Consider the following 121,896-nt stretch of genomic DNA (forward strand, 5'->3'; position numbering starts at 1 on the left):
CACATCTAAGTAGCAATTCGATAGACGTTCTCAGTTTTTTGAAATCACATTTTATTAATCAAAAAACAATTAGAATGTTTGAAATTAATTAATTAAAATGTCTCGGAACAGACAATATCCGAGTTTATCTTAATTGTTTTTAAAACTAAAATTGATATTAACAAGTATGTATCAACATGTATCTAATATTTTTTTACTTTTATTTTATAATTTAGTGAATTTTTTTATTTAGAAATGTATTATTTTTATTTATTTGGAAACTTTTCATTCACTATCATAACAATATTTTCATTCTTATATGTGAAAATGATGCATGAATAACGAATAATTATTTTTCAAAGTTATTTAATCAAGATAAACTATTATTATTTAGTTCTACTAATGGAAATTAAAATAATTTTGTTTACTATCTTTAAAATTGAACAATAAATAAATACAGTCATATTCTGCTCTAAATTACACTGAATTTGCAGATAAATTACAGAATATCCAAGCAAAAATTTATTTTCTATATAAAATTCGAAAACCGGTTTTCTAGTAAAATTAAAATTCGAAAACCGGTTTTCTGAAATGTCGGTTTTTGTATAAACCCTAGTACGGTTGTAACAAGTGTTTTTCTCTATTTTGAATGTAGATTAAATCTTAATTAAGACAGGAAAAAGCAGTAGCAAAAAAAACTTTATGTTTGGATTGTGGTAGCTCATATTCTGAAAGTAGGGTTGGCGTAAATTGGATCAAGTGCCAAGGCCTTTCCTTGTATAATTTTTAGCAATCCCTCAAAGCCCTTTACTTGTATAATTTCTAGCAATCGAAAAAATGGTTGCACATTATCAACGATTGATCAATTTTAAACGTAATAAAATATATAAAATATAAAATTAATCGATAATAATTACGCAAACCGAATTATTATTATAGTTCAGTTTTAAATTATCTATCAAAAATTACACACCTGCACAATTCTGTTTACTACAACGTCCTGTGGGACAGTTGCTATGACAATATTATCCAGGACGATTTACATGTCCAATCGAAATATAAAAATATGTTAATATCGTTGAAATTCCTATTGACAGTAGCCTGATACTACTTGCCCCTGTTACAAAACAAATAGTCATTTGCTTTCCTAATTAAAGTTTTGCTGCTATGAAGATCTTACTTAAACAAACAATGTTGATTATTTTTATGTATTGATAATATTAAATAAGTTAAATTATAACTTTTGTGTGTAATGTCTTGTCTGTTCATTTTCAGATGAAAAAGTTTGTGATTACAAAGGATGGAACTGCCTGAGATCGATACAGGGTGAGTGAGAAAATAAGTTCGACAAAGTAAAACAAGAGGAATAAGTTGAAAAATACAGATTTTCTAGATATTATATACAAAATATATACAGTCAACCCTCCTCTAACACGGTACTCCTATAACACGGTTTTTGTTCAACAGCTCATAAGTTCCTTCTGCGCAACCTATAAATGACACTAGTAACTGAATATTGTTGAAAAAAAGTTTAATATAAATTTTATCTTCGACTATTGTATATTTATATAATAAACATTCCAGTTTATAGAATAGCTGTTTACGGGATCGGATTTAGTAGCGTCAAAGACCTTTCACAGAGCATTTATAATTTGTCTTTATACTTATACATGTTCAATTTTAAAATAAAAAAATCTCAACTCTTCTGAGTCGAATATATATAGTGTATATACTATATATATTCGACTCAAAAGAGTTGAGATTTTACTATATCTGTTACTGGCCATAAGACAAATTACCACTTACACCTAGTTATTTCATTATTTCAAAAACGTTGTGTGATATTGTCTTTTAAAACAAAATGTTTAAACAATCGTTTTTTTAATTAAGTGTAGATACAAAAATAAGGCAAATTAAGTTTTAAAATCTGTGTAAAAATTATGCGGTACCTTTCAGACAGTACCATATATTACCATCGTGCATACTTTTATATGTTCTCAATAAAAATCTAATCATTAAATATGCATTTTTCAAATATTCATTGTTGCACCTCAAATCGTCATTTTTAACGTTCTAAGTATAATTATGATGTCGTTACAAAAATCGTCATTTTTAACGTTCTAAGTATAATTATGATGTCGTTACAAAAAATGTTTGGATTGACTTTTAATTGAGTGATGTAAAATCTCAAAACACAAACATAACAATATTCATGTACGAAATTGAATATTTCATATCGACCTATTTAATAAAACGAATGAATATTTCTTAATAAAATATACACATTAATGTTCACTGGCACCGTCCCTTCAAGAATATTGTTGTTAATATCATTGCTTTTATCTCAAAACTTTGGAAAGACTTGTTTGGAAACTATATTGTTGATCAATTAGTGAAATATAAATTCTATATTACAATATTCTGACATAAATGAAACAAAAATATATTATTGCTACCATAGTAGCCTTGATAGGTAGATTTGATCCAAGTGACCGACAAGGCAAACAAGAGACTACTAAAATTTCTAAACCCATCTCAAAATTTCTGTCCATTACCATAAATTATAATTTTTCAAAATTTCTTCATAGCATCATGATTTAATAGTTTTTTTTAATTTCATTAAACATTATATATATCTTTAACATGAACAAGCGTTACAAACAACCTATGATGGAGGCTCTTTTTTCCGCTATCAATTTACTGGGCGATCCAAAAGGTAAAATCAGTTAGCATTAAAATATGTAACGATTAAAATTATTTCCTAATATTGAGTGAACTTGCAGGAGCCCGATGGAAAGACGTCCTACGAGTTATGTCATCCGCCAACAAGAGCGAAGCAGTCTTAGGACAACTCAAGAAAACAGTATACAAGGGCGTGGAATTGGGATACCTCGAACTTTCTAGTAAGTAATAAATCTTTGAATCTTTGAATATGAATTATTCTGCCTAACGTCCGCCATCAGAACTGAACTCAAATGATTCTTGAATACTAATAGTCTTATTGTTAGTGTTACACATGTGGGAAGACTGGGTACAGTAGTGACAGTCGTCAAAACAGATAAAAAAAATCTGACGTAACTAACTAAAGATAAAATAAGAAAGAGAAAGGGAAAAATCAATATAGGTAATGAAACATTTCACAAAAAATTCTTGTTAAATTTGTTTAAAAAATTAAGTTTTGTTATATATTATTTTATTTTATTTATAAGTATGTTTGAATGTTTATGTTGTGCTGTGTTACATATTATTATATATTATAGTTATTAACGACAATAAAAGTTGTTATAAACCATTTTGTTTATAACTATTGTTTTCAACCTATTTTGATACATGCCACTGCTGACCCCAGTCGCTGTTACAACCGTCCCTCGGATGTGGACGGTTGTGCCACCAGCTCATTTTTTGTATGTTTGGATTTTATGACTATTACGTCGTATTTAATGAAAGTATTTCAGTATTTCCCATATTTCAGAAGAAAATCGAATTCGTCTCACTGACAAGGTCCTAACACGTGGGTACCTTTTGGAACCGGAGATGGTGCTGGCGGGCAGAGCGAGGCGCGCCCAAAAAAACATTAAAAGGCGAAAGTCACGGAGGAGTCCAAAACGAAGGCCAAAGCGCGGGTCAAAGGCACCAAAACGCAGGCCAAAGCGCCGGGCAAAATCATCACAACGTAAAGGGAGAGGGCGTAGACGTGGACGCTTATCGCGACGTGCCGGCTCAATACCGGCCAAAAAGTATTACGACTTAGTTGGTGACACGTCGAACAAATCACGGTCGACATCCCCGACTTCCTCTACCCCATCATCAAGCGTACTGTCAGAAACTCCATCGAGAACACCATCTGAAACAAGTTCAAGCACTCTATCCCAGACACCTTCACGGTGTCCATTTTGCGATTACAAATTTGATTAAATCCATATATAATGCTGAACGACTCAAATTGTGAAAATAAAAGAAAAAAAATTATCAAGACACCCCCGTAAAAACGTTTATATAAAGTTTTTATATAAACAATAATGTTTCATTATTTAATTGTGATTTTGGGCTCTACAGGGCCAGGGAAAACTAAACTGTCCAATAAAATTGCCACAAAGTTTAAGGGAGAAGTCATTGGGGCTTATTCTATGCAAGTTCACAAAGGTTTAGATATTGTAACAGCAAAGGCTACAAAAGAAGAACAATCCCAGCCGTACATCATTTATTGGATGTGGCTGAACCCGGAGAGACTTTTACTGTTGTTTATTATAAGAATAAGGCTTTGAAAATTATATCAAACCTCCTATCAAAAAACATCATACCAATAATAGTAGGCGGTACAAACTACTATATAGAATCCATTTTATGGAAAGTTCTAATCGATCCACCTACGAACAAAAACCTAGATGCTCCAAGACTCATCTTTAACAGATGAAATTATATCCCCCGAAGACAGTTCTTCAGATTCTGATGACAACATTTCATCGAGTGCAATAAAATTTAAACAATCAAGTCATTGTGATGTTAAATTTAGTTTAGACGATGACAAGAAATGGGAGTTTATGTCTGGTGCTGAGTTGCATGATATTTTGAAGAAGGTTGGCAGTGTTTCGGCGCAACATTTGCATCCTAATAATAAGAGGAAAATTGTGAGATCTTTGCAAATTTATCTACACACCGGTAAAACCCACACGGAAATTTTGTTAGAACAAAGAAATCCTAAACAAGGCGGTTGTGCCATTGGTGGCCCTTTACATTTTGATAATGTTATTTTATTCTGGCTCAGATGTGAACAGGAAGTGTTAGACAAACGTTTAGATTCCAGAGTGGACAGTGTGATGCAAGAAGGTCTTATTGATGAATTAAAAGAATTTAGAGACTTATATGTCCGGACACAAGATGCTCCTGATTTCACTTTAGGCATTTTGCAGACGATTGGTTTGAAAGAACTAACACCATTTTTAGAATGTGTTGAAAAAACTGAAAACGTTGATGAACAACACAAAAATAAATTGCTTAAAGAGTGTTTGGATAATCTAAAACTTGTAACCAGAAGATATGTTCGAAAACAAAACCGTTGGGTGAGGAATAGATTTCTTGGATACAAATACCGACAAGTGCCTCCTTTGTACGGATTGGATACCAGCAATCCTTTCAAATGGAACGAGATGACCAGAGATCCTGCTTTCCACAGTATAGAAAGTTATCTTTCTAATCAACAACCAAATGTTGAACCTTTGGAACAAATTGTCAACCCGAATGCAGCTGATGACCTGAATCCAGAAGTTACTCATTTTTGTGAGGTTTACCAAAGGATTTTTCTAGGCGATTACCAATGGCAATTGCATACAAAGTCCAAAAAACATCAACGTGTTGCCAAATCGAAGGCGAAACTCCAAAAAGTTGATGGAATAAAAACAGAATAATTTTTTTTGTAAATATTTTTATAAGTTTGTACTTTTTGTTATATGAATGTAAAATACAGTACTAATTATATAATATAGTTTTATTCCATCGGAATTATACTGATACTTATGTTTTCTGCAATAAATATTCTCATAATAGTCATAATAAATCATTTGTGATTTAAGAAAAATTACTTATTATGATCAAATGTTGAGTAAACAAAATTGAATCATCAAATTTCTTTTAACGTTCAAGCAATTGTGTTATCTTATCTAAATACTAATTGTAAAAAAAGCTTTGCGAGATATTGTTGCAACAAACGATTTAGAACTTCTGATACATACTTCTGAATTGCCTTTTGCTTTTCAATGCTAAGAAAAATTCGTAAACCATATAAACATATTTTTTTACAAATACGTAGCTTGTATCCAAATATAATGTTTACTATTTTAAATATTCCAAAGAATTTCAAACCATTTTTAATTTACATTTCAAACAAATAGAAATTCAAATCCATGTTTAATAAATGATTTATTAACGTGATGTTCAACGTGTAATTTTGATTATATATGACTTGAATTCTATATGATATTGTTCTTTCCAGATGAATTGTTATATCTGCGATTTCCAAATAAGACGAGAATATGTAAAACTTGTGCACCAAATTGCGATGATTCGTTTTTCTACACACGAGGAAAGGTAACAAAATATATTTATTAACTGATAATAACAATTATTAAATTCTGTATTTCATAATTCTTATTTTTGTAATACAAATTTGAAAAATACATGCATACAATCCTCACCTTCCTACCACACTTCCCAATTTCATTAATCATTTTTAACCTAATCAATAACTGGTTAATTGTCGACCTTTTGTTAACGTTTTTCACTGAATTTCTATTCTTTTTAAAGTTTAATGAGAAGGCTGAATTGGATATTTCATTCGGTGATGCACATAATATAGCTTAATAATTAATAAAGAAAGATACGTGCGCAATGTTCCATCTTACTAACTTGATGTAAGAGAATCGCATTTTTGTTTCAATTTTTATTCCTATGTATAACATAAATTTCCAATTTACTAATGCCTAGCTCTCTCTAATACAGACATTTAATATTTCTCAATAAAATACCAAACTTGCACGAAATATATTTGAATAAAACTTTTAAATAAAACCATTTTATCATTTCTTATTTATTGATGGTGAAGAACTCAAAATTTAGCATGACATATCTGTATTATATTGTCATGTCTATAAAAATTATAATTCAGTATGCATTTATCAAAATCAGATCTCTGAGACAGTTTAGAAGTTCAGATTAATTTTTTCACATACAACCATTCGTTTCTGAAACTAAAATGAAGAAGAGAAACATCTAAACTTCGTTTTGATTATTTCGTGATTTTAACAACTAACTCATTTTGCTTTCACTCGAAACATATGCATGCACTAACTCCATTTTTAAAAATTATTATTATATTATAGATACGTAACACGAAAAATTTTGCAAAAAATATTAATGATAAACAAATCTTTATAAAAAATGATAATTTAATATGCGTATGTCAAATGCTCATCTTCTCATTGTGTCATTTTTTCGAAGTAAAACTTCTTTAGGCGCGACTAGGGTGTAAATCCGTACAAATGCAACGGAAATAGCGTTACGCCCGAATTGAACGTCATTCGCTCTCGATGAGATCATTTCTATACGAGTAGATTGTGATTAGTCGTCGTGCATGTGAATAGAAATCTGTCGTTGCTATGCGTACCGATAGCAACAAGGAAATCGGCATAGATAAATAAACATTTTAAAGTTACATCGAAGTACAAATCTTGATTTAATGAAAAATGCCTGAATCAGAAGAATATTTTACCCTGTCCCTTGAAAATAATAAAACAAATTAAACATTTGTGCCGTGTACTAAACGTAAGTTTATTGATTAGAAATTATTTCTATATTATTTGTAGTTTCTATAAAACTTTGAAGTTATTAAAATGAAAAATAATTTTTAGGCAAGACAGTTATTACAGCTGTTCAAAGAATGAGATTATATCGGCAGCAAAAAAGTAAAGAAAAAGTGTGAAGCTTCCGCGCACGTTTTTTAACACTTTTACCATCTTTTCTTAGTTTTCTAATCATTTTGTTAGTTATTTCTATAACTAACTTATTTTACAAAAAGTTAATAATTAAATCTTATATTTCCATTACTAAAATATATTATAACTAATTATTTCCGTTCTAAGTTCTAAGAAATAAATAATTCATTAATTTTACATTCAGCCGTCGAAGTCAAAATTCATATCCAATACCTTCCATAAATTTTGTTTGGCAACACCAGCAGTTTCTTACAAAACCTTTATTTATTCATGATAATAGTGAAATATATGTGGATATGTTTATCAAATAAAAATCATGTTTTATTTATTATGTTTGATATATTACAGCAGATTGTACCAAACTGGGCTTTAGGAACGATCTTCGAATACGGAATCGCCGATTTTCCAAAACAACTACTAACGCGAAAAGTCGTGTTCAGTTTTAGCGATCTTTTAGGTATGTATTTATATATTTTTAATAATTTATTGCTGATAGTGAAATATATAATAAATATAGAAGCATCAGTAGCATTTTATGCGTTTTACGTAGTTATGGAATTTATTATATCTCCTTCGATAACTCAGGTTGTTGGGTTATAATTTAACCCTTGTAGCTGTGGACTGTATTAAACACTGATTTGTTTTGTATGGTTTATGTATTTGTTGCAGTTCTTATTACAATCACTGATTTGTCACTAATAATAAGTTATAATGAAAGAATATATATAGCAACCATCCCGTGTAAAAGCTCAATGCCATGAAGATTGTCACCTTCATGGCCAATATAATAAAATGAAAATACGTCCGAACAAGTATCTAAAAGATTTCATAAAAATTGGCGATTACCGCCACTATTTCCAATAAATCATAATAATATTACGTTTATACTAATATTTTGTCGGAATTTATTTATATTAATAAAACTTCTCATTTTATTCATATAAATCATATTTTTTTTCTACTTTAACGTTATTGTTTAGATAGTAATACAACTCAATGACTATCCTTTATAGTTGTGCTAGATTGATTTTTGTGTATTTTTACACTCTCCAATTTAATATATTTGAGTTTAATTTTTAATCTAAATGAATATATCACACATACCAAATTTGAACTTGGTACCTTGTAGTTGCAAGAGCAAGATTATACTCTTCGGCTAAAATACTGTTTACATTAACGTACATAAAAAATATCAGAATCGTATCCAAATATTTTAATAAAAATAAATTCCTTATTCTGCATTATGCGATGGACTTGATTTAAATTATTTTTAAAAATTTAACTCATGGTTTGATTACCCTTAAATATCTCAATCATATATGTGATTTTCCATAAGCAAATTTTGTTATGATAATAGTTCCTTATTAAGTTGACTTATGAAAAACTATTTATTTGCTAAAGGCAATTTTTATACATTAAATAAACTAGCTCTCAATTTATAATTTTTTATTTTATTTCAGTGTGCTTTGGCGGCATGTTTGGACTATTTTTAGGAGCAAGTATATTGAGCTTTGTCGAGCTTTTATATCTATTTACATTGAGACCTTTTTATCACTTCATGTTCGCTAAAAAAATAAGAGTCTAAAAATATGCACAATTTAATGTGTCATTTAAAATCATGTAATAAAATAAACTGTCAAATTTATCAGTGCTTAACGAAATTATTTTTTTAATTTTTAGTGATTTAATTCTTAATTATATTTTTTAAGCTACGCTCGTACAAGATTCTTCACATTGTAGTTTCATAAAATTTTATATTCTTTGTCGTTTTATCTTTCCTAAAGCTAATAATAATTTGTATTGAATAAACGGACTAGATTAGAACTAACAGAACTTTCACAGAAATATCTTAGAATTTAAGTGCAGACCTAAATTCTAAATAAATTTGTCAAAAAGTGAATGTTAGCATTGGAAAAAATCATAGTTATTATCACCATAAAATTATTAAAAATATGTTATTTTATGAGTATGTATAAATGTAATGTTATGTATAAAATAAAATATATACATTGATACAGAAACCTAGTTTAGAAAAAAGACTAATGCAACATTTTTAAGTTTTTGACTAAAATTAGTTTACAAAGTTCATTTAAAATGGATATTGAATATTCTTTAAGAAAAAAGTCAAAATTTAGTAATAAAAATAATTCATATTGCTAATTTGATGTGCAAGTGTACACATGTACACAATGAAATACATACAATAAAATACACAATTTTAACCACACTTTTAGCCTTTACGTTTGGATCAAACTTAACCAAAAACTACTTGAAAATAATATGTACATTCAAAATTACTAGAAAGTTGTATAATTCAATATAAAAGAAGATTTATTCTCATTCTTTCTAAATTTCAATTTTTTTGAGAAGTTACCAATAACATTTTCTAGCCGGCATTACAAGAGACCGTTTACACATTGATTAAAAGTTAAACTGGAGATCTCTGATCGACAACCAAAAATAAGCAAATAAAAATAAAGATTCAAGATTTATATTGAGTGATCAGAAAAAACCATGCTCTTGCTCGATAATGAAGTTATCGAAGAACTCTCTTACAATCTTAGAACTCCAATAGAAAAATCTCATAATGCATAGAAATTTTATACATACTCTACCGAAACCTCAGATGTTTGCCTTCATCTTTAACTTATGATTCAAAACTTCAAATCAATGTCCAATTACATCATACAACGAAAAATTGTCCTTACACAAAAATGCACTATCCGAAAGTTCATGAAAAAAAAACTCGAAAAAAAAAAATCATTATATAATTAAATACAAAAATAAATAGTCAGATAATAAAATAATGGGCGCGGGCTTAGATATCGTGTTATTATAGATCAACAATGCTTTATAATAATAGAAACTCAATATAGAAAAATACCCTTTTAACGCAGAATTTGTGCAGCGCTATTTTGGGTTAATTATTAATTCGCCCCGAAAATGTTTCAAAATATGGATAAAATCATAGAATTAGGCGACACAAATAAGTTTGCATAAGAATGAACAAATTAATGGACCGATTCTGCCGCATAACAGACAAATGTTATGGCAAGGCTATGTTATGCAGAACTTTCCATGTTGACAAAAGCCATGTGATTGCTGTGCAGTCAGGCGTTTTTCCCAGGTTGTCAGATAAAAAACTTAACCTATAAACCGTACGAATATCTAAAGAGCAATCTTTTTACAGGGCCTTTCTGTCCCAGCACTATAACACACAAGTGACGTTGCAGTTTATGTATAAAACTGCCTGAATTCATAGCAAATACATGACATTTGGACAAGATTTAGTATGATTCAAGAAGTTGGAGCGTAACATGCCCTTGCCATAACATTGGTCTCTTGTGCGGCAAAATCGGGCCATTGAATTTACACATTAATATTCACTAGCACCGTTCCTTTTTGATCATTGCTTTTATCTCGAACTAGCGAAATACTTATTTGAAAACAATATTGTTGATCAATCAGTTAAATATAAAATCTATATGACAATATTCTGACATGAATGAAACAAAAATATATTATTGCTACCATAGTAGCCTTGATAGGTAGATTTGATCCAAGTAACCGACTATGCAAACAAGAGACAACTAATAATTCTAAACCCATATCAAAATTTCTCAGTCCGTTGCCATCAATTATAATTTTTCAAAATTTCTCCGTAACATGATTTTTAATTAGTTCTTTTTTAAATTCATTAAATTTTATACACCACTTCAACATGAACATGTACTGGGCGCACCCAATGATGCAAAAGATATTTTTTACCATCAAAATGCTAGAAGAGCCAAAAGGTAAAATCAGTTAACATTAAAATATGTAACGATTAACATTATTTCATAATATTGAGTGAAATTGTAGGAGCCCTATGCAAAGATTTAGCAAAGATAATCGTATCTGAAAACAAAGCAAAGAACAATGGTGCAGTCTTGGGTCGTCTAAAAAAGACGATACGCAAAGGTGTCGAATTGGGATACCTCAAACGTACGCGTAAGTAATAAATTTTTGAATAATGTGATTCTTAATTAACTTCCCGAAGGAGAAGTTTATGTTTTCATCGTCAATTTTTCGTGTACGTTTTAGCCCGCAATTCTGAATCGATTTTGAAAATTCAAAAACCGTTCGAAAGATATTGGTTGGGAATCATGCTAATTGGTTTTTGGTAGATATCGGCCGGGCCGTTTTCTTGTAATAAGGTGTTAAAAAAATTTTTATTATTATTTTTTTGACGGTAGATACCATAGTCTTCTAGATCATACTAAAATATTACGGCCCTACGACAACTCGTTTAGCTTTAAAAATTCGTCAAAGTTTGCAAAAATTAGTATAGTCTTTTTGGCATTTGTCAAAATTAGAACTTTCATCGACGTTTGCTCAAAAACGCCTGAACCGATTTCAGAAATTTAAAAACTATTTGATGTATCTCGATGAGGATTATCGTTTCTCAGTTTTGTGCAACGACCGGCCGACCCGTTTCTTTGTAATTTGGAAAAAAATGTTAACTTTTCGTCTACATTTAAGCTCATACTACCGAATCGATTTTAAAAAGTCAAAAACTGTTCGAAAGATATTAGTTGGGAATGATACTGATTAGTTTTAGGTGAAAATCTACCGAGCCATTTTCTTGTAATCAGTGGTGTTGTCGAGCCGGAACGCGCCGGAACATAGTTCCGGCAAAAAAAAAATTTAAAAAATCGCTACATACAGAAAATATTTAATAAGTGAATTTTGTAAATTTTAATTCAATTAATTTTTATTAAATGTTCCTATTATTGTAATAAACATACATATATGTGCACAAAATAGGTTTTGTAATGATATTTGTTTCTTTCCTTTTCGAACGGAACCGGAACAAACATGAAAATCGGTTTTTGAACCGGTTTGTGAACCGTTTTTTTTAATTTTAGCGTTCCGGCAAAAAAAATATTAGCAACACCACTGCTTGTAATTAACTGTTGAAAAAAAAAATTAAACCGATTTTTATGGAATTTTTTTGGCGATATATATCATGGTCTTATAGAACTTACTGAAATATTACGGCCTTACGACAAGTAGTTTAATTTTAAAAATTCATCAAAGTTTGAGAAAATGAGTAGTTTTTTTGACATTTGTTAAAACTAAAATTAGACGATTTACTTGGTATAACGATGGAGTACTTGGTCTTAATGAACATACTAAACAATTAAAGTCCTACAAAAAACTGGATCAATTATAAAAATTATTGATTATTGAAAATTTGCTTTTAGAAAATACTCCGAGTCAAAGTGTTCGTTCGTTTTCAATTGTGTGTAATAAATCCACTCGGAATACTTTTAATGACTCATACATTTATTTATTTTTTATTGATTAAGTCGATTATTTAAATATATCGTGAAGTTCATGTAACTAGCCTCAAGGCAAAATACCAAACCAACTAGTTTTAATATTATTTTGGTAATCATACATTTGTAGAGTGTACGTTATTTGTTTTACCTTTTGTGTACCTCCAATTTGATTTTTTATAAATATTCTGCCATGAAAACTGAAATATTTTAGTAAATTTAGTAAAATTTTTACGTCCAATATTGCACATATTTCAGAAGGCAATCGAATTTCATTATGTGACGAGTTCCAAAAATACTACTTTTTGGAACCAGAGATGGTGCTGGCGGGCAGAGCGAGGCGCGCCCAAAAAAACATTAAAAGGCGAAAGTCACGGAGGAGTCCAAAACGAAGGCCAAAGCGCGGATCGAAGGCACCAAAACGCAGGCCAAAGCGCCGGTCAAAATCATCACAACGTAAAGGGAGAGGGCGCAGGCGTGGACGTTTATCCCGACGGGCCGGATCAATCCCATCTAAAAAATACCACCACTTAACTGCCGACATATCGACAAAGTCTCGGTCTACATCATCAACAACCTCTACAACATCATCAAGAACACACTCGAAAACACCTTTGAGAACACCATCGGGTACTTGTGCATACACCCCATCCTGGACACCATTGCTACGCCCAAGCCAAAATGCATTTATTAAACTTTTTGAAAGGCAGAAATACAACGTAGACGCTGAAAAAAGTTCTTCGCCTAGCCTCAAATCTTTTTTCTAATTTTCCTAAAAAATATCTGCAGTAAAATAAAGTTTTTTGTATTTAGTTTTTTAAATTACGTACGCATGTGTTGAATTCGTATAATTTTTAAATTGCCATTAGATTGACTCGAGAACACTAAATTTATAAGCTGTCGTGTATAAAACTGTTGACAAGCACTAATATGATTTTCAAACAACACATGATGTGAGAATAAGAAATTGTTAATAAAACTCTGGTCACTTAAGTGATAAAATTAACCATGACTTTTTTTCAAATTAGTAGTAAATGATGAGTAAATTTCACCTATGACATGAATATTTCGTATACATCGAGAATGTTTGAAATCGATAATATGTGTCTATGTACTGCAAACCACTTTTGAAGAATTTTGGAATCTTGAATTCTATTAATTCATAAAAAATTTCGATATTATCAAACTACATAACAGAGCACTTTACAAAATCAATCCAATGTAGTTAATTTAATAGTTTAATAAAGTTTGAAAACACGTAATGAAACTAATTAAATGGAAATGGCATAATTGTGGAAGTTAGTATAAACTTTCTTCATTATTGTGTAAAATATCAAATCGGTACTATCTGGTACTTAAAATCGATGCTGATGTTATTTAGAATCGTTTAAGGTAAATGCTCAAAGCAAAACCTAAAAACATATAAGTATCAGTTAGATTTTTTCATATTATTGCCTAAAACATTTTTAAAAAGATAAAAAATTGGAGGAAGAATGGCGCCTAGTACTCTTAATCTCAGATCAACTTTCTTTTAAGTATGAGTTACTAAAAATATGATTTTTTGAATAACACCTAAAATAAAATAGTGATCTCTTAAAGTATCTAAGAAGCTTGATCAAATTATTATTAAAATATACAGAATATACTTATTATATTATAAAAAAATTATTAACTGTGAGTGCTAAGAAAGGAGATGTACGAGTACCTGTCCATTAAGCTACAGGCGTTATTGGTAACACCCACTTGACGTTTTCTATTTTGAGCAAAAGTTGGAATATTGTGTTTAGTCGTCATTTGTATTTCTCAAAATCGTAATAATTAAAAAAAATCTGAATTATACCGTCAGGGATATGAAATTTTAAACAAGTACGATTACGCTGCATGATCTTCGAAGTTTGAATATAAAACTTCTGACCTAAATAAATTCTACCAATTAATATGCTTAAAAGATTGTCAAATAAATAAAATAATTAATCATTAGCAACCAAAAAAATTCAGAATTATGTTCTTGCTATAATGGAATTACAATAACTACAATTGAGTCTGATATAATAATGAAAACTTTAGCAAATTTAAATATTTCTGTACGCAACTATAAATAGTTCTATTTAGCAGTACCAGATGTTGTGATTTATAATCATCAGACAAAATATAGCCGGAGTACGACTTAGGCAGCAACTTTAGCAACTTTATCTTGAACGAGATGCAAAAATTATTATGAGACCTACTGAATAAAACGAATGCCGAACGAATATTTATGATTTTGATTTATGAACGAATGATTATGAGACCTACTGAATAAAACGAATATTCCAACACAATAATATCTACCGGCACCGTTCATTCGTGATTATTGTTATTAATATTATTGTTTCTATATCAAACTAGAAAAGGGCTAATTGAACTGTTGATCAATCAATTAAATATAAATTCCATATTATAATATTTTGACATCCATAAAACAAAAACATAAAAATGCTACCATAGTGCCCTTGATAGGTAGATTTGATCCAAGTAACCGACTATGCAAACAAGAGACTATTAAAAATTTTTAACCATTTAAAACAAATTTCTTTTTTCCAAAATTCCTTTTTTACATAATATGGTTTTGTAAGTTTATTTTTTAATTTCATCACTTTTTATAAAAAATAATAAAATGGAAGAGCATTGGAAACATCCCCTGATGAAAAAAGTGCTTCCTGCTATAATGACATTAAGCGAACCTGACGGTAAATTCGTTATAATTAAAATATGTAACAATTACAATAATTTTATAATACTGAGTAAACTTGTAGGAGCGAAATACACGGATATGGTACGGATAATCGAAGCAGCTGGAGATAATAATAATGTAATTGTCATGAAAGATTTCTTAAAAAAAACTGTCCACAAGGGATTAAAACAAGGCTACCTTGAACGTACGCGTAAGTAATAATTTTTTTAATATTATCATTATTTATGATATTATCTAAATAATCATACGCCTGTAGAGTGCATGCAATTCACTTACTTCACTATATCGTATATTGTCTCATTAGTTTTATTTTTTGTGCACTTTGATTTTTGTCTCGTCCAATTATTTTCCTGCTGAACGTTTACTATGAAAACTGAACCCACATGTTACCTAAATAGTAAATAGTAGTATTGTTTGATAATACAAGAGACTGGGTGTGGTTGTGTCACCTTTCTTTTGATCAGCCATAATTTTGTTAGTTTATTAGTTAGGTGAGAGGAATGTAAATTAGATGTAAAAACTGTCCTTAAATACGCTGTATTAATCATGAAAACTGCAATTTTTTGCATATTTAGTTCTGTATCTCCCAAACGGCTGAACCTGTCTTTGCCAAAAACTAATCACCACTTCTCTCCATCATTATGAATAGGATGTTTTCTGGATCATTTAAATAGGATTTTCTATTTTCTCAAAAACTTAATTTTCATTTTCTGCACTCAATGCTTCTTATCTCAGAAACTAATAAGCACGTATCCTTATCAATAGGAATCGAATGCTTTTTAAAAATTTCAAATCAGTTGATCCGCGCTACCGAAAACGAGAACGAAAAATTGGATCCACACACACACATATCAATTTTTTCTTTGTCTATGCCAAAATATTGAGAAACCTCTCAAACGTGAAGATACGCAATCATTTTCATTCTAGATTTTTGGAATATTACTATAACTTACCCTATGCGAAGTTGATAAAGCATATGTTTTGCTAAATTCAACGCTATGTATAATCAAATATAACAATATATAACTAAATATAATTTTTTAAGCCAACTTAACAAGAATTCTTTGTAAAACCTTGTTTTTCGAGTATTGAATTTTCCTTTCTCATTTTCTTTAGTATTTTGTTCTAGTTAAGTTAGATTTACAAGATTTTTAAATTATGCAGATGACTGTCATCACCGTACCCAGTCTCCCCTTCTACTGTAGTACATGTCCGAATTGTAGTGAAAATTATTTTTACACCCTTTTTAGGTGAGAACCGGCTAATATTAAGCGACAAATTTCTGAAACGAGGATACCTTTTGGAACCAAGGACGGTGCTGGCGGCCAGGAAAATGCGGGCTAAAAGGTACCTTCTTAAGATAGAAAAACAAAAATTTCTGAAAAGCTTGAAGTGGAGGCCGAAACGTTTGTCACATGTACAAAAGCAAAAAGGACCACGCAGGGGTAGACGTTTATCCCTACGTGAACGTTCACCAAGAAGCCTATCTCGGACTACGCCTCCCCGACGGACCCCTTCGCCATGGAGGACCCCTTCAAGGACCCCACCAAGGAGATTATCGCCAAACCTGTCCCGAAGCGCACAAGAAATAATGGATTGTTTGAGGAGAAACAACTACAACCTACTGCGACGATGAGCCTAAACAAGTTCTTTGTCTCGTTCCAAACCGTTCAAGTTCTCTAAAAAAAATTCTGCAACTATAAATACTTTTTTAAAAATAGAACTGGAACGATATACGATTTCTAAATTGCATTTCATATACTTCAGTTCATGTAATTTAAAAGCTGTCGTGAAGCCTTTGATGTTCATACAATGCTCGTACTCAGAATCAATATTATATGATCGTTACAAGTTTTATCCAAAACTCTTTTATTAAACTAGTGGTAGATACTAATGGATTTCGTAAGTTCCTGACCTGCCAGAACTTAGAAAAGAGACTCAGGCAACATGAATTACAATGTGAAAAAATAGATAACAAAAAATTTAAAAGTACACTTGTGGATCATGCTAATATCAACAACCATAAGTTTGATTTTGACAATCCCCAAATTTTATTCCATGAGAAAGACTTATTTAAACGGAGCATGGCAGAATCAATGTTAATAGTTCGGACTAACAATAGCATAAATCTAAGAACCGACACAAATATTTTACATGACACTTATATAAACATCATTAATAATTTATAAATTTTTTCATTTATCTTATTCTTTTCAATAAATTAATTTGTTTTTTCATTTTTATCGATTTTGTATGCGATAGCACTCCTTTTGTTTACATTATAATGATACCCTCTCTGTCTCCATCTATATAAGTACTTCAAATTTGTTTAGAATATTTCTGTAAGTGTTATACAAGTATGTTTCTTTAGTACTGTGTCAAGCATTGCAAGGAATAGTTGGTGTTTTTTTGTATACCAAAAATTAAATGAAATTTAAATAAATTATTAAAGAATGTGTAGTATATAAGTAACTGTTTTTGAAATTACACTGAAGATGAGACACACCATGGTCTCGAAACGTCTGTAATCATAAAATAAAGTTGTGTTAAACAAATCTGAGTGCTGTTTTGTTCATATTAAACAATTAATATTCGTTCCACTCATATCATAAAATTCTATATATATATATATATATATATATATATATATATTTATTATATATAAATTTTATATATAATTTATTATATCTATTATATTTATTCTTATATAATCTCTATAAAAGCTTACATGTGGGTGGGGTAAATAGGACCAACTAATCTTTTACCTTAGCAAAGGTGTAAACAATATAAAATAGTAAACAAAAAAATAGGTAAAGTTAAAATAAAATAAAATTTACCAAAGGTAATATAAATAAACTGTTATTCCAACATTGCTTATAAATATTTTTGACAAAATACCAGATCATGATTATATACAGTGTTATCTTTGTAAAACATGTACCCATTAATTATATATTTTGCATTAATTAATTAATGTACCTAATATTTCGTAAAATCCCTTCAAAAGTACGACCTGTTTGTCACTTGGCCATCCCGTTTGCCCCGCCCTAGGGGTGGAAAGAACCGGGTTACTAATTTTTGAAAAACAGCAAGAAAACACATTTATTTAATGATGAGTTAGTTGGAATTTTCAATGAACATTTAATAAATTTGCATCTTTACTATTTGTCATTGTTTACGCTTTTGCCAGGGTAAAGGTTGGTCTTTTTCACTTCACCCATATGTTAGCTATTATAGTGGTTATATAAAAATATGTGTGAATAAATCTTAATTAAATAACGTATAATGAAAAATTATATTCAGGTCTAAAACTAAACAACAGTGCTCACGTCCAAGAAAACTATAATGAAAAAAACTACTATTGCTATTTAATCTCCTGATAGTGACGTTGCTTGATTTGAGGCAATTGTTGATTACACATCTTTTACCCTCTACTTTCAAATATTGTTAAAAAATTCTAACTTTACTAGTTTTTACCCGTGGACTTTTAGGTCCCGCTCTAAAATACTGACAGCTCCGTGTAAAAATTTATGTTCAATGCAGAAACACTGAGCCAAAAAGAAAAATAATTCCTTGGCTTAACCAAATTCTACATCGTCCTCGTCTATCTTTCCCATTCCCTTAAACCGACGAATCGAAGAACACAATACCCGTTTGTGTGATTTGATTTATAACGTAAATAAGTTACGTTACGAACGATATCGATTCTGAGGTCATAGTCCAACTGCCGTGTCGTCTCGTATGAGGAAAGCAAACAGTTTCTGAAGGCGACGTTAAGCCTCATTTTCTAAGAGAATATATACCATTTGTAATTTCAGAGAAAGACAAATATTATTCTCATTTCGCCATCATAACAAGATCGTAGCTTTCGGGAGCAATCGTAGCAAAACGTAGCTTTGGACGTAGACAATGAGTGTATAAATTTTATCTCCGAACGTGCTGCGACTACATATAAGCTGCTAAAACCAGAGACTTACGGCGAGATGATGGATTCTATAAGGCGGAGGAATTTTTAAGCTCCATAAAAAACGTATGATATACATACTGGTATAATATATTCAGGCATACATACACACATGTATATATTATATTATACACAGTAAAACCCTGTTAAGACGATTTTTCGGAGACCGCGGCGAAACGCGTCTTATGAATTGTCTTCTGAGACGACGATCTTTTCAACTGAATGAGAGTAAAATGTAGAGGAGACTGGGTACGATTGTGACAGGGTACGTTAGAGACAGTCGTCACAACGGCTAAAATATACTGATTTTGAGATATGGTCCAAAGGGAGAGAGATGAAGAATGATTGTTCGAACAAGTTCCCATTATTTTTTGTAGTCAGTACCTTATACTAACATGATCTGTAGACCACATTGCTCTTGAAAGGTCAAAAGTAAATTTTCATGATCAAATTCTTTTAATCATAACTCTTAAGGGGTTATACCACTGTAGCAATAAAATAAACGTATGTTTTTGCCATTTTTTTTTTTGGAGGGAAGGAAAAGTATTAAAATCATGGTATTAAAGATGGTTATTCATTGTACTTTAAAGTAACAAAATAAAATATAATTGTAAAAAAAAATTAAAAATGGCGGTACCACTCGCCATTTTGACGAGCCGCGTCAAAATAACTACAAAAATTTGAATGTTCGAAGACGATTTTGGGAACTGAACTAGCTGTAAGTGGAATTCTGTCTTAAGGCAATTAGGGCATCGTGCCTTAAGGCAAATTGCTGGAACTTCCCGTATCAAATATTTTTTTTTAAAACGAATAACCTTTTTGAAAAAAAATCACTTCGAAAAGATTAGATTTTTGAAGAGCTATAAATTGGACAAAAAATTACTTTTTTTTGAAAAAAAAAAATTTTTTTTAAATATTTTTTTAAAAAAAATTTTTTTTTAAAAAAAAATGTTTTCTTTATTTTGACATATTTTGGAAGATCTGAACTTTTTTTCAAAGCAATCGTACTGCTTTAACTGCATAGAGACAAAATATAAAGCGCGTAAGCGCCGCGTCGCTGTCTAACGGATAAACATTGGTACGGAACCCATAGGAATGTAAACAAAATTTATACTTATTGTTAAAATCTCTATAAAATATCTGATAATTTGATGTGCATATGTCTAATGATCATTTTTGACCGCCAAATGGCTTGTTTTTACTTTTTTTGTTAGATCTCCGAAACCGCTAGACCTGCCCTCATGAAAATTTGATCAATTCTTCATCTTGTCAATACAAGTAAAATATTTTTTGAATTATTAAAATCGGACGCTCCGTTCTCTTGGAAACGGAGTTACCGTTTTCGGTACTTTTTACCCCGTATCTTCGGAATGGCTAGACCTGCCTCTGCCAAAAACTAATCAGCATATCTCCTTATCAATACGAATCGAATGTTTTTTTAATTATTCAAATTGCTTCATCCGTGTTCCCGAAATCGTCGACGAAAATTTGTATCCGCACTCACATACATACACGCACACACATACACACATACATTCATTTTTTCTAAAGTATGCCAAAATGTTCAGAAGGTTTTGAAACGTAAAGATATATAAAAATTTTCATTTTAGATTTTTTGCGATTACTATAACTTACCCTACGAGAAGTTAAAAACGTCCAAGAAAAAGGTGCCAATTCAATAAATGTGGTATCAATTTGTGCTTAAATAAAAATAATGATTGTTTTTTAAATTATTATAAAGAGTAAAGAAGATTAAGTATACAATATATTTTATATAGTTCTGGGCTAGATATGTGGCAATGCATGATGATGTAAATTTCCAATCATATTGTTTTTTACTGTTTTTTTATTGTTCATATTTTTTCTTTAATCTAAAGCAGGTATCGGCAACCTACGGCACGCGTGCCAGGCTTGAATGGCACTCTATAAAGTAATCAGGAAAATCGCAAATATCGAGTGATTTTTAAATAAGAGAAAATGTTTATTTATAATCATTTTTCTAACGTAGCTTGCTAATGTAATTCAACCTACGTTGAAGTATTTAAAGATGAATTTTCCAGAAGATGCAAAGACTTTGAAGCTTATATGTGCCTATATTTTTCTTCCTCATAAAACCAGATTTAATAGATCCATCAATAATACCGTTTGATTTGTTGATTTTCGAATGGATTAATGTTAATAATTTTGAAATGGAAATTATCGAACTAATATCCTCAGAATTATGGAAAACAAAATTGAAGGTGTCTACAAGATGACTCTATGGACAAATCGACAGCCATATTAAATTGTTGAATGACATTGCCGGAAAAGAATTAATTGTTTAAAGAAAATTGTATGCGCTCTCCTTTCAGCTTTTGGTTCCACATATCTCTGTAAACAAATTTTTTCTCATATGAAACATATTTTGAGTTCACAAAGAAATCGTTTAACAACTAAACATTCAGAATCTTGTGTGAAATTAAAAGTTACAAATTATACCCCGGACATTGAAATGTTAAGGAAAAATGTGCAGGTACAAGGTTCGCATTAAAGTTGTTTAGTTTATATTAGAAATTTATGTTATTTGTTAATAAATATGTTTAAAAGATTAATTTGGTTATAATTCTTCTCCCGTAGAACCAAACTATATATTTCAAAATTAAGGCGGCACTCTAAATCATATTGGTAGAGTGGCTTGGCACACTACAGTTAAAAGCTTGCCGACCCCTTATCTAGAGCATTAATTACATCACCCTGATTTATTTTATTAAATTAGAAAAAATCATGCAATTTGCCTTAAAACACAATGGCATACACCACTGAAGAACATTAACTATTTCGTCTAAGGTTTTACAATAGATATTTGTAAAACCAACCCCCGCCCCCTCCCCTTCTCTTTCGCCCCGTTCGGTGCACCCGGAGGACTTAAAATTTTAATTTAAAGGATCTCGTATTCTAAGTGCCATCAAACTCGCGACGAACTTTGCCGAAAAGCTCCGAGCTACGAGATGAAAATCGTAGCTACGCAAAATTAGGTCAGTAGGTCTCGTAGCCCGCTGCTGCGAGCATCGGTCCGCGTTGGGAGATTCATCCCATGAAACACATATATGGGAAACACACGCGCACACTTACACCATATCGATTTGTCTACAGAATATATTATAGAGAAAAACGACGGCCTAACTTTAATAATATTACCACCGAAGAAATCGACCAGATAAAACGATTTAAATTTATCAAGTTACTTCTTAACCCTTCAATTGTGCACCACCTTGTATTTAATACTAAAAAGTCCTATATTACATTTCTTTGTGTGCTCCAAGTGCCAAATTGTAACTTTGAAAAAAAACTTTGTAATTTCGTAGTGTGATTAAAAATTTAATTAAAAGTGTATGTGTATGTGATTAATGAGTTTATTAAAATTTAAGATGCTGAGCGAGATTCGAGGTTATGTAAATTTTTTATGAAGGTGTGGTTGTATCGTGATCATATTATGAAAATATTTGGTAAATCATTAGATGTATATAACGGGTTAAATAATAACACTAATGATATTAAAAATTGCAAGTATATTTTGCGAACATATTTTCAAAACGACTTTGATATACTTTTTTTTCAAAAATGGGTCAAAGAGTTAAAGTTTGAGTTAACAGTTATTTTCTTACATTATTAAAATATATAAAATTACAATATTTTATTAAGCCCTGAACTTCAAAATAATATTTTAATTTTTTTTTATTAATTTCCCGTAGGGTAAGTTTTAGTAATCGCAAAAAAATTGAACATAAGAAATTTTATGTATCCTCATGTTTCAGAGGTTTCTGAACATTTTGAAATACTTTAGGAAAAAATCATGTATGTGTGTGCTAAAATAATATTTACCCAAGAATTGAAAAAAAATATTATTAAAACTAAGTTTTTTTTTATTAATTTCCCGCAGGGTAAGTTATAGTAATCGAAAAAAATCGAACATAACATTTTTCATATATCTTCATGTTTCAGAGGTTTCTGAACATTTTGGCATACTTTAGAATAAATTGATGTATGTGTGTGTGTGCGGATACAAATTTTCGTCAACGATTTCGGGTCGACGGTTCAACCGATTTGAATAATTCAAAAAACATGCAATTACTATTCATAAGAAGACGTGTTGATTAGTTTTTAGCTAAGGCAAGTCCATCCGTTTAGAAGATACGGGGCAAAAAGTGCCAAAATGGTAAATCACTTTTTAAGACAACGGAGGGTCTGATTTCAATAATTCAAAACATATTTTACTTGTTATTAACAAGATGAAAAACTGATCAAATTTTCCTGAAGAAAGGTCTAGCGGTTTCGGAGATCTAGTAAAAAAAGTAAAAAAAAGGCGGTCAAAAATGATCATTAGACATATGCACATCAAATTATCTGATATTTTATAGAGATTTTAACAATAAGTATAAAGGGTATGGGCGTGTTTCCATACAGAATTGGCCCCACCCTGGTATTTAAATAATTTTGATGCCATTTTATAGGTATTTTCGAAAAAATCCGATATACCAAATTTCAAATCCGTAGCTCATCATTTGGCCGAGATATCATTGAAAATGTGTGAAAGTGGCCCCCTTTTTCAAAGTCGTTTTTTGTCGCAACTATGAAAGATATCGACAAACAAATAACGGGACTCTATTTACATTGGTGTGTACTATATTATTGATAACAAATATTGTTTAATAATTATTTTTTAGTGCATGAAAGAGTGATAATAATTTTTTGTTTTGAATTTTCCGGTAGTGCGGTTGTTTGGACTAATTTTTAATTAGCATCATTCGAAAGGCTATTGAATTTTCTTTTAGTGTGCAAAATTTTGTTTTATTTCATGTGGTAGAACACATTCAAAAATAGGAAAAACCAGAGCAAGTATACGCTCGCGCTCATATAGAACCCGTGTAAGTCGTCTCTCATTCGCAATGACTAGCAACAGCATTGCTCGCCGAGCATCGTGAAAAATAAAAACATTTCTAATAAAACACAAGATAATGTATATGTATAATAATAACTATATTTTTATTTAATTAAATATATATTATTTATGTATTGCACAAGTATGTTATATTATTTAATCATCTTTAATAATTAATTAATTAATTATTACCTATTAATTAATTATTAATTATTAATTTATTATTAATTATTAATTAATATTAATTATTAATTATCACTAAATGAATAAAAAATAGATTGATAAAAAATATACATAATAATAGTATATCGGTATATGATTTCTATTCATGCTACAGCAATGTATAGAAATGCAAGTATACTAAGTTAGTCATAAAATATATCAAATAATAACTTGAAGTTTTTTTGTAATTAAATTATATATGAAAATATATTGAATGGAATATCTCTACCTATAAATACTCATAATAACTCTGATTGTCTGATAACAGTAGATTGTTGAACTACTGTACTATTGTGCATAATCCTTAATTAAAACGAAATTTGAAATTTCGCGGCAAAAACCACACATAAGATAACAAAATGCAGACAGCATAAAATTAATATAATTCTGGCATTTAACTAATCACGAAGTTTTCGATAATTATTAAATAAATAATGATTTTTTTTTAATTTTTGTGTGGTGTTTGGGAACTCTACACTTTTATACCAGATTTTGATTTTGCATTTTTCTTATATTTTAGTGGCAATTTAATTTGATTAGTGTATAATTTAGTTATTACCATAATACAATTGATAATGCCGCGAAATCGTTTTAATTAAGGATGATACACAATAGTACAGTAGTTCAACAATTATTATGAGTATTTATAGGTAGAGATATTCTATTCAATATATTTTCATATATAATTTAATTACAAAAAAAACTTCAAGTTATTATTTAATATATTTTATGACTAACTTAGTATACTTGCATTTCTATACATTGCTGTAGCATGAATAGAAATCATATACCGATATACTATTATTATGTATATTTTTTATCAATCTATTTTTTATTCATTTAGTGATAATTAATAATTAATATTAATTAATAATTAATAATAAATTAATAATTAATAATTAATTAATAGGTAATAATTAATTAATTAATTATTAAAGATGATTAAATAATATAACATACTTGTGCAATACATAAATAATATATATTTAATTAAATAAAAATATAGTTATTATTATACATATACATTATCTTGTGTTTTATTAGAAATGTTTTTATTTTTCACGATGCTCGGCGAGCAATGCTGTTGCTAGTCATTGCGAATGAGAGACGACTTACACGGGTTCTATATGAGCGCGAGCGTATACTTGCTCTGGTTTTTCCTATTTTTGAATGTGTTCTACCACATGAAATAAAACAAAATTTTGCACACTAAAAGAAAATTCAATAGCCTTTCGAATGATGCTAATTAAAAATTAGTCCAAAACAACCGCACTACCGGAAAATTCAAAACAAAAAATTATTATCACTCTTTCATGCACTAAAAAATAATTATTAAACAATATTTGTTATCAATAATATAGTACACACCAATGTAAATAGAGTCCCGTTATTTGTTTGTCGATATCTTTCATAGTTGCGACAAAAAACGACTTTGAAAAAGGGGGCCACTTTCACACATTTTCAATGATATCTCGGCCAAATGATGAGCTACGGATTTGAAATTTGGTATATCGGATTTTTTCGAAAATACCTATAAAATGGCATCAAAATTATTTAAATACCAGGGTGGGGCCAATTCTGTATGGAAACACGCCCATACCCTTTTGTTTACATTCCTATGGGTTCCGTACCAATGTTTATCCGTTAGACGGTGAATTTCCTAAATATTTCAAAATAAATTTTTCTTCAGAAAGCCGTTTTTTTCAAAAAAAAGTAAATTTTTGTCAAAAATTTATAGTTTGTCAAAAATCTAATTATTTCAGAGTAATTTTTTTTCAAAAATGTTAATCTTTAAAAAAAAAATTGGTACGGGAATTGCCAGCAATTTGCCTTAAGGCACGATGCACCAATAGTTTTTTTTTTGTATTTTTACAACTGCATCAGCCTCTCATATTGGAGGCTTCTAGGCATGTATGCATAATTCTTTAGGTTATGTAAATTTTTTATGAAGGTGTGGTTGTAGTATATGGTCTCGACCGACAACTTATAAGAGCAAGAAAATAATTTAAAATTCAATTTTCAAACTGTTTCTCATATGAAATCATGTTGACATATTTTCTTATACATATATCACTCTTTTAATTCTCTTAACAGCAATAAAGATACAGTATACTTTATAAGCTATAATAATAAGAAAATGTAAGTTAATAAAGAGAAAGAGTTTATATTTCACTCTATAGAAAAAAGTCTTTTGTTTTATTTGAGATTTCTTGATATAATAAGTTTTTTTTAGTTTTAACAGTTTCTAACTATGTTTTCAGTTTTTGTTACCACTGTATTAAGTTGGTTGATTAAATAATATATCAAATTGATGAATTATAGCAATGATCCCTTTGTGAATTTTTTCTTGTATTGTTACGCTAATATTAATATTGAGACTTCACGAAAATACTTTTATTATTATACTATTTACTATTCGGCGTGCAATCAGGCGTATTTTACATATAAACAAGCAAGGAAGAATCTTATGATAACTGCACCATCTAGAATTCTGTTACCATAACATTCTTCCTTGCTTGTTTATATGTAAAATACGCCTGATCGCACGGCAAATAGTTAGACACTTTTCATAATTTTCAATACCAAGAACAATCATAAAAGAGCGTTGCCATGTCAACACTATTTTATGAGCTCTGTTACGGCAGAATTGCCTCATTGGAATATATAAATACCATTTCAAAGTTTATATCCAGAAAATATTTTATGCAGTAAATTGATTACTCGAAAGTCTCGAAAACAATCTTTCGACACTTTTCAAAAAATATATGTTCTCAAAATATACTTGCAAAATGCAGCATACTTTTACATGACATTCAATAATTTAACTATAAATTTGAAATTACTATTTTTAATAATGCAATTCATTACTAGTTTAGGATAAACTCTAGTGCAAAAATAAAACTGTTTATAAACCATAAAATGAAGACCTCTTTGAGAATTCCATTACAAACTATAAAAACTAAATATCATGATACAAGATGTTCATGATCAAACATTATCATGTGTGGTACAGAACTGAATAAAAAATAGTTAAACTAAGTGTTTTAAATATTAATTAGAAATAATAATTAAAAAAATGTTCGAGTTAAAAGAACGTGAGCAGTATCACAGTACGTGATGTCTTGGGATAGCGTATCCTCCAGAGAATTTCTTGGGTAATAAAAAGTTTTATTAAAATTTAGAACGTAAGATAAATTATCATTAATAAGTATGTGAAACTATTATTGAATAAGATATTGTATTATACTATTTGTACAAAGAACTAATAATTAACACGTTAAATGCCACGGTAAATATCAGAAAAAAATCATATTGGCCATGGTAACTTTATTAGATAATTTAGTTAATAATGTATGTATCAATGATTAAAAATTTTGACAAAATTCATAAAAAAACACTATTTTTATGTGACTAACATGGCTCTATATTAAAACTATTAATTGTTTTAGTTTCAGTTAGACAGTGTATATGTCTGACCATGGTTCATGTAAAACTTTTTAGCGTCAGACATATATGACAGACATAGCGATTAACGTGTTAAAAATAAGATGACCATATTTTTTCAAATCAAAACCGAGACGGTTTTTTTTCGTTGAGACAAGGGGCGGAAGTGAATACTAAAAATTTAATGTGATTTTAAATTAACAAAACATTATTTAAAAATCCAATAAAAATTCGACAGCTTTGAAACTTATTATAAAATTTTGTTCAATTTTTTTCCTAATTATTTGAAAAAAGGTAGCATTCAGGTATTCCAGGGAGCCAAGAAGTTCATTTTTATAATTTTTGTTAATTTTCGTAAAATTTAAAATTTAAGTTCAAAATTATGTATGTGAAGGGCTATTTTAACTCGCCTTTTTCATAAAAGCATACTAGTTGTAAATAAAATTTTCAGATATTTGATGGGTAATAGTAATTTTATTATCAAGTAATTGCAAAAATTCATTATAAACCTACACTTTTCAAAAACCCGGGACAAAAGATCTAAATCCGGGACAAATATTGCTTTTAAAAAAATCCGGTACTATACCGGCCAAACCGGGACGTATGGTCATCTTAGTTAAAAATCACTCCAGGATATTGGGATTGGTAATAATCATTAGAATAAATTACAGGAAAATATCAGGATTACACAAGAATCGAGTTGAAAATTTAAATTTAGCTCTATTCAGTGATCGTCTATCAAAATGTACAGGTATTGATGTTTTCCACATACGCCCTTGTTATATCCCTCCACCGGCACGATTATTGTGTAATTAACGGAATATACACATGTATAAATATTTGCACTTTGGTATATGCAAATTGAATTGTTTATGTACATTTAATTTGCATATACCAAAGCAACTTTATTTAAGTATATTTAGAAAACAAGTATTTGTATGGTGTATAAAAATTGTGTATTTATAAATATATGGTTGCCAAAAAAAACCCCAATTTCATCTTCCGAGCAGAAATTTTAATTGTATTTCGTGTAGTCCAATCCATGCAACCATAAGGATTTATGCATTATGTATCATTTTTTTATTCGAGTCCTTTGAGAACAATATGAAGCATTTTTGTAACAATTTACTTCTTTAGAGAGATGCAAGAAAAAAATGTGTCGATTTATTTATATGTTGAGTCTACAAAAATGTTAGAAGTGTCGAAAATGCACCAAGATCTGCAATATCTATTGATGATACCCCCAAATAAAAATAAGTAAAATAGCTGTGTGATTAAATTTGTCTAATTTTAGGATTATAAATAGAAACGTTTTTTATATCCCTGCGTGGTTAAAATTTCGAAAAAAAACAAGATTTTTCCCTGAACAATCATAGATACTAATTCAAAAGAAACTATCTAATAGAATTTGTCAGAAAAACTATTATTAAATGCATTAATAATTTGAAAACTAGTGTTTTCCAAATTATTAATGTGTTTAGTAATAGTTCTTTTGGAAAATATTCTATTAGATAGTTTCTTCAAAATCATGAAAATTAAATGGTTTAAATTAAATTTATTTATTTATTTATTTATTTTAAATTAAATTTGTTTAAATTTGTTTAAATTTGTGAAAAAAATCCAGTAAATGAAAACCTTAAAGTAACAAAGATTGTTGTCTGCAAAACACTTTTTTACATAAATATTAAATATAGAAAAGTAATATGATGTATGAGGGATATATGTAGCAAAGTTTAAATACACACACACACACACACACACACACACACACATATATATATATATATATATATATATATATATATATATATATAAGGATGGTCCTTAATATGGGCATCTTAGAATTTCCTTGCTCCTAAGGGCTCAAATGGTTCCAAAATGATAAAAAACAATTCTCTGAAAGTTTTAGCTCTTAATATTGTCTTTTAGATAGAGCGCAATTCAACCAAAAATTTGTATGAAAATAGCATGAAATAATTTTCAAAAGTTTTGCAGAGCGTCGAATTTTCAATAAAAAAAACACGAATTTTCACTTTTAATTCATTTGTCGCTAAGTTATACCTAAAAAAAATTTTCAAAATTTTTCTCATGCTATTTCCATACAAAATTTGATTTAATTGCGCACTATCTCAAAGTTAATATTAAGAACTAAAACTTTCAGAGAATTGTTTTTTATCAATTTGGAACCATTTGAGCCCTTAGGAGAAAGGAAATTCGAAAATATCCATATTAAGGACCACCCTATATATATATATATATATATATATATATATATATATATATATGTGTGTGTGTGTGTGTGTGTTTGTATCATAGTAATGAAATTAGAGAGAACTGATATTTAACAAAATTTTCTTTAGGAAAAATTTTGCTCACATTTCACTCTTTACAACGAATAATTTGTTATAAAGGCATGAATTTTTTCAGTAATTTAAATTTTTACAGAATCACTTTTTCATCTTTGAACTAACCGTGAACAGTAATATTATTACTTATATTATTATTCTCATTTTAATAAAATTATTGTCTTATTTTAGTAAAACAACAGCAAATCTAACGATTATTTTGTTAAATTAAATATACTCCAGATATAAATATACCTGAAATATGAATATATCTCATATTTATTACGCACCTCACTCATGTAATCTTATAAAATAGGATTGTATATAATAATAGCAAATCGATATAACGTGAGTAGAATTCCTAACAAAAAACTCGAATCAAAAATCAGTTTAATAAAGAGTGTAATAAATAAAACCAATACATGAATCATTTAAATCATAAAAAATCACAACGCGGATAAAATCATTTATGCAAAAACTAACACATATTTCCAACTGAAAATCAATTACATTTGAAAATAAATTTGAATATTTGAAAGTAAAATTATGGCAATCAAACAAACGTGTCCCACCGTTTTCGACCGAACTTTTTTAAAATTCACTTTGAAAATTTAATTAAAATCGTGTATGAATTAGTATAAAATATTTTGTAATTCATTTAACTACAAATTACCATTACACATTTTTTAATACTGAAAGTAAAAATACATAGGTAAAATATTTGTTATTTGCGCTTCAATTAAATATAATTTTAATTTTAATTATTTTCCATATGAAACAATAATTATTCTCACATACACAAATTGATGAAAATTTTAACATTACCGATGTAATTGACATTTAATTAAAAATTGATTGGACTTTATAAACCAAAACTAAATAGGGGAAGAGCGGACAAAATGGTATGGTTTAACTTGTTAACCGGTCAGGGCGCATAAAGTATATTTTTGATCGACTTTTAAACTTGTATTTATTTTGTTCTTTTTATTTGTGCTTCAAAAATATTGATAATGAATATATATTTATGAATATATGAAGTCTCTGCTTCTTAGGGGCGTCCATAAATCACGTAAGGTTTTTAGGGGAAAGGGGGGGGGAGGTTTGACAAAAACACACAAAATATCACGTGGGGGAGGGAGGAGTATAGTAAGATATCACATGTATTTATTTTTTAACTAATTTTATTTTAAAAAATCAAAAATTTTCAAAAAAAATTACTTTATTCAAAAATTTTACAGTTTTGTCACATAACAAAAAATACACGTGATGTTTGTTGAGGGAGGGGGGGGTATTTTTGAATATCACCATGTATCATCAAGGGAGAGGGGGGGTCCAAAAATCCTTAAAAACTCGCTCACGTGATTAATGGACGCCCCCTAATCGGTGTGTCCTTTAGTTTGTTTTTAGAAGCAGTTAGAGTAAAAGTTAAAAACAATTCAACTTTCACACGTCTCAATTTTTTCGAATTAACTACCCTGTAGTTCATGCAAAATAGTACTACGTCATTTTGTCCATTGTATAAGTATGTAATTTTGTCCGAAAGTGAACAAAAATGAATAAATAATCAAAATTCTATCAAACGCCTAATAATTTACAATAAAATTGATCGAAATCTGAAGTACTGACATAAGTTAATTGATTTTAATAGAAATAAGTACAAATAACAATACATATTGCACTAAAAAACATGACAAATACACCCTCAGAATAAACTATTGAAGGCGAGAGAACTGATTTTCTGCGACAATACTGTGACAATGACGCTCAACATCTGACTTGATCGAGATTATAGCTTCATTTATGTTATACAGTCGCAAAAACATCACTAAAACTAGCCAATTTTTAAATAATGCCACTGTATAATTTTGTCCATATATACCACTTTGTCCGCATTTACCCTAATATTTAAATAATTTAGTATGTACGAGGTGTGTTCAAAAAGTACCCGGAATTACTAATAATTAAATTTCGCGGGTCTGGAGTGTCTGATTGTCAAAATTTTTTTTTTATTGTGTTGGTATACATGCCCCTAAAGTATGATGAAATTTTCAGCTATATTCACTGTTTACTTTGTCTGTGGTAGTCGCTAAGGTTCGACGTGTTTTTCTGAGCTCGGCGATTTTTACAATGGAAGAATTGAAAAGTCAAAGAATTTGAAGAGTCAAAGAAATTTTGCGTAAAAAATGAAATAAAGTGTTGCAAAGTGCAAAAATTCACCAGATATGGCTCCGTGTGACTTTTTCCTATTCCCAAAGTTGAAGAGACCCATGAAAGGACGGCGGTTTTCCTCGATTGAAGAAAATCGCTGAGAGTGCTCAAGGACATATCAAAAAGTGAATATCAAGGGTGCTTCGAAAATTGGAAAAAACGCTGGCATAAGTGTATTATATCTGGGGGGGACTACTTTGAAGGGGACCACATTAATGTAGACGAATAAATAAATATTTTTTTGAAAAAACGAAAATTCCGGGTACTTTTTGAACAGACCTCGTATATTAGGGTGGTCCTTAATATAGACATTTTTGAATTTCCTTACTCCCAATGGCTCAAATGGTTCCAAATTGATAAAAAATAATTCTCTGAAAGTTTTAGCTCTTTATTGTTTTTTAGATAGAGCGCAATTCAATCAAAGTTTTGTATGTAAATAGCATGAAAAAAATTTCAAAAATTTTGTAGAGCGTCGAATTTTCAATAAAAAATGACACAAATTTTCTCTTTAAATTCATTTGTCGCTAAGTTATACTTAATTTTTTTTTTAATTTTTAAATTTTTTCCATGCTATATCCATACGAAGTTTGATTGAATTGCTCACTATCTAATAGTTAATATTAAGAGCTAAAACTTTCAGAGAATTGTTTTTCATCAATTTGGAACCATTTGAGCCCTTGGGAGCAAAGAAATTCAAAAATGTCCATACTAAGGACCGCCCTATATATGTACTTCCAGTTTTTATTATCAAAATCTAACGATTTTAGTATGAAATAATCGTATTGAAGTAACTTATTATAAACAAGCTTGACAAGAGGTTTGCATATGAATAAATAAAGTAGTAGGGGAGACTGGGTACGGTTGTGCCAGTTTTTTTTATCAGCAATAATTATATTAATTTACCAGTTAGCTGGGAGAAAAGAACATTTGTCTACGTGGAAATACTAAAAAACTAGCCTTAAATAAGAAGGATTAGTTATGAAATCAAATCATACAAGAAAAAAACGAATGTCACAACTGTCCACGTCCCAGTACGGTTGTGACAGGCATAAAAATAGGTTAAAAATAATAGCTTTTACCATCAAAATTATTTATAATGACTTATTGTCAGAAATATGTAGCACAACACAACATAATCATTTAGGCAAAGCTTATGAATATAATATAACAATATATAACAAAACATACATTTTTAAATGAAAAATCTTTGTGAATTATTTTGTTTTTTTTGTCTTGAATTTTCATTACCCTTTCTCTTTCGTATTTTGTCTTAGATAAAGTTAGATTTTTCCCTATTTGTTTAAATTTAACCCAAAAATGATAAGAAATGCATGTCACATAAAACAAAACTAATTGCTGGTACTTAATTACTAATATTCAACTTAAAGCAATATTACAAACAAAATGATCTATCTGTATACAAGTAACACTTATTATTGAAAGAAATCGAACAAAAAAACTTACTTTTGACTCTTTAAAAGATATTAAATGTAGGACGTTGACTCAATGCATTAATGGAAACTTGTTCGAACAAACATACTTCATCTTTCTCCCTTTGGACTCTATTTCAAAATCCATATAGTTTAGCTGTTGTAACGACTGTCACTACCGTACCCTGGCACAACCGTACCCAGTCTCCCCTAGTACTTGTCTTTTAATATAGAGTTCCACAGAAATCGCGGTCCATTTAAACACCATCAAAATATACCTCTCTATATGTTTACATTTACAGATAGATATATTATAAACGTACATATGTAAAAATTGATCGTTGCCCTCGTTGCCCCCGTTGTTTCCGTGCACGAATATATGAAAACCACCTCCGTTGTATATATAAGCACCTGTTCAAAGCGTTCACTAATTTGATTACCGATCGTTTTGAACGAGTGATTAGCACGTTAATTGGACAAATGAATGATCGTTTAAATCTTCCATGTTTAATTCAAGGGGTCCTCCAAGTCACCAACTGTCTGCCACACATCTACTGGCGTCCCCGGATGGCTCGAGACACCCACTGGATACGCCCAATATAGGTAGGTAATTCATAATTGATAATTGATAATTGGTAATTGATAATTTTAATTGATTTTTATTTTATTTTTATATGTAATAGATGCAAACATAAAAAAATTCATACTCATTAGTTCTTGGCAAAGACTTGATTTTTTTTTATTAATACATTTTTTTAAGACAATATGCTGGGTGTAAATGCATTTAAGAGATTATCTCCTATGAAATATCTCTTTTTTTAATTATTTGACACTTTTTTCAGATCGTATGGCCATTTTTTTCAATCTTCGAGTAGGAGATTCCTCGCTTAATTCTTTTAAATATTTGTTTGGGTGACCTGGTAATTTTTTGTGATATTTTTGTTCCTTTCTTTTATCATTTCACTTATAGTTTTAATTTTTAAGTCTTAGACTTGAATTACATAGCAAAAAGTACTAAAAATTACAAGTTGTGAAAAAACTGAGCACCCGATTTGATTTTTTTTTTTAATTTTTGAAAAAACTGTTGGTTTAAATATCGAAGATGATTCGGATTTTAGTTTTAATTCTATCTAAAATTCTGAAGTTTGCTTATATACTTGAAATACATAATTTTAACTTTTCAATTCAGTTTATATAATTCTTAGAAATATGAGTAAGGTCTTTTGTTCTAACCCCTTCTTCAGTTTTCTTCAGTTCAGATTTTGTTATTCACTCATCATTAAGATAGATTTATTTTTCCTAATTTATTAAAAAAAAGGTTTTGCCCAGAAAATCTGTTTTGCTGATTTTATATTTGTTTTTTTTTTTTATTTGAATTTTCATATAAATTTCATACATTTCAGACAGGCAGAAGATCGTACAAAATATCTATACAAAGAATAGATCCTTATATTCATTCTTACATTCATACTTTGGGCTGATTTACCTAGATTTTTTTATAATATTCTTTTGTTCTATGTTTTAAGTCACCCTGTTTTTTTTCAACATTTAACACTAAATTTGAATAAAAATTGTATGTAAAATTTGCCTTCCATCAACATTTTCTATAAAACTTTTACATAGACCTTAAGCTATTTGATAATTTCATAATAGTCTTCATTTACTTACAAACTCATTATGAACTTAAAAATTTAAAGGAATAAGTAACTATAATAAAATTGAAGCAAAAACTTTATCCAGTGAAGATTTATTAGATAATGATGAATGAATAATTAGATAATAATGAAGGAAAAATAAATTTATTTCTAATCCAAGATTTTGAGTGAATACAAATATCTACATACAAGTCCAAAACAACTTCGCAATTTTCAAAGCATTTTAATACTATTCCTTATATCAATAGAAATAATATATTTGATTTGGTAAATAATCTCATCTAATTGAGTTTTTAGGGTAAGTTATAGTAATCCAATAATCGTAATTTTTTTTTTGCATATCTTTACGTTTCAAAGATTTTTGAACATTTTAGCTTACCTTAGAAAAAATGGATAGATGTATGTGTGTGTATGGATACAATTTTACGTCCATGACTTCGGGCGAACGGATCAATCGATTTCAATAATTCAAAACATTCCTATTGATAAAGATACTTCTGAAATTCATTCGATTCCTATTGTTAAAGAGAAGTGCTGATTTTGGCAAAGACAGATCCAGTCGTTTTGGAGATACGGAGCAAAAAGTTCAAAAATGGAAATTTGGTTTTTGCGAGAACATGGCATCCGATTAGATTGATTCAAAATATATTCGATTCGTGTTGAGGCGAGACGTGCAAGGTAGTTTTTGGCAAAGTCACTCCCACCCCATATAGGTAGCAAAAAGTGTTAAAAATTATAGTTTTTGAGAAAACGGAGCACCCGATTCGAATGATTCAAAAAACATTTTACTTGTGTTCACAGTGTGAAGAATCAAATTTTTCAGTTATTTTTTTAATTTCTTTTTTTTTCAATGCCCACTTCCAACCTATAGATTGTATTTGAAATCTGATTGTTAAAATAAACTGTGAATAAAAAAAATAAACGTTTTTTGTTTTAATTCTATCTAAAATTCTAAAGTTTGCTTATATACTTAAAAATAGTAATTCAGTTTATATAATTTTTAGAAATATGAGATAAGGTTTTTCGTTCCAATCTCGCAGATTAAGTTTTGTTTATTTACACTTATGTAAACATATATAAATGTTGTCGTTATAATGTATTATAAACCTTTATATTTTGTCTATAAAATACGAATAATAACTAGTGGTGTATGGCATCGTGCTTAAGGGAAATTGCTGAAACTTCCCGTACCGTAATGAAATACATACTGTAACATTGTATAATATTTATAAGAATCATATAAACTGAATCACATAGTCAAAAATATTTAATTAAAGGATATAAGTGTGCTTTAAAACTTCAGCCTGAATTAAAATTGAAATCTGAATTATTTTCGATATATAAAGTCAAAACAAAAATTAAAAATTTTAAGCAATTTTTTGCCAAAAGCAATTGTTTTGTTGACATAAGCAGAAAGTTTTTTGAATCATTCAATTCAGATGCTTATTTCTCTCAAAAACTGACATTTGTATATTTAGCTCTGTATCTTCGAAATGGCTGGGCCTGTCTCTGTCAATTCTCTGAATCATTACTAATTGAATGTTTTTTGGATCATTTAAATCGGATGCTCCAATCTCTCAAAAACTCGATTTCTATTTTTGCACTCTTTGCTCGGTATCTCCGAAGCGGCTGGACCTGCCTTTGCCAAAAACTAATCAGCACATCTCCCTATCAATAGAAATCGAATGTATTTTGAACCATTTAAATCGGTTTATCCGTGCGCCCGAAAACGTGGACAAAAAATTGTATCCATACATACATACACACACTCACACATCCATTTTTTTTTATGTATGCCAAATGTTCAGAAACCTTCAAAACGTCGAGAAGTGTAAAAATTTTCAATTTCGATTTTTGGACGATTACAATAAATTACCAGGAACGGTAATTACGGGAAGTTAATAAACAGTGTTCAACATTTTCAAAAACTGAAACATCATTCAAATTTAATAGTCACTCAGCTTCTTGACATCAATTTCAAGAATACTGAAAAAGAAGCTGTCCAAAAATAATATTGAAGACCTTTAGCACTACCACATCTTTGTAGATATGAACAGAATTGGTGAATTCTCATTGTGTGGTTCTTCAACTATCGATATAGTAAAATTTACCACGATAATTTATATGTGTATTTGAAAATGTGTGTATGAGGTCATAGGATTGTACTGTATTCTGATTGCTTTTGAAAAAATATATTTGAAAATGTTTGAAATAATGAAATTTACAGTATTTGTTATAATCTATTTGAGACCGATTAAAACATCTCGAATATTTCATTACGGTACGGAAAGTTCTAACAATTTGCCTTGAAGCACGATTCTATGCACATGCACCACTAGTTGATATTGAGATAACACATTTCTTAAATATTCAATTTATTTATTGGGTTAATTATATTTCCTCTGTTTTTTTAACTTCTCGTAGGGTAAGTTATAGTAATCGCAAAAAATCGAAAATGAAAATTTTTATATATCTTTACGTTTAAAAACCTTCTGAACATTTTTGGCATACCTTAGAAAAAATGGATGTATGTGTGTGTGTGTATGTGCGTGTGTGTATGTATGTGCGGATACAAATTTTCGTCGACGATTTCGGGAACACGAATCAACCGATTTGAATAATTCAAGAAACATTCGATTCGTATTGATAAGGAGACGTGCTGATTAGTTTTTGGCAAAGGCAGGTCTAGACATTCGAAAGATACGGGGCAAAAAGTTCCAAAAATGGTAACTCAGTTTTTAAGAGAACGGAGGGAATTTGAAAAAATGTTCAGAATTTCCAAAATTTGTCAAAATGAAAACATTTTTCTTTTCAAAAAAATTTTGTTTTTCAAAAAAAATTTTTTTTTTTAAAAAAAGTAATTTTTTGTCAAATTTATAGTTTCTCAAAAATCTAATTTTTTCGAAGTAAATTTTTTTCAAAAATGTTAATCGTTTTTAAAAAAAACTAATAATTTTTGGTACGGAAAGTTCCAGCAATTTGCCTTAAGGCACGATGCCCTAATTGCCTTAAGACAGAATTCCACTTACAGCTAGTTTTTAAATAACTCATTTCTCTATTAAGGTTTCGTGGGAGGCGACTCTCACGGCTTCGTCCACGAATGGGCGTGCGCCGCCAGTTCGCGCGACGAGTACTCGAGGCTCGCGGGTCGCGGCTCGAGCCCCGAATTGTTCGGTTCGATATCCGCGGGTCTCCATTACGCCAGCGGGGGCTCCCTTGGGAGAGGGTCAACTTTAGCCGGGAGCGGGCCAGACAGGCAGAGGAACAGGAGCTGTTTCGGGAATAGTGGAGGGTCGTCTATCTGGTCATGCTTTGTCGCCTGTCATAGGGGGACTGAGGCAGAGTCTGGCTAGGAGGAAGGTAATAAGAAATTTATGTGTAAACTTACAACTTTGAAAACAAAAAATATTTAGGAATAAAATGTGTTTATGTAGCGAATTTATTGTAAGCAAATTTATTTTAAAAGAAGTCGGTGCTGGTATATATCTATTGCCAGTGGCGTCGGAACCGTGTGGGCTGTGTGGGCTCAAAATATCAAAATATTATATGCCCTGGTATCATGTGTATCAATTATAAAACGAAGCCACTGGCTGTGTATCAAAAAACCCATCAAAAATTTGCTTCCGACGCCACTGTCTATTGCTGTCAAATGTTTGACTTTTGAAGTAAAACTTCTTTAGGCGCGACTAGGGTGTAAATCCGTACAAATGCAAAGGAAGTGTGTTACGGCAGATGAGAGTCGAGTACTAATGATTTGTCATTTAATCTCGATGATATCTTTTCTTTACGGGTCGATTGTGATTAGTCGTCGCGTATGTGAATAGAGATCTGTCGTTGTATGCGTACAGGCGTCAAAGTTGTATGCGTAACGATATAAACAAGGAAATCGGTATAGATAAATATTTTAAAGTTACATCGTAGTACAAATCTTGATTTAATGAAAAACTCCTGAATCAGAAGAATATTTTACCCTGTCCCCCGTAAATAATTATAATAAAAATAATAAAACAAACAATTTGCACCGTGTAAGGAACATAAGTTCATTGAAATAATTTCTATATTATTTGCAGTTTATATAACTCTTTCATGTTATTGAAATGGAAAATATTTTTTAGGCAAAACAGATATACAGCTGTTCAAGAATGATATTATATGGCCAGCAAAAACGTAAAAAATATACTATCAGTCAATGAATGTATGTTAATTTTAATTATATGAAGTCCTTCAAACACAATTATAACATGATGAGTAAGTTGCGAAAACAATATTTGTTTAGGCGTTGTTTAACATAATCCACAGTGTGAACAAATATTAAAGAATTTATTAATCAGCAGTTACTTCATTTCTCTAATAAAAGTTCATTTCTAAATGCTAATTACAATGATAAATCGATCATGTCATTTTTGAAGTATGACTTTAATTACATTATTGTTTTTAAATATTATACATATTTTTAATGCTATTATAAATATATAATTTATAACTTATCATTATATAAATGTGTATAATGGTTGACACTAATAAATGTGTGTATCACGAGTGTTACCATATTACTAATAAACATTATTCAAAATTGTTATATAATGTATTTATTTTTACTTAAATGTCATCTTATATAGTAGCAAATAAGTTTTACTTCAATCACGTGTGAACCTTACGCGCACTCTTTTTTATTTTGTTGGTACATGTTGATCAGTTATATCAGAAATATTCAACGTTCTATTCAAAATCCAAATGTTTCCAACCAAGCAAAATATATATGCAAGTATCATAAACGTTCTTTGGGTTTTCAAATCGTATTTACTAAATATGAATTAAAAATAAGAAATATTTAAGCGCAAATTGTAAATATTTCTATAGTGAATTTATAGTAAGCAAACGCAATAACGTCATTTTTTTTAGTGAAATTCGGAAAAGCTGGTACAAGCTGGTTATATTAGATCTGTTATATTAGAAATCTTGGAAATTCTATTCAGAATACAAAAGTTTTCAAACAAGCAAAATATTAGGTTGGCAACTAAGTAAGAGCAGTGTTCAGCTTACATAGTTTCAATTTAATTTTTAGGTTTACTGACGTAGTCCAAAAGTAAAATACCTTTTGTTAAGAGATAGTAGGCTATTTAGATAGCCATCAGTAAACAAAGAGTTTTTTGATCGATTGTGTAGTTTTTGCTCTGGACATCCAGTTGATATTGATTACAAAGGGATTGTCTGAATTGTGATGTCTACATTGAACAACTAAAAAAGTTAAACAATGCATTCGAAGAAAAGCGACCTAAATTGACAAATCAAAACAGTGATTTATACGATCAAAATTATCAGAATTTGATTAGGATGTTTTGCCTCATTCATCATACAGTCTTGTCATTATACCTTCTGACTACTTTTTGTTTCGATATTTACAAAACTCCCTAATTTGTAAACAATTAATTGAAAATAATGATGTCAATTTGTACCTCATTCGATTTTTTTTTAATGAATTAATTGTTTGTACACATATCGAGTATCTTACTATTAATAAGATATGCTTAATCTACCAGTTTCAATGATGAGTAAAACGTAGGAATAATTTGTTTTAAAACATGTATGGCTTAATTCAATATTTAAGACAGAAAACCAGTATTGATAAACAAGAAACCAATTTTAGTGGCATGTTAATATAAAATAATTAAAAAATGGTCGGATAAAAAAATTATATGATAATGAAATCATATAGTTTTATCTCTATCTATAATTAATCATTTCTAGTGAATATTATCATTTATCTAGATTTCGCAAGGATTAAAATTGTACAGTGAGCACCGAGAGGCGGCTGCCGTGCGAGTATGGAGATCAGCTCTCAAAAATATCAGGAGACGTGACGACAGATTTATGCTACTAGGTTATTTATATAGGGCACATGCCGATTGGGGAAAATACAGGTAGATATTTATTTAAAACACAACTGTTATATAAAAATGATATATGATCATATTTCATCAGAGAATCGCTGGAATATGCTCATAGACAACTAAGTATATCAGAAGAATTAGATTCGCCTTGGATGCGCGCGGAAGCTTACATCAATTTGGCGACTGCACACGAGAGGATGGGGGCCCTAGAAAGGTAATAATGGACACATTTTTCTAAAACATATATTATTTAATGAAGGTAATGTATACACAAATAGGAATGTAATAACTAGTATTAAAATGCATTTGATGATTTAAAAACAAGTTAAAAAAAATATAAAAAAGGGAAAAAAACAAAATTCTCAAACAAAATCTATTTTTTTTTTCAAAATTTTCGAAAATTTTTAAAGTTTTTAAAAAAAATTAATTAAGGAAAGATGCAGCAATTTGTCTCAAGGCACGATGCCATACACCACTAGTCTACATATATATAAAAATAAGTCGAGTTTTCCTTCCTGACGATATAACTCCAGAACGCACGAACCGATTTCGACAATTTTGCATTCGCTGGAAAGGTCTCGGGCTCTGCAAGGTTTATAGCTAAGAGCTTAATTAGTGGTGCATGGCATCGTGCTTTAATGCAAATTGCTGGAACTTCACGCACCGTAATCAAAAATTCGAGCAATGACATTAGTGAGAATTATCAGAATTATGCTTAGCTAAGTCAACGAGCAATTCTTGCCGCAAAGAATAATGATGTACACGCACTGAATTTCATCATTCAATCAAAAGTTGCTGGCGATTTAGTGACATACCAATGATTCCGACTGGTCTTCCGTTTGACTTTAAACGATTGCAATTTCCAGTTCGCCTTGCGTTCGCAATAACAAGTCGCAAGGCCTATCGCTTAGTGTTTGCGGGAAATTTCAAATAGATTATTTAAAAAATCATTGTTTTTCACATGGGCTGTTACACGTTGCCTGCTCACGAGTTGGAAAACCATCCGCTTTGTTTGTGTTAACGTCAGACCAAAAAACAAAAAATGTGGTTTACCAAAAAGCACTTCAATGAAACAGATAATTTGCGGATTCACTTTCATTTACTTAGGGAAGTTTAACTAAAAAACACTTCATTTTTGTAATCGAAATAAATTCATTACTGTTGTGTAATAAAATCAAATTTTTCCTTTTCAAATATAAAACAAACAAAACATTTCTTCATCATTCTCATGAAACCATCTGGTAGCAAAACGGAGTTCGTCGGGTTTGCTAGTTTTTTTATAAAATTGGATTGATTAATTAAACATGCCATAAAAATATATCAATTGGGATATTTCATCAATGTTTTCACCCAGGGCCCTGAGTTACGCTCGCCACGCTCTATATAACGATTCGGAACGTGTCGAAGGTGCAGTCCAGCTGACGGTGGCGCGGGTATATTTAGAAATGGGTGGATATTCCAGGTCGCTAGAAGGACTGCATGGAGCTCTTAAATTAGCCCAAGCCACCAGAGATCACGCATTGGAATTACAGGTACACTTATATCTAATTATAATCGGCAAATATTTCCAATCTCTGATAATGTTAACATCCAGCGCAAATGTTATCCATCAAGTAGGTGTTTAGATAGACGGAGATTTCCGCAAAGGAAATCTTGGAAACTACGCTTGGATTCTCGGAAGTTTTGTGTAACGGTTTTATATAAATATTTATTAGGAAATTCACTCTAGACGCTGATTGAAAACGCGCGGAAACATAATGTGTATTTGTAAACTTTTTGTTTCAATTGTAAAAATATAAATTTAGTTCAAATAATCATCTGAGCATGATATAAATCATATATAAGGCACTTAATCTTCTATTTTACATAATTTATAAGAAACCGATTGCAACTCATCGAACTTTCTACAAAATATTACCACCATCAATATCTCAAAAATAATAAAGAAAGTAATCTTTTAACAACAATATTTAAAAGTAGAGGGCAAAAAATGTGTCATTTAAGCCATCGTCTTAAACCAAGCACTGTTGCTATCAAGAGATAAGCGTCCAAGTTTGAAAATCTATAACAAAAGTATTTTCTTTTATTGTTAAGTTTTTTGCTTTGCAAGTACTGTTCGAAACGTATAAATATTTGCGCTAAATGGTAATTGCGCACTTTAGTAAGCAAATTTGTTAGGCACCCTCTACATTAGGGTGGTCCTTAATATGGACATTTTCGAAAAGCATTTTTTTAATTTTTGAAATGTTTTCCTTGTTAAGTTAATAATAAGAGCTAAAACTTTTAGAGAACGTTTTTTTTATCAATTTGGAAGCATTTGAGCCCCTGGGAGCAAGGAAATTCGAAAATGTCCATACTAAGGACCACCCTACTCCACATATTGTACATACTAATGTCCAATTTATAGTGTTTTTAAATTTCCTATGCTTTAGTACTAACATTTTCACGTTTCTACCTTTACAGGTATACGTAGGATTTTCTGAATTATTCGGAAGGTTACAGGACGTTGACAAAAGTGCCACTTATGCAGCAAAAGCTTACGATCTGTCCAGATCTTTGCAGGTACAATATAATAAGGAACACATTACATACATATCACAAAAATTACAAATATATGTATTACCATATTAATGTTTTAGTTGGGAGATTTAAATTCACGCGACCATAGAGCTGCGCTTATCCAAATGGCATCAGCCTTGAGAAAACAAGGTGACTTGGGAGACGCCCAGGATTATTGCTCGGTAAACCAATTACTTTGTTTTTATTAAATTAGAACGTAAAAATAAAATTTTATTTATTTTTGTTTATAGGAAGCAATACGATTATCTATTGTATCAGGAGACCAAGCGACTTATACGCGAGCGTTAGGTGTCATGGGTGATATATACCGAAAGAAACAAGATATCGGTGTAAGTAAATTTAAAGAAATTACATATGTTAATAGTAGTTATAAATATAATTAGTTATAAATAAATAAGTAAAAAAATAAATGAGAAAAAAAGAATCCTGATTCAAAATTAATGGGCCACTTCTGCTGAAAAATTGAAAAATGTTATGTCAAGGCTATGCTCCGCTGGGTTTTTCATATAAAATAGTACTAAAAATTGTCAAAATGCTATAAGGGTGGTGTGCAGTCAGGCGAAAATCTTATCTAGAAAACGCACAAATGTTGAAAAGAACTTTATCATAAGTGCATATTTCTGATGTGTTGACCTGTGAGAAATTTATGTGAAAAACGCCTGACTGCAGAGCAACCATTTGGCATTTTGGCTGTTTTTAGTACCATTTTATATGAAAAACGCATTGTAACATAGCCTTGCCATAACATTGGTCTATTTTACGCCAGAATCAATTTTGGCGATTAATTCGTTCAGGAGACGAATATGTTTTAGAGATCTGTGAAAATTCTTCCTACTTTTAATTAATTATAAGAGACAATAGGCTTATAATTTAAAATATCAAAATAATGTAGATAAATCTTGAAATGAAAATTCGAATGACATTCAGAGGCAACTACATCGAATGTTGTTCCAAGCCTAGTAGTAGGCTCGGTGATTATTTATCAGATTTTATCAGGAGTTAATTTTGTATGCAAAATTTAATTTAATTTTGACATTTAATTTCAAATCCTTAATTAATTAAATTAAATAATAATTAATTCTTTAAAGTCGTATAACTCGTACACTTGTAGATCTAGATGCATAAATTTTTTATGACAGATTTCTAACTTCAGAATGATAATAAACTCTATAAGTTGCAGCTAATCTGAGCTAACAATTTTTTTACCCAAATATACCCCAAAAAATAGTACTTTTGATCAGACTTATTTTCGGGGTTTCGGCGATTTTTGACTATAAAACTAGGAGTATTGAAATATAACTTTTTGGACGATATATCTTTTGCAATTTGATAAGTACATGTGGATATTAAGGTTTTTATCCCAATGTCCTATATCCCCTAGATGCCTGGCAAGCGTCAGGCATTCATCGTGTTCAAGAATTAAAAAATGTTCTTTGTTCCATTGATTCCTTTTAACAGATTGGACTATTGGGTAAAATCAGATCAATAAAATATTTTGCGTGTAAGATCCCTATTTATATAACAGATTTTTGAAATTAACCCTTTCCACTCGGCAAAATTCATATAAATCTCAGAATTTGCGAGTGGAAAGGGTTAATTTATGTCCTTTTTGTAAAAATAAAAAAACTATTACTGTTCCAGCGAGCATTTCGTCAATACGAACAAGCGATGGGTGCTTCGGCAGCCGTAGGGGACAGACTTGCGCAAATGCAAGCCATGGACGGAGCGGCCAGATGTCTAGAAGCCCTTAGGTAATTTATATAAAATAATAAAAATAGTTTAACAATAATAATAATAATATTTTATGCAATATTGTGATTTAATTGCTATGGTTTTTGCTAGATTGCAAAATAAAATATGTAACTGCCGTCCGCTAGAATTCAACACGAGGTTACTGGAAGTTGCAAGTTCGGTTGGAGCAAAGGTATGGTAAAAATTCATATAAAAAATAATTATGTAAAAATAAGTTAAAATCTTAATTACTGAATTGTAAGAGATATTGTGTATTATCGTTATGTTTATTAACAAGCAATGGTTCTGGATTCAAAAAAATATTTAACTTCAATTTGTGAAAAATCACTGAAGTCAAATAGTTGTTAAATCCTTCAAATTCATCATGATTTTTTTCTAGTTGTTGGTGCGTACGGTAAGGACGAGACTGTCGCAGATCTACACGAGCCTCGGAGATTCAGACAAAGCTTTAGAACATGAAAGAGCAGCCAGCGAATTGAGAATAGATTGTCCAGGATGTGGAGAAGATATGGGCTTGGAACCAGAACCATTGGAAGCTCTGCCTTGTGCTCACATACTGCACGCAAGGTAAATCGAAAATTGATACTTTATCCAAGTAATACAATACTCATATTACAATTACGCTTCATAAAATAACTAGTTGTAAGTGGCATTTTGTAAGACGAGTTGCAATCTTCCCAATATGTGCAGGAAGACTTAGCAACTGATGATATTTTGAAATTATGCCCCATCAATCCAAACTTAGATGTTTTTTTTTGTATCTATAACAATTTTCATAGGTCTACAAATTCATAAGAATGATGATCCAGATCATTACTCCTGTCATCATACAAAGTTTCGTCAAAATTATCAAAAAAAAATTAACAGTCCATTACAAAGAATTGTCTTGACTAATCTTTAGCAAAAACTGATCAGCACTATTGCCAACTGATACCTCTCGCCTAGGGATTTTTGGCAAAAACGTGAACAAAAAAGGTTGAAAAATTGATGATCAAGATCATTACCTCTATCATCATACAAAGTTTCGACAAAATTATCAAAAAAAAATTAACAGCCAATTACGAAGAATTGTCTTGACTAACCTTTAGCAAAACCTGATCAGCACGATTTCCAACTAATATCTTTTGCTCAGGATTTTTGGCAAAAACGTGGACAAAATAATGATGATCAAGATCATTCTTCATCATATAAAAGAAAATGATCAAAAAACACAAGTCCATTAAAGACTCGACTAACCTTTAGCAAACCTGATCAGCAGATTTCCAACGATTCTTGGCTCAGATTTTTGCAAAAATGTGAACTTTTGTTGATGATCAAGACATTACCTTTTCATCATCAGAAAATTTTTTCGAAATTATCAAAAAAAATAACGTTACAAAGATGTCTCGACTAACGTTAGCAAACCTATCAGCATTTGTAACTAATATCTTTTGGCTCAGGATTTTTGGCACAAACGTAGGCACTTTATAATAATAACGGCTTGAACCTATCATCGCAAAACTGATCAAACGAGTCCTTGTAGCAATTTAAAAATTTTCCTCCTGACTACATACAGGAAGATTTTGCTCGTCGTTCCAGTTGATAGAACCCTTTCGGTAACTGATGATATTCTTATGTGATATATGATGATATTATAACCTTTAGCACGACCCATAAGTATGGTTACATCATGAATATAAGACAAACTACTAGTTTCCAATACACATATTTGAATTAATAGAGAGTAAGAAACACTGTGAAAAGTGTCTGGCATTGTTTCGGATAACCTGATATCAAGTATCATATCCATTTTCAATATTTTCAAGAATCAAATATATTTATTCCATTGTTGAAAAAAATCTGATAAAAATATATCAAATATAAATAGACCACTGCCTACTAAAAAGCCACGTGTTAAAATAAAACAACAAAACAGAACTCAAGTAGGGCTTAAGCTCTGATTTTGTTAAAAACATTTGAATTTTGATTCTCCTTATTATCAGCCATCAATTTAATCCTTTCAGGTGTGCTCATGACATTCTAAGGAGGCGTGACAAAAGAAGAACTCGCGCTTGTCCTGCTTGCAACAAAAATCTAGGATCTCGACTTCAACTCTGTCAAGACGAAATCTTCTCAATCGGAGCATCTCCTCCTGTGGTAATGAGTCCACCACTTATAACTTCTGCAAACAGGTCCAGACTTTCCCTCAATGCAGATACTTTGAGTTTAAGAGCCTCTAGTTTAACAATGAACAGCGACTGCCAAGCTACTTCCTCAGTTTAAAACAGTATTTGACCGAGATGGTGAATAATCATTTTTGGAATAATGGTAACTTAGGAAGGAAACGTAGATGAATACTATGAGTCGTTAATATTGATGTATGTAGCGTTGTATATGAATTTTATCTGATAGATCTCACTGCACATTTTATACGTTACGATAAACTGTCACACTAACTGGTCGCAAATCCTGTTTACCACAAAACCTGGTCAGTAGTCGGGTACCAAGATTGAAGACAAAATCTTAATAGTATCATATGAAACCGCCTTTTAAAGTAGGCGATATCATTTGAAAGGACCTTAAACTTCTTAAACATTTTAGTATTAAAACTCCCTATTAGCGCTTTAAGTCTAATTAAAACAAACCAAATAACAATTTTAGGGAATATTTGAGGGCAACGTCTCAATAATGATTTTTAACTAAAAGTGTGCTTAGAATGACAGAACGTTGGATTAACTTCACTCACATCAGAATTTTGAACAATCATAAAATGATACTTTGTTTAGAACAAGAATCAATAATTTTTAAATAAATTTACCGCAGAAAAGTATCAGAGCTTATATAAGACTTGTCTCAAAACCTCAAAGAAAACCAATCTGAGTCGTTTTATCGTAAAACACCAATAATAAAATAAGTAAAACTCAATCGAAAATTATACAAGCATTGATATAAAAATTAATGGTACATTGTAACATGCGTACAGGAATAATTTAATATTACATATATTAGTTTTAAAGATAAGCGAAACCGGAACAAAATGATGGTGTAAATAGGCAATTAAATTTAAATCAAATTCACATTAGTATTTAGGCACAACTCTAGAAATTAATCGTAATTTAGGAAGTGTTCAATATGAATTTTATCGATTTTAACATAAAATTGTACGTTATTTTCTCCCACCAAAGCTGGGTTCACATAGAAAACAAATATATTAATATTTTAAGAACAAATATATATAATATAGAATAAGTGTATAAAAAAAAATATTCGAAGATTTAGAAATGAATTGTGGACTGATTTGATGACTGCTAACAAGTTTAGCAGGATCAACCTTGGCAAATCTAACAACCGTCTGTTAAAAAAATCAAATCTGCTATAGAAGCACAAAATAGGAAATGTGTATCATTCTTATTTTAACACAATCGGTAAGAGAGTCGCCTATAGATGACATTCGCTTGACGACCTGAGAAATGGCCTTGTGTACGAGTGTCGCCTATAGACGACATTCAGTGTTTATAACTCTGAGTTATTTGAGAACTAATTTACTTTTGTGATTTTTAGTTTTCAGAAGTATAGTTTAGATTTTTATTAATATAATGATTAGAAAATAAAAAAATACAGTCCCGTAGAGGAGTGTCTCTCCAATTGGTTAACGGAAAACATTTTCGTAGCAAAAATGTTAATACAATGATGTTATCAGCATCAATATAAATTTGTTTTGCAATATTATTATGAAGAATTTTTTACTGTGTAAATATACAAAAATCGCATATATTTCAATCACTTATTTCAAACGAAAAACCGGTGATGTGAAAAATTTAGGAAAACTGCAATAGTTTAAATTGTAGGACTAACAATCAAATGAATTAATATATTACAGAATCATCCACAATCGTTTTAATATTAAATAAATATTTAGTGCACATTTCCTATTGCTGGGTGATTTGACAGCAAAATTGTGATTTTGAATGTAAAACCATAAATTTATTCTTCACTTTAGATAAGAGTGTCTTTATCAAAATAAATCAAAATTATATAGATGTACTACTCCAAAGACTTTCTCAGTAAGCACGTACACTTAAATATATTTAGCTAAATATTATCTTTAAATTATTCTTGCACTTCACATATAATATATATGCATATATAGCTATTTTAAAGTATAAATGTAAAATATTCGAATAGAAGTTTTCGGAATAAAATATCAAGTTACAAGAGAAAAATTTGTGAATGTTATGTTACTGCATTAAATGCCATATTGATCAAGTATAACGATTTAGTTTCATTTAGACTTGGATAACAAAAAATATTCAATCTTTTAAACTCAATCAATGAAAGATATAAATTTAGACAAACTTCCAGTTCATATTCTTCAGTTATCATCTGTTGATGATAATGATAATATTCATAGGTTTTAGAAAACAGATTAAAATAAATTTATTTAAATATACAGGGTATCCAAGAATCTCAACGACAAGCCGAAACGGGGTAATTGGATTGACCTTAACTGTCCTGAAACAAATTAGAACAAAACTCTCATGTTGTTTGGATGTTATGAGCTTTTAAGTGCAACCCTGAGGCTTTGGTAAAATTATGACCATTTTTTAGTTATTGTAATTAATTTTTATTAATTTGGTTCATTTCAATTCAAAGTTCAAATGAGCACAATTAATAAAAAATAACTATCAATAACCGAAAAAAGTTCACAGTTTTACCAAAGCTCTGGGTTGCGCTTAAATAGTCAAAATTTTCAAACCACACGAAAAAAAAATTCTAATTTTTTCTCATGACAGTTACAATCAAAACTATCACCACGTTTCGGCTTGACGTTGAGTTCTGGGACACCATGTATATATTCAAAAAATAAACCGTTATATTTTTCGAATTCACATAGATTTTTAATTGGAATAAGCTTTGGTATATTTACTAAATTTTAACTAAAAAATGATTTTAAATACAATATAGTGCACTTTTATACAAGTTCGACTCCAGAATTTATCAAGCTATAGTCAATCAAATTTTAGTAAGTAATATAAAATTCAATTTTGATTTGCAGCAAATACAACTTCATCAACATTTGAAGCAGAAATATTAAGACAGTAAATTGGCAGTCTTATTAATAGTTTAAAATCAAATTAATTTTTAAATGTGACTGCAAATGGAATATTCCTTATTTAAAAAATTAACTAATTATTATACATATCTCTCTTCAAATTAATAGAATATTTAACAATTTCATAATATGAAACAGCCGGTGCACATTTTGTATTTGTGTCATAAATAAAAAACTCAATATTACTTGCTATGTTTAAAAATATTATCATTGATGTATTAAAATAAAATAGAAAATTTAGAAAATTGAAGTAAAATTACATAAATTGGACAAATGATAAACACTTTTACCATTGATTATGAGATAATTTAAATTAATGAAAACATGATTGCAAACTACGAGAGCTGATCTCTTCTAATATAAAAGAAATACTCATATATACAACCATTTTTTTAAAGAAGTCAATATGTACTTAATTAAATAAGTACAAGAAATAATTAGTGTAAACGCGTTTGTTAACATTTAGAAATATACCGAAAACTGAATACCATATGATAATCCAATTTTACAAAGTTTATTAAATATAAATTACAATTTAAAATATGTATGAAAATAATTTCGATGTAACAAAAAAGGTCAATTTTATATACCTACAAAATTAAGATTGCCAAAATGACATGTTCGAAGAATTCTATATCTATTTACGAATGAGTTGAATACTAATAATAAGTCGAATATTTTAGTATAAAATAGTTATTTTATATGTTGTTGATTTTTATATCCAGAGCTGTGGATAAAAATGTCTTAGGATCGACATTTTGGGAAATAAATGTAGGAAACAAAAAATTTATGGTACTTGCAGTTCTGGTTGAATCGTATTTGATTAAATCAAAGTAATGTGATATTTGTTAAAAGTGATCGATGTACATTATAAATGTGCAATATTTAGTTGTCTAATAACATAATTACATTGAGACGATGACAACCTTTATATGATTTATACAATATATATATATATATATATATATATATATATATATATATATATATATATAAGAAACAAAAATCATGCAATTTTAATTACTTACAGCTAAGTTTTGACCAAAGGTTGTCGAGACTATTGAAATTGATTTGTAGCCATTTGTTATTCTGCCTTTGTCCGGTACCTATAAGTTTTGGTTGCGCCTTATGCTCAATAAACTCTGCCAAAGAATGAAAGAAAATTTAAAACGATTCTGAGATATGTAGTTGCGATTTGACAAACTGATATATTATAGATGTTAATATAAAAAGTTTAAAAAATATATACACATAGATATATTGTAAAAATTTAAAAAGAAATATATATTAAATAATTATTACAAACAAATCACTGTGTTTATCTATGAAGTTTTGTCCTTCCACCACAAACAATGCACAAACACAAGATAAATCATTAAAAGACACAAATATAGGAAAGATGAAAAGAAGATAAATATTTAGTCCCATTAAAAAATCTCTTGTTAGATTTAATAGTATTTAACTATTAGTTTTATTATTATTCATCTTAAAATGCAATATGTTAACCAGTTAACTTCGGCGCGCTCATCGAACAGTGTACCCAGTTTTGTATCATCCGAATCGAGCTCATGACAAGTATAATCATTAATTATAAAGTATGTTTCACCAGTAAGATATTGGATGAAAAAATTGATTTTGTCACAATTTTCTTTTTTCTTTAAATTATACCTTTTGGTTAATAATACATATTAAACTGAAAACGAAATAAATTCAATTAAATATTATACACATAAATGTAAAAAATCAAATTCTTGCTGTGGTTTGATACAGCCTAAAATACTAGACCTAGGAAAAGTAATTCAATTACAAAAATTCATTAAAGGTTGGAATTAGCACATGTACTATATAGAGATAACATTCTATAATTTTACTGGTCACTATTGACGTGTACTGTTAAATAAAATACATTTTTGGAATACAAATTAGAACAAAATGTGTGAAATGAATTAAATTAATCAGTTACATGTACTATAAGTTTGTTTAAAAGGTATCAATTGGAAATCGCATTTTGTTTCTAGTAAAAAAATATTTTCTAAATAAGCTATTAAAAATTAAATAGCTAAATCACGATTCTTAATGATTAAGACGACTATTGGCTATCGACACATATAGAAAGTTCATGCACCTTGCCTTAAAGGACACTTACAACCGTGCTTATAATTATGCTTATTTATCTATGCTTACAACTACTTATTTTTCACAGTCCAATCATTTAAGCTTAAATTAGGTAAGAATCTCGAGATACTCAGCTGTAAGTCTGTAAATGCTTGTATATTGACACTAAAAAGTTGTCTCAAAACTACATATGGTAGGGTGTACATATGTAAGTTTTGAGACAACTTTTTAGTGTCAATATACAAGTATTTACAGACTTACAGCTGAGTATCTGTAATTCCAAGATGAACTTACTATAATGACTGGACTATTAACCTTTGACCAACTTAGCCTCAAAATATTATTATCTTGAAATTTGAAATTGTTTTGTTTTTCTCAAAAATCTTTAAATAGTCAATAATCACTGACTCATATTCATGACGAGTATACTTGCTAGTACACGTAATTCTACTATTTCTCCATGACGACTATACTTAATCACAGTTAACTGGTTGAATATAACCGAAAAAAATATAAATCACGCTTGAAATTATTGTCATACTAATAATCATGAATAAGTCATCATAAAAATATTTTTTTCTTTATTCTTTCTTTTATAAGTATGTCCATAGAAAACAATTTTACATATATACAATGGTTTAATAAAATGCTAAAATTAAGTTAATCTATATAATACACAGGTGAAGATAAAATTAAATCATTAAAACCTTATTTATAATTTAAAACTTAAAAATACTCAACTAACTTATTCAAATACTCAACAAGGTTCAAGAAAAGTTTTAAAAAAAATCATGAAAATTAAATGTGTAAAATACAATTTTGTTACAACCCATTTGTAAGAAAAATAATAGTTTCAGAAAGGTTAGACCAAAAAAGTTACAAGAAGAATGAAAAGAAAATAAATAAAACATTTATCTATTTTCTATCCATCAGTTATTATAAATATTTATTCATAAATAAAATATTGATCATAATCTATTTATAATTATACATTATTAAATATTTAACAATTAAGTTTATAAATGCCTTTGTCTCGACATGCATACATCATATATATATACATCATATATATTATGTGTGTGTATCAAATATATAAAAACGTAATAACAAACCTTATAAAAATACATAATTAAATAACTCATCTAAAAATATCGTAACATCCAAAGGCTAATTACAAATATACATATGTTTATATGTATATGGTATAATTAATAATGTAAATATATGTGTATGCCTATGTATAGTGTTATTAAAATTATATAGTTCACAGTCAATCAAAGTGCTTTAGGACGATCACTAAAGTTAAGTTTTACCCATTAAGTATATCTCATCAAGCCGCTAGCAGTTCACTAAAATGATAATTGATATCATTAATTCATCATATGAGGTTATAAAAATATATTTTGATTGGAAAATTTACCTAAAAATTTAATATTTTCAGATTTGTTGATACATTGGACATATGATTTAGATATGTAATATATTACTGTTTATTACTGAACTTTTATAATTATAATTGTCATATAATTTTTAAATTCTTTATATTAGATCAACCGGAAAGTTCTGTCCGAATTTATGACATTTTCGCCACGTTTACTGAATTAAATGTTTATTTAATGAATCTTCGACTCTGTATTTTTATCACTGAATATACATGTTGATATAGAAAATAAACTTCACATCAGTCTTAACTGTGAAATAATAGTATAAAGTTCATTACTATATTTTATAAGTTTTAAAACAAAAGAAATGCTATGGAAGCACGTAGAAATTTATTGAAAGTGTTTAGTGAAAGTACAGTTTCTGATAATAAAATTTGAAATGGATTATTTTGACCTTTCTGTTCCGAGTGAGCATCTTTGTTCAATGACTATGTTGTTAAGGTATTTATGGAGTAAGATCCTTCTCTGATAATGTTAGGGATCACAGAAAGACCTAATATATCTCACCAAATAATTTCTGACCATATTCATAATATAGGTTTAGGCTCAGAACAAAATATAGCTCATTTTAAACCAGATGGTAACTGGCGATGTACAGTGGATTACATAAAAGCTCTGATTATCACATGTTTTTCATCTTACAAAATTTTTTAACAGGCAAGAAATTAAAAAATGAACATTTCAAGCAAGTATTGGTTCAACTTTTTGCATAAAATAGTTTTGAAAAATGGGATATACAAATAGCCCTCACTCTGACAACAGATCATTAAAAATAATAGAAATTGTATTATCCAATAAAGTTAATTGGCAAAAGAAAAAAAAATAGTATATTCTTTTTTTCCACAAATGGTTAGAACTTTCCAGTATCCTAATATATGCCCTTAAGAATATAGAAAAATAAAATGCCCAAGTCAATTCAAACAAAATTGTGAAAGAGAAGATAAAAGTATCAGACTAAGTAAATAGATTCAGACATCACAATAGAAAATAAGAATTATAAAGATTGAATAATATAACCAAACAAGCCATCATAAAATATAACTTACCTTGATAATTCTCTTCCTGACAAACCGCTAACTGCTAAGCCTGTTCGACTTCTACTCCGATTTAGTTGTGCACGTCTTTCGGCTAAAATTATTTAATATTTATCATCAATCATTTATATAAAATAGACAAAAAAGATAAATACAGTAAAAAAATTTAACCGTTTGACCGCTATGCAATAATTTAATCATATACTACGTTAAACATTTTTAATGGTCTTCAACACATGTTTGCATTAAATTATTTATCTACAAAATGTTTTAAAAAAAATGTAAATCAATGTGTTATTGAAGTTATTGGTTTTAAAGTTTTTAAACACCCAAATTTTTTGTAGCAGTTTTAGGCATTTTGATAGATAATGGTCAACCGGTTAAACTGAAAATAACAAACATGTAAAATTGAAAGTGAACAACATTTAGTTGCCAATTCTAAAATAAAATCTAAATTTTATGGCAACGCTATGTTATGGGTCAATCATTGTATTAACTGGAAGTGACAAACTGTTAAAAAGCTATGTATTTGCTGTGCAATCAGGCTTTTTACTTTATATAAATTTACTTATTATAAAATTGTTATTTTATGTTAGTACGTTTTGCAAGTTAGGTTTTATGTATAAAATGTCTGATCGCACAGCAAATACAAATCTTTTCTAACTCATACAAAGATAGACCATGGATAGACCCATAACATGACATTACCATAACATTTCTATTTTATCCAAGAAGCTTAGAATAGTATGATAAATTTTTCATCAGGCATTATTGAAACAAGCAAAGATGTTAAATAATATAATGCACATTCAAATATTAAAAATTTCTTTACCTGAACATGAATCATCCATTTCTAACAAATCTTCTATGCATGCAAAAAGTTTCAAAAATTTAATGATTTCAAAAGATCAATATTTTATTTATTTTACAAATTAAAAAAGATTGTTTACAAATTTATTGGTCAAAATCAGTAAAATTGGTGAAAGAAACCAAGAGTATGATGCAAAATAAGATGAGATGAAAACAAAGAATAATAATTGTATTTACCTCCAGCAGCTCTAGGGCCCTTTTTCCTTCTTACTTCACGACTAAAGGCAGAACCAGTTTGTAAGGCTTCTAATAAACTGTAATTAATTAAATGTTTATTAGTTGAAAAATAATATCTCAGACATATTAAATAATACTACAAATCATTAAAATCTCTGAGTAACAAACAAAAAACAGAGTAGACTCTGTTTCAAAATAAAATGGTTAAAAAGTATTTGCAGTATATATTAAAATTTTTATCATTGATTTGCAGGTTGAGAACTTACCTGTCCATAACACCTTCTTGTGCATTAATAGCATTCATATCAACAAGCTGCCTCTTGCGTTGAGCCCGCTCACTCTTTTCTTTCTCAGCTTTGTCTTTACTTTCTTTAGCCTTTCTAGCCTTTTCTTCCGCTTCCCTAGTACGTAAATTATCTTGGTGCGCTTGCTAAAAAAAGAAAAATTGAAAAATATACCTTTTATAATGTAAGCAAAAATATCATTGATTTTTCATTGCAAATGCTCACATTAAAATCATCCTTGAATGTTTTGATGTCCGTGAAGAATTCATCCAGTGAATACTTAACAGGATCAAAAGCATAGAATTCGGCAACATCCTTGTAAAGGGCTTCCATTTTCTTGTGCATGCTGATCAAGATATCAACTTGTTGTCTCGATTCGGATGAAAAAGACTACAAAAACAATATATAGTATGATAAATAAAACATAAGCCAACCACTAAATTTATTATAGATTTTTTAAACAAACAGGTCAAAATATAACAAATAATTTATAGTTTGTTGGCTACTAGCAAAGAAGTGTCTTGAATATTGTAATAAATATGTCAAAGCAATTTATATATGTTACATCTTATTCTTATTATATAATCTAGCATCTACAATTTGCAGCAAATATTTGAAATAATTTGTCAAAAATATCATATCCTAATATACCAAATTTGATATTGAAAATAAACAAATACAAATAATGCATATGTATTAAGATAAGACTCTTACCCCCATAATTTCTGTGAATCGATCATCTTCACCTTGCGGAACTTTATTATTATTTAGATCACTTTGTAAATTTTTCAGTGCATTATCCATCTGTCGTAATGTTTTTTGAACAGTATCCACACTTACTCGTGATGCCCTGAATATATCATTATCAAATGTTATTATAACACCAAAATTATTTTAGTTTTCTTTAGAAGTAAGTTTTGATATAACATAATATAAAAAATACATCATGCTTAAATCCATTTTTTTTTTCACAAATACGCTACATTACAAAAATATAACAATATAAAAAATATTCCAATCAAACATATTCAAAGATAACTCCAATTACCTATCTACGTGATCTAGTTCCTCGCCGAATGTCAATACTTCAGGAACTTCTTTTCAATTGTTTCAACTAGGTAGTGTAGAAGTGTATGTTTATTTTCTAAATCTTTTGTTGCTGACAACTAAAAATAAAATTTATTTGTATTATTCATCAAATATAAAGTTTTAAGTATGTACAACATTTTATTATTAGTACCTTAGTTAAGAAACTAATTTCAAATCCAAAAGCTTGAGCATTTCTTGTGCCACTATTCATGTAGTTTCCAAGTAATAAAACTAATTCTAAAATTTTCGAAAACTTTTTACTTGACCTTATTTCTTCACAAGCTGCAGTACCAGCCACGATATGCTAAAAATAGAAAAAAATTATCAGAATGAGAGTTTGTACTAAAACCATTGATGTAATTTACAAGAATGATCTCATATCATGTAAATGAAGTTATATAATAATCTTACATTGCCAAGAATTTTCATGAATATTTAAAATTAATTCACATAAAATATTAATGTCTACATGCAAGTAAAAATTCTTACCGGTTTACAGTCTTGAACTAGTTCATCAAATTTCAACATAAATACTAAGGAATTAAGCCTTGGCAAAAGCCTCTTGACACCAGCTAAAATTGCACAAAACCTTTCCGGTGTGCTCAGTTGTTCTTTTCGTAAATATATTTCCTCTAATTTCTTCAACTGTTCTACTGGTGGTAAATACTATAAATATTTTAAAATTGCACAAATTAAAAAAATGATAATAACTGAATAAAATATGGCAATTTAATGAAATGAAGAACTATCATTTTACCTGTATTAATTGTTGTAAGACATTCTGTGTCAAAACTTGGGTATCACATCTCAGCAGACATTTCTTCACTTCTTCATGTTTTAGATGTTTGAGTGAGCCTCCTAACAAAATCGAAATATTTTGTGCAGATTTTCCATCCAATACCCGTAAATCAACAACTGATTTCTTTGTAGCAGCAGGCCTGTTAAGAGACCAAAATGTGAAAACATAGAACCATCAAATTAATAAAATCAAGTAATATAGCAACTTAAATATGGATTTTATGGTACTCACTTGTCGCAAACGTCGTTATTTTTCGTGGGTTTTGTACTGAACCGACTTGCAAGTCCAGTTAGAATATCAGGGGAAGCGAGTTTGTCCTCTTGAACCTTTACCCAGAATGATTTAGCAGTCATCTTTTGTGGAACAATCTGAATTTGTTGGAAAAAACTTAGTAAATTGTTATAAATTAAAATTTACATTAGAATTAAGTATAATAGAATGACTAACAGTTTTCCAGTTTGCACGTTTGATTGGTCCTTGTACCTCCCACTTCTTTTTAGGTTTCAAACCATGTGGCAGAACATCTGGCTGCGGCATCTAAAAGTAGAAATTGAATACCATAGTACAAAATTAAATAACCAAGAGAAAAAAACTATAGTATAGTATATAGTAATAATAGTAATATTTAAACAAAATTAAAAATTAAAATCTTATTAATGATTTCCTCAGTTGAGAGTTAATATAATTGCTAAATGGAAAGTAATTGGTAATTGTGATAAAAAAATAGTTTACCATTGGAGCCATCATTCCAGGTGGTGGTGGAGGACCACGGCCCATACCTGGTGGCGGTGGAGGTGGAGGACCTCCCATGCCAGGCATAGGCGGAGGTGGTGGCCCACCACCTCCAGCTCCTGGCATAGGCGGTGGAGGTGGTCCACACATTCCTGAAAAAAAATTTACAAATAAACCAATATGAAACAAATTGAAGTACAATTTATTTATAATCTAAAATAATGTAAGAGAAAAAAAAACTGTTGTTACAACAGTATTTGAATGCAATAGCTTAGTTGGCGTAGATATCATTTTATTTTTTTTGTATTGTTAATAGTAAGAAAGTATAAACTAAAGATAATTAAAGGTGTAGTTACTAAAGTATAGTTTGTGAAAGTGAATGTCTTTGATTGAAGATCATCCTGAATATTGAAAGTGGAGGTTTACAGAAAAGTTTTATATTAAATATTTGCATATGTAATATTACCTGGCATAGGTGGTGGTGGTGGTCCGCCTCCGCCAGGTAATGGTGGTGGCGGTGGGGGGCCACCACCTCCAGAACCTGCACTTCCTGGCATGGGTGGCGGCGGAGGACCGAGTGATCCCATGATGGAATTCTTCGTCGAGGCACCCTAGAATAGTTTTAAATAAAAATTAACTTTGTTTTCTAGCTTCCGTATAAAAAAATACTAGCATTAAAATGTCTAAGATTATCTAAATATGTTTAGCTTTAGTTTGACAAAGCCCTTTGATCAGTTAACTGTGTGCAAGGTTTCGTGTCTTTAAAATCAAGGTAAAGTGTTGTAAGGTAAATTGTCACTGACAAGTATGTATTACACCGTGATAGCCTCAAATTATTCTAAATACCTTGAAGATGATATTTTTTTTTTTTGTTTGTTTCAAAACTAGCCTATGGTCGAAGATTTATACAAATGACTGAAGTATACTCATCAAACACAGTTGACTGCTTAATGCACAACTGTTTTCCTGCAAAATACTAAAATTTTTACGTAGTATAAAATATAATACCGAGTTTTGTAGTTTCCGCAATTGCTCCTCAAGATGTAAAACTTTAGCATCAGCTTCTTGTTTCGACTGGATAAGTTCCTCCAATTTTTGATTCAATTCCTCAGCTCGTTTTGTGTCTTCCGCTTGGGATCTTTCTATAATAGAAAAAAAAAATTAATTAATAGGAAAAACAAAGACTGAATACGAAAATTCAATGTGTATTTTAATAAATCATTACCAATTAGAGTATCTATAACTGGAGCTACATCAATATTAAATCGCTTGGTAGCCCTAAAATCAGGATCATGACCTGCTTTATGTAATACTATTTGAGTAACACATTCTTCTATCAATTTGTAATACTGTGGTCTGCAATAAAAAATAATTTAGTATACATTTATAAGCTAATGTAATAAAATATTTTGGGTAACAAATTATTACTTGGCGTAAGGATCGTCTCGTATATAAAGTAAATGTTGCAAAATTGATAAGAAAAATGGTTCAGCAGGCGAATCAATTGTTAAATTCTTTATCATTTCGAAGCACTCATTTATATCATCCAATTCCACCCTGAAAAATAGAAAATTCATATTATTAACACTCAAAAATAAATGCAAAAGTAAATTGTAAATAAAATTTAATTAATGACCAATTACCTGCATTTTGAAAGATTAAAAACCATATTGACATGTAATTTAATATTTTCATAAAAATATTCAAAGTAAACACGTAATAACGCGATAAAAAACAAAAGTATGGCATTTCAAAACTAGCATTAATCAATATTGAAAAAAATTAAAATAACACAATATACAAATCAATAAGTAACTATAAAATGCTTTGCAATAATTGTATGAGGCTTTGTCAGAGCTGAGGTATGTATACAAAAACAGCACAACATTTGTGACATAAAAACAAAAGTGATTAGAAATTATTTGTTTTCAGAATAACAATCAAAATAGCAAACAAAATTGTGCTTAGATGTAAAAATGCAATAGACCTTATATGTATAAGGTCAATGAGAAATGCACATAAATGCGTTGTTTATTATATACTACAAAAGAATTATCGGAGTGAGAAAATTTTGTAAATTCGATAATTATATACAACTTAATATTTAATTTTCAATAAAAATATTATTTAAAAAATATTTTTTCATTTCATTTTCATTTTCAAAACAATTTAAGTTCGAGTATGGATTTGAAAGAGACTACTTAAAACAAAAGGTTACAATTTTTAAACATGTTTTAGAATATATAATCAACTTATATAAAATATAAATATATTTTAAAACTTTTACAAAACTAACCTGACATTATCGAATCTAGTCACAAATTCCTCATAGTCTTCCTCCCGGTGTTGATCAAATACATTTATTTGCACAATCAGCAAATCAGAAGCATCAGCTTTTAATGTATCTAAAAAGCCATTTATTAGTATTCATGTGCTTATATTTCACTATAGTTAGTACTCATGTGGTGATATTTATAATATTATTAAAACAATTTGAACTAACCTAATATGTCTATGAGGCCCATTCTTAAAATTTCATTTCGCAAATGCAACCGAAAATCAAGATCATCCGGACTCGTAACTATGGCATTTATTAATTGTAGACACGCTACCTGTAAAAGAAAACAAAATTTAATATTGTGCATAATAAATATTAAACTGCACAATAATTCGAATATCAGTTAGGGTATGATCTCTAGTTGAAAACCAGTTAGTACTTACTACTAGCCCGAATTAGTTTATGGCGGGCCAGAAGTTCGTTCTCCTGCTGCTCTATATTCTAATTTTACGAAAAACTGTTTGTATACTCGCAAACTACGTTATTTAGAATGAGTTAGTAATTAATCAGTAAAATAGTCGCTATATTCGTCCAATAACAATCCACTTTTGGTCGTTCTAAATTATTCGTTTTGGCTTATTCTGATTATGCATATAGTCCAGCATGAAAATATAAATTCGCCAACATATAAATATATAATAATAAAAACGAACTTCAGACCAACCGATTCATAGTACCGATTACCGATTAACGTTTACGTTTTGGTAGTTATTTTGATTCATTGAAAACAACTACAACATGACTACAACTACTAACTAACTTAATATTATAATATATAAATATAGCTACTTTTGAACTCAGATTATTTAAATATATTAATGCATTAGTTCAAATGAGCCCATAATAAAAATAGTTTTATCAGTTCAAATGTAGACATCTTTGGTTTTCAATTAAGGCAACACTTTATTTATAAACAACGATATACAAAAAAAAAATTATAATGTAATTATTGAGTTAAAAAAAATTATATTTTGATCCAAAATATATTAAATTTACTATCAAAATATTTTTGGCATCGGAATTAAATTGGAAAACATTACATTTTACATTAATACGTTTCAATAATTATTGAGAGTAAAGTAAGGACGTTAAAAATCAAAAACATCCGTCTTATCTATTATAACATTCAATTAAGAAAATTCAATTCAAAAATAAAACTAGTTGTAAGAAGCATTTTGCCTTAGGGCAAGTTGCATTTCGGATTCTCAATCGATTCAGAATGACTTAAACTCTGAGAAAACATAAAATTAGTAAATCCGATTTTTTTTAGAATAAACTTCTTCGGGAAGTTAAAGATAATAAAATGTTACGCTCTATAGACATACTCCAAAAAAATATTTATTTTATTCATGGGAAAATTCTGCCGTAGCTCATAAAATAGCGTTGTCTATGCAACGCACTCTTGTGCTCGTTCTCAATAGTGAAAAATTATGAAAATGTCTATTTGGAAGAATCTTATGATAACAGATTCTTCATTATCATAACATTCTGTCTTGCTTTATTTATATGTAAAATACGCGTGATCGCACAGCAAATAGATGAACATTTTCATAATTTTCACTACCAAGAACAAGCGTGAAATAGCGTTGCCATGACAACGCTACTTTATGAGCTCTGTTAAAGCAGAATTGCCCCATCAATTTTATTATGACAACATTATTTTATCAGAATTATTATATAAATTACAGTGGGTACCTCGCCTTACGAGCGACTCGTCATACTGGACTTTCAAAGTACGAGCCGCCAAAGAAGCAGCTCGTTTATTTCGTCATACCAGCAAAATTCGAGGTACGAGCCTCCAAAGAAACGATTTGATTTGAAAAATTCGATTGTAACAATGATTTTGTATGTGAAGACGCACTGAACTATCATACAAATATTTGAAGTAAATTATTTTAAAGTTAAAAACTTCAATTCATTAATATTAATGTTGTGCATTCTTTCGTGCAATTTAGGTTCACTCCCCGACAAAGGACAAAAATCACCCGGAAAAAGATGCAACTGGTCGAGCATGAGAATTGTTTGATGGAGACTTCTAACTCATTTTCGCAATACTATAAGTCAAAGAAAAAAATAATTTTCATATTAAAGAACCGATTCTACCGCATAACAGAAAAATGTTATGGCAAGACCATGTTACGCTCCAACTTTCATACATTATGTACGGAATTATACTAAAGACTGCCAAAATGTCATGTATTTGGTGTGCATTCAGGCGTTTTACACATAAACTGCAACGTCACTCGTATGTTATGAAGCTAGGTCAGAAAGGCCCTGTTATCTAAGATCGTTTTTTTGACATTTGCGCGGTTTCTAAGTTGGGTTTTCTATTGACAACCTGAGAAATATGCTTGACTGCACACAACCATATAGCTTTTGTCAATATTTAGTATGAAAATTCTTCATAACATAGCCTTGCCATATGCGTTATGCGGCAGAATTGGTCCCTTAGTCATTTTTTATTTAGTAATTTGCTATGTTTTTGCAGAATACGTATTTGATATTAGGAATAAATTTTAATTTATTTTCATTATAAGAAAAACACTGTACTGCATTTATATGAAAACTGCTTCGAGATACGAGCAATTCGACATGCGTGTGTGGTTTCAGAATGGCTTACAAGATAGTATTATATAAATCAAAATCCGTTATGTTATTAAACTCCGTTATTACATTCATTTTAAGTCATCAACTAATGATCATCTTACCCTTAATGACTCGTGTTTCCTCATGGACAACGCTTTAACAACCGGCAAGAATCTGCAGGCTCCCGTGGCTTCCGCGTGCATCGTGATGGCCTCCAACACTTTTTCGTGACCGTCCGGCGGTATGAGACATGTGGCGGCTAACACCTTCACTGCTTCGCACATGACCTGCGAAAATAGAAAATAATATCAAAATTAATAATGAGGATCATAATACTGCAGAGATAAAAAAAATCGCATGAACTTTTGATTAAAATTAACTAGAAACTAATTATAAAGGCCATCATAGCAATAGTTCATAGCTACGATAATCATAAGCTGCATGAACTTTCCGATACGTATATCTAAAATATAGAATTGTGATTCAGCTATTTGGGTAATGAAATTGTTTATTTTGAAAGTAACATTTTCGCTTTACTAAACAATTATCGATACGATTTCCTATTGATGTCTCAAACATTCTCATAATATCAGTAACAGTAATTAGTAGCTACCTATGAAACACCAGCGAATGTATGTGATTCAGCAAATCAGTTTTTAGTTTCACATAATTCTAGAGAAGTAAAAATTACAAGTGAAAGAAGAGGAAAAAAATTAATGATCGTTTTTCTTTGATAACAATTTCAAGAAAAAAAAAACAAAACAAAGTAGTAAAAGTAATGTAATAAGTCATGTTTTACTTCTGCATGGATTTACTTATGGGGCAATTCTGCCCTAACAGAGCTCATAAAATAGCATTGTCATGGCAACGCTCTCTTTATGATTGTTCTTTGTAGTATAGTTATGAAAATATTTATCTATTTTCCGTGCGATCAGGAGTATTTTACATATAAACAAGCAAGAATTCTGTTATCATAACATTATTCCTTGCTTGTTTATATGTAAAATACACCTGATCACACGGCATACAGATTGACATTTTCATAATTTTCAATACAAAGAACAAGCATAAGAGAGCGTTATCATGACAACGCTATGTCATGAGCTCTGTTACGGCAGAATTGCCCCATTAGTATTTATCACAAATTATTAGTAATATAAAAATTATAACATTTACCTGAGGTTTACGCGTATCTAAACTTCTAGCGACGATGGGCAGCGTATCAGCTTGTGCAAAAACCTCTTTTATTCCTACTGTATTGTTCATAATAGCCGAAATACATCTTATACATTCATATTGTACTCTATCATAAGAACTATCACTGAAAAAAAAATAAGAACTACTTATAGAGACAAGCATAAATGAATAACACACTAACAATGACGATTCCGAACAAAATTTGTTTAGAGAGATTTCAGATAATATAGTAAAAAAAATTAATTCGCTACGAGCGTCGTCTATAGACGACATTCCCATGATGACCAGTGTTAATATAACATAATAGTTTAATTAAAAAAATGATGCATTAGAAAATAATATTTAATTAGAAAGATATTAAGTGAAATTGGCTTTCATATTTTCCAAATAAGTACTGATCATCCCACATTATAGAAAAATATCAGTAAATAGAGTTCAACAAATTTATAGAAGCAATTAAAAATATGTATAATCTCATAACTGTGTTTTCAAAATATTTATAGTTTGATCTATCAACATTAAGACGCTAATTATTATTAGTAGTACGGAACTATTTCAATATACAAACACACTTTTTCCTGTAGCATTCGTTCAGCGTTTCAAGCAGCTGTTGCAAACCTTTTGTTCCGAAGTCTTGTACCCAGCTTAAGGGATTGTTCGTCAGAGCGATTCTTAAACTTTCAACGCACGCATGCGTTTTATTCAGACTTAATTCTGGTTGTGCTAAATAATTTATATAATCGTGAGCTTTGTCGAATTTGGAATGTGGACGGTATTCCTGTAATAATTAAAATAGTTAAAAATTATATGAAATTATTAAAAAAAAATCAGTAAATATATATGTATTTCATACTTACATCTGAAGCACCTTTCAAGTGCATTACCAACATTTTGCGTTTGTAATCGTCGGGCATATTTAACAGCGGAGTCTTTTTGGCCTCTGATAAATTCATATCATTCTGAAAAAAAAAGGAATAATTAATATGTAACATTTTTAAGAATTTTAAAATTAGATCACATAAATTAAAACATAAATAAATTACGAAAAACTAATAATCCATTTTTGATCCTTGATAAATCATGACATTCTAAAAAAAATAATATGTGACTTTAGTAATAGACGTAGATCTCGTAAGGGGGCATCTATTAATCACGTGAGCCTTGCAAAGGGTGGAGAAGTTTAACAAAAAAAAAAACAAAGTATCACGTGAGGGGAGGGGGGATCTAGTAAAATATCGCGTGCAATTGTTTTTTACCCGAATTTAAAAAATAATCGTAATTTAAAAAAAAAAAAAATAAAAAACTTTTTTCTATGTACTTAAAATACATGCGATGATGGGGGAGGAAAGTAATTTTAAAATCACGACACATCATCAAGGGAGATGAACGAACCAAAAACTTTTTAAAAGTCGGTCACGTGATTACCTCCTCCAAATTTAAATAAATTGATAAAGAGCAATTACGTGTATATTAAAAATGAAATATTTTTCGTTTCATTCATTATTCATATCATTAAATCAGAAATCTTCAATAATAAAACTTTTCAAAAATCATTGAAGGAAAAAATACAAAAAAGATAAATAATTGATTCTAGTTCAATGAAGTTTATAAAAATATTTGAATATTTTATTTATTATTAACTTCCTATTGATGGGAAGACGTGCTGATCAGTTTTTGGCAAAGGCAGATCTGGCCGTTTCGAAGATACGGGGATAAAATGACAATCCAATTTTTGGAGAGTACGGAGCGTCCGACGTGAATTTCAAGAAACATTTCACTTGTATGATGTATACAATGAAGAACTGATTAAATTCTTGAAAATGACCGACTGGAAGGCAGGTCCAGCTGTTTCGGAGATCCCCGGAGTTCCAGAAAAAAGTTGAAAAAATGCCATTTGGTTGCCAAAAATAATAATTAGATATATGCTCACCAAATAATCAGATATTTTATAGAAATTTTAGTAATAAGAACAATATTTATTTCCTGGTCTATAGGTTCCGTACCAATATTTACAATAATTGAAGTTAACTTATATAGTTCAAACAAATGACTTCGACATTTTCGACAGTTAATATCAACCAACTTTTCAAAAATTTCAACAACGTTCGAAAAAATTATTTTTTTCAAAATTTTCCACAAAACTTGAAGCTTTGAAAAATTTTTAGTTATGGTATGGAAAGTTACAGCAATGGGCTGGCAATATGCCATACACCACTAATTTATATAAAAGTTGATTGAACTTGGCAGCAGACTGATTGGAACTCATATATCCACATTATCCCAAATCAAATAACCTGAACCACCCGAGGCTCCTATAATTAAATCCAACTGTAATACAATCAAACTCACCAGAAGTGCCTCGAAGCGAACCTCCAGTTCTTTCTGACTGAGGGCTGCTATCTCGGCGGATCTATTACTGTGTCCACCCTCGTTGTGATTGCTCGTGGCGCCTCCGTAGCCGCCGGCCTTATCGCCTCCTGCATTTGCGACTCCCCCTGGACCTGCTCCACCGTGGAAACCATTGCCACCGCCGGGCAGCCCCAAATCCGAGTGAGGCCGAGGGGAGTTGTTTGCTCCTTTACGAGGACGTCCGAACAGAGTGTCCAGCTGAGGGATAAAAGAAACAGGTTAATTGGTAAGAAATAAAATGAACTATTTTTATTAATTTAAGGTAAATAATTTCCAGTGTATTTATTTATTCATAACTAGCAAACCCGACGAACTCCGTTTCGCCACCAGATGGTTTCATGAGAAAGATGAAGAATATTTTTGTTTGTTTTATATTTGAAAAGGAAAAAATTGATTTTATTGCACAGCAGTAATGAATTTATTTCGATTACAAAAATGGAGTGTTTTTTAGTTGAACTTCTCTAAGTAAATGAAAGTGAATCCGCAAATTATCCGTTTCACTGAAGTGCTCTTTGGTAAACCACATTTTTTGTTTTTTGGTCTGACGTTAACACAAACAAAGCGGATGGTTTTCCAACTCGTGAGCAGGCAACGTGTAACTGCCCATGTGAAAAACAATGATTTTCTTAATGGCACGATGCCATGCACCTAATTTTCTTAGCTATAAACCATGCGGAGCCCGAGACCTTTCCAACGAATGCAAAATTGTCGAAATCGGTTTGTGCCTTCTAGAGTTAAATTGTCAGGAAGGAAAACCCGACTTATTTATATATATATGTAGATAATGAATTTATCAATAATAATATTTCAGGCTCTTGTCAAGCTTTATGCGTGGCTACCCAATGGTTGTCCTATCTACTGATTATGATTATTAGAAATTCTAATACTGATGACCTTTTATTAAGTAATGCCATAGAAGAGCTATTTTCAATTGGAAACGTTTAAATAAATTTGAAGTTGGATGTGATTCAATAAAGAAATAGAGATATTTGGAGAAATATTTTTATCGTTTACGACCATGATAATATAAATAGCAATCTTTGTAAATCTGTCGGAATACAATATAATATTCGTATCATGTACATATTATGCATAGTATTTTTTTTGTTATTATATTAACAGAAATCAGAATCTAACGAATCCTAATAAAGAGGCTTTGTAGATGGCAACCCATCGATTGTCATATCTACATTTGATATATTTATCATTAGAAACTCTAATACTGATGACTTTATAGGGTGCAGCAATGTTGGGAAGAAGCTATTTTCATTTGGAAATATAATGCTATTAATAAGTAAAATATAAGTTTTCAAGTTTTCAAAATTCAGAAATTCAAGTATGTTATCAAAGTATAAATACTAACTTCTAAAACATCAGAGCAAATGCAATTACTGAATATTTTTCTTCTTAATGATTTGGCTTCATAGATAGCAACTCAGTGGTTGTTCTATCTCTATATGATATATTTATTATTAGAAACTCTAATACTGATGACTTTTTATTGGATGCAGCATTGCAGAGGAAAAGCTATTTTCACTTTTCACTTCACATATTGCTATTTGTATGTGAAATTGAAGGAAGACTTTGAAAATTCAGAAAATAGAGTGTATATATAAGTACAAAAACCATGAAACAAATTCAATTATTGAAGATTTTTGTATTTAATATACGATTTTGAGGTAATTTTCTCTTTAGTAATATTAGTTATTCACCTTATCTTATAGTAGATATTTTCAAGATCTCTATCCTTAGAAATTTTTTTTAAGAGCAGATATTTTTTACATAAATATAAAAAATAGCATAAGAAATGATAAAATATTAAAAATATTACATATATTAGGTTGTCAAATATCTCCCTTCCACTTTTTGCTCTTGGTTTATAATACAAAAAGGCGGAAGGGAGATATTTGACAACCTAATATGTACATATCATTGAAGATATTGCATATTACAAAATTATTAAAAATACTTATAGATTATCAAAAATATGAAACTTATAACTAATTTTTAATGAAAGAAAAAACAGCTAAGAAACTTGAAAAGAAAAAATCGCCATGACTTACAATCATTGATTTATATAATAATATTTGATTTAGACATATATAGCACCTACGTACCGATTCAAACAAATAGTTTGTTTAATAATTCAGTAATCAAATAAATACAACGCAAAAATAAAAGGTAGATGATATCACCTTCTGAGAATGTAGTACGTAATGATCGAAACCAATAGAAATTAACAATATTCATATATATTTCTGTATTACAACAAAACTAGGTATATATCGTTATATAGACATTTTATGATTTTAACCTCTATATCGCAGTCGATAATTATTTTTTTTAGTCTTTTAAAATATTGAATGGCTCAGGAATAAATTTATCAACAAAACAAAAGCACATTCAAATGAGAAGCAGTCCAAAGTCGAAAATATGAATTTATAATATTTTAAATGAATCAAAATGTATTGATTGAATTTGTATATAAATATAATTAAAGCTCGAAGTTTCAATTCTTGGTCTACTATAACAATTATTTATAATTAGCATGGATCAAAGATTTATTCTTCTGACAGGATAGTGTAAATATTAAGAAATTAATGAAGTGGCGAAAGCATATTTATATCCCAATCATTATATAATAGATGTTGAATAAACAAACAAATCAGAAATAACAGTTCCAATATATAATATGTATTCGTTTCCACGAATATTATTATTAAATGCATCATTGTCTATTTTAATAAGTGCATTGTAATAAATGGACGGGGTCGCTGATATCTGGCAACCTGATTTCATGTAGCAGCAATGTCCATTTTCACTTGAAAATATAGATCAAAAATATGTTTCCAACTTCGGGCACTGTGGTGTAAAATGGCAATCGTAAACCTTTCACACTATTCTTCTCTGAATCGAGATGGAATTTAGCTCAGAACCTGTCTTTGGGAAGTACTATCTATTGTTTATTTATTGTGATAAATAATATAAAAAATAATATGCTGCTTATATTCATATTTTTAGAAAGCTTATATTCCCTCATTATCGATTTTATTTCTCAATTATGAATTAATTAAACATTTCCAACTCACAACAAATAGAGTCCAAGGAAAAGCGACTCTATTGCAAAATTTACATGCCTCAGGATCAACCTTCGATACGCTTTTCCATGTTTTGTAATAGCAGTACAAATTACTGAAAAATCTTCGTGTTTTACGAATGCTGATTTTCCTTAAAATGTGTGTCATAGAAAACTTTTATAAAAACACAAATGCGTAATAAAATTATCAGAAAATTATGTTATAATCAAACACAGAACAATAAGAATGCAAAACAATAAAAGTACGAAAGCGTTTAGTACAAATGATTAATAGAGAAAAACAAATGACGATTCTTGCAAAGGAATTGTATTGGATTGAGTCACGGTTTTGGTAAGAAATTGCTATTGCCTATTTGATTTTGTATAATGCAAAATTTATAATTGCAAATGCCTAATGTTTGGTTTCGCCAAGCTGTAATAATAATCAGCTAATAAATTACATTTGAAGAACGATTATATATAATCTTATTTTTGTTGCCTTGAAAAATTTAATTTAATTAATATAAACTTCAATATTTTATTAATAATGGACAAGATTAATGGTATTCAGAGTTTCATACTAAATGAATTATTTGTGCACTAAAGGTTTCTCAGACATACCAATTACCATAAAATTTTACATTGTTATTAATATGGATCTATATAATATTATCATTTATATCATACTGATACTTTTTCTATTTTTTAAACCTGCCTGTTCCTGCTAATTTCCGAAACGCATGGACCAATAATAACGGACTTTTATAAAGTCAAATCTCTTTGAAAAAATAAGGAAGACCAGAAGCGTTCTTATATTAGTCCAACAAAAACGTATACCAAACACGCATATAGAAATTTGAAATAGAAATTTTTTAATAAAAATTTTTGGGAATCAATCTAAGTACAAAATTAGACTTGAATATAATCCGAGTCAACTTGTAAAAGGCCTGCTTTCATCAAATATATCCAGAAGACTCAAAAGAATTAAACCTTTACATTTAGCAAATTCAAATGTAATGTAGAATAATTATTTTAAAGTCTCATATCTATACATTTGTCACCAATATTACTGAATGCCTACCAGGCAGATTGTAATTATATGGAAATAAAAAATGAATATTATTTTGCAAGGTTTGTATTCAACCAAAAATATTGTTTAATGAATTTTGATATTTTTAAGTAATTGAAACTCAACTATAGACCTATACGGAACACATGTATTCTAAGGTCTATGACTACAAATCCTATTACACTTTTTGCAAGCTCTATTCTCTCCTGTTCTCCCCTAAAATTATAGCTCTATTTTGTTTTGTCTATATACCCTGATTTATAGATGAAATATATCAACAAAGTATTTCGAACATTTATAGAAAATGCACCCGTCTTTCACTTACATTACTTTTGGCAAAATATAGATGTCTAAAATTAGTAAACTACAATAATCTTTAATTTTAGAATCTCAATTTAAAACTCCTTGCGTCAATATCGTCAACATTGATGACACTTGTTGAGAGAAATTTAGCTCGTGATATTCCAAACAAAAATAAAACATATGCAAAAAATTCAAATATCGACGAAAGATATTTTTTACGAAATATTTTACTAAAGACAAATATATAACTATGTCATTGAAACAAATTGAAATAAATATCATTTGAGGTGTCATTAACGCACCTACACGATTTTATTATGTAAATTATCAACAAAAATATACGACAAAAAATTATCGGATTAGTCATCATTGATACTGAATAAAAATGTACAATTTTTTATGGAGTTCTGATTCATAAATATTCGTACACAGAAAACTATTTCGTATATAAAATATATTATACATTCTGTTTAAGTCAATTATGTCCCAAAGAAGTAAAATATTTAAAATATTTAAATTATTTAAAACATATGGCTTGGCCAAATTGAATAATCGAATTGTTCTTAAATACAATTTCAAAGTTGAATTTTTTGTATTAAAATATGTGTGTTGAGCAAAGGAATTATAATTTATTTTGTATAGGAAATAGACTATAAATATATAAATAGATACACATATTAATATGTAGTACTAAAAATAAGTTTTCAACAATTGCATATAGCAATACACTAAATTCAATTAAAAAGAACAATCGTAAGAGCATTTGTAATTTTTCACGTATTAATTATCCTTGTGGATTCTTTATTGATGCTCTTACAAAAAGATAAAAGTAATTATTTTTTGAATCATAAACATTTTAAATCGATATCTTAAATAGTTTTTGAGTCACAGCCATTTAAAGAGTATATATATAGCATATAGTATAGAACGATCATTTAATCTTCGAACGCGTTTTTCTCGAAACAGTATTTTCCGAATTTGCTGCAGCGATTACTCAAAAACAAATGATCCGATGATCACTATCAAATTTTTTTTACATGCTATATATATATATAGTTCTCCATAAAATGAACTATCGATTTTTTGATCGGATCAAAAATCGAATTTTGGCACTCCAAAAACGACCAAAATTTTGGGTAAAATTCGACTTTTTTTAAAAAAACGCCGTCAGTTTGTCAATTTTTCATTTTTTTTATCGTAGATCATTTTACAGACAAAATTATCTAGTTTAACGAGATTTTTTTTGCAGCAGTGAAGGGCCTTTTTTTTGTCGCACCGTTGGAGATCGACGATAACTTAAAAAATATTTATTTTTTTTCTTCAAAAATTTTACTATGTATTCTTAAAACATGTACAAATATATTCCTAAAATTTTGAAATGATTGATAAAGTAGTTATTTTAATATAAATTCCCAAAAATGGGAAATTTTAGGCGTTTACACTAGTTGTGCACCTTAATAACGAAAAACAAAATTTAATTTCTTTTTTCATAGAAGTGAGATTCATATATAAAAAGCACAAACAAAACAATATGGAAAGACTACAAGATCAAATATGGTTATTTTGAATGTTTTACTTTTTTACCATTTTGCAAGATTTACTTATTTTGCAGATAACAACAGATTTTTTTCATTGTTTTGAAACAGCAATCAGAACTAGAAGTTCTATCTGTTGTGATGACTCTACCTAAACTATGTAACTTTTTAGAAGTCAACTTAATAGTTATCTTATCTATTTATTTATACCGGGACTTGTTTCAGAGGTCCCGGGTTCGATCAAAAATCATCAAATATGGATGGATTAACCATTGGGTTACCATCTAAAAATACGAAGTAAGGACAAGTTTCAGCCCAACAGCTCATAGGACGTAAGGTTCTGATTGCTGTTAAAAAATATATATAAAAAAAATCTATTTATATTAAAAGTGTGATTTGAATAACTAAAAAAACATACGATTCCTACTGATACGAAGACGTGCTGATTAGTTTTTGGCAAAGGCAGGTCTGGCCGTTTCGTAGATACGAGGCAAAAAGTGCCAACAATGGTATTTCAGTTTTTGAGATAAAGAAGCGTCCGTTTTAAATAATTCAAAAAATATTGTACTTAGTATTTAATTTTTCCAAAGTTAAAAAAAAAATTGGTACAATGCTATACACCACTAGTTAAAAGCTATACGACTTAGTCATATTTAATATGATTGAGTAATTCTTCTGTTTTCGTTTTCCTTTGAAAACCACCTCAGTATTGATTGGTAATAATTCGATTCGTGAAAATGTCATAAATCGCAAATGAAACACCATCGGTATTTATTTAGCACGTGTGTATCTTTACAATACGTGGACATGTGTGCGATCTGTGTGCATAAATGATGAAGTCATATTTATTTTTATGGAAATCTCTACATAACCTCTCACAGTCCTTAGCATTCAAATCGAAGTCCGTCAATAATCCATATTGAACTAGTCATGATATTTGTGCTAAAAAAACATATGTTGATGGACGAACGAAGGCCTTTTGCACGTACCATAAGGTTGATGTAGTTTATATTATTATTAATAGTACACAACGGAAAATAATAACTGATAACACGTATCGAAACCTATTGCGAGATAAGAAATGGCGTAGAGATCAGAGATTTTCAAACTGAGACGAAAAATGCATTACGCATTATATGGTGATAATTTTTCAACTCATTTCTCTGGTTGACAAAGCCCAATATTGCACAAATTGCAGAAATACTCATTAGAAATTTCATTTTTATTCCAATACTTTTTTTTACAAATTAGAATCGCAATCACTCTATATGTTCTATAGGATGTTGTGATGTCATTCTTAACCTAAAGTTTCTAAAAGACAACCTAGTGGTTAACCATTCTATTTATGATGAGATTATGGGGCCAATTCTCCGAAAAACAAGAGTGCGCGTAAGGTTCAAACGCGTTTGAAGTAAAACTTTTGCTATTGTACGAGATGGCATTTAAGTAAAATAAATACAGAATATAATAATTTTGAATAATGTTTATTAGTAATGTGGTAACACTCAAGATGCACACATTTTTAATGCAAAGCATTATACATATTTATATAATAGTAAATTATAAATTATATTTATAATAGTATTAAAAATATTTATAATATTTGATAACAATAATGTAATGAAAGTCATACTTCAAATACGACATGATCGGTTTGTCATTGCAATTAGCATTTAGGACTTAGAGAAATTGCGTTAGAGAAATGAAGTAATTGCTGATTAATAAATTTTATAATATCCGTTCACACAGTGGACAGCTGCAATATAACAATCTTGAGTAATTTCATGAACACTATTAATAAATAAATTGCATAGATGTCCATTATAGAGTATATATGTATATATACTATACTATAATTCAGTACAAATCATTGGCACTCGACTTAAGCGTAACGCTCTTCCGTTGCATTTTCACAGATTTACTCCCTAGTCGGGCCTAAAGAAGTTTTACTTGAAAAGATGTCAGAAAGTTATGTATGCAATCAGACGTTTCACACATAAAACCTAACTTCACCTATGTGTTATGAATGAGACTTCAGAAAGACACACTTATGATCAAATGGTTATTTGACCTCTGTGAGTTTTGTAGGTTAGGTTTTATGTGTAAATATTCTTGTATAATATTCTATTCAATTTTATTTCAAAATATTTTATTAATATTGTACGTTTGTGTTCATAATTTTTGCTAATTCATCTGTTAATTTTTCGAAAAAACCGGGGCGATCCGGGCAAAAGATCTAAATCCGGTACAAATCATGCTTTTAAAACAACCCGGGACACAAGGTGAAATCCGGGACTGTCCCGGCCAATCCGGGACGTATGGTCACCTTATAATCACATAAAATATTAAATTTGAAGGTAAAGTTATTATTGAAAGATAGATATGTGAGAATACTTCCACTTTCATGTATATAAATAATTATTCATCTACAGTATATATTTACTCCGCAAATTACAGATGCAAATGCATTTAAGCATGCTGCTAACGCAATTAGCCTTAATGAGTTAATCTCTTAGTAATGAGATGTGCTATAATTTACATAATACTCAAAAGACGTGGGATATTGAGATATAGAATGTTCTTATACATTTTTCGGTATTCGAAATATAAATTAACTTCTACACACGTACTTTAATTTTAAAAAATAATCAAAATAGTGCAGTTTACTGACAACAAAGAAAATCAAGAACTCAAAAGTCTAGCCATAAATAAAGCTCACTCGTAGGTAAGTGGCTAGAGCGACTAGACCTGAATTCATCAGGCTTCGAGGAGCCTGATATCAAGCAGTAGTGACATAGGTTTTCACTAAGACATATGATAGCAATATGTTTCGAAGTAGAAGTAGCCCTCGATTGGCATTGCTGCATAAATATTAGCCCTATTACAGAAATTGTAATAATAATTTCTTACACAGAGATGGGACAACTGTTTGGATTGCCATTTGTAAAACCGACGAGTATTAAATAAAATCACCACAACAGCTTATAAGACTTAAGTTTTGATTGTTTTTTAAAAATGATAAAAGAATGGGCTCAAAAGTAGCCCAGTCTTCAAAAGTCACTTTTGGTAATGTGACCATATGTCCTGGTTTGACCGGGACAGCCCTGGATTTGCACCTTGGATCCAGGGATTTTCTAAAAAACAATATTTGTCCCGGATTTAGATCTTTTGTCCCGGATTGTACCGGCTTTCCGAAAATGCACAGGTAAATTAGCAAAAATTATGAAAACAAACGAATAAGTTATATATTTTTTTCATCTAATTATGAATAAAGTGAAATAGAATTTTATACAAAGCTCAACAGTGAAAAGTATTAGATCGATAAATATAAGATATAATTTAATATAGTAGATAAAAAAATATTACAAATAATCGAAAAATAAAGTTCATACTACAAAGTCCGCAATAATGATTTTGAAAAATAATTCAAATAAAAAAACTATATTTTATTGCATCTTTAAATGGTATTTGTTATTTCAAGGGACCTGCTTTAGAGGCTTCAAAAAATCGCTTTTTTGAAGAGTTTTTAAGGAAGAAAATAAATATTTAATTGAAACGAAACTTTCAGGTTTTATTGTTACATATTTCAACATTCTTCTCGAATTTTTTCATTAAAATATATGTCATAATGTGCCGGGTACAAGCACATTTTGCCAATGCGCCACGAACGTGCAGGTGTAGATACAGATCACAATTTCCACCCGAAACAGAAAAACCAAAACAAATTTATATTTTCACTAGTATAGATTCTAGTTAAACCTAAAAAATCCAGAAAAAAATGAGAAATACGCCAATTTTTCGCAACTTGAAAAAAAAATCATGTTTTTTTATACAAAATTTCACTTTAGATTGTTTAAAAAATGGGTCAATTATAACTTTTTTTTTAGTCTTTTTTAGGTTCAACTAGAATAGAATTTAATCCTGAATACAATCAATTTTGTCTCGTTTCGATAGGACGTTCAGTTTTTTTCCTTTCTGTCCCACCAATTAGGAAGAATCGAAAAAATTAAAAACCGAAAAATCGCGCGTCGAAGTTTTCGTTCCGCTTGTATTCACTATTTCTTCTATAATTCCAAAAATAATATGAATTTACTTGCGAAATTTTCGGAATATATTCTTGGGTAGTTTTGAAAGATATTTTTGCAATAAAAAAACGCCTCTAAAGCAGGCTCGCCCCTTCAAAACCTCCCCCTGGGAAGTCCAGGATTTTCATAACTTCAAAAAATTTGGTCACCTTACTTACTTTTAGTAAATTGTCATGTAATCATCTATGTTTTTTATAAATATTTTAACAGCAATAATTCTAACAGTATTTTAAGATGTTATGCCGACTATACGCAGCTTTTTTATAGATGAGCCCGTATTATTAAAATTTTAGTTCTGGGTTTATTTTGATTAGATATTCCGTTCAGATTTTAGGTCATGTCTCAATCACAATTAAATAATTGTCCATTACAATCGTCAACCAATTGCAACGCGTTTGTGAGGTAATGTTCACACATTAACACGCAATTATATGATGTTATAACTTGACCATTTAAAAATGGTGTGAATTTTTTTCAACAATGAACTAACAACAAATATCATAATGGTACTCCAAAGCTTAACTCTTGTATGACGTGATTCCATCAGCATGCGCGATTTGTCATGATTAAATAAATTCTAGTTCTAGAAAATTGCAATGTAACAGTATAATCTGCACTGAATTGGCAAACCGCTATGCCAGGAAACTATTATCAAAGTTGAATTAATTCGCAGAAGGGAATTACAGCATAGTTTGATAACTTATCTTTGAATAAGAGTAAAAACTTTTTTACATAAACGCAATGGCAGCGCATTAAATGTTATGTAATTGCACATTAGAAACAAAGGGAAAGAAAATGTCAATTGATTAACATCCATTTGATTGCTGTTGAGAATATCAGATTCAAACTTTATTTCTTATGTACATTGATATAAACGAGTATTTTTTATTTATTTTTGTAACAGCAATCAGACCTTAACGAGTCCTATCCACTGTGTTCTTATTTCTTTTAATAAAGTAGCTTTATAGATGGCAACCCAAACGGTTGTGCTATCTCTATGATGAATTTATTATTACTATTTCCTTAATACTGATGGATTTTATTTTGATGCAGCAATACCGGATAAAGGCTATTTATATTGGAAATATATTGCTATCTATATTTTCTATCAATAGAAATATCAATATCAATTATTTTTATGTCAACACTGCTTGACACCAGGCTGTCCAAGGCAGATATCGAGTTTGAAACCTGTGATTTGAAGTTCATAGCCCTAATCCCTAAGCTCTGCTGTATTTATTATTTATATAAGTAAGTAAATAAAGAGATTATTAATTTTGATTTAACCAATTCATTATTATGTTGTAACCATTATATATATTGAAATATATCTTTTTAAATGGAATTGAATTGAGAATTTTGATTTTGAAATATGAATAAGACTTCATTAAAAAAATAAGTATCTTAATTGTAAGAAACGTTTCGACATAAAATCTTATGACATCATCAGAAGATCTGTAACAATGATATTTAATTGAATAAAATGTTGCAATCAAATAAAAAATGTTATTAATAAAAATGAAAAAATAAGAATTTTTATTTTATGAGACGTTTCGATATACAATCTTATGTAATCATCAGTAAATCTGTAAAATTGATGTTTAATTGGCAAAAAAATGTTAAATTTTACAATAGTGATGTGATTACAAACATTTTAGTGCTGTATAAAAATATATGAAATTTAAGTTGATTATATTTTGCTTTTGTGATAATATTTCCAGTCTTATGTTTGTTTTAGAGAAAACCAAGAATTAACTTAATTTTTTATTCTGAAAATTTATAAAGTTGATTGTAAAAATTGTCACATTTAACATTTTATTAGCAAAAAAAAACTTTTTTTAAAAAAAATCTATTTCTGACTATTTCTGAAATCTATTCTGATATGTTGTATGCCCCTGATGTGAAAACTATTTAAAATTTTAAAGGCTCTACTTATTAACAAATGAAATATTAAAAAAAACTCATTTGTAATCTTCAAAATAATAATTTCAAAATAATTCCTTTAATAGAAAAACAGTTTTATATAAAGTGTGAGTTTTGTCTTCAGAAATTCTATTGAATATTTTCAAAATCACTAAAATTGTACCTCTAAATTTGTACTCTAAAGGTACTATATACCTTATTTTCTTCATTTTAATGTTAATTTTTTGTTTATTTTATAGCTAGGTGAATATATTAATTGATGCTTCTCATTTTTAGTGTTTTGTTTGAATTATTTGTAAGCACTGAAGATGGGTCAAATCAAGACATAAAACGTATGTTATAGAAACAAAATTAAAAAAGTTATCTATCCGCATAAGAGTGTGAACAAATTTATGTTTATACATTTTTTCAAGAGACTTCCGATGTTTTAAGCCAAGATATAAGAAAATATAAGGAATAAGACAAAAAGTAACAGAAATAAATATTACAGTTTATGTTACAGAAAATTCTGTTACATAATCCAGAAAAATATTTTTTTAAAGGCATAAAAATATCACAAAAGGCATAAATAAAAAATATTCAATATACTTTTTATCATGTTAAAAAATTATAATTATCCAATTTTCATATCATCTTTGTTTAATATTAATTCATTTCATCTACAGTCCTGAATAAAATGATAAGTACGACGATTTAAATAATTACAAAGGACGTGCATGTTTATAATATAAACAATAAACATTACACTATTCAAACAACTAACACTTATCAATGTCTGTATGATAAAAAATTTCTACACCATGTTCATTTAATTAGTTTTGCAGACATTTAAATTACTGGTAATATAAAGATATCACATCTGGTTTTGTTTCACACACGCATGTTTGTAAACAAAAATAAATCAGACAACGTGCTCGATAAGAATCGCATAAATAAATCATTTTCTATACGGAAGAGATTTTCCGCGGGAAAAAAAATATTTTGAAACGGAATCTTAAATTTCAAATATAAATACTTAAGATTCCAAAACTTTAAAGATTTTAACTTTAGTATATTTGTAGGATACTTTGATTTTTTTATATATATTGAATCAGTTTGCATTTACCATTAGATGAATAACCAAAATTTAATATATAATTTTTTTTATTATTATTCATTTAATATTCACTTTAACACGTTAATTGCCATGTCAGTCATATGTGTATGACATACTCAATTTGGTAGAAGTCTTGTCGAAAAAGAAGTTTTGAAAGAAGACCATGTCAGTCATATATAAGCGTTACATAAAAATAGTGTTTCTCCAGAAATTTTGGCAAAAAAATATTTTTTTGAGTTATATTTAAAAATATATTAAATTATACAATTTAATAAGTATTTATTTTTAATAAGCTGGAATTCAATATTTAAATTTCAAGTAAGTTTGGACCAATAATATTTTAATTGATGCATCATTTATAAATAACATACAAATTATTAAAAGACTTTTTATTATTATAAAAACTATTATTATTATTAAAAAAAGTATTTATAAAATAAATGGAAGCGCCTCCTCAAGGAGAAGCTAGGCTAGTCCAAGGGGGGGTACAGCTGTTTCCAAAATATTATTTTTCAAAATAAATCAACCAATAAATGAATGAATAATTATTTTTTATCCTTCATTTTACATAATATATTGTATAATAATTTGTTGCCCGATTTAAGTTATAATATTGGTTTAGTATATATGAATTTAGATTGTTAGACAAAATTAACGGGGGAGGCGCAACCATTCATTTTATAAAGACAGGGGATGTGCGGACGAAAAGATTGGAAACCACTGATTAATTATTATGATATTATATTCAATGAATGAATAAAAAATAGCATATTGACTTAAGCCTTGTTATAAAATGGTACTTTGTACTGATAACTTGCAAAAAATAAATATGTTTAACGTTTCATGTTTTAATTCTAATATTTATCAAAAATCAAAGATATAAATTATTATTATTATTATATATCATTCTCTTATTTCATAGAAATGACTATGTTTGGAAAATTATTTTATTGTTTTTATAAATGTGTGCAATATTGATATAAATAGTGTTAATATTGATAATATTGATCGTTTTGAGTAATGATGTATTAACAAATTAAAACATCAGTATTTAATCAAAATATTTAGGTGTTTTTATTCTTAGTTTAGTATTTATGAATTATGTTGCGTTATTCATGTTAATGAAAATATTGTTTCAATTTTTTGTTTTGGTTTTCCTGGTTTGATTTACTGAAAGATGACATCAATCAAATGTCGAAACGTATAAATACAGAAGTAAAAATATTATTGCATTTATAAATTAACGAATTGGCTGCTAATTATGGATATAAAATATGTTTGAACGTCGAAAAACATCAAAATGTATATATTATATACAACGTTAGGGACAATATGGGCTCTAACCTTAGACCTTGGGTTTGCGAAGGTCATGATTCAAGTAGTCGAACCTAATAGTAAGATTATAATATAGAAAGAATAAATAGAATATTAATTATGTATGTAAATAGTACCTATGTAATATTTTTTAAAACACTTGATGACAAAAAATTATAATATTTTAATTTTATCTTATAAAAATATTTCTATTACTATTTGATTGAAAAATCCGTTACAACAATCTCATCGTTTTGTATGTACACAAACCGTTAAGTAGGAAATTAACCTAAAAAACTAATTACCAAGCTAAACAAACAGAGCCACGCTATCGCTTAACAATTCGCATAACAATATAAAAACAAACAAAAATATTTTATTTCCAAAACCACATTTTTACATAAAATTCTGGTTTGTTGTTTGTAACTCACAAATTGTGCCATTGTGTTCTGATATCTACTATCGTTTATATCCGACTGTTGTCTTGTTGACAAAGAATGAACTTATCACAGCACATCTAAATAGAACTAAAACAATCACAAGTAAGAAAAATGCACAGCACTCGAAAAATCCACGTGATTTAATGTTTATTTTTAAATATTTTTGTGCTAAAAACTAAAAGTTTTAACACAGGCCAAAACCCGTTGTGTTCACTACCGATATGACAGTTGGTTGTGTGTGGCGGGACACGTATGTATGACAAGCAGACGTTTGTCGGCTAAAGGTGCATTCACACTTGGGATATGGAAATTGTGCAAATTTATTTATTAGTGTGACTCAGAGAGGCGTGTTTAAGTCAGTTTGCTTTTTGTCTAAATCATGTTGATAAATAAAGATATATATTTCTATTCTGTGGTGAATAAGAAAACAAAGGAATTCGATTGCAAATATCCTAATTACACGATTATTACACATATGAATAAATTATTTAGTAAATAGCACGCCTTAGGGGGCGCCAAAACGAGATTCGAAGTATGAAATTTATAATATAGTTTTTCCAATATCATTCAAAAAATATGTAATTTCTTTGCATCTTTTACTTTACTAATCTTGGACAATATTTTTAAATTTAACTTTAAAACAATAATTTAATGTATAAATGCATACATACACTTCGGCCCTTACGATATCAGTTAGAAGTTACGATGCAATTTTAGATATTTAAATAATGAAAAATTAAATTAAAATAATCCAACATAAAAGTACCAGTGTATATTTAATAATGAGACAGGCTAGAATTTTTTTGCTCTATGATTTGCTCAATAGAATAAATCGCATAAAATCCCCAAATTTTACATATGCGTTAGAAATAAATAGAAATTTAAAAAATTTCTTGCAAGCAATAATGAACATATTTAAATTTGATTCTGAGCACCCGCAAATCGCCTTGAACAATAATCTTCTAAATAAATATAAAATCAATGTATTTTATGCGCATTTAAATTATATAATTTTTTTTGTGTGTACTAAATCGAGATTTATTAAAAATTATTTAGAAAAATTAACGTACATTCTGATATAATTTTAATAATAAACTGTTCAAAAAGTTAAATAATAGGGGGGGAGGCGTTAGAAAAAAAAAAAATTGGCATGCGGGCGCTAAATGCCCCAGGACTGGCCCTGTGTATAGTTATGATTTTTAATCAAGTCATAAGACCTTTAAAGATCGATTGATTGAAACTATTAATTTTGCATGTATTTAATTAAAAATTTATTTTTTGACTAATATATAATTATTATTATTAATTTATGTCATATGAGATCCTTAAAGATGAATTGATTTTGCAATGTATTTAATTAATCGTTTGCTGGTGGAAAGTAACGCACATAATAAGAATATTTCTTAAAAGTACATATGAAGATTATAATATGATGATATTACTTTGAAGTAAGATATATATTCAATTAAGGCAATAATTACAATGGCACTTGATGTCTAAAAAATTATTATAAAAGAAAAAAATGTTTCCTAAGAACAGTTGCGATTACATATTGAAGACCAATGAGACCATAACAACTTACTTGACCAGCTTAATATTATATTAAAAAAGCATAAAATTATATAAACTAGTCTATTCTTTTAAATTTTGAAAAAAAAAATCATTAAAAATTTGAAAATATTGATTTATTCCATTTTAGTCAATCCAATTTATTTATATGACATGTTCATTTACTTGAGCAATGTAATGTTTAACTGATAAGATATAAAATTATGTAAACTATAAATTAAATAAATATTATAGTAAATTATGTAAATCGTGTAAAAAAATCGTCAAATTTAGTGAGTCCTAATTTTTTATGCAATTGTCGTTAGTCTTCATAATAAAATAAACTACTATAAAAATTTGAATTTAATGTTATAAAAACTGGCAAAATAAAATTAGAAAATAATTTTATATGATATAAATAGCATAGTGTGAATGCAGTTTTATAAAGTCTTCACTTTTTTTACCAATTGATTTTGGGATAGTTGTAAAAAATTATTTAAAAAAATGATTAAATTAAAATAACATAATATATTTACGGCAAATTTTAATGTATTTTTGATTAAAATTGAAATAGTGGACAATAAGTGAAATATATTACCAAAGTTTGCACGAAAAGGTTCATTTAGGGACTCCTAAATAGCAACATATTTTTTTATATTTTATTTTAATAACAATATAGCCAATTGATACAATTCTGCAAAGATCACTCCATAACTGTTACAAAATAATTAATCAAAATATTGTAACATTGCACATTCCCATATATTGTAGTTAAATTAGGATAAAATAGAAATGTTATGTTACGAGCCTATATTCGTATGAGTTAGTAGTAAATTGTCAAAAAGCTAGATTTTTGCTGTGCAATCAGGCGCTTCGCACATAAAACCTATTCTACAAAATGCACAAACGTCTTATAACGACGTTATCATAAGTGCATCTTCCTGATGTCTCATTGATAATACATACATGAAGTTAGGTTTAATGTGTGAAATGCCTGGTCGCACATCAAATACATAGCTTTTATACAGTTTACTACCAAATCATACGAAGATAGACCCATAAAATAGCGTTACCATATTTTTATTTTATAGTAAAATTGGTCCTTAAATGATTTATCTATAAAATTACAGGCGTGCATTTCTTTAAACATGGTAATTATGAATTTGTATGATGTTATTTACCTCGGTTCCACTAATTGTCAACTAGTAATGAATTATTATTAAATTTAGAAGGTGCAGATGAAGTAAACGTTTACAAGGACAAAAAACTAACATATGAAATGTTACAACTTACAATTTTTTTCACACGCATAAGATGTAGATTTCATATCTCAATAAGAGATTACAAGATATAACGCGAGTGCATGCAATTTATATAAACATAGTTATTTTAATGCTTTAGATAAAAGTCGGACGCATAAATATAACCGGGATCCCAGTTTGAAATTAATGCATTTTGTGGTTATTGTGTCCTTGATGCCGAACCCATTCCAAATCTATTTCGAAGATCTGTTCAGGCATCGCAAAATTTTCACTCTTGTCTGCCATAAAACTAAAATAAAAGATTATAATTTGTCTCGATTTTTTCTACCTGCGCTTAAGCAAGGCCATCTTCTGTTCGGATAGTTAATTTTAATTACCTCCACATATATCATAAAAAGCAGTTCGACCAGATAGAGGAATTTCTAGTGCTCTCTGCACATAATATAATAGGCAATATACATTATGATATGCACAACGACCGGAGGCAGATATTCCAATAGAAAAGTAAATACCAAACAATACATTATAGATAATGCGCTGGTCAATAATTATTAATCGTTTTTAGAATTTGGCGTCTCTAAGTCCGTCTTGGACCCTTTATCACCTCTGGACCGTTCTAAATTGCATTTAAAGCAGCATAGCTATTATTATTTCCATCATTTTAAATAGTAAAACCACACGCATTAACTTCAATAGCTAAGTATATTCTTAATTAGATTTAAAAAAGTTAATAATGTAATATAATCCAAATCTTTAATCGCCCTTCTCGGTTACACATCCATCGGAAATATATCACGGTCTTATAGATCTTACTGAAATATTACGGCCTTGCGACAAGTAGTTTTATTTAAAAAAATCATCAAAGTTTGAAAAAATGAGTAGTTTTTTTGGCGTATGTTAAAATTAAAATTACACGATTTACTTGGTGTAACGATAGAGTACTTGGTCTTGATGAACATACTGAATCAATGAAGTCTTGTGGAAATTGGATCAATTATAAAAATTATTGATTTTTAAAATTTGCTTTTAGAAAATACACGAAGTTAACGTGTTCGTTCGTTTTCAATCATGTGTAATAAATCCACTTGGAATACTTTCAATCACTCATAAATTAATATATTTTTTAATTGAGTCGATTATTTACACATATCGGGAAGTTCGTGTAACTTGCCTCAAGGCAAAATACCAATACCAGTTAATAATGTAATATAATCCAAATCTTTAATGGGCCTTCTCGGTTACACATTCATAGGCAATATATCATGGTCTTATAGATCTTACTGAAATATTACGGCCTTACGACAAGTAGTTTAATTTTAAAAATTCATCAAAGTTTGAGAAAATGAGCAGTTTTTTTAACGTTTGTTAAAATTAAAATAAGACAATTTATTTGCTATAACGATGGAGTACTTGGTCCTAATGAACATACTAAACTATTAAAATCCTACGGAAACTGGTTCAATTATAAAAATTATTGATTTTTGAAAATTTGCTTTTAGAAAATACTACGAGTTAACGTGTTCGTTCGTTTTCAATTATGTGTATAAATCCACTCGGAATACTTTTAATCACTCATAAATTAATTTATTTTTTATTGATTAAGTCGATTATTTACACATACCGGGAAGTTCATGTAACTTGCCTAAAGGCAAAATACCAATACCAACTAATTAGGTATTAATAGTAGGTACTGAAGCGCTGCACTTTTTGATAATATATGTGTGAAGTAAAACTAATGTTATTTTGACATCTGTACTATTTGGAGGTTAGTTTCCAGACGTCGACAATATCAAAAATTTAAATAAATGCTTGTATAAACGCCATAGGTATAGCTTTCTAACAATTTCGAGACTACTAACTTATTGAGAGTCAAATCAGGAAAACATAAATTATTATCAAAATGAAATAGGTGCATCGAGAATACCAAATCTTCAACATACTTTTATTTGAAAGATTATATGATATAATATGATATAGCTGTGTCAACCAAGAAAAACCCATAAAATTCATGATATAAAAATCCTTATTGATACTTTATACACATGTGCCTTCTCATGCTACTGAAATATTCTTATTATTAGTTGATCTTGATGAGAATTTTTGTTAAACAAAGTCCAGGTCCTATAGGGTGTTGTGATAATTTTCCTTTACTACGTGGTTTCTTCAGAATGCAACCCAATGGTTGTCCGCTTTCTATTTGTTCAAATAATATTATTAGATTTTTTGAACAGTGAGGATTTGTAATTTGATGCAGCCATGATGGAAGAACAGTGTTTTATTGTTAGAAAAATATTAACGAACAATATGACATTAATAAATGTAATGATCATTGGATTGGAATTCGATTTAGACATTCTAACTACTACCAAAAATTTGCTGATGTTCGTAATGGCGAAGATAATAACAAATAAATAATCACAATGAAAAAATAAGAATTGCAATTAATGGAAAAATTAAGAAAATCAACAACACTCCCTAATTTTTTTCACTAGCGCTAAGTTTAGGCAACGATGATATCGCATCAAGGTTTTGGACAGGAAAATAAACGTACAATTGCGTCAAGTACTTAAATAATAGACATTGTATTAGATGTTGTCATATTCAGTACTAAATGAAACGAGGTCATAGAGCGTCTGTACAGATATGCCAGATAAAGAGGAAAGAATTAAATATATTATTGATCGCCAAATGCATCTTGCTTTAATACACACACAAGAACTATTCTCTATTATAGTTGATATTCAGTTTGCTTTAACAGTCTTCAAGGCACCATGGCCAGACAGAAACTTTTGAATCAAAATAATAATAGAATTAGGGCTTACCGGTTTAGTAAAAATACTGTTTATTAAATGATTAATACCTTCATCAAATATGAATGAATTAACCATTGGGTTACCATCTAAAAATGCGAAGTAAGGAGAAGTTTCAGCCCAACAGCTGATAGGCTATAAGGTTCAGATTGCTGTTAAGATAAGAGAATATTAATAAAAAAAACTTTTAAAAAATGACAAATGTAGCCAAATGTATTTGTATAAACCCTAAGTATGGAGAAGCAATTAAAATTTCACACTTATATGAAAACATTAGTTACATTTTAGCATGTAATTTTCAAATAGCTTTGAGATATTATTTTAAAATTTATAGAATATGCGTTTATTTTTTATTCTCTAACAACAATCAAAACTTCCGACTAAAATCTGCTGTACTCAACTTTTCTTTTCAAAGTATTTAGATGATGATTGAACGATCAACCTATATCTATATTTGCTAATTTATTACAATAATTAGGAGCAATTTTCCGTTAAAATAGAACTGTTATGGCAATGCTATATTAAGGTCCTATCTTCGTTGAATTAGTAGAAAACAAATGAAAAAGCGATGTATTTGCTGTGGAATCAGGCGTATACACACAAAACCAACTTCACGATGTGTTAGTAGGTCATATTAGAAAGAAGCACTTATGATGAAATTGTTATTTTGACGCAAGTACATAGTTTTTTGACAGTTTTTACTACCAATTCATAGGAAAATAGGACCGTACATAGCGTTGTCATAACATTTCCTTTTCATCGGAGAATCATCTCCATAATCAAATATTGATCTTTATATTATTTTATAAGATTTTATTAGTGATACCCGGGACAGTCTATTAGGAGATCTATATTCTTCTATATAAAATTATTATTATCATTACCAATTAAATATATCTTATTGAATCAAAATTTTTAAAAAACATGTTTCATCAAATAATATCAAAAAGTTTGAGTACCATCTATTTGAACTGTTTAGTTAGAGTGCAGGAAGTCGCAGTAATGGTGTCAATCGTCAATCGATTGTAGCGAATAAATACAAGATAACATTTGCTAATATAAATTAAAGTCTTAATAAACAAACAACCGATGCAGTCTCCAGTTAAAATTAACTATTTGAAATAACTGTTTGTTCTTGCTACTAAATAGTTGACAGTTTTGAGACTAAACTTATTCTAAAGAACTCTGCTGACAAATATAAATGTACACAAAAGTGGTGATCTACTTATATTATTAGCAAAATACTGTTGTGTTTTTCAGCTGTTATAAAAAACGTCTTCACTGACAAAAAGATTCAAATAGTACAAAAGAAAATTTAGTAATTATTCGATTATATACAACTAAACATAATTTATGATTTTATTGAAATGTTATTTTCCCCAGAAATTTGTTAAAAAAGTAATAATAGAATGCATGTAGAGATAAAAAAGCTTAATTTATGCGTAAAGCAGATTACTTCAAGATTATATTTTAATTCTGTTTTAAGGCTGCACCGTGAGAAGCATTAACATATTAATTTCATAGTTTTTATATATATGTCAAAAATGTGATACATATTTTTAATCATAACTAATAAATATATATTATTTTTGGTACTTCTATCCAAATTGTTTCGTTGCGTTACCCCCGTTTATAGCATTCTATTAATATTGACTTATGTATATGAAAATCACCTGTCTATACTAATTTTCAAAGATAATTTTTTAACTAAATATATTTTTGCTTTAGTTATATTTTTACTTTACCAGCTATACCACTTCTTGATCTCTATAGTCTCAAATTTCCTGTGGAAATCACTTATTATCAAAATGTTTATTACTATAAGACATTTTTGCAGTCTAGATATTATTTTAGCCATATTTTTGCGCGTTTTGCGTTTTTTGCTCCTGTTTCTGTTCGATTAGTATTAATTTATACTGTTCAATTAGTATTGATTTATCAGTTTTTTTTTATTCTGAAATGCATTTCAGTCAGTGTAATAATAATAAATATTCTATGAATTTAATTCATGTGTTACTTGGCTTCCACAGTAATAGGAAATACGAGTCGTAAACACCTCGCCCAAATCAATTTTATGTTGTCAGCATAATAGGAGCGCACAATGACATTTTACTCATTAAAATGTAAATATATATTTGTGTGGGTGATAAAATATGGCAATTTCTTGCAAAATTCACGCTCCATACCTTTCGCACATTTTTCAATTTTTTGTCAATTTTTATTGATATTATTCTTTCTCAATTCATCAAATTTTAGACCAGTGGCAAAAATGAAATATGATATTTATAAAATAATTCTATGTCATCTTCAGTAGAACTTAAACTGGAGTACTTATAATTAACTAGTATCAAATTCACATTTGCACAACTAGACTAGTTCTTGTCAATTTAAAAAAAATAAATATAGATTGAGGGACCGATTCTGCCGCATAACAGAAAAATGTTATGGCAAGGCCATGTTATGAAGAACTTTTCATACTAAATATTGACAATAGCGATATGGTTGGTGTGCAGTCAGGCGTATTTCTCAGGTTGTCATGTAGAAAACCTAACCTAGAAACCGCACAAATGTCAAAAAAAACTATCTTAGATAACAGTGTGTTTCTGACATAGCTTCATTACATACGAGTGACGTTGCAGTTTATGTGTAAAACGCCTGAATGCAGAGCAAATACATGACATTTTGACAGTATTCAGTATGATTCAGTAGCATAATGTATTGAAGTTAGAGCTTAGTATGGCCTTGGCCATAACATTTTCTGTTATGCAGCAAAATCCTTGTCTATTACCAATTGAGTAAAAATATTCCCCAGCCGTTTTCCTATCGAGTTTTATGATCTATTGAACGACTTGCGTGTGTGATTCTTTAACGACATCTTGTGTTTTGAATTTTAATTTTGGCTTTTCCAGTCTATTTACAGATGTACACCTATATACATTCGTATTAACCGGAAACGCGTGTTCTTTGATGTGGTCACTGAACTAGCATAGGATGTTTATATAAAAAAAATTGCAATGTACTCGCTTTTGCGGATTTCTAAAAGAAACTTAATTTTATAGTAGATTTTTTATAAAAGACATTTTGTTTGTTAGGGCTCGCCCGTAGGTAAGCGGTTAAGAGCGACGGGACTTGTTTCAGAGGTCCCGGGTTCGATACCCACTTCGAGCAGTCTGTTGTCAGGCAGCAGTGACAACGATTTTTACTTGGAAATATAGATAGCAATATGTTTCCAAGTAAAAATAGCCCTTGCCCGGCATTGCTGCACCAATAAAAAGTCAGCCCTATTAGATTAATTCTAATAACAAAAATCATCAAATATGGATGGATTAACCATTAGGTTACCATCTAAAAATAAGTAAAGTAAAGAGAAGTTTCAGCCCAACAGCTCATAGGACGTAAGGTTCTGATTGCTGTTAAAAATATTTAAAAAAAAATTTGTTTGTTTGTTTATATTACAGCAATCAGAACTATGACATGCTCTATAAGCTGTATTATCACCGCTTATTACATTACATTTAGTCAATTCATCAGCGATACAATTATTTTTAATACTGGATACTATAGATAACTTCGCTGTCGCATTTCTGATTGGGATGTTGCAGCAATGCCCGGAAGGGCTGTTTTCGCTTGGAAACATATTAGGTTGTCAAATATCTCCCTTCCGCCTTTTTGTATTATAAACCAAGAGCAAAAAAGCGGAAGGGAGATATTTGACAACCTAATATTACTACCTATATTTGCCAGTAAAACTGACCTCACTACTGCTTGACACAAGGCTGTCAAAGACAGTGAGCAAACCTGAAACTTTAAACTCAGAAATATGCACTTATGACAAGATTCTTTTTTTATGTTTGTGCGTTTTCTAACGCGCCTGACTGCACAGCAACCATACGGCGTTTTGACAGATTTTAGTACCGCAGCGTAACATAGCCTTGCCATAACATTGGTCTATTTTACCGCAGAATCGACCCAAAAATCTATATAATTTACAAAAAAATTAAAAGCTTACTGATTAATTCGAAATCTAGAAGTAGCAACCCAGAAAATATTTATTGCGGGATATTTTGTACACATATTAAGCAACTAAATATATTTCATGTGTATTTCAATTCCATATGGAAGATGTAACCGAGTAGATCGTCAGTTTCGGTAAGTGGGCGTATATGACGGCGCGACGCCTGTGTGCTGTAATATCTCATGGTGGTTCTAATAATAAAAGCTAATAGTTCAAATTTTCACGAGCTGGTATTTCGGTGTGCGTGTGTTAGCATCGTAAATAAAGAAGAAGCTGCTTATGAACCGATGTCCATAAAAAACTGACTGATCCAAGGTCAAGAACAATATGCTACTTGGACAAATTAAGGGGACTATTCTTGGCTAAACATGTTTCACTATATATTCATTGATAAAATCGTGTATAATATATATATATATATATATATATATATATATATATATAATTTCACAAACGTTTCGAGACTAGGTTCGTCTCATCATCAGTGTGTTATAAATTTAAAAACCTATATTAGCATTATGTGTTATCCATTACAAGTCGTTCACTGTACTGAACTGAATTCTCTATCAAGGTCAAATAGATGAGTCATGGGATATCGAGTAGGGAAAAGAAGGAATAGGGCCCAGTTGAAATAAAAAACAAAGATATATAAATTAATCTCTAATTCCAAACGTTTCGACATTCAATTTAATATCATCATCAGTAGATCTAAAAACAGTGAAAAAATTGATATAGCCAGGTAAGTATTACCTACCATTTATTTTTACAATATCACTATATTTTTATAATCCCATACATTCTAAAAAAATCCCTTAACAAACTCCAGAAAGATTTACCAAAATCCGAATAATCGTTTAGGAGGAGTATCTTCAAATACATAATTACTTTTATAGTATTTGATAGAATTGTATATATAAGATATAGGAGAGCTAAGAGTTTATTGTGACAGGGGTAACTAGGATCTTGAACAATATTAAATTATTTTGTCTCGATTGGACATGACCTGAAGCATGGCATTGTTATAGCTACAGTTCATAGCTTCTAGGGCTATGAAAAATAGATAAACATATGCAATACATACGCATATGAAATTTGGTAAAAATCGGTCAAGCCGTTTCAGAGGAGTACGGGACCGAACTTTTTGACACGGAAATTTTATATATAAGATATACGTGTTGAATGTTTTTAGTAAAATATTACTTGATATTTGATTAGTAGATTATAATTTAGTTAAAAAAAGTGAATTCTTCCAATTTGAAAGTAAGTAAATAAATGTAAATGTATAATAATTTTTTTTTTGTTATCAATAGTTCCTGAAGACTCAGACACTATTGATCTCATATCCTCGAAACGTTGAATAAAATAATTGAAAAATTAGATATACATTTAAAAAAAAACGGAATGATTTTAGTTCAGTAATTTTAAAAACCATTTTAAAAAAAATCATAATTATTTATTCGTCAAAATGTATAAGATAACTATGTCTTAATTCAACAATTGTAAAATTATTGCAAAAAAATGATTCAAACATTTTTCAAAAATTAATATATAAAAAATATAGAAAAAAAAGCAAAACCTATCTCTGGAGTGTTTGCATTTAGTCTGGACATTGTTTTGGCATTGTTTGCATAGGGAAATGATGGATTAAGATTAATTAAGTTTGGATAAAAATGATGGATGTTATAATTATTATTTCATAATTTCCTTATAATTTAAGTGTTTTAATGTTAATTAAAATTTACATAAAAATCTTTTTTTTTTAATTTTATATAAAAAGTGTTTTAACTTGTAAATGTTTTTGTGCTTCCTGGTATGCTGCACTTCATTATTTTGTTATTATTTACATATGAAATAGTCAATTATCTGATATAAAACATAGAGCAAAAATTCTGATTACTAAACACAAAAGTGGACAAAAACCATTCGGTAGGCAAAACAAAAACTAGTATCGTCAATCAAACAAAACCTGATCGATAAATACTTCAATTAATAAATAAGCTTAATTAACATTTGTAATCAAAAAGTAAATGTTATACATATTATTTTCATAACAGACACGTTTCTAATAATAATTTTTGAAGATGTTATGAATATAAAATTTGTTGATCTTTTCTGCAGCAGACATAATTTAATACCGATACTTGTTTTTTTTGCTGACTCTATGCCAACATAAAACTGCAATGAGATAGTAAAAAATTAAGTATGCGATAGTAAAATACATGTGTGTTGCAATTAGGTATCTTAAAAAAATAATTGAAATAAATAAATAATGTTAAAAATTATTTTGAATTAAATCTATCAGCAATAGAAATTCTAAAAAAAATTGAAAAATCAATAGAGACATAAAATAAAAATAAATGCTACTTAAATCGTTTTTGTTTATTGCAAAAACAATCTGATGGTCATAAAATTAAATTATTATTAGATCAAAGTGTATCATATAGGAAATACGTAAACTCCAAAAATATCCGTGACCACGTGCCGTGGGCTGGAACATTTTAGCACCGATACTTCGCGATTAATGAATGAATGAGCTAAAGATATTTTAGATTGACGTTATAATTCAGTAAAACTTCCACGAATGACGCAACATGCAGAAACATATATAAATCGAATCGATTGTAAATATATTTCATTCATCTCTCAATCGTGAAAAGAACAAGACGTGCCACCCATGTGATTCTAAAAATCTAAACTTTTAGTTGTAGTTATCAACAATAGTAATGATGGATTTTTGGATATTATAATATAGATCACAACTTAAATGCACTTATAAACTATTATAATAATTTGACTTAACCACATCACTTTTCAGAAACCAGCCCAACCCAACTGTTGGCCTTTTTGACGAATTTATTATAACAATTTCTGATGTTTTTTTATTGGATGAAAAGGAAAGTACTATTTTTACTTGGAAACATATCGCCATCTATATATCCAAGTAAAAACCGATGCCACTACTACTTGACATCAGGCTGCACGACGCGGTATCGAATCTGAAACTTCTGGTTGGAAGCCCCTAGCTCTAACCTATAGCAAGTCTATGATTATGGATTACACTAAGTACAATTATCCAGCAAAAAGGAGAATAATGCCAAATACTAAGTAATCTCTAAAAAGTCCATGCCAATCTTAAACATATCATCCGGGTTCTGTTCAATCTGTACCTAATTGGATGCTGCAAAGATCATCAAGTTATGAAAATCTTTTTACGAAATAAAAATTGTTAATAAGAGATTAATGCCACACTTTAAATAATATTCTACATCTTGTAGATTATTCCTAATTTTGATTTTTGTTCTTTGGTTGTGATAATTTGTCTTAACTACGTCGCCTTTCAGAAGGCAACTGAATGTATGACCTGTATTTGTTCGATGAATTTACAATTATAGTATCTGATGTTTTTTTTGATGCTGCTATAAAAACCTATGTTTCTATGAAAACCGATGTCACTACTGCTTGACATCAAACTGTAAGAGACGGGTATCGAACCTGGAACTTCAGATTGGAAGCCCATAATCCCATAACCTATGGCAAGCCTATATTTATGCATTATAATTTGGTGGAGTTTGTATAAGAATGTAATAAGAATAATTATCAAAAAAAAAATGGAAAATTACTAAGAAATCTCTAAAAAGTCCAATCTCAAACATATTACAATTATTCAAGTGTGATCAATTTGTGTCTAATTAGATGTTGTAAAGCTCTTGGAGTTCTTTGAATCTTTTTACTGAATAGAATTTTTAAATATTATATTATATATAATATTGTTTAAATATGTTGAATATTCTTGCGCATTGTTCTTGATATTGTTTTTGTTATAAATTGTCAAAATTTAGTCAACATTTCGAACAAGTAAACCTACATTCATAGCATAATTCACGTCCAAACTATTTTACTAGATCAAACTTTATAATTTCATGTTCATTTGATTGATTCAAAGATTTACTAAAAATTGCCTCAAGACATATTTTCATCAAATTTCGAAAATTTCATTCAAAGAGCAGTAATGATTATTTTTTTAGTTGCTTCTTCACAGATGAAAAAAACCTATTAGTAGTCCTTTCTAGTTGTGATTAGATTTTTTCCTACAACAAATTAATATGTTTGACTAATTTTTTGGAAAAATTCTGTGGAAAAGAACCACTTTCACTAGGAACATATTTTTTTTGTTATATTCTGAAGTAAAAATAGATTTCACTACTGCTTGATTTCAAGTTGCACGCGACGTAGGATTTGAATTCGGAAGCTAGTGATTGCAAGCCGAGACTCTACCAATGCATCATGAGCAATCAAAATTCAAATGTGTTGCAAAATAATATTAACAAAAAATGATATCCTATATCGTGCAGACAACTTGAAAGACAAAAATAGTACAGAGTTGATTAGGAGTTAGATATATTGTCCTTTTAGTTGTGAGCTAAATAAGCAGTTTATGCTAGACGGTAAGAAGTATAACAAACTTTGAGTGATAAAGTCCTCTTAAAACAAATAAGTAAACTTATTCCAGAACATTACTGAAGTGCAAAAAATTCAATAAGTAGATGGATGACAAAGATAATTCCCAAAATTAATTTACACTGTACCAATTCAAATATTTCGGATCAATTTTTAACAAAAGACGTCGGCCGAATTGATTAATTTGAAACAGTTACTTTTTAATCTATGTAATATATTCAGACAATTTTCAAATCAGATCTAATAGAGCAAATAGCGGTATAAACTAGATCTTATAACACTTAGCGTTCTATTACGTGAAACTTATACCTACGACAGAATCACGCATCAGAAATGCCAATTATGCATAAGAATTATGAATGCGATTATATTATTGAATGAACGTTTAGGCCAGAGGGAGGCAACATGCAGACCGCGGGCGAAAAACTTTACAAAAAGTGATAAAATATATTTTATTGATGACATCTACCTATCGTTGGTAACATATTTATCCACATACAGTCTCTATTTATCTATACATCTTGGTCGCAAATATTTTTATATGTAGATCTACTGTAATACAAATGCCTACGATTTTCTCCCATTTTTTGCCATTGGATACAAAACTTTGATTGTTTTTTTATATATTTTTTTTGTTCTTTACTGAAACTAGAAATTCGATCGCATATTCTATAAAGTGTCTGCCGAGCGCCTAAATTATATACCTGAATATATAAATATACTCAAATATACACCTAAATTATATGTATTTTAGGCACGCTTGAGGCTAAATAATAAATTCAAATTATTCTCTAATTAATTCGTTAGCAAAGGTTTAATTAATAACTGCATTCAAAAAAGCATTCAGAAAATCTGCCAAAAGTAAAATTTTAAATAGTGACAATAAATTAATACATTTATTTTTATACTATTCAAAGCTCTTTTCGAAATAAAATAATAATACCTAATTATAATACTGCTATTAAATAAATTTATAAGATGGCAAAGACTAAGAATGATGAGAATAGTATGAATTTACTCTACACTTCTTTATTGGATCTGCTTGAAAATTTGAATTTTTTGTATAGTACAAGGTTCTAGCAATTATTTTCTCAAAATTCTTACAATTAGTATACATACTTAATTTGTATTTTTGTTTAGTCTTTTTGCTGAAATATTGAAACGTCGCACATTGGCTTATAAAATTTGTATATTTTCTGATCGCTAATTGTACATAAATAAAAAATAGAATTTTCTAAAAGAACCAATAATCTAATAAATTCGGAATAAAATAAAACTAGGTATATTTTTCAAAATTATGGCATCCAGTGTCATTCTCACAATGGTATATTATCACTAACTTCATGACAATTCTACTGATACCATCGGCGTTTCAAGTCATTCTGAATCGTTTGATACATATAAATAATGTGCGAAAACTCTCTTTAACATTTGCTAGAACAGACAACAAATGTGAAAATAAAAAATGTTGATGGTAAAACTTACTCAAATTAATTTAAGTCATTTTGTTAATTCTCAATAATTTGCGTCAATTAGTTTTTCGCAATAATCGGTCAAGCCGTTTCCTCGTGATTAATAATTGAAAAAAATATTTTTCACGGGTTTCTTAAATGTCCAAAATTGGTTTTAAAAATACAAAAAAAATTTTTTTGGTAAAGTTCGGTCGGGCGCTTCTTAAGGATAACAGTTAATATTTTTACATATTTTAAAATTTCCAAGAATATTTAATAATAGCTTTGTATGCAAAAATAATTTTGTGATTAACATTTTTAAAATACCTTATTCTTTGAAAATCCTTGATTAAAAAAATACTTGAAAAATAGCAGTAGGTCAGATTTTGGTAAAGCTTGCATAATTAGAAAAATTTTCGCCAAAGTTTTCGTAAATAACCAATATTGGTTTTGAAAACTCAAAAATTTGGTTAAGATTGGCTGGTCGTTTCTTAAGAATTACTGTTAATTTATTTTTAAGTATTTTACAACTTCCAAAAATATTCAATTGGTTTTCTATGCAATGAATCAAATTCAAATTCCAAATTTGATTAAAAAATATTATTGAAAGGTACCATTTGAACAGTTTCTGGAAAGAGTTTACAGTTAGAAAATTGTCAAAGATTTCGTTTTCTTATAAAAAAAAGTTAACTCTGAGATTTTTGCCTTAGGTTCCTCTATCATATTGAAAACTAAATAATCATATAATTGCTTAAGTAAAGCTTTATTAAATCCAATATTACATTCAGCCCAGACAAGATGTCGTAATTCGTGTCGTTGTCGAACGATAATGGACTTCTTTCTACATCTACATCCTATATCGAAAGATCAGCAACAATTAAGAACATCGGAACGAATTCTCTGTTCATTAATTGTTCTTTTATTAATATGATAAATTCTCATAAGATGAATTCAACGACCTCAAAGAAAAGAATTGAGCACAAGGACATTGCAATGTGCTAAAATGTATAAAGGATTTGCTCGGTCTTCATATATGCTCATTACTTCAATAACATGATAATGAGTAAATATGTCTTTTTTTAAATAAAAGATATAGCAATAGCATTGGAAGAATGAGAAATATGCAGAAAACACATGGATTTACTCTTTGTGGTATGCAAGTTAAATCAGTGGTATTCAAAAAATTCTTTCTGCAAACAAGATTGTTTATATAAGTTTGAGCAGAAGATGCCTTTCTTTATTAAAACGAGAATCGCCTACAAACTTTCGAATCCAAAGCCCTAAAACGAATTTGTAAATATATTACAATAAGTTAATTAAGAATCTATTGAAAAATTGAAGCTGTCATATTTATAATGATAATATACTTATATGGGTATCAACTTTCTAAAAAATGAACAACGGTTTATTATGCTCGTTAGATATCAATGCGTTTGTAGTGTAAATAGTAAAAAAAATTCAAGTATTAGGACGGAACATGCTCGCTTTCACTAGATTTCACACTAAATTTAAATTAATTCTATGCCAGATGTTATTTTATTAACATTAATTTACCAATGTATATTACGCAAATTAAATTAGGTGATTTAATTAAGAGCGACGAGTTAAATAATTATCATAATTTAGATCGAAGAACATGGCTTTGAATGGATAAAAAAAGAAAAAAAAATCTGCACCGATTTCACAAAGAATATCAGCAAATTTTTGGTAGTATACTTAAAAATGTCTAAATCTAATGCCAATCCAATATCTGGACATCCGGGTATGGATAAACTAGTTGTGCATGGCAACGTGCTTTAAGGCAATTTGCTGAAACTTCCCGTATCAAAAATTATTTTGTTTAAAAAAGATTAATTTTTTTTTTAACTTTGAAAAAATTAGATTTTTGAGGAATTTGAAATTTTTGAAAAAAATTAACTTGTTTAAAAAAAAGACTTTTTGAAAAAAACAATGTTTTCTTTATGTGAAATGAAATATTTTGGAAATTTTGAACTTTTTCTCGAAGCAATCGTACTGCTTCTCGAAGCAATCGTACTGCTTTAGCTGCATAGACGAAATATCAAAGCGCGTACGCGCCGCGTCGCCGTCTAACTTATTATTATGGATATTATTAAAATCTCCATAAAATATCTGATAATTTGATGTGCCTATGTCTAATGATCATTTTTGATCGCCAAATGGCATTTTTTTTTAACATTTTTTACTAGATCTCCGAAACCGCAGACCTGCCTTTCCAAAAATTTAATCAGTTCTTCATCTTCTAATTCACAAGTTCCAGAAATCGTCGACGAAAATTTGTATCCGCACACACACACACACACACACACATGCATACATCCATTTTATTAAAGGTACGCCAAAATGTTCAGAAACCTCTGAAACGTAAAAATAGATAAAAAACTTGATTTTCGATTTTTTTGCAATTGTTATAACTTACCCTACGGGAAATTAAAAATTGACTATAGAACCAAAAACAAACATCTATTTTTTTAAATATTGTACTATCAAGCTCCTCTAGGCCCTCTTAAACCATTCTCCGAATTATGGTACATATTTTATATTAAAAACTTTTTTTTTTTTTTTTATTTTTTATTTTTGAACAGCAATCAGAACCTTACGTCCTATGAGCTGTTGGGCTGAAACTTCTCCTTACTTCGTATTTTTTTTTAGATGGTAACCCAATGGTTATTCCATTCATATTTGATGGTTTTTTGTTATTAGAGTTAATCTAATAGGGCCGACATTTTATTGGTGCAGCAATGCCGGGCAAGGGCTATTTTCACTTGGAAACATATTTCTATCTATATTTCCAAGTGAAAATCGTTGTCACTGCTGCCTGACAACAGGCTGCTCGAAGTGGTTATCGAACCCGGGACTTCTGAAACAAGTCCCGTCGCTCTTAATCGCTGACCTACGGGCGAGCCCATATCAAAAACTTCAACACAAATTCAAATACATATATACAAAAAATATATGAATCAGCCCAAGCCCTGAAATGATTCCAATTGTGGCATATGAATAAAATCCAGTTACATCGAAAACCTTTTGCCATTATGTCATAAACAGGTAAATAATACCTATGCATTCTACAGGTAGGAAGATGCCCCCGAAGTTATCCCAACAGACAAAATACAAATATTTCGGGCGATTAACTTGGCGGACCTAGGTCAGATTTACTATGAATGTAAATATCAAAATTTTTGTCTCTTTATATAATTTCCGCCCAAAATTTAAAAGAAATTAATCAGACAATCGTACGGCGGTATCATGTCTAAGATGATATTATGCATTCATACGCCTGAATAAAAGGTGATAATAATTAATTACAATATACAAGTTTTGAGCCCATTCAACAATTTACAGTTCATGAATTGTAATGTAATTGTATTCATCATAAATGTAAATATCAAAATTATGTCTCTTTATATAATTTCCGCCCAATATTTAAAAGAAATTAAACACAATTGAATAAATCGTTCGGCGTTATCATTTCTAAAAATGATATAATGAACCAAATGTACCTGAAAGGGCTAATATAATTAATTACAATAAATTACCTATTCCACAATTTTATGCCATTCAACTATTTACAGGTTTTTACTGGTTAATAGTAAAGTTGATTTTAGTAATTTTATATAAAAAGCAAAAAAAAACTAGTGGTGCATGGTTTCGTACCTTACAGCAAATTGTTGGAAGTTTCCATACCAAAATTAAAAATGTTCGAAAATTTTGAAAAAAAAACTAGATTTTTGAAAAAAAAATTGTCTTTGAATTTTTTTGAAAATATTGAACTTTCTATCAAAGCAAGCGAGCTGTTTTAGAGACAAAATATAGAAGCGCGTAAGCGCCGCGTCGCAAATTAACATAAAACATAGGTACGAAACCCATAGAAATGTAGACAAAATTAGTACTAATTTTTTATATCTCCATGAAATATCTGATAATTTTATATGCATATGTCTAATGATCATTATTGATCGCCAAATGGCTTTTTTTACTTTCTTATTAGATCTCCAAAACCGCTGGACCTGCCTTTGCCAAAAACTAATCAGCACGTCTTTCCATCAACATAAATCGAATGTTTTTTGAATTATTCAAATCGCTTGATCCTGGTTTCCGAAATCGTCGCGAAAATTTGTATCCGCACTCACATACATACATCAATTTTTCTAAGATAAGATAAGATAAGATGTTCAGAATCTTTTGAAACGTAAAAGCATATAAAAATTCTCATTATCGATTTTTGTGCGATTATTATAACACCCTAATACCAAAATTTAATTATAATACCCTATAAGAAATTAAAAATTAACCCAGAATTGTTAACTCCATACTAAATAATCACATTGTATATCCTATATATTATAGATGGTGAGAAAATTTACGGCAAATTACGATTTTTTCGAGGCATTAATTTCTTATTTGTAGGTAAAATATTATTATATAATCAGGCAAATAAATTTATGCATAAGCAATAGTGAAATTCGCTTTAATTACATGTTACAATAAACAGGGTCCGCCAAATAACTTTTTGAAAATGCTATAAAAAAACTACTGAATATTTTCTTGAATTTCTTTCTTCACTTGAAAGTACAATCCTTCCGGTTGATAATAGGAAATAATTTAATGTAAATGGCTGCCTCGGCTAGCAAAAAATAAAGTTTTTTGCCAATCAAAAAACTGATTTGGCAGACCCCGTACAATTGAATTATTTTTTTTTTACAAAAATACCTTTGTCCAGTGCACCATGGTTGATATCATAATGCGATTTCTATTCTTAACCTTCCTGTAGCCTTTAGCAGCGCTCATAATGAGCAACTGATAATATGAACACAGAATTTATAACTTCTTATTAACTCCTCTAACACATGTTACACTTCTGACAATAATTTCGCACTAAATCCCAAAGTCTTATTTCACACTTGCACTTAGCGTTCCTTTAATGTCGGTCATAATAATTTACAGACCGTTGACTACTTATATCACAATTAACACTAGCAAAATTAATTAGTAATTAAAATATAATCATTAACTGTGGTATTCATGTTCACGGCTGTATGGATATGAAATCAAGTTACATTAATAATGGTAAAGAATAATTTTTTATTATGGTTAACGGTTACGTGTTATGTTATTGAAAGCGCGTTCATCTTAAACAATTCATTACCGGATTATGTATCACTTGTTTATAAAATAGTTTCTTTGTAATAACCCACGATTCTGTAACATTTGATTTGTTAATTTAAAAAAATTTAAATCTAACACTAAACTTGAGTTATTTTCCGTATTCCACTATCTATGATTATAATTGCACCGTATTTGTCAACAGACAGAAGAACACTGGTCTTATGGAGCAAATAAAATGGAATTTCGTCCGGCAGCCAATTGGAGCAGTTTACAACGCATACGAAACCGGAGGCATTTTGTTAAACAAATTCGAAATAATTGAATGCATAACACAATATTGTCATTATCATTCACGAACAATTGCAACTATGAATCATTGCTTGATTATTTGTTATTTTAAATCGATCCAAACGGATTCTAATACTTCAAGAAAAACGGTGACTGACAACGTATTGTATGAACTGTAAAAACAGCAGTCGATAATAACGCACTGTTATCGTAAAGTTAATATTATTTAATATTTTTTATTTGCTCCAACAGTCATCAGAAGCTGTTTGTATTAATTTGTTAATCAAAACTTTATTTGCTTTATAATACAAAATTGTTGAGGATTATAAAAAATAAAACATGAAATACAAAAATATAAATTTAAATAATAAATAAAACATTGTATGTATTAATGAAATCAATTTAATTATAGTCAACCCTCCCAACGCGTACCGTGCAGTATGGGAACCGTGCTGTAAAAAACTCGGATTTTTTTTGTTAATCAAAACTTTATTCAAGAAACTCGGATTTAACGCGCAAACCAGGCTAAAATATAGTGCGTTCTATGAAAACTGGCTATCGCCTTATATAAGAACCGTGCTATGAACAACTCAAATTTAGTATAAGATGCTGCATTTTTATCGCGTTATTTGAAATTTTTGTACAAATTTTTGACGACGTGCACAGTTTTTAGGGGATGGCGCGGGGTGTTTGACAAAAAATCACAAAATATCACGTGGGGGTGGAAGGGGTATAGTAAGATGTCACATGCATTTATTTTTTACCTGCATTTAAAAAGTTATATATTTACTGTGCGAGTAGACGCTTTGCACATAAAACCTAACCTACAAAAGGTAACCTACAAAAGTGGATTATTTAGCAGAAACAAACATTTTGTTCTGGAATATAAACAAGATAAATCACAAATTACTTTTATTAAAAAATATACAAAAACCAAACAGAAAAAAAACGATTTTCCAGCAAAAAAAAATTCAACTTTTTTTTAAATAGACTAACGTTCTGTAAGCTCTGACACTAAAAGCAGTACCGTACACAACTATGATATAAACTATTATAAACTAAATTGTATATTGTAAAGGACAAAATGGACAATATTATAACATTTTATAACAATATCTAGTTACTGAAGACATTTATAGATTGCGCGGAGAGAATAAATGGGGTGTTAGGGAAACTGCGCTCTAAGAGTACCGCGTTATAGGAGGGTTGGCTGTACTGGTAATCTTCTAGCCATTGAAATTGTAGTGGTGAATTATAACAAAAACATTGATAAAATCAATTTTTATTAACTTTCCAAATAGCAATCAGAACAATTAACAATTCTATAAGCTTTTAGTGTAATTATTAAGATTTGATAATTTGCGTATGATATTTTTATAGTCGAAAAGTCCACTACAAGCACAAAATCCATTAAAAAATTTACACAAAATATCACTTGAAGTAATACTTCGATAGCAATATTTCAGAATTTTTCATATTATTTCGGTATTTGAAAATAAGATAAAAATATTAACGAGATATAAAAATTAATATTAACGTTACCAAGTTTTTGTTACCACACAATCACCAACTGATTTGAAATAAATATATTGAACCTAGGCAATTAGAATAAGACTTCAATTAAATATATTTAGATATGAATGAATTAAAATAAAAAATAGCTGCTTATTAGCTTTGAAATACACTTCATTCGTTGAATGCCAGTTAACAAACTATTAAAAATATTTTAAGTCAAATTCTAATATAAGTATTTATAGTTTTTGTTTATAAATTCCACATAAGCAAGTAATACAAGTGTATAATAAAATACTTCAGCAAATATAAATAAAGAAATATTTTGGCGATTCCGTAGCATACAATGATATCATAATTTATTTAAACGAATGTGCAATTCGTAAATAACTACATCCTGTACAATTAATGTGTTGATCGTTATGAATTAGAAATTGTTCCAGTATTTATATCGACTTAACTTGGAACATATCAATCAATATGTCGCCTTGTTATGGAGACATTTAGATAGTAACATTTATTAAACGTGAATGGTATTCAATTTGCATTTCAATGATGGGAAAAAATTTATGTATGGATAGAAGAAGTAATTAATGAAATAATAGAGCAGTTGTAAAAATTTTAATGGTGCACCAAAAATTGAAAGTAAGGGGCCGGTTCTACCGTAAAATAAACCGATGTTATGTCAAGGCTATGGTATGTATTATGTAGCAGTTTTCATATAAAGTGGTACTAAAAACTGCCAAAATTCTATGTGGTAGCTGTGCAGTCAGGCGTTTTACATAGAAAACCTAACCTAGAAAACGCACATATATCAAAAAAAGGATGTTATGGTAACTGCATCTTTTTTTTTATATGATTTTATTGACATCTATTTAATAATATACAGTCATCCCTTAACTGCATCTTTGAGATATGGCTTGATAACATATGAGTGAAGTTGCATTATATGTGTAAAAGCAAATACATATTTTTACATTAACAATTTTTATATTTACAATACTTACACATTTTATTTATTTATTTATTAATTTATTTATTTTGACAGTATTTAGTAGCATTTTGTATGAAAATTGAAACGTAACATAGCCTTGCCATAACATTGGTTTATTTTAAGGCAAAATCAGCCCATAGGTCTTGTTATAGATTTTTTCAAGACATGTAAAATTGTAGGGGAGCTAGGGACTTATTGCAACAGGGTAACAAGTAACAACCGTTTTTCAATAAGTTCTTGAACGATATTAAATTATTTTTATCTCGATTGGATATGTAAACCGTCCTGCCGGCGCAATAAACAGAACTGTGTAGGTCCGTCATTTTTGACTAATTAACTATTGTAGCATAAAATTTCGGTTTGTGTTATTATTATCAGCTAATTTTGAATTTTATATATCTTAATTTGTTTCAAATTTATCAATCTTTGATAATGTGTAACATTTTTTTTGATTGCTAAATTTTTTAAATATTCATCTTAATTAATGTAAAAAAATCATAAATATGTTGTATTGTAATGGTAGTCACAGATGACTTGTAATAAAATCTTGAGGCAAAACTAAAAAAAACGATATTCAAAATCATTCTGCCGTAAAATAGACCAATGTTATGACAAGGCCATGTTACGTAGCGTTTTTCATATAAAGTGGTACTAAAAACTGTCAAAATGCTATGTCAGATCATATCACAATCTTATCATAAGTGCATCTTTGTGATGTGGCATAATTACATATATGAGTGAAGTTACATTTTAAGTGTAAAACGCCTGAGTGCACAGCAAATTCTTGGCATTTTGACAGTTTTTAGTACCATTTTATATGTAAAATGCTACGTAAAATAGCCTTGGCAGAATCAGCCCCTGAATCAGAAAAGTGGTATTATCTGGTTTGTGATTAATCTTACATACAAATTTGGTAATGTGTACCATTTGTAAGTTGTGGGCATATGTAAAATGTGCTACAGGAGTAATATGTTACACTTATTTAGAAAGATGTCAATTTTGTTAAAAATAAATGAAAAATGGATAACCAGAGGCATTAGTGTCGTTACTACTTGCTTCGGTAAGACACTTTTTCTTATAATTAGAAAATGATTATTTGTGAAATAATGAGCATTAGTTATGAAATTATTTTTATTTGATTAGATAGAGGAATAGGAACATCATCTATTTATCTTTATTTCATAGAAATGTAATCAGTGAATATCAAGATATGATTTGCAAAAAAACTGTTACAATAAAACCCTTAGCTCCTCTGCTAAAAGAATACAGTCCATCAAACTACCAAAATAAAAGGCCTAAGTAATTAAAATGTTTGTGTTTTTTTTATTAATGTTTTGTTATTTAAAAAAAACATTTTGCGTAGTATCATCAAGGAAGGTATACAGATAAGCACTTTGTTGAATCAAATAGTTATCAAATTATAAACAAGTTTATTAAAACACCAATAATTGCAATCATTGTGTTACAATCAATAATGAGAACATGTATTAATTAGTGACTCTTCCAGATAAGCTGTTATTTATTTTTAAATATCAGCAAAATATTTGTTTTCCCAGTATAAATATATAACAAACGGTTTAATTAATTAAAAAGAATTTAAATACTAATTATTGGATATAAATCATGAATGATTTAAGCAAAGAGCAAATTTGTTTACGCTTTCAGTGTTATGTAAATGCGAATAATCATTCTAATTGTTCTTCATTTTCACACATGTGACATTGTCATCATGTGAAAAAATCATTTTGTATATAATACAAAGAATAAAATCAACTATAGAATTAGGTTCATAATTATAAATGTACCTACACGAAAGACAGGTTTCATAAAGGAGAACGTGTAAAACGAAAAATTTACTCTTATAAGGAAAAACCGCGCTAAACGAAAATCACTATAAAAGAGCCACTTTTACCAGTTTTTAATATGATTAATAAACACATGAACAAAAAATAAATATTAATATATTTAATATGAAACACCTTTAATAACTTGTAGCTTTTTGATAAAAATTAGCAAAATCTAATATTTTAATTATTACAGAGATGGTCAAAATTTCGAATTTTGTTTGCAAAGATATAACCTTTCTTTTACTCTTTAATATTTTATTATAATATTTCGCCAAGCTATGAATTTTTTTTTTGTTTATTATAGATTTGTTAAAAAATTATTCTGTTATTTGCACACCTTGAATAAATTTACGCTATCAATTATGTATATATAAACACTAATTAAAAACAAACTTTTAAAACAATGATGCTTTTTGTTTTGGTGTTTCAAACAAACTTCTGCTTCAAACAAAGCTTCTGCACACAAAAAATTTAGTTTTGATCATAAAACGGGGATTTCTCATTTTATCTACATATTTCCATTATAGACATATGTGCGGATTCTGCCGGAAAATAGACCAATGTAATGGCAAGGCTATGTTAGCTTTCAGTTTTCATACAAAATGCTACTAAGTACTACCCATACTAAGGCGTTTTACACAAAAAATGCAACTTCACTCATATGTTATCAAGGCATATCTCAAAGATGCAGTTGGAATAACATCGTTTTTTGGGATTTGTGCGTTTTCTAGGTTAGGTTTTCTATTTAAAACGCCTGACAGCACAGCAACCACATAGGATTTTGATAGTTTTTAGTAGCACTTTATATGAAAACTGCTACATAACATAGCCTTGCCAGAACATTGGTCTATTCGTACTACTATGAATTGGTAACTGTAACATATATTTTGTAGTATTTTATTGTAACAGTAAAATATTTTGATAGTAGAACAATGAAAATTTTATTGTAGATATAAGCAGATTATAGTTTAGTGTTAATAAATCATGTAATTTCAAAATTAATAAATTTCGATAAAAAAATATTTTCAAAAACCGCATAAAACTAAAACCGTTTAAAACAGGGGATAGTAGGTGTATAAATATAAAAATTCCAAATTTCATACAAAATGCTACTAAAAACTGTCAAAATGTCATGTATTTGCTGTGCGATCAGGCGTTTTACACATAAAATGCAACTTCGCTCACATGTTATCAAGGCGTATCTCAAAGATGCAGTTATGATAACATCGTTTGGAGACAATTGTGCGTTTTTAAGGTTAGATTTTCTATCTAAAACGCCTTGCTGCACAGCAACCACATAGGATTTTGACAGTTTTTAGTATCACTTTATATGAAAACTGCTACATGTCATTAGTCGTTTTTTAGCATTTGTGCGTTTTATGGGATAGGTTTTCTATCTAAAACGCCTGACTGTATAGCAACCACATAGGATTTTGACAGTTTTTAGTACCACTTTATATGAAACCTGATACATAATATAGCTTTGATATAACACTGATGTATTTTAGGGCAGAATCGGATATCACCATAGACTACTATAAATTGGTAACTAACATATATGTTAGTTACAACATTTTAACAATGAAATATTTTAACAGTAAAACAATGAAAATTTTATTGTAGACATAAGCAAATTATAGTTTAGTGTTCATAACTTCGTGTAAATGCAAAATTAACTAGTGGTGTATGGTATCGTGCCTTAAGGCAAATTGCTGGAACTTCCCGTACCGTAACGAAATGTTCGAGGAATGATAAATGTTTTCAAAGAGATTATTATAAATATTGTAACATTGTCTAATATTTATAAGAATTATATAAACTGAATTGCAAAGTTGAAATTATTTGTTTAAAGAATATCAGAACCGAATTAAAATTAAAATGTAAATTATTTTCGATATGTAACTCGATTTGTATTTTCTGCACTCTTTGCTCCGTATCTCCGTAACGGCTGGACCTGCCTTTGCCAAAAACTAATCAGCACATCTCCCTATCAAAAGAAACCGAATGTTTTATGAACCATTCAAATCGGTTGATCCGTGCGCCCGAAAACGTGGACGAAAAAATATGGACCTACAAATCACACACACACATCAATTTTTTCTGAGGTATGCCAAAATTTTCAGAAACTTTCAAAACGTGAACATATGCAAAAATTTTCATTTTCGGTTTTCGGCCCATTACTATAACTACCCTACGTGAAGTTAATAAATTTCGTTAAAAAATATTTTTAAAAACCGTATAAAACGGGGGATAGTAGGTGTATAAATATGATAATTATACATGATCTCATGGTAAATTAATCCATTTTTTTCACCACATTTATTTTCACACACATTACAACTGCACTACTGACTGGATTCAAATTTTCAATTAAATCTAAGAAATGTTACAGATGTCAGACTTGAAAAATGTCAATTGTCTTTCTGACTTATCTACATATTTCCATTAATGATATATATTATTGTCAATAAGTGCTTTGTTAAGCAAGGCTATGTTCCAGTTACTAAACCATTACTAAATACTGCCAAAATGCCATGTATTTACTGTGCGATCAGACGTTTTATACATAAAATGCAACTTCACTCACATGTTATCAAGGCGTATCTCAAAGATGCAGTTATGATAACATCGTTTGGAGACAATTGTGCGTTTTTAAGGTTAGATTTTCTATCTGAAACGCCTGACTACACAACAACCACATAGGATTTTGACAGTTTAAAATGCAAAATTAATAAAATTCGGTAAAAAATATTTTCAAAAACCGCGTAAAACTAATACCGTTTAAAACAGGGGATAGTAGGTATGGCATTTTGATAGTATAAAAATTAAAAACTATCAAAATGCCATGTATTTGCTGTGCGAATAGGCGTTTTACACATAAAATACAACTTCACTCATATGTTATCAAGGCGTATCTTGAAGATGCAGTTATGATAACATCGTTTGGAGACAATTGTGCGTTTTTAAGGCTAGATTTTCTATCTCAAACGCCTGACTACACAACAACCACATAGAATTTTGACAGTTTTCAGTACCACTTTATATGAAAACTGATACATAATATAGCTTTGTCATAACACTGATGTATTTTAGGGCAAAATCGGATATCCCCATAGACTATTATAAATTGGTAACTAACATATAATTTGCATATGTTGTATTTTAACAGTAAAATATTTTGACAGTAAAACAATGAAAATTTTATTGTAGATATAAGCAAATTATAGCTTAGTGCTAATAACTTCGCGTAAATTCAAAATTAATAAATTCCGTTGGGGGATAGTAGGTGTATAAATATGATTATTATACATGATCGCATGGTAAATTAATCCATTTTTTTTTCACCACATATATTTTCACACACATAACAACTGCACTACTGACTGGATTCAAATTTTCCATTAAATCTAAGAAACGTTACAGATGTCAGACTTGACAAGTGTCAATTGTCTTCCTGACATCTGAAATGGGCACCACGTGCTTTCGCTACAACCGTCGGCAACAAACTGACAGTCGAAGGACTGACTCACTACGACGACGAGTGTGCGAAGACGGAGAAGATATCGGACCTAGGGTTAAGAATGATGGATGGGTGTACGCGGGCAAACAAAAACTATGTTATTATTGGAGATTAATGCACTTAAATGCCGTTTGTATAAAAAAAATGTAGATTAAAAAATAACAAAAATGTTTTTACAAACTGAGTGGAAACTGACATAGATTCATATAAAAAAGTGCTTACCTACAGTTTTTTGAATCCATTTCCTAAAACTTATTTAATTACAAAATGTATTAGTCGCAAGGGTTGTCCCTTTTATTAAATCAAGTTAATGTTGTAATTATTTTATTAACAAAAATAATACTAACATAACAAAAATATTAATATAGAAAGATAATGATTGATTATGTAGTTGAAATTTTCCTTAATTAAAAAAATAAATTATTTCTTCACATACTATCTAATTAAAAAAGGTAAAGGATACTAAAAAAATAACTAGTGGTGCCTCAAGGAAAATTGCTGTAACTTCCCGCAGCAATTTTTTTTTTTTTTAAAGATTACATTTTTTTAAAAAACTTTGAAATCATTAAATTTTTGAGAAATTTTAAATTTTTGAAAAATTGATTTTTGGAAACAAAGATTGAAAAAAAATGTTTTCTTTATTTTGAAATATTTTGGAAATTTTGAACTTTTTAACTTCCCGTAGTGTAAGTTATAATAACCGCAAAAAAATCGAAAATGAAAATTTTCATATATCTTTACGTTTCAAAGGTTTCTGAATATTTTGGCATACCTTAGAAAAAATGGATGCAAGAGTGTGTGTGTGCGTGTGTATGTGTGTGTGTGTGTGCGGATACAAATTTTCGTCGACGATTTCGGGAACAAGGTTCAACCGATTTTAATTATTCAGAAAACATGCTTAAAGTAAATTTTTGAAACTTCCCGTGACGTAATTATTTTTTTAAGAGCTAAAATTTTTTGACAATTTTGAAAAAAAAAGATTTTTTTTTTAATCTCTAAATTTTCGAATTTTTTGAAAAAATCTACTAGTCCAGTCATTTGGTGCAAAAAAAGGCTATTGCCGGTACAGTACTCCGGGAATTCTAAAAATTGGTAATCTTATAGATTTCGAGGTGCTCTTTACGAAAATCAACTTTGCCACCTGAAATTTGAACGGCAAGTTGCCGCCATATCGAAAAAATGGCGTCAAAAAACAGCTTTTTCAAAATAACTCCTCTCTGGCTCATTCTACGATAAAAGTATCTATGTACGAACTAAACTAGATAAAATTTCCTACAATTCTTTAGAAAAGCGTTTTTTTGTAAAATTGATAGTTTGAGAGTACGGCCGCCTCAAAGTCTTTGCTGCTCTCGCCGTAGTATCAAATCTGTCCATATATGACAGCACTTTGAACTTGACCACGTTCTCTCTAATAAATAAATATTTTCAATGTTAAATTAAGAAAATAAGATCTAGAAATAAAATAAATCAAATATTTTTCTGTTTTTTTGCTGATTTTTTAACACTTCCATAGCAAAGTAGCCCTAAACAAAATTAAACTAGAGAAAGTTTTTTATAATTTATTCAATATCTTTTATTTTGTTAAACCATTTTTTTTATTTCAAGATCTTATTCGCTTAATTTAACATTGAAAATATTTATTTATTAGAAAGAATGTGGTCAAGTTCAAAGGGCTGTCATATATGGAGAGATTTGATACTGCGGCGAGAGCAGCAAAGACTTTGAGGCGGCCGTACTCTCAAACTATCAATTTTACAAAAAAACGGTTTTCTAAAGAATTGTAGGAAATTTTATCTAGTTTAATTCGTACATAGATACTTTTATCGTAGAATGAGCCAGAGAGGAGTTATTTTAAAAAAGCTGTTTTTTGACGCCATTTTTCCGATATGGCGGCAACTTGCCGCTCAAATTTGAGGTGGCAAAGTTGATTTTCGTAAAGAGCACCTCGAAATCTATAAGACTACCAATTTTCAGAATTCCCGGAGTACTGTACCGGCAAAACGACCAAATGACTGGACTATACCTTTTAGAAAAATAGAATAATCTTGAAAATGTTTTTGGTTTTTGAAACTCATTTAAGCCGGTTCATCCATACTGTCGAAAATATCAAGGACATTTATTTAAAATATATACGTGAACCTTAAACTTTATAAATCTTGATACTCGGAATTCGGAAACAAATATTGTACTCATTATTAAAATCTCTATAAAATATCTCATAATTTGATGCCCATATGTCTAATAATCTTTTTTGACCACCAAATTGTATTATATTTTAACTTTTTTCTGACTGACCTGCTTTTCGATTTTTTTGCAAATCCTATAACTTACTCTACAAGAAGTTAAAAATAGACAAAAACATTTATAATAGTAACAAAAAAATAATGATAATAAAAATATTAATTATAATGAAAATAATTAAGTGTTCCTGGCACGAGTGTCTAACATGACTGCCATTATGACCTCACGTATTAATTTTGTTATTTAGAACATGCCACATTTTATTATTTTAAACTAGCTGTAAGTGGAATTCTGTCTTAAGGCAATTAAGGCATCGTGCCTTAAGGCAAATTGCTGGAACTTCCCGTACCAAAAATTATTATTTTTTTAAAAACGATTAACATTTTTGAAAAAAATTTACTTTGAAAAAATAAGATTTTTGAGAAACTATAAATTGGACAAAAAATTACTTCTTTTTTGAAAAAAAAAAATTTTTTTTTAAATTTTTTTTTTGAAAAAAAATTCTTTTCTTTATTTTGACATATTGTGGAAGATCTGAACTTTTTTTTCAAAGCAATCGTACTGCTTTAACTGCATAGGGACAAAATATAAAGCGCGTAAGCGCCGCGTCGCTGTCTAACGCATAAGCATTGGTACGGAACCCATAGGAATGTTAACAAAATGTATACTGATTGTTAAAATCTCTATAAAATATCTGATAATTTGATGTGCATATGTCTAATGATCATTTTTGGCCACCAAATGGCTCATTTTTTTACTTTTTCCTCCATATCTCCGAAACCGCTAGACCTACCATCATGAAAATTTTATCGATTCTTCATCTTGTCAATACAAGTAAAATGTTTTTTGAATTATTCAAATCGAACGCTCCGTTCTCTTAAAAACTGAGTTACCGTTTTCGGCACTTTTTGCCCCGTATCTTCGGAACGGCTAGACCTGCCTTCGCCAAAAACTAATCAGCACGTCTCCTTATCAATACGAATTGAATGTTTTTTGAATTATTCAAATCGGTTGATCCGTGTTCCCGAAATCGTCGACGAAAATTTGTATCCGCACATACATACACACACGTACATACATACATACATACATACATACATACATACATACATACATACATACATACATACACACACACACACACACACACACACACATACATCCATTTTTTCTAAGGTATGCCAAAATATTCAGAAACCTCTGAAACGTAAAGATATATAAAAATTTTCATTTTTGATTTTTTTGCGATTACTATAACTTACCCTACGGGAAGTTAATTATATCATTTTGCACAAAGATGTTTCTAGCTCTATGATGTGATATAATTTGATTTGTGATAGATCTATACAAGTTTTTTTTTTGATTATAGCAATCAAGATAATATAATATCTAATAAGCTATTGTTACATGAACAGAAAAATAAATATAAAATACGACATAATCTTAACTCAATTAAAATTAGTACATAGTGACAAGAAACATACATTCAGCTCAGAATTAATAGAAAAAAATTGTTTTATCCTGTTTAAAATCCTTGAACAAAATCATTATTAAACCAATTTGGACATAGCTTCTAAATCCCAAGTCTTAAAGATGTCAAAATAAATTATTAAAAAAAAAATTGGATGCTCCAAAGTATGTTCCAAAATGTTTGATCCATAAAGACGCATCAGCACAGTAAACAATGAAATACCTACTCAATCAGATAAGTACAAAAGCCGACTCGCAGATCACCCAAATTCACTAGCAAGGCAAAATTAAAAAGAAAGTGTACTCTACATTGATCTCTGTCAATCTCAAAATCACTGCCAATGGTCAAAATATAAAATCTAAAATGGTTTAAAACAGTACAAATTAATAAAATGATATTATTAAATTAGTCAATACTTCATTATTGATCACACTTGACTCATGATCAAATTCTATTTCTAGTTCAAAAAGTTTTATAGTCATACAATATCTATGTTACATTTCTTTTGTTTAGATTTAATATTTCAATGTGCAAAAATGTATCAATGGCAAAATTCTGCCAGCCAAATATTGCAAGTTTAATCAATGATTATGTATAACAATTATTTAATTATATTTTTCAATATCCATATAAATCAAAAAACAATCATCTTGTCTCTTGTAAACTGCATTTCCGAGTTGATAGCCTATTCTTCTATATATCTAAGTGACTAATTGAGTTTTTGATTAATCTATAAAATCATAATGCACAAAAAAGGATGAGTGTAAAGTAGTACTAGCTAAAATGACATCAGTCAGTAAAAATAATGAATTATATGCCAAATGCATACATAGAGTTGGATTACAATCAAACATGTAAGTAAGTATTGATTAATTATACTTTGACCTTCTATGAAAGGATTGGATTTCCAGTACAAATACGATACAAAAACATTTTGAAGATTTATGAAGGACCCGCATAAGTGTCTTTCCTAAAAATTGGACGCGACCCTATGATCTTGTGAAGGTTTTAGTGAGATTTGATTAAACTCCCCATTCATCTTACCTTATAAAAGTGTCTTAGTTTTCTCAGGGCAGCATTTTTCATAAAAAATAATAATACAAGGGTAACTTTTTAGATAACTCAAAGAGTAAATGGAATTATTAGTTATTTTTCTTCCTCATATAATAATATGTAAAACAAATTGCTGAAACTTTCTGCTCTAAAAAAATAATAAATTAATAAAATTAATAAACACATTAAAATTTAGAATCCGCCAAAATGTGGAAATTATAAATAAATAAAGATTTCTAAAATAAAATATTTAAAACATTAAAAACTTGAAAAATTGTTTTACAAAATTTTGGAGAAACTTGAAAATTTTGCAAGCCTAAGATTGTTCTTCTAATTATAAGTTTACCTTCAATCGTACTTCCAATTTTAATTAAAATCAAATTAATAACTTTATAGGCCTTCAACTATCTGCCAACAAAGATTTATAAAAATATAAATGTAAAAGAAATCATACTGCTTATTCATTACTCGTAAAGTAACTAAAACATGCCATTATTTTCACACACTATATATTTCGACCATAAACAGACCATAGAAAATACAGTTTACTATATGTAATAAATCTGTATACAACGATACATACATACATAATGAATGTATGTATATAGATATACATATAAGTATAATGCATACGTGTAAAATGCATTTAATTCAATTTTCCCAAGATGTAGTTATGTTAACTCACATGAACTTGTAACCTTTGCATGATTCAAATGATAACACTATGACTAAACTGGTATTAAAGCACACAGGGTAAATTCTAGTTTTCAACTAATCATTTTAATTTCATTTAAAATATTTTACTATTATAGAATTAATTAAATCGGAAAATCACATTCACGTTCTTATAACTTTAATTAAATCGGAGAATCACGAAATCCGTGCCATATAAATATAAAAGTAACGTTCTGGACATTTTGGGAAGAGAAATAAACTAAGATTTTACTTATACCCTCCAAACTACAATAAAATAAATAGAAAAGTAATTTAGAATTCTTCTTAGTAATAATGTTAAAAATTACTGAAATATTTATGTATGCATTAGATGTCAATTGGAATTAAAATTATTGCTCTGACCAAAGGCAGGTCCATTCTCTCACAAGGAAGTGTATAATCAACTTAAATCACATATCAAGTAGTATGAAATATTTCTAGTTTGCAAAACAGCTAAATAGAGCTATGTATACATGTAAATATTAGGTTTAGAGAAAGATGGACGAAAATTGGCTGTAAATTAAATTTAATAAATTTATTTCATAAAAAAATAAAAATAATATAAACAAATACAACTTATTTTTAGAAATCAGATAAAAGTTCAATTATTCTGCGTTTCTAATGTTTTGCTTTGTCAGAAAACTTCTAGTTCTTTGAAAAGTTTCTGGTAAGTGGATAAAGCATTTATAACACCCTCGTTTAGCTATTGAAGTTCAGTCAAAGTTTGGAAAAGTTTCAACAAATTAGTCAATATTTTTAGTCATAGCGTTCAAAGACCTATTTACAAACACGACTGAAAGTTTATTTTGTTTTTCTTGAAAATCATTGCTCTGGAGGATCTGCTGCTATTTCTTTAACATTTTACTTATCTAAATTCTACTATAAGGTTGTCAAATATCTCCCTTCCGCCTTTTTGTATTATAAACCAAGAGCAAAAAAGCGTAAGGGAGATATTTAACAACCTAATATTTCTTAGCTTACATGCGATTGTAGTAAAAAGGACCACTTCTATACTGGCGAAAGCAACAAGCAAATCGTAAATAAAAATGTAAAGTAAATTTAAAAAAAGCAACAAAAAAAATTAATTAACAGTTATCTAATTTTGAAGATGAATTCTTCCGACAAAGTTCCATACGAAAGTTCGACCAGTAATCTAGTGCGATCTTTATAAAAAATGTGCACATGAAATAGGTATTTGTAATTATTGTATTTCAAGAAACAATGAGTCTGATTATAATAAATTAAACAGAATAACTACACCTAAGCAAAATTTATGAAGTAGTAAGAGTTGATAAATTTGTTTAAAAATACATACTTAGATTATAATTTATCTTGTTCAACCTAATAATTAAACTGCATCGTACTGATTGAATAATATAGATATTAGTTTTTGAAACCTTTCTTAAATTAAAAATAAAAGATCGGATCGTTTTGCGCCCCAGGATGTCCCTTTTTACCTCGTCTATGGGGTAAAACGGACCAAGTGACAAATTTGTTAAAAATAACAAAAAAATCATCAATGATCAATAAAATGGTAATTTACTGAACATAGTCAGATATTTGTTCATTTGATACGTATTATTTGTGGTGATTGATTTGGTTTTCAGAAAATAATTGCTCAAAGTCAAGTTAGACCTTTGGGCTCCGCTCTACCCTATATATACATATACATTAGGGTGATCCTTAATATTGGATTTGTTATTAATTTGTTAGCAGTTTCCTAATATTCCCTGTTTACTCTACAAAAAAACTGAATTTAAAATATTATAATAAACGGCGTATTTCCAAAACCAATTTATTTATTTCATTTGTTTTATATTCCATGGTACATATATATATATATATATATACATATATATCTACGTGTCTGGTATAAATCATCCTGATGAACATGATCACGATATTCTGTCTGGCAAAACTTTTGTATTCTTTTCCTATGAGTCATACTATTTTCCTATTCTGGACTGTATAGGGTGGGTGTTCCGGCCACTTGCATTGTTGGAGTACCCCGCATATATACAGGTTGGTAAATGTGGATACGTACATCTCATATTATATATATATATATATATATATATATATATATAATTAACACATAGGTGGAGTGGCGCCCCCATGACATGGGAGCGCCCCGGAGTTCCACAGACATATAGTCTACGCAAAAATTCAATGCAACATTGTGTTTGTTTTAAAAGCTTGAGAACTTGTATACAATGTGTATTGGCAATAAACACAAAAGACGATGATCAACTTAAGATGATGGAATTACACAAATATTATTTTAAGAATGCTGGGTACATAATGCATTTCATGTTGAAAGATCTGTTCTTTGTGTGAAATCATCATTTTAAATTATTTATAATAAGTAATACATTTTACAGATTAACATCATAGTAAATCATAATAAAAATTGAAAAAGGTGCATTCAATAATATTAATAACTAACTAATCAGCAATGTAGGGCATGGCAAGAAAACTAGTGAGGCATGGCATCGTGCCTTAAAGCCAAATCCTAAAACTTCCCGTACTAATAAAAATATTCTATAATCAACAAATCGAGTATTATAAATACTGCAACTTTCATTATTCGAATTTTATATATAAAATATAAGAGCTTATAAATTGGACGACGACGTTTATATGTTTACATGAAGCTTAATTAGAATGAAGAACCTTATTACATATTTCTAAGAGTTATATAGACTAAATTGCATAGTTCAAATTATTTTTTCAAGTATTTAAGTGAAAGCTCACTTCTATTAGAATTTTAGCTAGAATTGAAATTAAAATTCGAATAATCTTGAATATTTTAAAAATAAATATTTTACTTTTAAATTAAAAAGAATTTTTTTTGCTTTCCCACAAAAATAATAATTTCTTCACACTGCCGATACAAGCGTAATGTTTTTTAAGCATTTTTTATCAGATACTCCGTTTTCTCAAAAATTGCAATTTTATGCAATCCGAATTTCCAAAATGTCTGGACCTGCCTTTGATAAAAACTAATCAGCACGTCCCCCCGTCAATACAAATCGAGTATTTTTAAATCATTCAAATCGGTTGATCCGGGCTTTCAAAAACGTGGACGAAAAATTGTATCCGTTTTCTAATTGTAAGGTATGGCAAAATATTCTTGAAACAAAAAGATACATCCTTTTGCATATATGCAATATTCGATTTCTGGGCGATTACTAAGAAAAGTTAACTTTACCCCAAGAAAAGTTAAAAAAAAATAACTATTTTAGAAGAAATCTGTAAGATTTTACATTTCTAGAGTTTTACTTAGAAAACTTACAGAAAATGTTCCTTCTGTATACGTAATTTAATAGATGACGAATAAAAGACGTCTTCTGGTTGCTTCTAATTTTGTTTTATAGATGCGGTTTAAGACGAAAACCGAGTGTAAGATTAATGTAAACAAATGTTTCACTATTTATGTTATGGAGACAGATGCCATCGCATCCATTAATATAGTGAAAATAAATTAATTATTTATAAAAATTTACAATAAAAGCAAAAATAACAAAACTGATCATGCAGGCAATGATCAACGCCAAAAGTAAATGTATATTCAAAAATATATATCATCCACTTGAATTTTTATTCACTTCATTATGAGCTCAAAAAACCAGATGTATTTCCACCTACATCAGACTGCAATAAAAAAAGAATATTTATTTATTCAAATGATTTATTTAAATTGAAATAGATTTAGGTAATGTTTGATGATGTATTGAAATAATATTGTTTCGACTTCGTTATTGAAATTTAAGATTGATTTAAGACTAATTATTAATATATTCAATTTGAAAGCCTTTTTAAAAAAAATGAATAAGACATTTGAATAATTTGAAAGTTTGAATTGTTTCCCAATAAGATTAAACATATATTCCAGACCGATGACTAAAAATCACTAGTCGAATTACAAAAAAGTCTACAACTATTGTATGATTAAAATAAATGTAATGATAGTAATTTGCGTTTTTAATTTTTGTTATCCTATATTTTTATAATTACCAGAGTTTCAGATTTTGCAATCATAATTATATAGATGGCAATAATATATGATGATGATGATTATCGGCATATGTATTGCTATTTATATTTCCAAGTAAAACCGGTGTCTACTTGACATCAGGCTGTCCGACAACGGTATTGAACCTAGAACCTTTGATTTGAAGTCCATAGCTCTAACAACTACGAGAGCCTTATTTAATTATTATAATCAACACATGGCAATGATAAGCTTAGATAAGTACCATAAAGAAATTGATTCAGAATATAAAAGTTTCTACAAAAATGGGACATAATACATCATAATGATAAGGATAATATCAAGAAAATGTTTTTTGTATTAAGGTAAGGTCAAGGATCTTATACGCGCACTGTTATTATGAACTCTGTAACATGCAATGCATTTGCATTTGTATATATTAAATGTATACAAATTAACACGGAAATGAAAATAAATGCATTTCGAGGGGAAAAAATTACTAACTTACTTTGTTAGGTGCATTTATATTCTAAATAAATGCTTGCAGCCAATTCGCCGAAAATAATAAACTGAATATTAACCCTTTCCACCCAGAGGCCGCTAATTTCAAAATTAGCGAGTGGAAAGGGTCAAAAGAGATTTATTCTAAATACCTG

The 121,896-nt window shown here is 29.2% G+C and overlaps 5 protein-coding genes across 5 annotated transcripts; 4 read left to right on the plus strand and 1 right to left on the minus strand.

The window, feature by feature from the left end:
- The first annotated feature begins 2,622 nt into the window (after positions 1-2,622).
- On the plus strand, positions 2,623-3,894 carry LOC113374715 (serine/arginine repetitive matrix protein 1-like). The gene is made up of 3 exons (XM_026614687.1): positions 2,623-2,695; positions 2,763-2,882; positions 3,452-3,894. Exons 1-3 carry the CDS (start codon positions 2,623-2,625, stop codon positions 3,892-3,894), a joined length of 636 nt encoding a protein of 211 aa, XP_026470472.1.
- A 104-nt stretch (positions 3,895-3,998) lies between these two features.
- Positions 3,999-5,384, plus strand: LOC113374716 (tRNA dimethylallyltransferase-like). Its single transcript, XM_026614688.1, is given in 3 exon segments — positions 3,999-4,164; positions 4,167-4,366; positions 4,557-5,384. Coding segments are annotated over 3 exon segments (1,194 nt in total).
- A 5,857-nt stretch (positions 5,385-11,241) lies between these two features.
- On the plus strand, positions 11,242-13,554 carry LOC113374717. Its single transcript, XM_026614689.1, has 3 exons — positions 11,242-11,260; positions 11,328-11,456; positions 13,046-13,554. The coding sequence occupies exons 1-3, from the start codon at positions 11,242-11,244 to the stop codon at positions 13,552-13,554; spliced, it is 657 nt and encodes a 218-aa protein (XP_026470474.1).
- A 14,188-nt stretch (positions 13,555-27,742) lies between these two features.
- Positions 27,743-48,192, plus strand: LOC113374718 (43 kDa receptor-associated protein of the synapse homolog). Its single transcript, XM_026614691.1, is given in 15 exon segments — positions 27,743-27,780; positions 34,570-34,659; positions 35,307-35,316; positions 38,968-39,036; positions 39,038-39,067; positions 41,477-41,628; positions 41,690-41,812; positions 42,953-43,130; positions 44,062-44,160; positions 44,238-44,339; positions 44,409-44,507; positions 45,820-45,929; positions 46,021-46,102; positions 46,310-46,497; positions 47,934-48,192. Coding segments are annotated over 15 exon segments (1,629 nt in total).
- A 6,041-nt stretch (positions 48,193-54,233) lies between these two features.
- LOC113376750 (protein diaphanous-like) lies at positions 54,234-103,871 on the minus strand. Its single transcript, XM_026616793.1, is given in 26 exon segments — positions 54,234-54,486; positions 55,626-55,707; positions 56,661-56,737; positions 56,927-57,090; positions 57,170-57,334; positions 57,659-57,794; positions 57,993-58,038; positions 58,041-58,110; positions 58,185-58,337; positions 58,523-58,699; positions 58,791-58,971; positions 59,064-59,200; positions 59,280-59,369; positions 59,565-59,716; positions 60,031-60,175; positions 60,573-60,706; positions 60,790-60,920; positions 60,993-61,121; positions 61,861-61,969; positions 62,068-62,176; positions 64,611-64,775; positions 65,665-65,809; positions 66,258-66,463; positions 66,543-66,644; positions 68,035-68,292; positions 103,211-103,871. Coding segments are annotated over 26 exon segments (3,360 nt in total). The 5' UTR covers positions 103,289-103,871; the 3' UTR covers positions 54,234-54,467.
- Between the last annotated feature and the right edge of the window lie 18,025 nt (positions 103,872-121,896).

This window comes from Ctenocephalides felis, unplaced genomic scaffold, assembly GCF_003426905.1.
Source record: "Ctenocephalides felis isolate EL2017-DRISC unplaced genomic scaffold, ASM342690v1 CF-g0.4_SCAFFOLD_01886, whole genome shotgun sequence".
Lineage (NCBI taxonomy): Eukaryota > Metazoa > Arthropoda > Insecta > Siphonaptera > Pulicidae > Ctenocephalides > Ctenocephalides felis.

Bases quoted from the DNA above. Each gene is read 5' to 3' on its own strand.
- LOC113374715 (XM_026614687.1), top strand. From the start codon at position 2,623: ATGAACAAGCGTTACAAACAACCTATGATGGAGGCTCTTTTTTCCGCT. The intron at 2,696-2,762 runs GTAAAATCAGTT...GTGAACTTGCAG, and splicing joins TTTACTGGGCGATCCAAAAG to GAGCCCGATGGAAAGACGTC. The intron at 2,883-3,451 runs GTAAGTAATAAA...CCCATATTTCAG, and splicing joins GGGATACCTCGAACTTTCTA to AAGAAAATCGAATTCGTCTC.
- LOC113374717 (XM_026614689.1), top strand. The intron at 11,457-13,045 runs GTAAGTAATAAA...CACATATTTCAG, and splicing joins GGGATACCTCAAACGTACGC to AAGGCAATCGAATTTCATTA.